General features: G+C 53.4%; 2 protein-coding genes and 1 long non-coding RNA gene across 10 annotated transcripts; 1 reads left to right on the top strand and 2 right to left on the bottom strand.

Annotated features, from left to right (window-relative positions):
- Nucleotides 1–10,529: 10,529 nt before the first annotated feature.
- LOC308058488 lies at nt 10,530–17,336 on the bottom strand. The gene is made up of 2 exons (XR_013925847.1): nt 11,843–17,336; nt 10,530–11,652 (listed from the first exon to the last, which is right to left on the bottom strand). It is a non-coding gene; the product is annotated as an uncharacterized lncRNA (long non-coding RNA).
- A 782-nt stretch (nt 17,337–18,118) lies between these two features.
- Nucleotides 18,119–101,361, top strand: BCOR (BCL6 corepressor). Of its 8 annotated transcripts, none has more exons than XM_080374327.1 (15): nt 18,119–18,272; nt 61,304–61,433; nt 62,978–63,056; nt 63,983–66,811; nt 67,510–67,563; nt 68,010–68,193; nt 76,280–76,561; nt 76,961–77,314; nt 83,553–83,881; nt 84,211–84,480; nt 90,171–90,337; nt 97,312–97,457; nt 98,632–98,709; nt 98,919–99,069; nt 100,240–101,361. In XM_080374327.1, exons 2-15 carry the CDS (start codon nt 61,348–61,350, stop codon nt 100,532–100,534), a joined length of 5,304 nt encoding a protein of 1,767 aa, XP_080230453.1. In that variant the 5' UTR covers nt 18,119–18,272; nt 61,304–61,347; the 3' UTR covers nt 100,535–101,361. The 8 variants fall into 8 exon arrangements, with proteins under 8 accessions (XP_080230453.1, XP_080230456.1, XP_080230452.1 ...); XM_080374330.1 differs by lacking the exon at nt 18,119–18,272 and adding an exon at nt 34,667–41,613; XM_080374326.1 differs by lacking the exon at nt 18,119–18,272 and adding an exon at nt 41,667–42,109.
- LOC308059795 (uncharacterized protein) lies at nt 42,707–53,534 on the bottom strand (the record flags this gene model as incomplete). Its single annotated transcript, XM_080377674.1, has 2 exons — nt 50,871–53,534; nt 42,707–48,230 (listed from the first exon to the last, which is right to left on the bottom strand). Exon 2 carries the CDS (start codon nt 43,973–43,975, stop codon nt 42,707–42,709), a length of 1,269 nt encoding a protein of 422 aa, XP_080233800.1. The 5' UTR covers nt 43,976–48,230; nt 50,871–53,534.
- Nucleotides 101,362–140,059: the final 38,698 nt, after the last annotated feature.

Below are 140,059 nucleotides of genomic sequence, written 5' to 3' on the forward strand. Positions count from 1 at the left end.
TGAGGTTTATCATTTGAGCGCTGATGAATTCAGGGAACGTGAGAGCTGCAATTGACATTCCTAAAAACAATTAAATCGGTGGGGAGTACTGCTGGAAAATCGATACGGCCCAATGTAATACGGTTTGACTACAAACAGATTCCTCCTGTAGTAATAAACCACGAAGTGGGCGTGAAGTACCGCGGTTCTCTGGCTGAAAAGAGGTCTTTTCCCTTCGGCGCCCCAAAGCACATCCCCCCCTCGCCCTCAGCAACGCTCCCCGGCTCCCGCGGCGCGTCCCGGTGAGCCGGGGCGGCGGGACCAAGCAGTCTGGTGACGTTCTCCGGCAGCAAACGCTCGTAACCTCGAGGGGAGGTCGGGGGAGGTATTTCAATAGCTGCCCGAATAAGTAGCCAGCGCCTTTGGTCCAGGACGAAAATGAACCGGGAGTTAGGCTTTAAATATCCCGACGTGATTTAAGAGCAAGATGGACTCGGCTGAGTGCGCTCGCGGGGGGGGGGGGGCCGCGGGGGGGGCGAGGAAAGGAAGGGGAAAGGGAAACGTGAAGGGAAGGGGAAGGACGCCCGCGGCCCCCGGGCCCCGCTCGGGCTGTGCCGCAGCCGCAGCTCGCCGCTGAGCGCGGCGGGGACGTTTCCTGCGCCCGGAGGCGGCGGCCCGGTCGAGGGGGGCGTGTAGGGGAACCCCCATGGCCGCGGCCCCGCACCGCGCGGCGGTTTCCAATAGGGGGCGAGGGAAGCCCGGCTGCCGCTGGGCTCCGCGGGATCGGGGTCGGCAAGGGGGGCCCGGGGGAGCTCGCCTCCCCCCTCCGCCCCCCCGCCCCCCCCCCCCCCCCCGCGCCGCCGGTGGCTCCCGCTGGGGCGAGGATCGCTCTTCCCTGGCGGCTGCCGGGGGGAAAAGGGGAAACCGGCGCCAGGCAAACCCCGGGGGCGCTTGCGGAGCTGGCTTTTATTTCGGCCTTGGCTGGTGAGCGCAGCGCTGCGCCCGGGGCCGCCGAGCCCCGCTGTGCCCGCGGCTTGGCACGGGCAGGCAGCGCCGGCTGCCAGCGCCGCGCCGCCCTCCGAGAGCTGCGATCGTGCGGTTTGCAAAGCTGCGGCTGCACGCCGGGGGCCCTCGCCTGCGGCCGGGAGCCGGGCGGCGGCCACCCCCTCGCCAGGGACGCCTGGCAGGACCCGGGGGCCGCCGCCGTGTGCCGGGCGGGGGCAGAAAGCGTCCGCTGCCCGCGGAGAACCCGCTTTGCGCTGGCTGCGAAGGAAACAGGATCCCGCTGCCGTGCGCTGCACGGGAGCCTGTTCCTGGCAGCCGCCGGCTTCCCGGTGCCTTCACGGAAGAGGATACAAGTTGAATATTGTTTGCACGGCCGGGACAAAATATCCAGGGCTGGCGGAGGGGGGGGATGGGGGGAGGAATTGTGTTCGTCCGCCCGTGATGAATAATCCGGGCCCGCCTCCCGGCTGCGGCGGCCAAACCGCTCTCAGATCTGCCAAGAGATCAACCGATACCTCTGCCCGCGCCTCGGGCGCTGTTGGCCTTTCCCTGGCTGGCTCTGGCAGCACGCACATCGCAGCCGCCGAGCGCACGGCGCTGCCTCGGCCGGGGCCACCCGCCCGGGGGCCGGAGCACAGCCGCAGCATTAGCCTGGAAGGGGACGGGACGAAGCGGGGGGAGACGGGGCTGCGGGGTGGGGGGAGGGGGGGTGAAATAAAGCGTGGCAGCGAAGGAGGAGCGGGGCGGAGGTGTCCCGGGGGGGGGGGGGGTCCCCACGGGGATGCCCCGCGGCAGGTGGAGCCTCCGCCGCTGCCCGCGCCCCGCGGTGCCCCCTGCCCCGGTCTGCGCGGTTCGGGACCGGCTGACCCTTCCTCCCCCCGCCCGCCCTCCCGTCTGGTGGGAACAAACACAAGCTGTTCCGGACCGGGGCCGCGCAGCTGGCCCGGCGGTGGTGGCGGAGCGCTGCCAAAGGGGCCGAAGGGATGGTCCTCGGGTTTCCCGCAAGCGCATACACGCGGCCGAGCACGGCTCTGGGGCCGCCCGCCGCCCCGGTCGTGAGCGGCGGAGGCTCCGTGTGGGTGTGTGGGTGGCGACGTGCCCGGGGAGCAGCCGGGGACGGCGTGCGGCTCAGTGTGTGGAAGCCTGCGGCGGCGAGCGCCTGCGAGACGATGTGCGTGGGGGACCGGGAGGGTGCTGCGAGGGAGGCGGCGCGCGTGTGCCTGCGTGGGAAACCCGGAGCGTGAGCGTGTGTGGCCGTGTGACAGAGCCCGGGTGTGAGAGAGTCTGGCTGTATGCGAGCTCCTCGGTGTGTGTCCCGGGTGAGAGAGGCAGCGAATGTGTGAGAGCTGGCGTGCTTCCCCGAGAGAGGCAGCGAGGGTGCGTGGGAATCAATGTTCGTGTGACACGGAACGTGTGCGTGACACGGCGCCATCGAAAAGAGGCTGTGTGTGTGCCACACGGAGCGTATGCGTGACACGGTGTGCGAGAGGCGGCGTGTCCGTGTGACTCACCGTGCGTGCGTGTAAGTGCACGCGTGGGCGAGAGCTGCGAGCGGCGCGGGGGGCGGGCGCGCCGCGGGACCGAGGACGCCGGGCAGAAGCTCTGCTCCGCTGCCGTGCCGGCGCCCTGCCCGGGCGGCCCCCGCTCCCGGGACCGCCCCCGGAGGTCCCTTCCCGCCGGCGGCCCCGTACCTTCCCCGGACAGAACCCCCGGAGCATCCGCCTCCGCGCACTGCAGCGCGGCCTCTGCCCGCCGGAGGAGGGAGCTCCCCGGGCAAGAGCTGTGGCTGAGCGGGCAGCGGGCCATGGAGGAGGGACCCCACGCCCTTCCCCTCCCGCGCAGCGCCCAGGGCCGCTCTGCCCGTCCCCACCTTGTTTATGTGAGGCAGGAACTGGGATTTTCCATCTGCCTGCGCCGCTGGTCGTGACCTCCGTGCAGGGCTCGCAGGCAGCAGCCCTCCCGAGCGGGGTCGGGCTGCGGGGGCAGGGGGAGCTGCTGCCACCTCCCCGGCAGCGGAGGCCGCTCCTCGCACAGGCTGCGGGTGTGAAAAGGGGGCGATTGCAACGGCGGGGGGAAGGGATGGAGCTGGCGGTGGGAGGCCCTGGAGACCTGCCCTTCCCGGGGAACCCTGCCAGTGCTGTCCTGCCTCTGCACGTCCAACTACTGCGGCACAAGTTTGCTCTTTCCCTGCCCCGACCCGATCCCTCCTGCCGAGGACAGCATAGGCTCTTAAAGGGGTTTCGGTTTAAAGGGGTTTTGGGGAGGGGGGAACCCCAGTTTCCTTGCTCCTCAGAGAATAGCCAACCCCGGCTGTTGGAGCGCTGCCGAGAGAGAGGCCCTCAGCTCAGCGCGAGGGACTGCTTCTGTTCTGCCCGATCCTAGAAACACGGGTAACTCCATGGGAAAGATGCTGCACCGGCACTGGTTCCCGCTTGCAGCTGTGTGACACTCGCCCAAGGGCGTTGGCGGGGGGTGGGAGGGTAGGGACGATGACACGACACAGGGACACCAGTCCTGTTTGCCCTGGCAAGGATAGGGGGGCTGCCTGGGCGTGGGTTATGCGAGAGGGACACGGGATGCGGGCCGGGCCGTGGTGCGGCCGCACTCCCCGGGAGCCACGTCCTCGCCGCCGCGCCGTGCGGGAGCGCCGAGGAGCCGCGCAGCCCCGGCGGCGGGGGCTCAGATGTGCCCGTCCTCGGCCGCTCACGGACACGGGCGAGCCGGCGCTGCCCCACCGTATAAGCTCACCCTTGGGGGGCGGGGGGTCCCCTCGGGAAGCGGCCGGATCGGGCGGGGGTTGCCGGCGGGCTTCGCCTGGAGGTGGCACGGAAACGGCGCTGCGAGAGAGCAATGGCTCTCCTCCTCCTGCGCTATAAAGCAGAGGCTGGCTCCGTCTGAGCAGCCAGCAGTGATAAGAGCTGATTTACAGGTAGGGGTGAAACGTGCTCTGAAAACCTCGTGACACTTTCCTCCGGTGGATTCAAATAATATATAAAGACCGTGAGGTGGCGATCTCCCGGGTAGCTCCTAGGATGCGTGGCGTTGTTGTTAACACATGTTTCAATTTTGGATTGAGACTGTCAATTACCCGCTGAGCTGCGAGTCTTAGCCTCAGGCGGGCTGGGGAGTGGGGACGGGTGTATTTATTAACCTCTCAAGCCTGGCGGAGCTGCGCGTTCAGCCTCCCGCTCGGGCTTTCTCGCACCTTCCCCCCGTCCCAGCCGGTGCCACCCGGACTGCTGCGGCGGCTCCCGCTGCCAGTGGCACTCGTACTTTGCCTCCTCCGGCCCCTGCGGAGGGGGCTTGCAGTCCTCACGCCAGCAAAGCAGCGCGGCGAGCCCCGCAGCTGTGGGGGTCTGGCGGCTCGCCCCGGCGAGCTGTTGGCCAAACAGCCCCGGACGGAGCGGAGAAATGCACGGGCAGCGCTTCCCCGCTTCCCAAACGCACTTTCTCGGTCGGAAAAACAGGCCAGCTCTGCTTGGCATAGACGATTGGGTTTAGGTTTGGTTTGGGTTTTGTTTTCCTCCCCAAGCAAAGAAACCCCCGTCTCCCCCGGAGCAGAAGCAAACAGCCCCGAAACCCGCTCCAGCGGCCGAAGCGGAAGGGCTGACAATTAACATTTCATGTGGCAGCAGAGATCTGCAGGCAGATCGCTCAGGGAGTGCATCGCCCCCCTCCCGCAGCGTGCCCTCGCCGCACCGCACGGTGCCTGCAAAGGACTCGCCGCCGCTTCCAGAGGAGGTTTCTTTCTGGAGGAGGCCGCCCGCTGCCCCCGGCCCTGCCTCGCACCGCCCCGGGGACGCGTCGCCAGAGCAGCTCGGGGAGGCCCCAGCACCGCGTTTTGCCCTATTTGCGCCTCCACCGCTTCCCCTCCAGTCACCTGAAAATAACCCACCCTGACGCGTGCATCGCGGCGCCTCCGCCGCTTGCCTTTCCTTGCCTTTTCCCCTCCCTCGCCCCCCCCCCCCCCCCCCCCCCAGATCCCAAACTTCGCTGGCCGGGGCCGCGCCGAGCCGAGCCCGGCGCCCCCCGCACGGCCCCGCACGCCTCTCCGTGCCGGGAGCCGTGAGTGCGCCTCTCCACACCGAGCCTCCGTGACGAGAAAGGCATCGTAGGCAGCCTATAAATAATTTCCATTATGTTCAGCTGACAGCGCGAGGCGATTAATTTTAATAGCTGTATATTTGCCTGTTTCTCCTAATGCTCTGTAATGAGATGAGAAGCCATCCAACCCCAGATGGCTCCAGCCGCCTCGTTATTTATTTATTTTGTGTGTGCGTGCGTGTGTGTGTGTGTGCGTGTGTGTGTGTGTGCAAGAGGGGAGAAGGGGAGGGGGGGCGGCGGCTTCTGCGGGGCCGACAGCTCCCCCCCCCGCCCCCTCAGCCGCCCGCGTCCCTGCCGCCCCCCGGTGCCGCCCCCGGTGCTGCCCGCGGGCCGTGGGAGCCATCATGACACTGCACATTGAGCCGCCGGGGACCGGCCACCCGTGCGCACCGCCACGGCCGCGGGGCCGGGGCAGGCAGGGCCAGGGGCCACCACCGGCTCGGTATTTCGGGGATATTTATTCTCTCCGGTCGCGCAGAGCGTGACTGCGGGAGCACCGGGGGCCGGTCGGCGCGGGAGTAAATGCAGCGGATCGATGTCGTTCGGGGTGAGGGGAGGGCGAAGGGGACCACGGATCAAAGCCCATCCTATTAACCTAAATTTCGGCTCTGCGTGGCCTGCGGTCCGGGGGCCGGCGGGAGGGGAGCGCTTTGTGGGAGCCGGGAAAGCAAAACACGCCGCCCGCCGCCGGCACCAGCCAGCGACGTGGTGGTGTGTGTGGCAGTGTGACAAAGCCTCGCCGCGCTGAGCAAGCTGTCCCTCAGCCCAGGCGGCGGGCGGGGGAAGGGGAGGATGAGGGGAGATTTCGAAATGTAGGAACGGCGGAGCGAGTCCCAGATTTGGGGACTGCAAAGGGTGGAGGTGTCATTCCCTGGTAGGATGAGGCTGCTTAGCCAGGTGGAACAGCACCGACGCGAGCACCTGTGTCTTTTTCTAAAAGGCGTGTACCGATAATTACGAGAGTTAATTGCATTGCTTTGAAGGTCATTTGAAGTTACGGGGCTGTGTTTTCTTTTCAGGCTAGCAGACAATGCCTGTGCACTGTTTTAAATGTAAATCAGAGGGTATCCGCATAAACCTGTATTGTAGGATCGAGGCGTAATGGATTCACTCCGGCTGTGCCTGAGCTCGCCACAATACAGCTGAGCAGCCGAGCTGGGAGCGCGCCGGGGTTTCTCTGCGGAAACGCAGTTGCCGAAGAACATGAAAAGCATTAAATCGTGACGGGAAGGGGTCGGCGGCGGCGGGGGGGATGCGTTTACGCTCGGGGGGGAAGCTGGGGACCAGAGGATGCGTTGCGGGCGGCGCAGCCACCCGTCGCTAGCAGCCGCGAAGTTTCTCATCCCGAGGAGGCACGGGGCTGTCGTGTCACGCACCGTGGCACCGGCGGGGACGGCCCCGGCATCGTTCCTCCCGCGGGCGTGGGGGGGGACGACACGGGACAGTGTCCCTTGTGCCCCACAGTCCCCCCACCTCGGGCACGATCGTTGCCAAAGACTGCCTGCTCCTGGGAGGGAGGGCCGGGATAGAGGGGGCGGTCCCCCGCTTGGTTCAGGGACCTTGTCCCCATCGCCCCCGCCCCCGCCCGCCGAGGGGCGAGGCCCGGCCCGGCCCGGCCCGATTCTGAGGAATGTGGCACAAGGGGCACTGGCCCGCAGCCTGTCCCCGCTGCCTCCGAGCCTTCATGAATCGCACCGCCCGGGGCCCGGGCGTCCCGCCGAGCTGACCTGCCGTGCGATTAGCCCGATGCCCCGGGGCACGGCTCTTCCCGGCGGCGCTGCCAGCCAGCTCGGCCCCCGCTGCCCCCGCTCCGGCACCTGCAGGCGGCTCTGCCGGAGGCGAGGACGTGCAGCACCGAGCCCGCAGAGAGCCTTTCTTCCCTCCCCCTTCCCCTTCCCCTGCTAATAACAGGGCATCGCTCAGAAGACGGTCGCGCCGCACGGAACAAACGCTCATTGATTTCCACCGCTGGGCTGCGGAGGGACGCGGGGCGCCCGAGGAGGGGGGATAGAAACCGTGCCGAGCCGCGCTCCCGGCACCACACTGGGGGGGGGGAAGGGGGGGCATGAACCGGGGAGGTACCCGACGGCATCCCAGACGGGAGGGTGTGCTTCCCCGGGCGCACGGCGCACGTCCCCGGGGCCGCCCGCGGGGAGAACGCACCTCTCCCTCTCAGAGATGTGTCGGTGACTCGAGGCCGCCTCCGGGCGGGCAGCCGGTTGTAGGGGCAGAGGGGCGAGCGGCGGCCGCGGGAGAAACGGGCGGGGGGGCTCCCGCGGTCTGTCCCTTCCCGCGACGCCGGGGCCACCCTCGTGCAGATCGCGCCGTGTCACCTCCCTGATAGCAACCACCACCCGCCCCTCCAGAAAAGTCGTCAGCCCGGTACCGCCGCTTCCCCCGTTGTCCACGGCAACCGGCGTATCTGATTGAACCTCGTTGTAGGCAGTGACACCCGCGTAATGGATCATCCTGTCAGTGCTTTTTTATCACAGGCATTTATTTTGGTCACGGCTGGTGATAACTTTGCTGTTTATCCCTTGTGTCGTTACGGGCCCGGCCGCGATCTCCCTTCCGCCCCTCCTCCCCGGCGGGCGAGCCGGGGATGGGGGCGCTCCAGGACGGCGGGGACTGCGGCTCCCCCCCCTCCCGCCCGGGCGCCGCTGCTAGGGGCCCCTCCGGCCCCCCCCGTCCCGGGCTCCCGCGGCGGCTGGGGACGGATCGATCTGTTTGGTTTGGTGAAGCGCCCTCCCCCGCTCGCCCCGGCCTCCCCGGGGCCGGGTTATCTTGGGTCATGCGGAGCTGGCGCGGAGCGCCGGGTGCGGTAAGAGGCTCCGGTGGAGCCCTGGTGCAGGAGGGAGCCGGGGGAGGAAAGTGCCGTCCGCAGTTCTCCATCAATCCAGACACTTCAAAAGTAAATAAAGCAGGGCAGGGCAGGGCCTCCAGGGAGGGGAGAGAAGAGGCCTCTGACAGGCGATTGTCCAGGGCGGAGCCAGGGCTATTTCCAGCCCGGGAATAACAACACTTGGGCTGCGGTGACTCCGACCCGCGTGTCCAGGAAAGACCGGATCGGGGTGTTTGTTTTGCTTTTAATTATTATTTTGACGGCGGGCTGGCCAGCTCGGGCTAACAATGATCCCAAGCCGTGCGAGAGGGGCACCGGGGGGGGGAGGAGGGGGGAGACCAGCCGAGGGGGCGGGCGCCGGCCCAGGTTTGCTGCCCCCGCTGAAGGTCGGGGCTGGAGTCGCCGGGCCGGGAGGAGCCCGCTGGGGCTGCAGGCGGCGGGCCGGGCCGGGGGCGGCCCCGCGGGGAGGCAGGCGGCGCAGCGGGCAGGGAGGGCTGGTGGGGAGCCGGGCCGGAGCCCCCGGCACGCTGCCGGGCGGGGGTGGGAGGCAGCCGTGCTTATCTGGGTCACTGAGGTTAGAGGGAGCAGCTGATAGGAACAGAGGAGCTGAGCTCCCGCTGCTGCAGGGATACGGCCGCGAAACGGGCCAGGCAGGCACCGAGCTGGTGGAAGGGCAGGAGGGAGGGAGGGAGGGAGGGAGGGAGGAGGAGGCGGCGGCTCGTTCCGGCTCCCGAGCCGAGCCCAGGTGCGCTGTGGTTTCCCTGCGCTCAGCGCTGTGCTCGGCATCCCCCCTCCCCTCGCTCCCCATCCCCCGTCCCTCCCCTCGTCGCCCTCCAACGTTTAACCCTTTCCCACCTCCGCGGGGCTGGAGGCTGAGGCGTGCGCTGGCCCGGCCGCGTCCCCTGCGGTTCCCCACTCCCTCCGTGGCAGAGAGTGATCGCGGTAGGGAAAAAGGGGGGGGGGGGAGGGGGGGCTGGTCTTGTGGTGCCGAGTACCGCCCTCGGGCAGCTCCCGGGACCCGGCTTTGTACACACACGCGCGCACACACACCCAGCTGCGCCGAGCCGAGCCGGGCCAGCCCCCGCCTGCCGCCGCCGCTGCTGCTAGCGCGGCCGATCTCGGTTACAGCCAGCCACCCAGCGGGGTTTGCTGCTGCAGCCGCCGCCTTCTTCCCCCTCCCCGGTCCCCGCCGCCCTTTTCCTTCCTGCTCGGGCTGGGCTGCCCCGGAGCTCCCCTGGCTCGGCGGCGGCGGCCAGTCCCCGCTCCCGGGCCCCTACCGGCGGGGAGGCGGATGCAGAGCGGCCGGGAAGGCGAAGGGCTCTCCGAGCGCCCCTATCGCGCGCCCAGCCCTTTAATCAATTTCACCCTATTAATTATTAATTTTACGCCAGTCAAGCTTGCCCAGGAGGAGCCGGGGGGGGGGGGGGGGGGAGGGGAGGCTGATGTCAGTCGGAGGCGCGGCGGGGCCGTGTGCCAGGCTCCCCGCTCAGCCCCGGCCCAGCAACTTTCGGCTCCGCTGGCTCGGGCAGCTCCGCTCTCCGAGAGCCGGGGGAGGCGGCGATTCCCATTCCGGTGGATGATGCGCCCCCCCCCCCCCCCCCCCGCACACACATCCACACAGCTCTCCCTCTCTCTTTTCCGCTCCCTCCCCTTCTCTCCTCGCCCGCCCCCCGTGTAGACACATCCATACAAGGGCCCATTGCATCGTAGCGATGATGGATCGTGCCTAGCGGGGGTGATTTGGTGTTGATCGCATATTATCACGGGCAGGTTGGACTGGTTGCTGATGGACGGCTTTCTAGCAAGCCGCTCCTTCCGACGCTCGGGGAAGCAGCTCGATCGAAAAAGCAGCTTGCTTTTAACTCCTTCTCTCACCAGCACGCGTAGGGCAAGGCTTAGCATCTGTCACAACAGCTCTCCGGATAGCACTTTTCCCTCCTCCCGCTCCATTTTCGCCTCGGCAGCCCCGCCGCCGCCTGGCTCTCTCCAGCACCGGGCAGGGCTGGCGGGGCTGGCGGCGAGGGCCACCCCAGCCCTTCCAAGGGCGAGCTGCCGGCCAGGTGGCGTGGTGCATCTGCGGAGGGAGATGCCCGTGGGGGTCCCAGGCCCGCCCGAGGAGAACCCCCAGCCCACCGGCCTGGCTAGCTCCCTGCCCGGGGGGGCTGCTCCCTTCTCCCTCGCCTCCTCCTCGCCTTTTTTATGTAAGTGCACGCAGATACAAAGGCGGTTTCGTAACGCCTCCCGTCTGTAAGAACCGGGGACCTTGGCTAACCTTTCGAGAAACTGATTGCAAGTGCCGGTTAACAGCCCGTGCTGACCGCTCGGGGCACCGGGGGAGGGCCATCATGGCACTGACAGGCGGTGAGGTAGCCATGGATCCACGGCGAAAGGCCTGCTCGCAGCCTGCCTCTCCAGAAACGCTTCGTGCGAGCGCTTATTCTCTGGCGAGAGAGGAGGGCGGTGGAGGGGAGGCTTAACCCTTTCGCTCCGCGCCGCCAGCCGCTTCCCAGCCGCTCGCTCCGAGTCGCACTGGCCAGCGCGGGGCTGGGACAGCTCCCGCCGGGGCCAGGAGCCAGGGCAGATGGTGGCCCGGGACAAGCTGGCCCTTCCCCACGTGATGGTGCACGACGGAGAGCACCGATATGTATTTTTATTTTTCTTGTTGTGATTATTTTTTTACACAGGGCTCGAAAGAGATGGTGCAGGGAGCTGCCTCCTTATCTCGCTCTTCGCTGCCGGTTTAACTCCTTCCTGCATCCCCAGCACAGGTTCCTCGGGCCGGGGATTGTTTTCTGTTTGGAAACCGGAGAAGGGGGGAGGCTATCGGCAGGGAAGCAATACCTCGCTCTCTCTGGAGAGCTGCTCTCCAACAGGCAGCGCCTTGAAATCTATTTAAAGAGAGGGAAAGGCGGGGGGGGGGGGGGGGAGAACAAAGGGGGAGGGGGAGGAGGGGGCCGAACCAGAGCCAGCGAGAGAGGGAGAAAGCGATGGATCAGCCGGTTTGCAGTGTACATCAAGCTATCACATCTGTATATGCTCCGATCGATGAAAAGGATGGATAATATTTGTCAGCTGCAGACCTTTTTCTTCTCACTTCCCAGGAAAGGGGGGTGGGGGAGAGGAAGAGAGGTAATAGGGAGCTTCAAGGCCAGAGGCACTTCCTGATATAGCCAAATAGAAAAGAAAGGGTGGTGATTATTGTTATTAATTATTTTTATTATTCTACAGCAGCCAAAAGGACCATCAGGGAACGTGCGGCCCTCTCTGTGCTTGCTTCTTCACGCTCCCACTCCTTCCCCCCCTCCCCTTTTTTCTTTCTTTTTTCTTCCTTTTTTTTGTTGAAACTCGGCTGCTTCCTTGCACGGCTCCGAAGATTTAACCCTTTGCCCGGGGAGGCTTGAGGTGGGTCAGCACAAAAGCAGATCGGGAAAGCCTTGGACTGGTGAGAAGAAAAGAAAAAAAAGAAAACCAACACGCGCCCAGCGAGAAGTCAGTAAAACGCACCGTAATACACACACAGCGATGTGGTTTGGCTTTAGGGAAGACATGGGGCGGGGGGGGGGGGCGAGAAGCGAGAGAGAGACGTAGCCTTTCTCTCCACCGCCCCCCGGCTCTGCCAGCCCCCTCGCCTGGTGCCTGCAGTTGCACTCTGAGTAAATAGTTCCCACACATGGTCCACATTTTGCACAGCAGCAGCGTGTTTCCTCTCGGGTCTCTCGTTGCTGCTCTCCGAGCAAAGAAAAAAAAGAGAGGTTTAGAGGAAGTTAAAAATCAGGCGAGCTGAGAAAAGACTGTTACACACATCCTGAACGAAAGCGAAAGCCCAGCATTTCGGCCCTCTGAGCGCCAAGCTCTCACCTCCTTAGTAATGTCACTAACATACATGTTGGACATATCACAGTAATTACTTACACCCGGCGAGACGGGCTCTCGGGCGCTCACAATAGCCGGGCTGGCTGCGGAGCCCCCCGGGGGAGGCCGGCCGGCTGCCCGCTCCCCGCTCGCTCGCTGCCGGCGCGGTGGGCCGGGCTGCAGCCGCCCGGGGGAGTTCCCGGGGGGAGCCAGGCTCCTTTCCCGCCGTCCCCGGGGAAATCTTCGTCCCCGGGGAAATCCTCGTCCCCGGAGATGGGGGTGCCTGGCAGACCAGCCGTGTTTGCAGAAACGGCGATGTCCTAACCCGCACGACGCTTGCTTTTCCAGGGTGTCCCCGGAGGGGCGGCGGGATGGGTGAGAGGGGGTGCTGGTGTGCCGGGCGGGCCCCCCGGCGGGTCGCGTCCGTCCCCTGCGCTCGGCTCACACACACGCACAGACACACACAGAGCCCGCCCCGGCTCGGCGAACCGTTGCCCGCCCGGCGCCTGGGGAGATGGAAGCCAGGGTGCCGGAGCGGTGTGCGCCGCTGGGAAACCATTATCCGGCGCCCTCCTTTTCTTTTCCATCCAGGCCCCGGCTCCGTCCCCGCCCGCCCCTGAGCCGGGATCAGCCAGATGATCCTCTGACCGTCGGCTGAGCGGCAGCCGCTTCGTGGGTAGCATTAGGGCTCGGCCACTCCGCGCTCCCGTGACCCCGCCGCGTCTGTCTCCCTCCGTCACGGCCCCTCCGGAGCCCGGTGCCCCATCAGCTCTCGCTGTGTGATATTTAAAAGAAGGGTTGCTTTCTCCCCAATAGAAGCCCACTCGTTTCCTTGCTGCCAGGAACAAAGCGTACATTCAGAGGGGTGGCTGTTGACGGCTCCCTCTGTATAGCACTGGAAAGCGGGTGGCCTTTGGTTACTGGCAAGGAAAATTCTAATCAGGGTGCTTGTAAGCGGGGCTTTATAGAAGCTTAGTTACAAAAGGCTTACACCAGAGTAATGCAATAACTATAATAACACCCAGGGAGCCCTAAAGAGGGTGGAATGTGCTTGTGTCTGGATGATTTTCCCCGCTAGCACAGAGAGGGACTGTTTACCACGAGTGCCATTAAGTATCGCTGGAAACTCACCAACCGCAGACTTATTTCAATATACTTTATTGTTGTATCTGCTCTAAAAGCAGCTTGCTTCGGACGACTTCTAGATCGCCCTAGAGGAGAAGGGGAGACAGGACGCCCTCGGGTGTCGGAGGAGGCTGGGCGCAACGGGGCAGTGCCAAGGGTGAGGGAGCTGCGAGCCGGGGCCCGGCCGGGGCGGGCTGACCGGAGCGCGTCCCGGCGGGCAGCGCCATCGCTGAATAAAGCGGCGAGGCGAAACGGCCCCCCGCGCCCAGCGGCACAAACCGGTCTGTCTCCCGTCCTCGAGGGTGGGCAGCGACGTCGCCTCCGCCGCCCTCCTGGGCTGACGCCGCCGATAAGGGCGAGGGGGCCCCGGGGCGGACACCAGGGGAAGGGGATAGCGAGCGTCGCCCTCCCGCCGCTCCGGCCGGCGGTCCGGGGCGCCACGGGCAGGGGTGACCCCGCTGTTCCGGCTCAGCCCGGCTCCGGCTCGGCGCGGCTAATGGGATCAGCCCCTGCCCTCCGCCACCGCTGCCGCGTGTTGATTTTTCCAGCCCGCCGCCGCCGCCTCTCCGCCCAGCCCCGCTGCCCGCCGTCCCCCGGCCAGACCCAGCTACCGCTTGGCCGGCGGCGAGGGGCCGTGGCTCCGTAGGGCAGGAAATGGTTTGGCCGGGGAGCCAGGGCGGTCACCCCGCCCCACCGCGATCTCGGGGCACGGCGGCGGCCGGCGCGGGAGCGGGCTGCGGCGGGAGGCACCCCGGGAGACCGCGCCGGCCCCGGGCGCGACGCGTGAGGCGGGCACAGATCCACCGCCACCCCCATCGCCCCCTCCCCCGGCACCCCCGAGCAGACTTTGCAGCGCTTTATTTTAACGGAACAACTGAGCGCGGCGAGCAAACTGCTGCTCCGCGCAGGGCAAGAAAAATGGGTTTTTAATAGGCAAGGTCGGCGTGCTTGGCAGCCGGCCACCGCGGCCGGGGAAATAAACAAACAGAGGAGCTGCGACTTCAGGTCGGAGCAGAAGTTGCGCTCCCGGCGTGATGAGCCCGCGGCACGGTCCGCGGGGCGAGCATGCAGCCACGGGGAGCAGCGCCGGCCCCCCCGCCCAGCCCCCCACCTCGCCACGCTCGGCGGCTCCGGGGCCGGCGCGCCGGCTTCCCCGCGGCCCTGGTACTGGAGCGGGCCGGGGGCGAGCTGCCGGGCGCGGTGCCGCCGGGCTGGCAGCGGGCGGGGGCAGCTGGCCGCCCTTGTTTACCGCGCTCTGGCGCTGGTGCACGCCTAACCGCTGCCGTGCGGCGCGGCCGGCCCCGGGGACGCAAGGAGGGAGAGATGGAGGGAGGGGGAGTGGAGCCGCCCGTTCGCGAAGCGGCAGGACGGCGTCTGCCGGAGGCTTCCCAGCAGTGCCCGCCAGGCTCCTGCTCCGCCGCCGGGTCGGCAGGGCTCGGCGGTGCCGGCACCGCTGGCCGCACCGCGGGGGCGCCGCGCTCCCGCTCTCGCCGCGCGTTCCGGGCTCGGTGCCGAGCACTCCCGGCTGCCGCGCACCAGCCTCCCTGCTGCCTCCCGCCGCCGCCTCGCTCGATCCCGGCTCTGCAGGCGGCCGCGCAGCGCGGACCCCGCACTCTCCCCAACGGCACCGGCCGCCTTGCCTCTTCCCGCCGCTCGCGGAGGGGCCGGGGGGTAGGTGAGGGGTGGGCGTCCTTGTTCCTCCGGTCGCTAGACCCCCACAAGTCTCTTCCTAAGCCTCTTCGCAGCGCTGCACAGCCCCTGCTCGGTTGGGGGCCGCCTTAACGCCCCGTGTGGGCCTGCAGTGTCCGCAGGCCCCCATCTGAGTAGGGGCTGTGCAGTCTCTCTGCTCGGGGAGGGTTTGGGGGGCACCGCCATCTCTTCAGCACCCAGCGACAAACCGGGGCTGAGAAGCCACGCTGCCCCCGGGGGGTAGGGGGCGAAGGGACTGGCCCGGCGGTGCCCTCGGGAGAGGAGGGCGAAGGGAGCCAGTGCAGGATAGCAGAGAGCGAAGTCCAAGCCTGGGGAAGTCGGACCGGAGCTCGGGGAGAGGCCGGTAACCCCCGCCCCGGCGGTCACAACCCTTTCCCGGCACGGCGGTGGCAGGGGAGCACCTTTCGGCGCTGCCCTCGGCTCCCACCGCAGCACGGCCCGGACTGGGTCCCCGGTACGCCGGGAGGAGGCTCGGGAGACGAGCCACGCACCCCAAGTTCCCACGGAGCCGCGGCCTGGGCTCCCAGCGCTGCTCCACCGTCACGGTCATCCCCCACGCACAGGCGGCAAAGGGCAGAGCCCCTCCCCCCTCCCCCCCGGCTCCCCCAGCGCAGGGCTCGCAGCTGGGCGCGGAGACAACGGGGGCTGCCACCGGGACCGGCGCCGGGCAGGGCGGCGGCTGTCAGCGGCGCTCCCGCTCCTCGCCGCCCGGGCAGCTGCCAGCGCTCTGGCAGATCGCTCTGCAGACGGCTCCCCAGGCCTCCTGCAAGGGCTGAGAGGGGTCACGGGAGTAGCTGAACAGTGCGGGAGGCCGGGCCGACGGAGGGCAGCTCAGCCGAGCCGGGGAGAGCGGGGACCGGCCAGGGTGGAGGAAAGGGAGAGGTGCAAAGAGCCGGGGCGGGGCGGGGTGGGGTGGGGTGGGGTGGGATGGGGGGGAGGGGGCGACGACGACCAGCAAAACCATCAGCCTGCAAAATGCTGAGTTGGCAGCATGCCGAGAAGCTGGGGAGCCCTGCAGTCCCGAGAGCCAGGGAAGGGGCGATGAAGAAGCAGCCTGAATGGGGCAAAGACTGTCTCTTACAGACCTGGCGTAACCTATCGCTTAAAATAATCTGGTTTCCCCTTCTAGTGCCGGGGTGTACCTGCAAGGTAGTCTCTGCCTTTCTGTCTCCCGTCCCATTATTCCAGTACAGTCTAATCCTTGTGTTGTGACCTACAGCAGTGCTCTGATTTATTTTTAATGCGTTCCGATTCCTGTTCCGTTGTCAAGAGATGCATTGAGATTCATTTTCCATCCCCTGCTTTTCAGACCTCTGTTCTGCTGGAGGGACCCGCCAATAGAGTTTAATTCGATTATATATGATCAAATGAACACCTTTATCTTTTGTTTTTAGCAGGAGGATAAAAAATACAACCGCATTCAGCTTTTGCTAAATCAGACACGTTTCCCACCGAAATTCTATCTGGTGACACACACTCACTGTAACATTTCATTAACAACCCCCTTGATATATTGATTTTTAATATTTGTATTAAATGTTGTGTAAAATTGAACTCAGGCGTTAGAAGAGATTGTGCAAGTCACGAGACATGACTCCTACTTAATTGTTATTTTTTTCGGTCCTGGAACAACAGTTGGAAAGAGGCCAGCAGAAGAGGAAAAAAAATTAAAAATAAATTGTCCACGGCGGGCCCGGGGTGGTGGTGGTGGTGGGTAAAGGGCAGCTCCCGGGAAAGCGCGGGGGAGATAGGGAGAAAGCGCAGCCCCTGGAGAGCGCGGGCAACAGGGCCCGGCCGCCCCCCCGCCGTGCCCCCAGCCCCCGCCTGCGCGCCCCCGCCTGCCCCGGCGCCCCGGGCCGCGGCGGCCAGCCGGTTCCCCGCTCCTTCCCGTGCTCTCCCGGCTCGCTCGCTACGCGTCGCCTCCCTCCCTGCCGCTCCATATGGTTTCTCCCCTCCTCCTCCTCTTCTTCTCCCCCCTCCATGTTGTCTCCGTGACTCTCCCCGCTCCATGTTATGCCTCCGGCCCCCGGGGGACCGTTTCCTTGCCGCGGCGTGGAGGGGCCCTGCAGCGCGGCCTCGCAGCGCGGCCGGGCCAGGCCGGGATGCCTGAGGGGCTCGGCAGGGCCAGCACACAGCGCGGAGGGGCGGGGGGGGGAGGTACCGCAGGGGAAGGTTGGGGGTCAGGAGAGGGTCGTGGGAGGGGTGCCAGCCAAAACTCCGGGCCAGAGAGTTTCGCGGGTGTGCGGGAGAAGCGCTTAAAGAAGTTTATCTCTCTCACGCTTCCCCCCCCCCCCCCCCCTTGCTTGCTTTCCCTCCACCCCCCTTCTGCCACCCCCACCCCCCGGAATACGAGGCATTCAGAGATCAACATAATTCACCTGCATCAGAAAAAACCTCGCGAGCTATAAACTAGCGGCTGATCCTCCGCTTAGACTAGTGTTTAGCCGTTCATGCATCATGAGTGTCAAATAAATGCCTGATTGAGGCCCTCAGCGGAGGAATTAGCTTTCCTTGTGCTGGAAATGCATAATAGAGAAAGTGCTGAGGCATCCTCCCCGGAGTGAGCTCGGGCTCTGCTCCCTGCGCTCCCCGTTTCGGGAGCTTTCCCTGCCGCGCCCCGGCTCCGGCCCCCCCCGCCCATCGCCCGCCCTTATCAGCGAGCCCAGCTGGCCAGGGGCGAGGGGAGCTTTCCGGGGGGTCTTGGACCGAGGTGGCCGGGCTGGGGGCAGAAGGAGCAGCCGAGCATCCCCCCCGGCGCTGCGGGGGCTCGGCGGGTCGAGGCGGGGGGATCAGCGCGGGGGGGGCTCCCCTCAACGGTTTGCTTGTCGCTTGGCCGCCCTTCCGCGCCGGAGGCCTCATCCTGCCGACGGGTACGACCCAGCCCCGAAGTTTGGTGGGGAAGCGGGGGGGAGCCGGGCCGGTGCGGCGCTGGGCTCCGCCGCCCCGGCCGCCCTCCGCGGTTCAGCGCCGGGCTCGCTGCCCGGACGGGGCCCGAGTACCCCCGGGCAGGGGATGCCGTCGGCGCTGGGCGGGCTTCCGAGGCACACAGGGTTAACCGCTCCGCGGCCGGGAGGAGCGGTTAAAGTGCACGGGCTGCAGATGCTTTTCAGGCCTCGGTGTCTACCGTTTTAAATTAAAAAAATACACCCGGCCCGACCATGCACCAGTGACCTGCAATTTCCCCTTCTCTTCAAACTGAAATATGGCCAAACTATCTTCAAGTTAACTTAGGGGCTGGGGACCGAGGCGGGGGAGGTGGAAGGGGGGGCAAAGAGGAAATCGCTCGGGGTTGAGATCTCTGTGTCAAGTTTCATCCCCTCCTGACATTTCTGGCTCCGCGCCAAAGTCCTGAAAATGGAAAACTAGGGAAGGGCGGGGGGTGGGGGGGAAGCAGGCCAGAGCTCTCTGCAGAGCGGCAGTAGCGAGAGGCTCTGGCCAAGAGGGATGCATGAGCGAGCCCGTCTGAGCGGAGCGCGGCGGCATCTTCCGCCATCCATTCCGCCGCCCAGGCGCGTGGAAAGCTGCCGGCCGCTGCCATTGTTACCGGCGGGCGATGCGGGGACCGGAGCAGCCGCTCCGGCGAGAGATAAATAGCCCCTGACAGCGCCTCTTCGCACCCACAGCTCAGCAGATTGCACTCGGCGGACGGCCGCAGGTCTGTGTCGCTCCCTTTCGCGGGAGTCCCTTTAAATCACCCGCCCCCCCTCACCTCTCAAGGGGGGATGCTGCCGACCTTCCCCCCCTTTCCCCCCTCGCCCCGCATGCCCTACTCTGCCCGCTCCCTCTCCCGCAGCCGGCTACGGCCCCGCTGCCACGGCTCGGCACGGCGCGGAGCCACCGGCACGGCGCGGAGCCCCGCCGGGGGGGCGAGGGGGAGAGAGAGAAAAGTCTCTGCTGAAACACTTTCGGCAGGCAGCGCCTTTGCCAGGAGGGGTCTCAGCGCCAGGTCTTTTGTCTTGGGGCCTTCCTCTGCGTCCCCCGGGGTGGCTGGCGGCTCTCCCGGGGAGAGCCTCCGGGGAAAGCGTCGGGGCGTCCCGGGCTGCCGCCGTGGGCAACAGCGCCCTGGACCCCTGCTACCCGCGCCCCGTCGGCACTCCGTGCACGCTCGCCCGCCTCCCCCTTCCCCTCTCCCGCCGCGGGAGCCGAGGGATTCGGGTCGAGCCCTGCCCTCCGGAGCCCCGTCCTGCCCGCGCCGCCCCTTCCCACGGGGAGCGTGACGGTGGCCCAAGGGGGTGTGTGTCCCTCGCCAGCCGTGGCGCTCCCCTCCACCTGCCAGCCCAGAAAGGAGGCCCGGGGCCAACGCTGGTAGCCAAAGCGCTACTTTCTAGCTGCCCGCCACCCCCCCCCCCCCCCCCCCGCGCGCCCGGCAGCACCGGGGCGAAGCGGCCGGGCATGTGCGCTCCGGAGCCTCCGGGCACTTCTCCGGGATGCCTTCCCCCGAGACACCGGGGAGCGCCACGTACCCTGCGGGCGCTTGCAAGCGGCTCGACATGGGGCGAGCCCGCACTTTTTATGTTTTCCAGCATCCCTCTTCACAACCCCCGCCCTAGCCGAGGCCGAGCCGGGGTGGGGGGGTGTGCGAGACGAGGTTATCGCCAGCCCGAGTCATTATTTCCAGGCCGGCTGCCGCGGGAGTCTTTCCCAGGTGGAGCTGGTGCGGCCGGCCGATACGCGGGGAGACAAAGGCGGGAGCCCGGGCCGTCCGGAGCCCCGCGGCGCGGACAAGTGCGGGTGCTGCCGGGTTGGGGTCGAGCCCCCCGCCGCCGGCGGGGCTTGGCCGGGGCCGCGGGGTACTGCCGCCGCCCCGGGGAGCGCGGGCTGGGGTTTCCGAACGCGTCTTTCTAGTTACATTGAATACACTTTTAGGCGATTGTTTTCCCTTTCCACTTGTTTGTCTCCTGCTAGTCTCGTAAACTGCCTCATGATTTATTACCTAGGCTAAGTGCTTAATTTGTGAATATGAAACAGATTAAAAGGAGATCGGCGTATTTTAGCAGGCAGGCCAGAGCAAAGCCCGGCAGCTGTTTCGAGTTTGTAGGCATCTCCAACCTCGTGTTAAGCAGGCTAGCCTGCTAGTGATCAAGGGGGTATCCCCGGGCTCTCTCTGAGGCCCACCGCTGCCGGCTCCCCGTGCGCACGGCTGGCGTGGAGACCGGCTGCGGGTTGGGGGGGAGGAGGGGGGGGCACGGGACACAACGATGCCGTCCGTCAAAGCGACACCCGCGGCTCTGGGATTCAGGACCTGCTGCGTCCCCACCAAAGGCAGGCTGGCTCTGCCGGGAGGGCCCAGCAGGCACGCAGAGGGTTAACGACGACTCTGCCCTCTCCTTCAAAGGACTCACTCGAGATAGAGTAAATACGGTCGGGGCGGGTGTGTGTGTGTGGGTGCCGCTCAGGCCACATGATGCAAAAGTAAGACAAGCACACTCCGGAGAACAAAGGCTTCCTACCCCCTTCCTCCCCCTCCCCCCCAAATCTGTCTTAATTCTGCAAGTAAACTTGAGCAGCTATAAAACAAAGGGGAACGATGGAAGTTATAGCCGAGGGATAATCAAAATAAATACCTTTGATGCAGTCCAAGCACGCACTGTGTATTTTCTGGAGCCCCCCTACCCTCAGCTAGGCGGGACATTGCAGGCTCCAGCCACGACAGGGTTGATGTGCACCGCCGGGTTTGTGGCTCGGGTCGATTTATGCCACGTCCTGCAGCCCAGGGCACACCCGCTGCCCGAGGCCAGCACCACCGGGCAGGCAGGCTGGCCGGGGCCGCGCCGTCGGGGCTGGGGCCGGGACCAGCGCTGGGAGCAGCAGCCGCGGGGCAGGGCTGCCCCGGGTGTCCCATGGGGCCAGCTGGCCGGGAGGACTGCGGGGCCGGCAGACGTCCCGGTAAGACATGCCCTGGCCCCCGAGGAGGCTGTGAAACACAGCGTGGGGCTGGGAGCGGTGTCTGGCTCCGCAATGAGCTGTGCCCCAGCCCCGCGGGAGCCCTACAGGAGCCAGCCAGGGTGGTTTGGCCCCCCGACCCGTTGGTGGCCCCAGCTCCGGGTCATGCAAGAGACACCTCCCTGCCCACCACGACCCCCTGCTCCCGACTGCCCCGCGTTTGCAGAGCAGGCCAGCTACTTTAATGCTTGTCACCAGCAGCCTGGGGCAATTCCCAGTCCCAGTACCCCACAGAGCCTGCTTCCCTAGCTCCTGCCTTGGCCCTTGGGGGAGATTGTAATGCATGGGGGATGGCAGAGGAAGCCAAGGGGGAAAGCAGCAAGCCAGCAGCCTGTGCAGCCAAGCACACAGCGAGGCCTGCTGAGTACAAAGCATTGCTGCTAAGCCCAAAAGCCAGAGAGAGGCAAAAATCTATAACCTGCCCTGTACCTCTGAGCGCCACTTAAGAACCATGAGCAAGAGCACTGTGTCGCTCCCGCTGGAGCACAGCGGACAGGGCTGGCTAGGAGGTAAATGACTCATGTGCCCTTGTTGTACCTCAAGCAGTTGCTCTGGCACTGCAGATGTGGCTGCTGTTGGAGCTGTGGAGGAAGTGGGAGATGTGGAAAGGCTCTGGCCAGCGCATGGGGCCAAGGTGTGGGGTGGCATATGTGTAGGCAGGTTGAGCCCTGGTCTGTTGTGGGGTGGGAGAGCAAAAGACCCCGTGCACACAGCATTTAGAAGGACCCCTGTGTATGCTTGTGTGAAGATGTCAGAGTAACCCTTGACTGGGGAAAGCCGAGTATAAGCTGTGGCTGGGAAGCAGTCCTGTCGGTACATGTGAGGGCTTGGGGACCACCCCCTCCCGTGGCAAGGAAGCACCTGAAGGAAGAGTGCAAGAACAAGACAACAGCGGATGTGTGTGTGTCTGCACAACTCTTTCAGGTTGGCTTGAGATGAGGTCCTTCTTCTGTATTTGGGGCAGGGTTTGTGGCTGGAACCCATTTCCCAGGGGCCTGATGGGGTTTGGGTGTAGTTGACAGGTCCCCTGCTTTGTGACAGGAGAGATACTGCGTAGGTATTAATACGCCACTGCTGTTTGTAGCCCTGGGTCTTGTTCACTGACTGAAGGTAGGACTGAAAGTTTTGAGCAACCTGAAGAGTGGTAGGCAAAAATGGCCCTAGGGTCTCCGCATCTCTTTTTAGGTTCTGCACAGAGCTGTTCTCTGGCTAGGTACTTCCAGCATTTTAGCAGGGAGAGAAAAACCCAGGTTTGTGTCACGATGGTAGGATACAGTGCTTTTCTCTTCAAGCAGTGTACATAACAGGAAGTCGGGGAAAAAAAGACAGTGGAATTGGAAAAGGAAAGAAAACATTTCCAACTTGTTGGCTTGGCCTTTGCAGTCATCCCTACCTTGGGGAGGGCTATGGCCACAATGTTAAGCCTTGGTTACGCTGCTGAAGTTCACCATGCTAAAAGTCACCTGGTCCCTCAAGCACTCTTGTAAAGCACTCCAGGTCCCCATAGAAAATGGTTTGCGTGTGCTTAAAACTATGTGAATTGGATTTGCTTCCAATAGTGCATAATGCCAGTTTCAGCCTGATCCTGTCTGGCTTTCATTGAATTAACGCCTGGATGGATCAAAGTCCCAATGTCTCAGACCAAAATGGTTCAGATAGTCCTCCTGCCGCTGTCCTTTGCTGCCCTGAAGGCATTTTGAAATCTTGGAAGTGCTGTTATGTGGTGATGGCTAGGCCTCAGAAACAAAGCAGTGGAGAACACTACTAAAGTAGAACTGGCAAACCCCAATGGCTTGGGACAGTCGGCAGAGACACCGAAAGGTATGAAAGCTGCTTCAGTTTGGAGCACAGGCGCACCCCCGGCTCCTTTCTCACCCCAGCCCTCTCCTGCCAGTACTAGCTGGCTGCAGGCACCCCATCCCTGCTAGCCTGCAGGTCTTCTTGCAGCTGGGCTTCCACCTTTGTCATTTGCCCAGTAATGGTTTGTCAGGTCGCAACGTCTCTCTTTTTCACCACTTCCTAACATCTTATTGCCTCCAGAATGCTCCCAAGAAGGGGAAAAATTATTTCAGAAGTCCTGTCACCAAGAACTCTTCAAGACCTCTACATGACCACGTAAACCATGTCTTCATATTCTTATAACCCCTGTTTATGCTGCCTGTCTGGGCACTGTTTAGATTTGTAAGCTCTTTGGGGTATGACTCTGTCTTGCATCATCTAATGTACTGTGGCTATCATCTAAACACAAAGCAGCAGGGCTAAGTTTTGGACTAGGGTAAGGCTCAGGATGTGTAGAGATAAATAGGGTAATCGACACACACTGAATTTCAGTGATATTTTATCTTTCCAGGTTCACAAGTATTGTGTTACCTGACAGCAGCTTTAGTGTGCTGGGCACTCTCTAGGCACAGAAGGCAGATTGTTCCTGCCTGCCCAAAAAACGAAAGCAAAACTGCAAAAGCTACAATAGCAGCTGACCAGGAGAGCAATGCTGGTGGTACAGGGAGGCAGGGGAGCTCCTGGCTTCAGCCAGGGGCTCCTTTGCCACAGCTCTCTGAGGCCACCACTCCCAAAGCTGATACCCTGCAGTTAGAAGAGAACAGTGTGCGTTTGTATGCGTGTGTTCATGTGAATGTAATTTTGTTTCTACATAATGTGGATTACCTTTCTTTTGGCAGCAAATCCGTTCAGGGGTTTAGAGAAAACGAGAAATCCTGCAGCCGTTCCCTCCCCGGGAAAGGGCATGTCTTCTGTCGCTTTCTCTGCTCCTTTTTCGGAGCAGTCCCCAAACATTTTTCCTAGCTCAGTGTCTGATCTCACCTTGAGAGCCTGCCCGCTTTTGGGGTGGATCGCTCTCACATGGGCAACAGCAGGAAAATGCAAGGAATAAGGCACAGCAGGTGAGGAGCTGCTTGGATGAATGGGAGGAGAAGGGAACCGAGGTGTAAGGTGTGGAAGTAGCCCACCCTAGTGCAACAGCATTGCCCTGAGTGGCACTAATAGGGGGGCTACGCCCCCAGAGCCCTTCAGGAACCCCTCCTTCCAGGGAGATTGGGTGTGCTGCAGGTGCAGGACATCAAACAGGCTCCTTTCTTCTGAACCCTGGTAGGACCGCTTGGCTTTGCAAAGTGTGAAGGCAACCTTGTCGGGAAAGAGAGCTCCATTGATTTAAATGCAAAATTACCCTCCTGCAGTTCTAATTTCCCAGGCGAGGGCCATGCAGGCTCTGAAAACATGAAAGTTGTTGATGTATTGGTTCAATTAATTTTTAAAATAAGTTTTAATGCTATTTGTTTCAAATTTGATAGGAAAGTACTGTAGATTTTTCCAAGCAAAGACGGAGGTGAGCGCAGATGGGGTGTGTGTTTCACATAGCCTTGAAAAGAGGGCTTAAAAGAGCCATTCGTTTAAGTACCAGGCCTCCACGCAGGGATGAGTGAGACCCGTGGTGAAAGAAAAAGACCTGAACATCTGTATTTGCTAAGTGGCACTGGCAGCAGTCAGCTAGCTTGCCGAGAAGAGCAGAGATGTGGGTGTGAGGCCCAGCGGAGACTGCTGTGTCCCTGGTGCTTTCTAAAAGGAAATAATAGCTTGTGGGGGAACCCTTTCTGGTGGCCTTGGCTCCCATGACCCCATTCTGATGTATGATATTTAAACAAGAAAATGTCAATATTGGTTTTCCACATACGGCCTCGTTCTGCTCTCCATGAAAACTAATGACAAACCCCTTGGAGGGTTGGAGGAGAGCAGACCCCAAAACAGTTGCTCAGACCCTAGTACTGTTGGCTGCAGCAGCCTGGAAGGAAGAAAGAGCAGGTTGTCACAAGTGGTTGTGTACTTGCAGGGTAAATTTGAAAGAAAAGCAATCCCATCCTGTGGTACGCAGTGCCTCAAAGCTGTAGGTCTGATGGTTTGAATTATTATTGCTTTTTAAAATTATAAATTGCATTTGGTACAGCGAGTGAGGATAATGTGCTGCTTACTAGAATTAAGTGCAACTCAAGGGTGTTTTGTTACAACAAAGGTGACCTCTCTGTGCTCGCTTTTTCATGGTTAGGGCTAACAGAGAATTTGATTTGAACCTGATGTCTATCTAGCAGTGGTTTTGGAAAGGAATTATGCCAATTGTATGAGAAGATATCCATAACTGGGCCATCAGATACATCTTCTGATACATGTGTCTTCTGAGGTAGGAAAGTGTAAGTCATAGGAAGAGAGGGCAAGCATGTCTGACTCATAGTAAAATGAGGGCACATGGAAAGTATAAACAGAGGACTGCTACTAGTAGGACATAAGGGTTGTGCCATGTGTCATGGGAAAAATAATTTTATTGTGGATAATTAAAGTTTAAAGGGGCAGTTGTGGTGCAGCTGCATGGCACAGAACATGAGGTGGGGCAGGTACACAAAAGCAACTTAACCTTTAATCTTGTGCTGCCCTTGTCCTGGTGTTGGTTCAGGTAGGCTGAGCCTCTCCCGAGTGTTGCAGTAGCAGCTTCAAGGTCCTCTAACATAACACGAACTTCATCATAGTTCACCCCAGGGTAAAAAGCATAGCTACGCAGGCTTTACGCTGTATTGGCACCATGTCCCTGGAGGCAGTAGCAGAGTAAGTAGCGTACAAGTCCCTTTAATCAGCTCTGTGCAGATGGGGAATCACTTCTATATGGCAACCAGCTTTCCTGGGCAGGTCGTAGCTGCCTTCCCACTAGAAGGTGCCTGTGGTGCAGGCGCACTACGCTTACTTGGTCTCCAGCATGTACCACGACCTCTGCTAGGGCAGAGGTGTCAGTGGGAACAGCCTGGGGAACTCAGTGAGCTAGGAGATGCCACAGGCCAGTCTGATTGCCTTTGACCAGAAAAGCACTTTTGGTCTGATGCACGACTGTGACATCATGATCAATGTGATTCTCCAACTGGGACTGTGGAAAAAGAGCTATCATTTGGGAGGAAAATAAATAAACAAAAGAGTGTTGCTCAGGTATGAGTCCTGCTAGGAGCACAAGGATAGTGTATGAAGCTGAGGTCCTGCCATTTCCAAGACCGTGTCTGTACTGTATGATTTTCTGCTTTTGAGGATACAGATGATACGGAAGGAGATCTTTGGGGCTGTGTTTCACTCCTGTTATATGAAGTCCACCACAATGCAATCCTAGCTACAGCTGAGGCTTTTGGGAGCCAGTCTGACTCAAATAATCCAGGGCATCTCAGCTACAGCTCAGGCCACCTCTGGAGTCCAGGCTTGCGGCACCTGGTGGAATGGCACTCACTGCATGCAGTGTTTCCTGATGTAATTTGAGGAGATCAGAGACTGAGAAGGTACTGGAGCAGTGGAGTTAATGCTGTAGCACATGGATCTTGGTCCTCTGAGATCCTGCTGTTCCATGATGCTGTTGCACAGCAAGGCTATCTGAGAAGCTGAGGTAGACTGAAAAATGGATGGATATCACCAGGATGGGCAGAGGAAGGGCAGCTCCTGTTTCTTTATTGGAGGACATGTTTCATCTGGTATCTAGTGGGACAGCTCTACCATGCTTAATGTCTGTCTTTTGGAGCAGATGTTCATGTGAAGGTGGATGGGAAATGGGCTCGAGTGTGAAAGCGGACTGCTGTGGTTGAAGAAGCCCTCATGGAAGTTGTCTGTGAACCATCTGGGGAGGAGTGTCTCAAAACTGAGCCCACCACAGACACTGAAAGGATTGAACTACCCCGACTCTTGCTGGAATTTACCTGGGGCTTCCACATTGCAAGAGAGGAAGAGGGAAAAGAGGGAATGGTGTAGTGGAGCTCTGTCTATGTGCTTCTCTGTTAGTGCACAGCCAGGGCTACTGCCATTGTGAGAATATGCAGCAGTTTCTTCTTACAGACAAAAGGAAAAATATATGAAGCCCTACTGAAGAGTAGGGCTGATGGAGCACTGCAAAAGCCTCAGCTAGAAAAACTAAGCTAGCTCTGCAGTTTGGTCAAGTGATGCTCAGTGTTGTGAATTTGATGAACAACACTAGTCTGCATGAAGACAGGCGACTTTTTAAATGGGGTTTTAATAAAGTCAGTATTGCTAAGGCTATCTATAAAGGTAATCTGCATGGGGTTTTAAACAAGTAAACTTAATGATGCCATTAATGCTTCTGACATGAATGAGACCGTTGCTGGAATACCGTGTCTGGCTCTGTTGTGGTGTTTGCATGTTAAAAGTGCATTGGTAAATTAATACTGGATCAGAAAAGAGCTACAAGAGTGATTCAAGGTCTGGGAATCGCATCTTATTGCAAAAGACTAAAAGAAATCCCATCTATTAATTTATCCAAGAGGAGGCTATGACTTGGTTTGATCATAGTCTTTAAGTGCCCTAAGTGTCTCTATGGGGAGATTTCTGATAGTAGAGATCTCTTTAATGTGGCAGACAAAGGCATAATGAGATCCTATGTTGGAAAATGAAGCTCTATGAATTTTGAGCAGAAATAGGTGCATTAAAAAAAAAAGGGGGGGGGGACATAATCACAGGAACAACTGAGGCAAGCAGTGGGTTTTCTGTTACTTAAAAGTCTTCAGAGCAAGACTGAATACCAGGTTAAAAGCTCAGCCAGAGTTTGTGAGTCTGATACAAGAACGTGTGGCTGAAATTCACTGGCTCATGGTATGTAGCAGGTCAAACCAGCTGATCGTAACATTCTGTTCTCGGTTTAAAAAAATCTATAAATTAGGTATTTCACATCCCCTGAGCCCCGATATTACTGGAGGTCTTGAAGGAATGCATTATAAGCTGTCATCATTTAATTGTAAGCAAGCAGGGGGATTGCCTTTTTTTTTTTTTCCATTAATAAAACTTCTTTTTCAAGAGCTCATTAGGCACTGGAGTTAACCAGCTGTTAAGAAACACGACAACATTTTAAAAACAGTTAAAATAATTCTCCTTCTCCTGTTTGCTCAGCTTTGTTTTGCAGTGGCACAATTTCATCAATGCTGCTTCTCTAGAAAACATTGCAAATTCCAGCAAAATAAAAAAATCCAACCTAAGCACTTGGGGTAGCTCCCTTGCTCTGTGCCCTCTTTCACATGCATCCCTTCATCTCACAGATATGTTGCAGGCTTTCTCTCTGGACCGTGCACGAGCAGAGCAGAGTCCATCCGTTTTCTAGTGCAGGCCCCTCACATAGGTGGGAATCCATTGTCTGTGACAGGAGCGCTTGGCCTACGGAGCTCTTGCCTTGTCTGAGTGAATGGCGGGGAAGGGAAAAAAAAGGTATTCCAGAAATTATGCAAGCTATTAACCTCCTTGAGGTTTCATAAAATGGCCTCCAGCAAATGGTCAGAATGTTTTTCTTACGCGGAGAGTAGCTTTCAAGACAGAGCAAACTTTCTTAGTATCTCTTCTAAGGGGGGAGGGGAGGGCGAGGGGAAGAAGATAAAAAATCCCAGCCATGGCTCTCGGGAGTCTTGAAAATCATATCCACGGTTGCGTGGACATACTAAACCTAGGATACATGCAGTGCCTCGTCACTCTCGGTTTTATCAAAACTGAAACAAGAGGTAGTAAGGAGCGCAGCAAAAGATGGAGTTCACAGTCGCTCGGGGACTGCGCTCCCGTCGGCGGGAGCACCCCCCCAGCCGCCGCCGCTGCTGCCCCCCGCAGCGTCTGATGTGCAGGCGGTGATCAGCGAGCCGGGGAAGCGGGGCTCGGCGGGGCGGCCGGGGCGCCGCTGCCTCCCGCGGCGCGGGCGGGGAGGTCGGCGGGGAGCCGAGCAGCCGGGGAGAAGGTGAACCCGGAGCCGAGCGGGGCACAAACCCATCAGTCGCACATAACTGGGGAAGACGCTTGGCCTCGCCATGACAACCGGCGGCCCGGGCTGCTCCCACGTCCCACCGCCTCCCCCGGGAACCCCTTTCCGTCCCCTTTCCCGGTGTTTGGGGAATGCGGGGCTGCAGAGACGAGCCCGGTGCGGGTAACAAAAGGGGATGAAAGGAGCTCTGTAGTTCACTTTACACGTCCGAGAGGCATTTTCATGCTCCGTAATGAGAAAGGATCATTCCGAGGAAGTTCAGATCAAAGGGAAGAGCATCCCGGACATTTGCATAATTTCCGGATTTCGGAGCACGGGCAGCCGAGCGCCGACAGCCCAACCTGGGCACCGCACCGGGGGCTGCTCCTCGCCTCACCCGGGGGCGCCGGGGAGGCCCAGAGAGAGGGCAGGCTGCAGACCGTGCTCCCGCAGGGAGACGGCGAGGCCTGCCCCGGGAGCGGCCATACGGAGGCCGCGGGGCCCCAAGCGGGACGCTGGGGCACGGTTCCGGTGCCCGACGTCAGGGAGCCCTCGGGGGCCCCGAAGGGCGAGAACCCCCCGGTACGCGGCCAAGCGGTCCCCGGGTCCCCGGGGGCCGCCCCCCGTTGCTGCCGTTGTGACGGTGGTGCCGCTGGGGATCGGCTCCCTTCTCCCAACCGGCGACATCTGTGCCGCGGAGCCAGCACGTCGCCTCCACGGGCGGATGGCGGATGGCTGCCGGCCCGGCGGCTCGCACCGCCACCAGCGAGCTGGGATAAAGGGATTAAAAGGCACGCTCGCTCCGGCGGCCGGGGGGGCACTGGGCTGGCTCCAGCCTCCTCCTCCCCCCCCCCCGCCGCCTGGACCCCGGCCCCGCGGCGCTGGCCCCGTCCGGCCCTAGCAGCGGGGAGGCACCGGCGCGCCCGCGGTGGCTCATTGTTCCCATAACCAGCCGGGGCTGCCGCAGGCGGCCGCGGTGCTCGGGGCGACGGTGGTCGCTGCTGCTGCTGCTACCGGGGAGGGGATGCCCGGGGACACCCTTTTCAGCCATTTTAAAGCGGCAAAGCTGGCGTCCCGCTGCGGCTGCCCCGGCCGCCCTCCTCGAGCCGAGCCCACTCCGTTCCCGGCCGTCGCTCTTGGAGATGCGGGGCTCCACCCCACCCCGAAGCCCGCACCTCCCGCACACGCCCCTCCCCTGCGGTCCCTGGGCGACCCCCCCCGCCCCACACCCGGCCGCTTAGCGGGGACACCGCGCTGCCCCCGCGCCATGTCCCGGGGATGCGGCCAGCCCCGGCCCCTGCTCCCGCTGGGGTGCAGCCAGGCCCTGCCCCAGTCCCGAGTCACGGTCCAGCCCGTCCCCGGCCAAGCCGCAGACCGGGATGCAGCCGGACCGTGCCCCAGCCCCGGCTCGGGATGCAGGCAGCCCTGGGCCGGGGTGCAGCCTCCTCGGGAGCCCCGCGGCTTCTCGCCGCATTGGCCGAGCCCGGGCGGGTTGGCCGGGCGCCAGGGAGGTGAGGTTAGCCTCGGAGCTGGCTGGCGGATGGCATGTTATTGTGAAAAGAGAGCGGGGAAGGCAAATAGGAGCATGGCACGGTATAGGCTCGCCACGTGACCGAAATGTGTTTATCTCGCCCCGGAGAAGCCGGGCTGCCTGCGGAGGCCAACGTTGCTCTCATGGCACAGGCGTGACTCCCGTGGCTGTGGACGGGGCTGGGCCCTGCGAGAGAGCAGAGACCACTTCTGTTTGCTTTTGCTGTCGCTTCGGCTTTTATCATTTGCCTTGTCATTCATCATCAACCTCTCTAGGTCTCCCTCCCCCTTGTCCCCCCGTCGTGTCCCCCCCCCGTCCCCCCCGCCGCCTCCCCCAGGGTCAGTCAGGAAAAGATTGGGAATCCATCTGAGGAGCGAGACAGGGAAAGAAGGGTCGGATGGAGATGCGGCTGGGGCGCGGGGGGGCTGGGGGGATAAAAGCAGCTGCGTGCAGAACAAAGGTGCTGGAGGGTGGCTTTTGGTGGTGGAGCAGAACCTCGTAAATGAGAGATTTCCGTTCACAAGACTCCGCATGCACAGTTTCTGTCCTGCCCTTGAACTGACAAGCGAATATCTGCATCGCAACCAGAAAGTAAATCACACCGAGCCTGGCTCGGGGAGGGAGCGCACAACGCTCCAGTCGGTTGCTAAGTGCGAAAAAGTGGAAGATTTCAGCTTCCCAGCGCAGCCCCGCTTCTCCGATACAATATTTACTTTGGGAGCCCGGCGAAATACGCTCAGTATTTATTACGCAGAGTGCCGGAGCAAGCTCGCATTTGCGTGATTAGGAGCAAGCGGAGGAGCGGCCGTGGCGCGGCATATCAAAGCGAGCCCGCCTTGGCAGGGCTCCCAGGCAGGGCTTTACTGGCACCCGCGGGATTCCGCGGGGCAGGGCGAGCGCGGCCCGGGCGGCGGCGGCGGCGGCTGCCGCTCCCCGCTCCCCGCCGCCGGGGCACGGGGAGGGCCCCGCAGCCCTTCGCGGGAGGCCAAAAGCGAACGTCGTTCCTGCCGTGGGCCCCGCGTTAACGAGGCGCAGCGGCTGGGCTGGGCCGGGCTCTGCCCGCGGGCTCGGCGCTCCGCGGCATCAGCTGCGGCCAGCCGGCCGGTAATCTCATTAGTGCCGTCGCGTTTGGGGAGAAAAGCGCCCGCCGTCCCCGCCCGGCCTCGGGAGAGTAGACAAAGGTCTGCGAGGCAAGGCCCCGCGGCCGTGCCACGGCGGGCCGGCCCTGTTAATGTTCAATCGGGAGCGGGGGAGCAGTGCCGATCTCCTGGCTCCGCGCTGGGGGGGGGCGCCGACCCCTGCTCGCCGCTGCCGGCCAGGCTGTGCCGGGGCCGGTCCAGCGCAACGCGCCTCTCCGTCTTGCCCCATCGGGATATTTTCTGCTTGGAAGTTATGCTAAAATAACATTTGTGTGCACGTTAATGATTTATTTATGTGGCTAATAACGCTCACATTCTCGCTGATATTTGTCTAGGCGAAAGACCAGCTGCGAAATGCCCCGCAGCTGTAGCCAGTGCTAGAACAGAGTGCCTTGGAACCAGAAATCAATGCTCCTGAAATGAACAAGTGGACAACTTATTAGGCTCAGTCACTCCACACGCCGTCCCCTGATAACGAATAGATGAAGTAGGCACTGGAGAAAGGAAGCGTCTGGGAAGGCCACACATGCCCACTCCTTCGCGGAGAGGCCGGGTAATTCCGCGGGGCACAGCTGGCCGCACGGACATCCCCGGGCAGGGCAGGGGCTGCGACACAGCACTGGCAGGCTGCTTGGGGTTAGATGGTGATAAATACGGCGAGCGCCCGGGAGAGCGGCTCCAGGAGTCATTGATGAAGGTGTCCGGTTTCCTTGCTGCTCCAGAAAGCAGAACCGACAGGTTCAGCGAGATCACGTAATCGTGGCGTCTCTGCCTAGAAACAGTCGCGCTAATTTTGCATTTTTACCATCCACGGGGAGGAAAAATACCTGTCCTCCCGCAATGCAAATCCTTACACAAATAGATCTGCGGGCGCACAGGGAGCCGCTGCCAGCCTGACCTCCAAACCAGGAGTCGCTGGGCCCGGATTCAGAGTGACCGGTCAGCAGCAGCACACCCCGACAGCACACGAGATTGTGCAAACTCCCCAGCAGCCCCTCGCAACTCGCTGCTGGCTGAGGAAGGTCCGAGCAGGAGCCTGCGGTTAATCTCCGAGGCCTTCATGCATCCCTGGCGAGCAGCGCCACAGCGCTAAGTGCAATTAACATAACAGACACTAAAATAGGAGAGAGCGGCGCTGAATTTAATTTGCAGGCTTTAAAAAAAAAAAAAGGAAAAAAAACCCCCACAACTTAGCACTTGGAACGGTCTGGTGATGAACGCGGAGAACGAGGTGGAAGGCGGTGGAACAGCCCTCCTGCCTCGGGGAGGGGCCGCGGTCAGTCCCGGGGACCCGCTCCGGGAGCCGGGACCACCTTGGTGCGCGCAGCACCGTAAAACATTTCTAGACAGGTAAACTCCTCCGACGGGGCTGCCCCCGCCGCGCAGCCCCAGCGCAGCTTCCCCCCCCCCCCCGCCCAGCGGGAGCTCCCACAGCGCGGGGGCAGCCGCAGCGTGACCAGGTCGCCGGGGCGGGCAGGCACCTCCTGGAGCCTCCTTCTTGCCCCCCGACACGCACGCACCGCGATCCGGCTGCTTCCCTGCCCCCGCTGCCTGGGGGGAGAGAGAGGAAATGGGAGAGGGGGGAAGAAGCGGCGGGGTAACCCCCTCCCCGCGCTTCCTCACATATTCCCCCCCGCAAACTGCCTCCCAGTAGGGCAGAAGTTCACAAAAGAGCGAGACAGAGAGGGGAAGATCGAGGTTTCCGAGAAAAGAGAGGCGAAAAGAGCGAGATAGAGATTAAAAAAAAATCTAAAAACGTCGCAACCGAGGGAGACCCACCGATCGGCTGGGAAGCCTGTGGTATCCGGCCGGGGGAGAGGGGGGGAAGGAAGGGAGAAAAGAGGGTTTTAAAAAAACTGGAAGGCAAAAGCTGTTGGGGAGGAAGTGTAAGCCGAGAGGAAGGCTGGGGGAGGGGAGAGAGCGCCATCTTTTCATGTCACAGTCACAGAGACAGCGCTGGGCTCGGCCACAGCGTCTTGGTTTCTTTTTAACAGCGGAAAACGTGCGATTAGCAGGCAGACGGGCGGAGACTACCAGCCCTGCGCGCACGCACAGCCCGCAGCTCTGTCTCCTTGCCGTGTAATCCCAGCGCTCAGCGCTGCTGCACCCCCTCATTAAAAAACCGGAGATTTCCTCCTCCTCCTCCTCCGCTCTCCGAGGAAAACAACGCCCGCCACCGCCTGAACCCGGGCAGCGCCGCCCGCACCGCACCGCTCGCCCGGAGGCCGCCCGGGGGCCCCGCGCTCCCCAGAGCCCGGACCGGCCCTGCCTGAGGGCTGCGCGGTCCCCGCCGCTCGGCCCCTGCCCCCCCGCGAGAGGCTTATGCTCATTCCCCACCCCAGGGGGCCGCCCCCGGGGGGTGCACGGCGGGGGGCTGCCTACAGCTCCCCCCTACCCTGTTTCCCGTCCTCGAGGGCTGCTGCTACCTCTCTGCCAGGGCGGCTGCTCGCCGCTTCCCCCTCCCGTGCCCTCCCTTTATCCATCCTGAGAGCGAGGGTGGGGTGCGCCGAGCCGGGGCTCCCCGCGCTGGGGCCAGTGGCGAGGAGCAGCGCTGGGATCCCCCGGGACCCAGCAATCCCGCGGCGGAGCCGGGCACTGCCGCCCACGGCCCCATGAACGGCGCTTTATTCCGCAGCGCTCAAACCCCTCATTGTGTTTGGTAGAATCACCTGCCTCCTCTGGAGCCGGGCGATTAATTTAATGCGATACAGAGCGCGCTCCGTTCCGGCCCCTCCTCGGCGGGGAGATCTCCGCCGGGCGCTCCCCCCGCAGTCGCGGGGCGGAGGAGGGGCACGGCACGGTACGGTACGGCACGGCACGGCACAGCGAGGCGGGCTGGCATCCTCCGAGCACCGGCTCTCCCGGCGGCGCCCGGGGAAACCTTCCCCGCCCGGTAGCGGCGGCGGCAGCTCCGATTGGAGTCGCACAAGCAGCCGCCGCGCAGACCTGCTCGGTGCCCGGGGGGGGCTGCGAGGCGGGCGGGGGCCGAGCCGTGCCTGGCGAAGGGATTTGCTGGGTCGTTGGCTGCGCCTGGGGAAAGGCGGGAGGGCGGGGGGGGGGGGTTTGGCTGTGCCTAGCGATGGGGGATTTGAGAGGGAAGGGGAGGGGGTGGCTGGGCTCGGTGGAAAGCGGGGGGGGGGGGCTGGCTGCCGCGACTGCTGGGGACGGTGGCTGTTGTTATTACTGTTATTGTTATTTTTAGGGGACGGCGGTGGTGGGAGCGGGGGGGGACGGGCCCCGCTCGGCGGGAGGCGATGTGGAAGGGGGGCTGCCGGCTGCGCCCGCGGAGGGGGCATGAGGTGAGGGCGGTGGGAGAAGCGTCTCCTCTGTTTCTAATAAAGGAAACGACTTTTATTGAACGATAAATGCAGGGGAACGAAAGTCGTGTGGGTGCGCCTGGTGGGGGCGATTGATTTGGCGGAGAGAAAGGGGGGGAGGCAGCTGCCCGTGCCGGCGCGGGGTGTTTGGGGCGGGGGTCGCGCAGCGGCGAGGGGCCGGCTGGCCTCGGCTGCCTCCTGCCCGGGGGGGATGTCGGGGAGGGGGCGTTGGCCGCCCCGCTGGAAGGGGGCGAGGGCTGCCCCTGTTCGTGAGTGGGCTGGAGAGGGGGAGAGCGGGATGCTCGCGGTGGGGGGTCCGGAGGGAGGGGGGGCGTAGGCCGTGGGGTGGTGTCGCCTGCCCTCTCGGGCAGGGGGGGCTGAGGGGGAGGTGTCGGCTGCGCCTTGCCAGTTGGGATTTGATAGGGGCGGTAGGAGACACGTCTCCTGTTTCTAATAAAGGAATCGGCTTTTATTGAAGGATAAATGCAGAGAACCAAAGTCGTGTGGGCTGCAGCCGCCGAGCTTCGTTAGCTGCCGATGTGACTGTGAAGATAAAACGCTCCACAATAACTCGAGCGCGAAGGGCGCCGGGGATGGGGATGTGCGCTCCCCGCTGGCCCCGGCCCTGCGCCCCCACCGCGCCCTACGGCCCTGGCCCCGCGGCGGAAGGTGCCCGGGGAGCTTCAGACCGGGCTAACGGCTCGGCCTTGGGACTTGGCCAAGTTTCTCTGACTTAGGGGAACTCTGGGGATGAGTAATCTCTCCAGGCTAGGGTTTGGGAAGGTGGTGGGTTTTTTTTTTTCGCTAGCTCGCTCTCTTCTTTTTTTCCCCTTGTCATCAGCTGCTGACCCACTCACTTCGAGAGCGCGGCACCGACGGGTTTCTGAGAAGGGCGGCGGGAGGAGACGGGGGATGCGGTGAGCCCGGCGAGGCCCCCCCACCGCCTCAGCTCCCCACCGAGCCACCCCGGCTCTGTTGTGGCCCCGACCACTTCGGGGCTGCGGGGCGTCCCTGCTCTCCCGGCTCCCGTGCAGGGCCCTGGATGTGGCTTTGCCGGGGGATGAGGGGATGCCCACCCGCCCACACCACACACACTCCACTGCCTGGCGTGGAGGCCGGTGCGGAGGTTTCCCAGGGCAGGGAGGGCACGGCATGGCCGCGCCTTGCCCTCGGGGAGCTGTTGGGAAACGTTTCCTACTCGGCACCTCGGCTTATCTCAGGTGGCGACGGCTCGAGGACGGGAGGGGGGAACTCCGGGCCCGGGGGGAAGCCCCCGGGGACGGAGAGGCAGCGCGTAGGCCCGGCCGTGGCCGCGGCGGCGGCAGGCGTGGGCGTACTGAGCCCCGCTGCCCGGCGGCCGGGGAGGAGCAGTGCCCGCATCCTGCCCGTGGGGCGGGCGCGGTGGGGCCCTGCCCGGTGCCGCGGAGGGCAGGCCCGCCGCCGTGTGCGTCGGGCGCCGTGCCCGCCCGCGGCCTCCGAGTGTGCCTGCCGGGCAGTGGGGCGTGGGGGCGGCCGCTGGGTAGGGAAGCGGCTGGGGGGGCTGCGGGGGGGAAGCATAAGCGAGTCGACGCCGAGCGCGGCCGCCGCCAACAAATCCTGCAGCTTGGCTGGGGGCAGGCAGGCGGGGGAGCATCGCCGTCCCGATGTCGTCGGGGGTGCTGCAGCGAAACGACCTGGAAAAGGCAGCCCGGCTGTCGTTCTGCCTCACCCGCCGCCGCGTGTGCTGGCCGGCGTGGGGCTTCCCCCCAGCGCAGCTCCTTGCCGGCTTTACGGGCAGCGAGGGGCCAGTAAGGCGGGCCGCATCCCCCGCCTGCGACGGGGGAGGCGGGCGGGCAGGGCCGGGGAGAGCCGCGGAGCGGGGCGCGCTGCTAATCTCCGAGCCTGGCAGGTTTCAGTCCTCAGATTACCTGCGTGTTTGGCAATTTCCGAGAGGCGCGCTGGGAGGCGGCTGCTGCCCTGGTTTGGGTACCGCGATGGCAGGGGGGGACGGCGGGGGGGGACAGGGACACGACGTTGGGAGATGAAGTGGGAACGGGGTTTTAAATGGCATTTCTGTACGGAAAATACTTTTATTTTCCCTTGGTTTTTTGAAGCTGCTTTCGAAATGAACATTTTCTGCGATAAGAGGTGACCGATCAGAATCGCTGGGGGGAGGCTATAAGCAGACGTTTTGCCCCAGCTTACTGTTATCTTATCTTTCACACTTGCAGGGCGAAAAAGTGGCTTATCTTTATACCCACCCCCCTCTCGCCTTAATTGCTAAAAACACTGTGAAGTGTTAAGTACAGGACTAAAGAATCTCTCCGCGTGTCTGCCATGCGAGTGATGGGGGGGGGGGGGGATCCGAATTGAAAAATTAGGGACTTTTCTCTGGAAAAGTACACACGTGTACACACCGAGAGCCTCTCCCTGCCCCCGCTCCACTGCCGCTTTGATGTTGCAGGCTCCAATTTCATATGTATGCACCCCGGCGAGCCACCCGCTGCTGCGGGCTTCCAGCCGGGGCGCAAATCCCGCTCGGCACGGCGGCGAGCCCGGGGGCCGCGCCGCGAGGCGCGGGCTCGGAGGGCGGCGGAGGCCTCCGCTGTCACCTCTGGGGCGAGTGAATAACCCCAGTGTTTATGAACCCGGGTGCAGAATTGGTATTCAGCGCCGAGCCACGGCATCGTCTCCTCGCATTCTCTCCCCACCCCCTCCGAAACAAAACACAACACAAAAACAAAACCAGAAGGAGGACGGAGGTGATTCATCGACTGTATCCAATTATTAACATACAAGCTGTAGTCTGCACAAACACACCTTCAAACCATGGCGGTTCCCCCGGCCGCCGTATTATATTTAAACCCAGGAGCGTGCTGACTGCCGTGCCTCCGCCGAGCCGCCGCTCGCTGCCGCTCCTTCCCAGGCCGCCGAGGGACGGAGACGGGGCGCAGCCGGCGCCCCCCGGGGCTGAGGGACCCCACCGGGAAAAGGGGGCGCAGCCCCCGGCTCCCGCGCATCGCCTTCAGAGGCGAAGGCTCAGCCTCTCCCACACTGCTCTCCGGCCGGGCCAGGGGTTTTGTCTGGCTTCAGCCCCTGTCCTCGGTCTGCGCCCCCCCCGCCGAGCCCCCCCCCGCGCCGCCCGCTGCCCCCCGCCGCGCTGGGGGGAGGCGAGGAGAGCGACAACCTCGCCGGCGCTATTTTTACTCCTCTTCAGACTTGTGCGGCGCACGCCCCCTCCCCTGCAGGGCCTTGCCTAGCGGCTGCATCTCCCCGCTGGCAGGAGCGGCCGGGGCTGCCGGCGGCCCTGCTTTCACCTCCTCCTGGCCGGCCGGCCCGCCCGCCCCGCCGCCGGCAGCGCCCGGCCCCCGCGCTCGGGGCAGGGGCCCGCAGCAGCGCTCTGCCCGAGGGGACGGTGCGGGGGTGGGGGGGTGGGGGGGGACGGGACACAGGCGCGCCGCAAGCAGACAAAATGGCCGAGGTATGCAAGTGGGAGAGGTGGAGGGGGCAGCTCGCAGCTAGCTTGCCCTTATCCTGCAGCGGGCTGCCGCCCCCCTTTCTTACCCCGGGCAGGGGCCGTGCCTCCAGCCCGTCCCCCCGCGGCCGCCCCGGTGGGCTCGGCGCTGTGCCTTCCCCACCGAGCTCTGCACGGGCCGGCAAGCGCTTCCCCCGCCGCGGCGGCAGCCGGCCCCGGGCGGCGGGCGGCAGGCCGAGGTTCCCGGCTGGAGGCTGGCCGAGGCGTGCGTGTATTTGTTTGCCTGCTTGTCCCTCCCGGGCTGTCCGGTCCGAGCGGCAAACGGGGCCCGGAGGATCGCGGGCATCTCCGCTCTTCAGTGGATCGGGGAAGAGGTGCGGAGCAAAGCAAACACAACTGGAGAGATTTGTCATTCGGCTTTGTAAGAAAGATAGCGGCGCTTAGTCCATGAACCGAGCGCGTCTCGGGCTCTTCTGGGGAGAGGGAGAGAAAATAATGGATCTCCTGTCAACAGAGTAGCCATGAACTACGAAGTAAAATTATAGTACTTCTGCTATGCAAAACCCCCTTGATTGCACGGGGAGTTTGCATGTCGGTGTAACAATATGCTGGCACCGTGTCAGGTCTGAAAGCGGTGCAGACCCTGTGTAACGCCAATTGAGGCTTGTCTTGTTTTGTTATTCAGATTTCTACACTTCCATTAAATTCCACTGCCTTACAATAAGCAATGATAAAGGTCTGATTTAAGACACACTCAAGCAGGGCAATTCAGAGCTTAGGACAGTGATCTGTTATTTATAGGCTTTTCCTAGCACTCATCACCAGGCTGTCTGAGCACCTCGCTCGCATTAATTCATTTTACCTTCGCTGCGCCTGTCTCCCCTCTCTCTCATTTCCCGTGCTCGGGAGACCCGCGTGCTCCGGTTGCCGTTTGGCGGGCAGGGGAGCGGCCGTGGAGGGTGCCGGGGCCCGGCCTCGCTACTCCTGCCGTTTAACCCCCAACTTTCTGAGGTGCGCGGGCCGGGGGCAGTGTGTGTGTGTGTTCCAATTAGAGGCGGCGCTGGAGGTAAATGAGAGCCGGCGTAAAGCCATCCCACTTGGAAGCCTCCTGCGAGAAGCCCATTCTGCCATTAACAATGGATTTGTCTTTACGAGGAGGTTAAGTACTTAGCATTATCGGAGCAGCCGTTTTTGCGAGCGCATCCTCGCCCGGCTTCGTGGCGGCAGCAGCAGCAGCGGCAGCAGCGCGGAGCCCCAAGCATCTGTGCGCGGAGCCCCCCCTCCTCTCCCGGGGAGAAAGCAGTGTGCAGCGGCCTGACCCGGGGGTCAGTTCCCTCCGGAGCGGGGGTGGTGGTGGTGGTGGTGTAATCCGCAAGGCAAGAGCATGCTCTGAATTTTCCGAGGTTAGCTCGGCGGTGCCTGGCTCACCCGCGGCAGGGGAAGGCGGCGCGGCGCGCAGCCGGGCCGAGCCAGGCCGCGGGAGGAGCGAACTGAAGCCCCAATGTCTTCGCCAGGAGCCGCCAGCCTCCTGCTGCAAAGCTCGGGGACCCGGGGAACAAAAAAGGCACAGAGGCAAACAAGCGCGGGTCTGTTCCTCCCCTCCACGGAGGAAACTGCGTTCACGAAGAAAGAAAGTTTAACTACGCTTAAAAATAAAAGTGGAGCGAGTTTACCCCGAGATAACTTGAAGTCATTAGTTAAAAAAAAAATAAAACCCCATCCCCAGCCACCCAGCCACACGCTGTAGGCGCACACATGTGATCCGGAGTTCGCAGCCCGGGAAAAGGGAAGTGTGCGACTTTTGTGATACAAGTGCGGGCCGATGGCATCGCGGTTCCAGACCTGCGGGGACAGACAAAGCCCGGATCAACGCAGCCAGGAAGCCGCGGCTACGGCCACCTTGCCGGGAGACACGCTAGTTCTGCTTTCCTACCGAAAGAAGCAATTTTAATGAGGTTCTCCCTAGGAAAGGGAAAAAAAACCCCAACAAACCAGCAGAGGCCTTTCCTCCAGCTGTGTGCCTGTAACTCACGTGTGTTCAGTCTAATAACTTTTAATGTCTAGCCCTAAAACATCTTTATAAAAAATAGCTTTACAGCGTAATAGGCCAGGTGTCCTTCTGCTTGTTATCGGAGATTAAAAAAACCTGTGTGAGCCTTTTCAGATGCGTGGCCCGCCGCGCCGGGATCAAACCCGGACGCTGCCCGGGGCCGTACGCCCCGTCGGCACCGCAGCCTGGCCGCCGCGCTCGGCGGCTCCCTGGGCTCCCCTGCGAGGAAGCTGAGCGGTGCGGCTGGAGTTTCGGGTTTCAGGCGGTGGATATTTCACTTCTGCTTTGAGACGGGCGAGTTTTTTAAGAGAGACGTGGCGAAAACCTGAAGCCTCGTGATGGCAGTTTAATGAAATGCTAACCCTCTGGCCGCGACCCGGGTGTGCGCGTGTGTGGGGTGTACACCGTGTCCCCCTCCCCGAGCATCTGGTGACCCCCACGTTTTTTCCAGACGAGGCTTAGATTCTCGATTATAAACTTATGGATTGGGGGGGTGGGATGTCTTTGTTAGGGACAACTTTCGGGATCTCCTGGTCTTCTATCAAGCAGTAGCGGCGGAGAGCAGGCAGGCAGCCCCGGCAGTTCTGCTCTGGCGCTGAACACTCATCGCCCTCCTTGCTGCTTGCGCGCTCTCGGCGGGGAAACCTTTTGCAGCTCGCAGCGTCTCAGCAGCCTTTTACGTGCAGGGTCCTGAACGTGGCGATTAAAAATCCCCCCCGGGGCGAATTGTCCGTGTTAATCGCCCGGTGTTTGGCTGGCAGTCGCTCCCACACGGCGCGGCGGCGAGAAGGGCTGGATGCGGCGCCGGCGGCGCTGAGGTGGCAAAACTCCCGCTTCCCCGGGAAGGCGCCGGGCGGTGCGGGGGAGCTGCGGAGCCAAGGGCCCGCCTGGCCTTGAGGCCGGGGCCGCCCCGGGAGCCTCCGCGCCGCGGCATCCGCGGGACCAAACCCGGGAATATCGGCGGGGATGGGCGTTATGAACCTGAAATTTACGAGTGGAGCTCGCCGAGCCAAAAGTTGCCTTGCCAAAGTAAATAGATGCAGCGGATAACTATCAACCCGGAGATTAAAGGGCTCCACAACCCGGGCAGAAAACTTAAAGCAGCCGTAGAAATGCCAGAGAGGGAAACGGCGCTTCGGCTGCCATCCCACCCCGGGTTGCCACACCGCTCACACGTAGCAGAAAGCGCGTTAAGGGCTGCCAAAGCCGGATCAGGCGAAAACGCGCTTTAATAAGGTCCCCCCCCGGCCCCCCCGCAATGCAGACGTTGACAAACGAGTGGCTTTTTTTCCATCCCGATTCAGAGCTCGGAGAAGCGGACCGGGGGAAAACGCGTATATCGGCGCGGCCGTGCCGCGGATCACGCGAAGCTGGGGGCGGCGGGTGGGCCTAGAGAGGGGCCCCGGGGCCGGGGAACCCCTCTGCGGGTGGGAGGCTGCGGGAGAAAGGGTCCGTGCGCGCCGTGACCCCTGCAGGGGGTAAGGACGGCTGCAAGCCCTCGGCGGGTCCTGGGCCGGCGGGGATGCCCTTGCGTGACGGGGGGATCCCGGAGCCGGCAGGTCGGGGTGGGGGCGCGGGCTGTACTGCGGGGGGCGTGATCCCGGGCGCCGCGGTGCGGCGGGGCGCGCGGGCGAGAGCGCTGCGAGAGGACCGTGGGCGTCCGGCGGCGGGGCCGAGGCGAGCGGGGCGGCGGGGGGTGGCAGCGCGGCGCAACCCGCCGCGGAGCCTCACAGCGGTGTCTGGCAGCGCCGCCGCCGCCGGGGTTTTGACAGCTTGGTGGAGCGGAGTGAGCGGAGCTTTATGGTAATTGCGGATCTCCACTGGCCTTCTGGGTAGCGAGCGAGGAGAGTATCAGCGGGGCGGGGGGGCGGCTTTCCTCACCCCGCCGGCCGGGGAGCGCGGAGTACCCCCGGGGCACCGCAGCTCGGCAGCGACCTGTGCCAGCCGCGGGGAGCGGGCGAGGCGAGGGGCTGGCGAGGGGCGCAAATCAATTAGTCAGGGCAAGGGGGGAGAACGGGTGCGTGGCCGGGCGAGCCCTGCCTGGCTGGTCAGGGAAACGCAGCCAGGGGAGGGGGAAACTTGCAGAGGGAAAAAGCGGTGGCGGCGCTGCTGCTGCTGCTGCCGTTGCCGCTGCTGCTGGCGGCGGCTCCCTCGGTGCAGCGCCTGCCCGGGGGGAGGGGAAGGGAGGGGAGGCGGCGGCTGGAGGAGGAGGAGGAGGAGGAGGAGGAGGGAGAGAGGGAGGGGGGATGCGAGGGGAGCGCAGCGTGCAGCAGACGGAGCCCGGTCTCCCAGCGGCAAGGTGAGGAAGAGCGGCTTTCCCGGCGGACTAAAGAGGGGAGGGGGGGGGGAGAGGAAGAAAAAGAGAGAGGGAGAGAGAGGAGGAGAAGAGGAGGAGGAGAATTAAATCCCCAGCCACACACACACAAAGCCGCGGCGGCCAGGGCACGGGAGACGGCGGCGCGGGCGAGATGTGGGGAGCGCCGCGCTCGCCAGCGCAGGAACTTCGCCCGGAGCAAGCCAGCAACATGGCGCTGCCAAACCAGAGCCGGCAGCCGGAATGAGCATCGCGGGCTGCCGCTCCCGCTGCTGAGCGCAGCCGAGCCGAGAAGCAAAGCTCTTCCCGCGGGCACCTGCCCCGTCGGCGCAGGCGGCGGCGGCGCTCCCGCCCCCCACAGCTCCCTGCGTTCCCGCACCCCTTCCCTGGCCCGCTCGCGCCGGGGCAAGCCGCGACACACGCACCCACGGAGAGGGGGAGGGGGCTCGGGAAACTTTTCTTGCCTCTTCTCCCCCACCCCCGACGGGGCTGCCCTTCCTGGGAGAGCAGCAGGGCGAGGCGACGGTGTAAGACCCGCGGCGCGGACCGCGCACGCCGCAGCCCCGCGGCGCGGCAGGAAGGTTAGTGCTCCGCTCCGCGAACAGCTCCCGTAAGGAAGCGCCGCCGCCGGGTCCCGCGGTGACGGGGCAGCCGCGGGGCTCCCCTCGCCCCGCCGCGGGGACGGCGCCGCGGCGGCCGAAAGTTACGGCGCGGGGCAGCGGGGCTCGGGCGGGAGTGGCAGGCAGGCGGCGGCGTGGGGGAGAGGGATCTCCCGGTGCGTCTCCGGGGCTGCGGCGGCGGAGGGGAAGTTTGGAAGGCAGTTGGTTGTAAAGATGCCTGCTTGGGGCGGCGTGGTGGGGGTAGTGGGGGGGCGGGCGGCGGTGGGGGGGGCGGGCGGCGGCGGGGGGTTGGCGGCTGCTGGTAGCGCTGTCGGCGCTCCGGTGCGCCTGTGTGTGGGGTGGTGGCGGTGTTCCCGTCGACTCCTACTTTGCGATCGGGAAGGCACCGGGGCAGCGGCGGTGCGGGGCTCCCGGGGGCCGGGGCGAGCGAGGAAAAACGCTGGCGACCCGCGGAGCGGGGACGGCTCCCGCGCCGGGCGGGCCGGGCCCCGCGCTCCCCGTCGAGAGCAGCGGGCGGTGCGGGGGCGGCGGACAGGTGAGCGGCGGGGAGAGCCCGCTGCAGGCTGCCTTCCCCTGGCCGGGAGAGCCCGGGTGCCGCTCCCCCCCTTCCCTCCGCCCCGGCGGGGCGGGCGTCGCCGCGCACGTGGGGCAGGGCGGCCCGGGGCTTTCCCGTGCGCGGAGCTGTGCTGGCGTGAGGTCCGGCGTGACACGGAAGTTTAGTCAGCCCTAAAATGTAGTTTGGAGTTGAGAGACCGACCCGGAGGGAGGCTTGGGGCTTGCCATCAAAGGGCCGGCCGGAGGGGGACGGCCAGGCAGGGAGGCAGCGGAGGCTGCTTTGTGAAGCCGGGGCCAAGTGTGGCGGCTCTGCGCAGCATATGAGGCATGCATTTGATGTTCGCGGAGCGAGTCCGGGGGCGAGGGCTGCGGAGCGTTCACGTTCCTCTTTTCTTTCTCGATGTGTGCGTGTGCGTGTGTGTTTTTTTCCCTCCCTCTCTCTCGTTTCCGCGATGTCTGTCGGATCCTGGGTTTGGTGATCGCGGAGGGGGCGAGGGGGAGGCGAAGAGCACCTCCCCCGAGGGGAAAAAAAAAACCAAAAAAACCCCAGACCGTAGTGAGCTGTGTAAAACTGACAAAGTGTGGGTACTGGCTTTAATGGTATCGCTTCGGAGCTCGTCGCAGCATAAATTCCCACTAATGAATCTTTTCCAGAAACTCCGTTCATTGCTTTCATCTACTCTTTGGAGCCTGCAGCTTTTGTATCCGTGTTTGTATTAAAAAAAAAAAAGGGGGGGGGAGGGGGAAGCCCAGCCCGCACAACGTAGCCAAGCTCGGATTTTCCAAAGGTTTCTATTAACTTTTTTTTCCCCCGCCCCCTCCCCGTGGCCCTACCGCGGGGGGCAGCCGGGGAGAGCCGTGCCCCGCCAGGGTCGCTCGGGAACAAAGCTGGGGGCGAGAGGGGGCGGGCGGTGCGAGGTCTCTGCCCCCGTGGCTGCGTCCGCAACCCCCCGCCGGTATCTCCGCCGCACCCGGGTCGCCGCCGCCCGCGCTGCCCCCTCCCAGCCCGCGCTGCCCCCGCAGCTTTGTGCGCGCCGCTGCCCGCCGCGCCGCTCCTCGGGGCCACCGGTCTCGCCTACTCTCGTCCCCGAGGCTGGTGCTTGCCTATCTGACTGGAGCCCGGTGCCGTCGCGCTTGCGACACATCGTTCATTTCCTTTCGGTTCTGCTGTCGGAGCCTCTGGGTGGGTTTTTTTTTCCTTCCCTTTTTTTTTTTTTTCCTTCCCGAGAGGTAGCCAGCGCAGCGCTCACCCTAATTGCTTTTAGGAGGATTAGGAGCAAATTCCACCCCCCCCCGCCCCCCCGCCTGGCCGCCTCCCCCTCCCCGGGTTGCCTTCGCGCGCCGGGGTTGCAGTTTATCCGTGGTGCAGTTCTTTGAATTGCTGTCACAAATAGGTGACTCAGAGTTAATTAGGAAGTATGCACCGGATCAATGGGCTGCACAGCTCATTAGTTATTCCCCAGCCTTTTGCAGCGTTGGACCTCCGGCTCCTCACCCCGTATACCTCTTTAATACGCAACCTGGAGGGCTGGCAGGGACCAGGGAGCACTTCGGGTGAGGGGGGCTGGGTGCGAAGAGGGCGTGATGAATACGGACATTGAAGTTTCCAGGTTGGGAGGTTGCGTGTGGATGACCGGCCGGGGTCGCCCCTTGCTCCCCCCGCCCCCCCAGCCCCTCCCGCCGTGGCTATCTAACCTGCCTCCGCGCACGGGCGTGGTGAGCCCTCGCCCGCCCCGAGGTCGGAGGGACGAGTCCGGAATGTTACCAAAAGCAAACAGGCACAAAAAAAAAAAAAAAAAAAAAGTGTGTGTGTGTGTTTATTGGAGCGTATGCTGAGAGAGCAGACAAAATCTCATTTGTCAGGCATGAAGGTGGGCTGTGTGGAAGGCTATAAATATACCAGGGAGGATGGTACCGCGGTCACTTTTCTGTTCTTCGCCATTTCTAAGGTGAGTGGCGGAGGCTGAGGGACCGGGCAGGGGCTTCTCCTGGTATTGTTTGTCCGTCTGTGATAGATAGGTCTAGACAGCCGCTCAGGCTCCCTGCGAGCTCAGGAACCGGAGCCTGAAAGGGAGAGTGAGGGAGTTGGAGAGGAAAAGGTCACCGCGATATTTTTTCTTCTTTTTTTTTCTTTTTTTTTTTTTTTCTATGGTGGCGATGGTTGTTAACCCTTAAAGCCGAGAGGGGATCGAGGCCGGCTGCTCCGGCCTGGAAAGATGCGGGAGCAGCAGCGGCCGCAGGGATGCTGCCGGAGCAGGGGGGGCCGGTGCAGCGCGCCTCGGGCCCCCGGCGCTGCCCCGTCCATCTAACAGCTTCGTAAGAGCTGTTTCCCACAACAGGAAAAGAGTTCACCAGGCGATCGCCAGATTATTTCGTTCCCAGGAGTTTCCTCTCTCTGGAAACTCCGAGGAGGGCCTGGAGCCGGGGTCGGGCGGCCACGGGGCCGGGGGAGCCACCGCAGCCCCTCGGGCTCGGCGGGGCCCCGGGGGTGGCCCGGCCGGGCGAGCCCCGGCGGCAGGGCGTCCCCGGCGGCTCTCCGCCTCCCCCGGCCCCGCCGTGCCCCCCCCCCCCCCCCCCGCCGCGGATTGCAGTGGAAGCCCCACCGCGAAGGTTCCCGGCCTTGGGGGGGGGGTGGGGGTGTGCCAGTTCCCGCGGCCGCCTTCAGGCCCCGTCGGCGGCTCCCCGCGCCCTTGGCCGCGGTGCGCTCCCGGCGGGGCCGCTCGTGTCCCTGCGCGCAGCAGCCGGGCGGACCTGCCTCGGGGCGTCGGGGAGCCCACGGGGGCGCGCACAGCTCCTGGAGCGCGGGGGCTGGCGGCGAGCGGGGTCTGCGCTGGGGCTGGGGCGGGCCGGAGGTGATTTGCAGCCCCTGCGTGCCTGTGAGCTTCCTTTTGTACTGAGACGGCCTCGGTGGATGAGATGTGATCGTGGCGTGCAAGCCTGGGCGGTACAGATTAAAAGCAGTTAAGGCTTTAGAGCGGTAGATAAAAGCTGGTTTTGTTGGATTCGCCTGCAGCGCAGACTATTCCCATTCCTCTTTGTCTGAGCCCTGGTTCCGGGCGCTACAGCCTTATTGGAAATGCTCCCGAGCAGTCCGCGTAGCCAGGGCAGCAGGCAGCTCAGCGCTTATTTACACGTCACATCTAAATACATCTCTAATTAGATAGAAGCAACGCCGGAAATGGCAGATTTGTTGCATATCTAATAGAGACCAGTGCAAACAGACTCAGCAGGGTTTCCCTCTCTCCCCCCGCGCCCCCCCCCCCCCCCCCCCCCCAAGACCAAGCTAGTAATCTGAGACCAAACAGAAATGACTTCTCCCATTTGAGTGCATTATGAACCACATTGGCCAATGTCTCTATTCTGATATTTAAAGTGATGCTTAGGATGTGTGAACCGAATGCCCAAATATGGACTGGGTCTTGAAACAATACTGGTGCCTTGGCTTTATTCCTGTGCTGGTGGACAAGCTGGGCACTGTGTCACACACTTCACCAGAATGTGCCAGGATCTGCAGCATCTTGGGCAGTTCTAAGTCATTGTCCCTTTCCCCTCCTCTTCCCACATCCCATGATAATTCACTTTTTTAAAGGTTGATAAAGAAGCCTGGGTCCCCCTAACAGGGATGCCAGAGGTGAGGTGGCTAAGCTCCAGGGGCTCCTGTACAGTCCACACAAGCAAACTTTGGGGATCTGTGCAGCTGCAAGACTGCGCAAAGTTGTTGACACTCTTTCAGGTCTCTGTGGATAAAATGGACCCAGGCCACCACAGCCCAAAATAATGAGTGCTGTGCATACCAAAGTAGTCTTAGCAATCTGCGGCTGTCGTTTAAAAGGTCTCTCAACTTTTGACTGGTGAGTGGCCGCTGCAAAGGTGGGCAAAAGGCCTGCTCCGGCTCAGGTCATAGCTCTAGCAGCCACATTGCCCTCGGAGTTAATGTGGCTCGGAGTAAATTGGTGCTCAGTACAGAGGAGAAGCAGGCTCTGATTTCTGGACATCTTGACAAAGCTGTGGGCTCTTGCTGGGACTCTGCAGCGTAGTTGGGTTGCACAGGTGATACGCGATATGCTATCTTTCCCCTGAACACCGCAATAGATCATGTTTTAGTGCAGGCTTAGAAAGAGCAGCATGAAGCTGAGTTTAATACTTCCTCCTTAGGCTGGTGTTGTTTTAGAAATAATTGATGGCCAGAGTGGGTCTGCTGCCTTCTGTCTTGGTTTTGCAATGATTCGAGTGGCGGAGCTGAGCGGGCTGGCTGGGGGAACTGGGCTAACCCCTTGTAGCTACGCCGCTCCGGCTGGCTGCGTGTGCGTGCAGGAGGCAGCGGAGGCCGGGGCTGCAGGCAGGGGGAGTTCCCCTGGCCGTGAGCAGCTCCCGTTAATCCTCCTGTCCTTTCAGGGAACGGGCTTACAGCGGTCCCTGCTCCACAGCAGCCTTTCCCTCCGACCTGACCCGCTCAGGTCCCGAGGCTGTGGTGGGCAGGGGCGTCTCTCCTGGGGGAGTGTATCTTTTGTGGGAGTTTGTCCGGAGCAGGCAGCCAGCGATCCTTTGAATGGCCGAGCAGATGAGGTGGGGATGGAAAGGAGGAGGCCAAGAACGCGCTGCAAATGTGGGTTTAGGAAACTGCTGCTGCTTTCCAGCAGCAAATTCATTTTTCCTTGTTTGCTGGACAGCAGTTCTTGGCCGAGTGGAGATTTTTTTTCCCCTCCTCTTTCCCACTGCTGGAAAAGTTAGCGAGTGAGAACATGCTTCAGTACCTGCCTGCCTGTTTTCCGAAACTGTTGTCTAAATTATTTGGGACTCTCCCTCTGCACGGAAGCACTCTTTGCGCCCCAAACCTACCTTGTGAGCTGACAGATTTGGTGCCGTGTGATTAGACATGCAAGGAAGTCCACTTGGAGAAGATCCTGACAGCTTGAAATATAATTTGTGATCTGAAAGACAGTTTCCAGTATAATCTCATTATGCACCACAGACTCCCGGTGTTATTTTGTAGAAGGCGGACAATGATCAATTTACATTGACCTAGGGCTGGGCGAGCTTTTAGATGGTAATTGCCATATTGATTTGCATGCAAAAAAAGGACCTGCTAAAATTAAAGACCGGAAGCTAAATTAAACTAAATTTATTGTCTTGGTGCAAACTAAAAGACTTGTTAAAGTCTAAGATAGACCTGGAAAGCTATGAAATCTAGAGAAAAATGATTCTTATCCTGATGGCTCTGGAAAATGAATCTACATGACGGAGACCGGGGCTGCAAAGACCCCATTGTGAGCAGAGGCACACAAGCCGGGGCTGTTCCGTGTAAGCCCCGACTCTCTAAACAATCGGAGAATAAAATATCTCCTCTGTCCAATGGAAATCTCGGCCTGAATGTTGGGATTGTCGTGCTAAGGAAAACAAAGCTTTATTTGGATAAGACAATTAAAGTGGAAAGCGCAGAATCCACCAGCCACTCTGGGAATGGCTTGTATAAAGAGCTGAGTGTGTTCAATAGAGCACTGGGGAAAGGGGGAGGCTTGGGGCTGCGCTTTGCGGCTGAGCCTACACCGGGAAAGCCTGGCATTGTGCTTCCTCCGCCTCCTCCTCGGCCAGGAGGAGCGAGAGCACTTCCAGCCAAAAGCGCTCTCCTTTCCGCAGCTCCCGCTGACCTCGAAGCAATCTCCCACGGCTGGGAGCTGCACTGGCGCACCTCTGCAGCAGGGTTGTTCCCCATGCACCTCCAGATGGCCCATAGTGGATTGCAGTCTGCCAGCACTGCCAGCTAGCCTGTTCTTTCTCAGAGCATGCTTTGCTTCTCGTTTTCAGCTGGAGTAGCTCTTGCTTTTATCCCAGGTGTTCATTTAATGCTCAGGAATACGTCACCTAGGGGCCTTGTACGTCTTTCGGTATTTGCGTATTACAAAACATTTGGGCCTGTATCCTCAGTTATAAAAGTCCAATCTTCTCCGCCATGGGAGTATTGGAGTAGTGCCTGGTACAGTTGATAGTAGAGAGAAGTATGCCTGTACTTGCACAGGCAGCAGGTCCCATGCCTGGGGCAGCCTGATGGCTGTCCTTGTGCTTGCAAGGAGCAGGGGCTGTGGGGCTGCCTGTCCTGCCCCCACTGCTGTGTTTCCCCCCATGCTCCCTGGGAGTGGGGTGGCTTTGTGGCCAGGGATCTCCTGGAGGTGGTGGGAGAGCTTTGCCAGGCTCGTTTAGCCATGGCTTGAGTATGGCATTTGTGCATGGCTGCAGGTAGAGACAGCAAAGTGAAATCAAAGCTGGAGGGGCGTATTCTCATCTCGCCTTGAAATTCACAGGGAACTTGCTAATGGCAGAAGAAGGGATGGGCTGAGCTCTTCTTTCTAGGTGTAAATTCCCTCCCTAGGCCAAACTTTCTCCATGCAAAAGCTCTTGGCTATGGAGAGATCCTACAGGGATCCCTGATCCCTGGGCAATCCCTTCTGCTCCCACGCCTCGGCATGCTGGGTTGTGCTCTAAGCCTCTCTGGCTTGCCCATAGCAGTAGGAGGCTGAGCTGGTTGTTGGAGGAAACCCTTCCCTACAGGCTGCAGTCCTCCTGGCTCACCTTGCTCTGGCCTGGTCGTGCTCCCTGTGCAGTGTTTTCCTTTCCTCCCATTTCAGTAGTCAAGCACAAAGTGTATTAGCAAAGCCCCATGCAGAATTAAGCAGCCCGGTGTGAAGTTATGCTGAGCTCCGCCTGGAGGACTCGCCTGCCTTCCCCCCCCCGCAGACCTCCCGTGCTGTGCCATGCTTTGCCCTGCCAGGGCAGCCCAGGGCCAGCGGGCAGGGGTGGATGCTTCCCGGGGTCTGTACACCACAGTAGGCGAGGAAAGAAATAGCTCTGGCTAAAGTTGTGAGCAGCAGGGGAAGCCGGAACAATACTTGCAGGCAGGAAGTGATCTCCCAGGGTAAACGTTTTAATGGAAGTGTAACCTGGCATTGCACAAAACCCCAACCTAGGGCGGCTGCTGCCAGCTGGGGAGGATGCAGGGCTCAGGGAGATGCGTGGGAGGCTGTGCCGTGCAGTGCTGCGCCAGGGGCGCCCACAGCGGAGCCATGCGTGCAGAGCTGGGGGCGGCTGCAGCGCAGCCTGCCCTGAGCAGGTGGCTGAAGGTTGTCTTATTTTAGCTACAGAAATATCTCTCTAGATCCATTACTGCAAGATCTCGTTTGCAATAAACTGTATTGGCTCTTGTCTTTATACAAATTGCTGGTATGAAAGAAAACCCAGCCTATATATGCATGGAGGCAAGCATGAGCTAGTGAGATCAGGTTTCCTACTGAGCTCCCGGAGGAGAAGTCAGCATTTGATTGAAGCTACACTTGGTTCTTGGTTCCCAGGGGACAGCAGCCCTGAAACACGAGAGCCCTCCCTCCTTTTTTCCCCCCTTCTCTCTCTTCTTCCTCCTAAAAGCCTTTGTGCTGAAAGAGCCTCAGTAGGCACGAATCGCTGGTCTCTCACAAGAGTGTGTTGCAGCCTTTGCTGACATTGTTGTGTTAACGGTGGTTTTTACCAGGCCAGCAGATTTCTAGCTACGTATAAGGCAATGAGTAGTCGATGATACTGACCTGTGAGTACATACTGGAATCATTTGTCGGCGAATCCGATTTGGAAGTCGATTGGAGCCGTATCATGGTGTGAAGCACCTTACTTGCCTGGGGAGCACTGCCGTTGGCAGGAGGCAGGCCAAGATGTGCTTCCAATAAAATCAGCTGTTTCCCCTTGCTGGTGCCGACTCCCAGACTGCATCTAAGCACCTAGAAAGTGCGCTTCCAGCTCCTGTGGCGTCCTCAAGAGTTCGTTTGTATACAGATCTTGGAGGAAGTTGCTGTGTTGCGCCTTTCCCTTGGAGGTGCATGATTTGGGTGGTGCTAGGCATTATTTGGGTAGTGCTGGGCAAGGAAAGGTTTCCTCGAGTTGATTATTTTTCCCTTGCTTCTGTTCAGTAAATTCCACATCTCCTCTTAAGTTTGCCGCTGAAACAAAAATAATTAAGGGCAGGGAAGGGGGTTCGGGGATTTACACCCAAATTCCAGCTGTGCCCAACAAAAGGCCGGCTGAGGGTGTGCAGTACACTCCTTTGCTGCCAGCTGGTTGTACAGCGAGTGAAGTCGGACTCGTGTTTTAGGTTATTGGGGTTTTTCTTCCTTTTTCTTTCCTTACGGGGGGAAAGGGCTGAAGGCTGGAAACGCGTCCCTGCCGGCCGGCTGCTCGCGGGCTGCCAGCGGCGGGGTCAGCGGCCGGGGCAAGGCCAGCCGCGGCGAGGGGCCCCTCGGCGGGAGGTTCGCTGCGATAAGAGGTCGGGCGCCGGTGCCGCCGGCCCGGCGGGGCGCGGGGCAGGGGGGCGGGGAGCCCGGGCTGCTCGGGGCCGCGCCGCGGGGGCGAGCTCGCCGTGTGCTGCGGAGCGCTGCGGCGCTGCGAGCGCGGCCCCCCTGCTGCTGCGGGGCTCCCCCCTCGCCCTTGCCAAAAGCCAAGCCGAGAGCGGAGCTCAACTTCTGATAAGGCTTTTCGTCGAGAGGGAGTGCGGGCTGGAAGCCCCTCTCCGCTGTGGGGCGTAGAGCCCGGGACCCCGCCAGCATCGGACTGGCGGAGCAACACCCCCGGCCCGGCCCGGCCCGGCCCGGCGGAGCCCCCCAGAGCAGCGCGGCTCGGCCTGACCAACCGCCGGGAACATGCACGTTTCTGGGCGGGGGGCGGGGGAGGTGGGTAGAGGGTGTTCCTTGTTTCGAGTAAACCAGCTGCAGTAGTTGATGGTAGAGCAATGAAGGCAGACACAATGCTGCTGTTGTTGGTTTGATCTCTAACTGGGGATTGTTAGTCTGGATTTAACTCTGTTCGGGGGGTGGGGTGGGGGGGGGTGGCGAAGGCTGTTTACAGCCAGTGCAAATAATGTGACAGCTGTTGGAGCGCGAAGAGCCTGCGCCTTGCCGGCACTCGCACACAAAAGCTCTCGCTGCGGCCGGAGCAGCCCCGGGGCCGCCCCGCCGCTCCCGGAGGCACCGCCCGCCGCTGCGGGGCCCGGCGGGCACCCCGGGCGGCAGCAGGGCGCCGAGCCTTGCTCCCCTGCCGCCGGCGTCGCTAAAGCAAACGCCGCTGGGCGGGGAGAAGCCGCTCCCCCGCTTCTCCACCCCCTTTCTCCCCCCCCCCCCCCCCCCCCCCCCCCAGCCTCTTGATTTACAAGCGCAGGGAGGCTACGGGGAGAGCGGGCGGCTCCGCGCCCGACCCCGGCAGGCTTCGGCGCTGGGAAATTTCGGCGCTGGGAAATTCTCCCGGCGGCGGCCCCGGCGACTTGAGGGAGCGGCGGGCGAGGAGTCCCGGCAGCCCTGTGGGAGGAGAGGGCAGCCCTGGTCCGAGCCGCTGCGGACCTCGGGCAGGGCACGGTGCGGCAGCTGGCAGCGCGGGTTTGCCTCCCGAGCACGTGTTGGCAGCGGAGAAGTTGCTGCCTCTGGAGCGGGCAGCCCCTGATAGATAACCTGGACGTGCAGGGACCCCTTGAATAGGTCCTCGGTGAAAATCTCCTCCTGCATAAATAGCCCGAGTAGCTATTTTCTCCTCAAAGCTTCTGCATCTAAGCTCCTCGGTTTGCCTTTTAAGCATAGAATATAAAATGCTGCCTGTTCTTGAAGTTTGCTCTGGTACCCAAAGTGATCTCCCGGCCTCTTCAGAAGAGCCTCTGGAAAGTCGAGGGAACTTGGAGAACTGGGTTCCGGCCTATATTTGTACCTGACATAGTTTTGCTACCTACAAGAATCACTGTTTTATATAGTAAGTGACCTCCACATACTATTGTCTTTTTGACGAGGCGGCTCTGGGGTGGAAAGCAGGTAGGAGGGAGAGATGCTTATTTCCTCCCCCACACCCTTGTCATTTTGGTCGATGGGTTGGCTTTATCTGTTTCTCTCCAGTCTATTCTTTTTCTCTCTTTTGGCCTTGACGGTCCCCTTGGTCCTTTATGGATTACGCTGTGCTATTAGTGGCAAAAGTGCACCAGTAGTCATTCAACAATTTTAGCATCAATTCCTATAAACTGGTGTTTTATATGACGTGCCATTTTCCTGCAAGAATACTGCTTGCGAAACTAGTTTCGCCTTGGAGCAAAGGCGGAAAGATAAACAAGCCCGCATAGCCAAAACACTGGCAATCTCAGCCTCCTTCCAAATCTTTTAAAGTCACGGAGTAATATTTTCAGGATTATGCTGCTGCCTCTGAGGAGGGAATGTCGCTGGCGTTAAAAAAATAAAAAAAAGCGCTAATGCAAATTAGAGAAAAATAATTTTCTTTCAGCGATATGCAATGTATTAGTCACTTGTTATCATGCTTAGAGGCAGACCTCATTTGCGCGTCTGCCAACTCGTTCACATCTGCTCAGAGCTGTTCAGGGCATTTTAACCTTGGCGGTGTCGTGTCGTAGTCCCACGGATCAAGAACGAGTAATTAAAGCTCTAAGCAGCAGCAAAAAATTCATAGCCGCCCATCTGCATCGCAGTTGATTCGCTGCTTTGTTTCCGTGCGGAGCGCCGGGATGGGAAGGCAGGGCCGGCGGGGGCCTCCGCGCTGCCCTCTCCGGCGGGGCATCGCCGCCACCGGCAACTTTATTTCCTTTTTCTTTCTCTTTCCTTTCTTTTTCTTTTTTCCTTTTTAAATTCTTGACGGAAGAAAACCGACCGTTGTTGTTGCGTTTCCTTTCCCCCCGCAGTGTTTTCTGCACGCCGAGACGGGCGGTGCACAGCGCAGGCTGTGTCCGCCCTGGACGTGCGTTTCTTCTAAAGGTCTGGGGAAGGTGATGCGAGGCTGGGGTACTGGCTTGTGGAGATGTTTGTCGAGGTGCTTGTAATAATGCTTTTGTAACCGAGGGCTCGCCAGCGCTTTTCAGAAGTGCTCGGGAAAGCGTTTCCCGTCAAGGAGAAACGTTAGCGCTTTAAGCCCAACATAAACTTTAGGGCGAGGCTAATTTTTATGCATTGTTTAGCAGAAACCGAGCTGTTTATTTGTTTGTTGTTGGGAGGAGGAGGGGGGGAAAAACCAAACCCGGGGAGAAATCAGCCCCAACTTCCCAGGCACTTTTTCTTGCATGAGGCCGCCGACGGTCCCCGTGCACCGAGGGCCGGCCCCGGCGCGGCCGTGCAGACAAAGCCCTGCGGGGAGCGGGAGGCTTTCAGGCCGGCCGCGCTAGGTAAAACGAGAGATGGAGGCACCTAAGTTTAATATTTCGCTGTTGTGCGCCGGCCATTTGCTGTATGAGGCACGGAGACGCCGTCCCCGCTGGGGCTGCGGGGCTGCGACGGGGCGGGGGGGGAGCGGGGGGGGGGAGCGGAGGGAGCCGCTCCCCATCTATCAGCCCCTCGAAGCTGTTGCTCCGTAAATGAGGGAACCACAGGCCCTGTCAGCCGCAATTACGCAAAATGAAGTCGTCCGTGATCAATATCTCCCAACGTCCCCGACGGATGCGTGGGGGGGCCGCCCCCGCCCGGCGTGCCGCGGCGGCTCCGCGCCGGGGAGCGGTGCGCCGGGGTGGCCGGAGGGAAACCAAGGGCGTACGTCCCATTAATCACCCCACCCCCCGGGGGTGCGGCGGGCGCAGGGGGAAGGAAACGGGGGCCGTGCTCCGGTATTTCTGCAAGGATAACGCTGCGGAAGTGAGCGCAGGCTTTCGCCCAACTCTCGCAGGAGCGCAGGGACTTATGTATTCAATGTGTGTGTGGGGTGTCTCCCCGCAGTCCCCTAAGTCTGCCGAGCTATCAGAGGGGGAGGGAGCACGGCAGGGCTCGGCGGAGCCCGGTGAATGGCGAGCCCGTGGCGCTGTGCTCGCCCAGCCTCCCGCGGCCGAACAATGGGGGACGGGCGGGGGGAAGGGGCTGGCTTGGTGGTATTTTTCTTTTTTATTTTTTTTTCCTTTCTCCACCCCCCCCCTTTTCTTTCTATCCCCCTCCTGAAAAGCAAAAGCCATACGGAATAAAGGCAACAATGAAGTGCTCCCGGGATGCCGAGTGCGAGGCGGGTTAATGGGGTGGGGGCGCGCAGGCCTGCGCTCTCCCTTCTCCGCGCCGGGAATGCGGCCTTAAATTACCTGAAATGCACATTTCTGCCCGGCCCGCGGTGCGTGGGTGTGCGTGCGTGCGTGTGTGTGTGTGTCCCTCTCCCGCTGCTGCCGCTGCTCCTCCTTCGCAGCCCGGGCTCGGCTGCTGCCTGTTGTCTCTGGCAGCAGCAGCGGAAACCTCGCTCCTGTGCGTGTGTGTGCGAGTGTGTGTGTGGGTGAGTGTGTGTGTGTCTCTAAAATGGCGCGGATGGCCTGGGGAGGGAGATGCCGCGGCGGGTGGGCGAGGGAGGGAGGCCGGGCTCTCGCCGGGGGGCCCAGTCTACGCGGGGGCCCGGGGGTTTCAGCGGGAGAGCCGGTTTGCGGCTCCCTGCTCTACCGCCTCCTGCAGCCGCGTTCACGACACGGCCGGAGCGGCGACAGGCTGGACCGCCGGGCTGCCCGGTGCGGCGTGCAGGGGAGGAAACCCCCGCCCCCGGCCAAGAGAGCAGCCTGCTCGCCGCGGCGTGCGCGGGGGGGACACGGAGGCATCGCCCGCGCTGGGGGGCGGGGGGGCGGGCAGCGGTGCGGGGCGGACGGTGCTGCGGACGGGGCCGGTGTTTCCCGCGAATCTCCGGGAAATCCTTCATGCGGCGATACCTCAAGTTGGGTACCAGTCGCCTCGCCTCCCCACGGCGTGTGTGTGTGTGTGTGAGCCTTTGCAGCCTCTCCTCTGTCGCACCCCTTCGATGCGTTTTAAGGGGGATGGGGGGTGGGTGGAGGGTGGAATGGGAGCGAGAGCCCCGGCCCTGCAGATGCTCCGAAACCTTCAGGTGTGGGCATCGCTCGTTGCCGGGGCAGCCTGGGCCCCCCCGGGCCGCCCTGAGGAGGCTGTGTCGGGGCCCCCGGGACTTCCCACGGGGCTCCGCGGCAGGCAGTGCCGTGTGGGCTCCGGGGAAGGCGGCCAGGGTTATTTGAAGGATCGCCAGCCATTTTAACTTTCCCTTATTGGCCTCCTCCCCCGCCCCCTTCCCCAGTTCCTAGGCTTATCATTAATTGAAAACTTTTTTTTTTTTATCCCTTTTTGGCTGCCGCCGGCGCTGAGAGCGATGCAATGATTCGCCTCGCAGCATATGGGAAAGGGGCAAAGCTCCGCTGCCGCTACGGCGCAGCGACTGTTTGTGCAGGGTCCAAGGCGTGACAGGCGGCGCGGGGGGGGGGGGAGGGGGGGGCGGGGGCCGGGGTCGCTTCCACCTCGGGCCGCCTGTGCCGGGGGGCCGCCCCAGCCGGAGCCCCGCTGCGGGCGGAGGGGAGTTCTCCGCCCGGCTCCGGGCGCAGCGCGGCGGCCAGCCCGGGGCGGCGGTGCCCGGCGGCCGGGGGGATGGATGCCCCGCCGGCGCTGGTGCTGGCTTGGCGGTCCCGGCTGCCCTCGGTCAGCTTCCCCGCGCCGTGTTTACACGGCACAAAGTCCCGGTCGCCGTTCGGCACGTGACGGGGTGGGAGCCGCGGAATGGGGGGGACGACGGGGGACGGGACGACGACGACGACGGGGGTGGCTGCGGCAGGAGCCTTAAAATAGGCGCCGACCCCCTTGCGCTGCCTGCGCGCTGCCTAAACCGAAACGCACTACTGCCGTGCATGACTCAATATGTATTTTAAATCGGTTTAGCGATCTCGCTGGCGCATTGTGCTTAGCTTTATGGTTAAATGAAATGCCACACGTCCCGGGTAAAGGTCAAACTTCTTCTCTAATCCGCGGATCCGTGCGGCGGCTACTTAGTCTGCAGCTTCCTCCTCTGGTTTACAAAACGTGTCACTAGCGGTGATGCCGTGTGGAGATTGCAAAAAATAACTCATGGTGTTGTGTTTTTTGGTTTTTTTGTTTTGCTTTTAAAAAGCGCAGCCAAGCCTGTTCTTCAAACACTTGTCTAATATTAGATCGCTGACTGCTGCCAGAGCTTTATATGGTGCATTGTAAATGGTGCAGCAGTAGTGTCTTTAAGGTCTCCTTTCTATCCGTGGCACAGGTCGTTGTTTTTTATAAGTCGTAAATATGTAAGTCGGAGGTATATGATAAACGAGGTACCCAAACACATTCATAAGCAGCTGCCCGTATTTAAGCTTATAAATACCGTATGAGCACTGCCCTTTAAATCAAGCGCTAGATGAACGCTTTGAGGGCTAATCGAAGTAGATCGCTACGAGTCCTCGATTGCTTCTCACTCCTCTCGCAGGGATTTTCACAAATCTAGAAATGATTCTTTCAGTGGCCTGGAACCGGGCGGCGACGGGGGGTGGGTAGGTGGGTGGGTGATGGAGGTGGCGGGGGGGGATCAGAGGCGGGTAATTTATTGCATCGTTTTTTTGCCGAAAGGCCGGGTTGTTGCCGAAGCGCCTGCCTCCTCTTCGGTGCCACCGGCGCTCGCAGACTTTTTTTTTTTTTTTTACCCCGCGCAGCCCTCCCCGCCGGCTGCCGTTGCGCTGCTGCTGCTGGCGCTGTGGCTTGTGTGCAGTGGAAACTGGCGGGCTGCCAGGCGGAGCTCGGAGGTGGAAAAGAGTAAAGGCGCCAAAAGGGAACTCGTGCGCCGCTGCAATTCTCCTCCCGCCCCGCTTCCTGGCTCGCTGCAGCCGCCGGCCCCGCCGGGCTTCCTCCACACACCCCCCCGCCCCCCCCCCTTCCCACAGAGACTTTCACCTCGCACACCCGCCGCCGGGCACCCTGGGCCCGGGGGGTTGGGGGTGCGAGAGAAGGGTGCCTCCGGCCCGGCCAGCGCTGCCTTCCCCTCCTCTTTCTCCCGGAGGCACGGAGAAACGGCGTCTTCTCCTCCCCCCCCCCCCCCCCCGCGGGCATCGGGTTTTTCTCGTTTCCACGCCAGGAGCGTGTTAACAAAACTTTGCTGCTGCTGGCGTCAATGGCTGCCAAAAGTCTGTTGACGTTGCGAGGGAGACCCAAACGTTTCCCTTTTTAATCAGCTGCCCGAGCGGCGCGGTGTGTGTCTCTGCCTGCCTCTGCGGCGCGGCGCGGGCAGAGCGGGGCGGTGGGTGTTCCCGGCACGGCACGGCGCGGCGCGGCACGGCGGGAGGCAGGTTAGTGCTTGCAGGCGCTTTTCACAACTGGTTTCACACGGCGGCATCGCTGCGGAGCCGCGTGTGCGTTGCACGTCTCCCCCTCCGTGCATCACCGTCTATATTTAGCCGCAAATGGCTTTATCGGCCAGACACCTCCCGGAGGAAATGCCGTGCGCTCTCCGGCGGCCGAGCCCCGCTCCGCGTAGCGCAGCGGGGGCGGCGGGGGGGCTGCGGCGCCCTGGGGCGCGCTGACAACGGTTGGGGGGGCTCGTGGTGGCCCGGCGGGTGACGGGCGGGGAGGAGGAGCAAGAAGGAGGGAGACGTGTCCTCGCTTTCCTCCGTGAGCTCAGCCCGCCGTCGGGGTTGCACAACGGGGCCGGCTGCGTCCGCCCCCGCGGAAGCTGGGTATAAATAGGAGCGGTGCCCTCCCACACCCTGGGTTCCCCCCGGCAGTGCCGAGGGCTTGCGGAGCTGCCGGCGTTTGGCGGAGCCGCAGGAGTCCCCTGCGAGCCGCCGGCTCCGACGGGTGGTCGCTTGCCGGGAGAGGGGAGGAGGAGGACGGAAGGGGCATGCGAAGAGTTAAAAAGTCTGCTGCTTGTTGCAATGAAATTATGGCTGGCAGTGGCGCCGCTGCTCGTTCAGCAGACCTCCACTTTCAAACAGTTCACAAGAAGTTCATCAGGGCGGTGATTACAGCTGCACACACGCGCGCACCCGGGGCAGTGGGTGCCGAGGGGCAGCTTTGGGGAAGGGGCTGGCAGCCGTGGGGGCGTGGGTTCTGACCCACCCGGACGGCCGCTGGGACATCCTAGCGTGTCCTGTGCCCTGGCGGGCTTTGCCCTGCCTCTGGTAGTGGCGGCGGTGGTGGGACATGGGGCCTTCGGATTACCCGGTGTAGCTGTCTGTGGCTGTGGCAGGGGAAGCTCTCGGGGCCCCCCGTGCAACTTCAGCGTTTCGCTATCTGCACATGTCAGGGGATTGACGGGCTCTAATTCAGGCGCTGCGCCTTATCTTAATGATACACTTCCACCGAGGAAGCCGGGCGGGCGCAGGCCGCCCCTTGGAGGAGCAGCGTGGGTCGGCCACGTGCACCCCCGAGGGAAGGGGCATGGGGAGCGGGGCCGTGAGCCGCCGGGGCCTGTCTCCTCCAAGCCGGTGCCCGTCCCTCCGTGATGAGGCAGCGCACAGGGTGGCTACTAACCTTACGTAAAACCCTAAATCACTCTCTCCATGCTGCTGCTGCCTCTATTGAAAACATTACGAGCGGCGCATCTGGAAACCAGTAAATCTGTCCAGAAACCATCTTTCCAGTGAAATAACTCCTTTTGAATGATAGCGCGGTATCTAATCTCGGTGGATTTTTGTTTTCTTGCAGCGATTTTTGCAGACTTCATTAGGGAAAGCTAACTGTTCTGGAGAGAGGAGGGTCAACATGCCGTTTCATTAATATACATTTGTTCCAGACGTGGAGTTCTGCACAAAAGGCCTCTCTGAGGGGTGAAAAAAGTGTTGGGGAACAAGGCTTTCCTGCCATTTCAGTTCTTAAACCTCTCTGAACGTGTGTGAAGTATTGTGTTAAAGGCCCAGTCTGGGCTTCTTCCCCATTAAATGCCAAAGTGATCATTTGCATATTTTGTATCCTGACAAAGGAAATGAGTTTGCTGGGGAAGCTTGGATGCTTTGGGAGACGTTAGGCATTAAACTCCCAGTGGTCAGTCGCCCGTTACTGGCTGGTGTGTGTAAAAGGAGTATCATGCCTCCCGCTTAAAGGCTTCTATTTTTGTGAGAGAGGAAGAGCTGAGGGATATCCTGTGCATTAAAGGCTCCCCCTACTTATTAACCCAGCATTTAGCAGCAGGATGCAGGCTGAAGCTCAGTCAAAAGAAACGACTCAACCTCCGAAGAGCAATTAAAATCTTGCACTGGAATAAATCATGCGCCGCGATAATCCTGTTAATAAAACGCAGCTTGTCCTGACACTTCGTTCATGCAGCAAACTAGAATTTAACGTGAGCGGAGGTGGCGTTAGGCAAGGTAGAGGGGAGGAAAAGCCTTTTCCTCTCCGCTGCTGGACGCGAAAATGCGGTTACCTTTCACCTGCCTCTCCGGCTGCACACGGCGCCGATCCTCTTGGACTGCTAATACTTCTCCAGCGAGCCCGCTAATGATTTCTTTCCCTGGAGTGAGCAGGCATCATTGAATTACTGAAAGCACTCGCAGCAGCAGCAGCAGCAGCAGCAGCAGCTCCGATGCAGAAGCCACCAGGGCTTCGAGCTTAATCAAATCAAGGGGTGAGGAGCTCGCCAACCCACTTACTATATTTAACCCCTTTCTCTAAGTTAGTCATGTGCAGATGCTAAAGGGGAGGTTTTTATTTAGATCCCTTCTGTAGCAGCGTCTCTTCAGTTTAAAGTCCTCGAGTGAAAGCTTTATCAGCAGCATAGCTAGTACACACGGTATGTGGCTGTTCTTGAGATGCACTCCTGCTCCTGTGTGTTCCTAACGCAGGGTTTTTGTGAGTGCCTGTGGGTAGTTTTCAATGTTCCCCCAAGCCATGGGGTCTCTCCTTGGTTCAGCCTAGGTGAGATGAAGGTTTGGGGACTTGGCTGGCTGAGTCATTTCTTGCAGAAATGATACGCAGTGAAGAAACTTTTATTTGTTGATAGCCTGGAATGATTCTTAATTTTCTGGATGCGCGCTGGGGAAAAGATTCATCTCCTCTGACCTATAAATGCCCTCAATTTGCTCCTTTATTGCAGGATATCTCCCTTAGTGGTTAACGTAGGCAGCTCACTCCCCGCACCAATCCTGCATTCATTATTAATTACCCGGAGGGAGGCTGGCTGCTCCACCGTGTTGTTTGCACTTCCTCCTAGACAAATCTGCTCAACTTTTTCTTTCCTTTTTCTTTTTTAGTAGAATATAAAACTGTGAAGAAAAGTGACGATTTTTAAGAAGACGTCATGCTTTCTGCAACTCCCCTGTATGGCAACGTTCATAGCTGGATGAGCAATGAAAGGGTCCGCATGTGTGGAATTAATGAAGACAGGTAAATATTTAAGCTTCTGGCAAGTTAAACCACACTGTGATTCTGCAGCGTGAGGTCTTGAAGTTTGCTCGCTTCCCTAGTACGGGAGCAGATAGCTGCTGCCTTGCATCTAGATCAGCCCAGCTTGGAGGGAGGGCTGGGCAGGGGGATGGGGGAGAGCAAGAAACGAGATGTGCCTGAGAGTGGTGGAGCAGCCGCTGATTTACTATTTAACAGGCAACCTGGGTCAGTGAAGTGGGGATGCCCTTTAAAGAGATTGCTCCCCAAAGCAGCCTTTAAATGCGCTTTTACAATTAATTTATTATTTCCTATTTGTGAAGGGGAATTAAACCAAATAGTGCACTTGTTCTTGTGGTGACTCTCTGAGGCAGAGAGGCTCCTGCCTGCAACTTGGTGTTCCCTTTCTTCGGACCAACAGCTTGTCCTGTGAAATAGGAACAGTGGCCTTTCTGTCTCCTACAAGTTAATTTCTTTTCCTTCCCACGTTTTTTTCCTGCTGAATATCATTCATTCGATGATTAAAATTACAGTCTTTAATAATTCTCGATGGGGTGGCGCAGGCACTGGCTGGTGTTCTCTTCCCTTAAACCGCAGCTTTTTTAAAAAGCAAGACGACACTGAACAGAAGCTGCAGGTATGCCTGCAGTCCTCTGGGCCGATTTTGTGTGGTTTTAGTGTTTTTCTGTCTTCTCTTTGAGCCTGTGTTCTCCCTGTTGTGTGAAAAGCCTCTGAGAAGCTGCGGAAAGTTTTTGGTCTTTGCAGGGAATGTTATTTGCAAACATAAGCTGAAGGAAAATGGCCAAATGTCTCACTTCACTTTTGCACTCTCCCTCCCCACTTTCCTCTCAGTTATTTAGGGATAATAATTTTACGTGCTACTCGCAGGAAAGGTGAATATGTTAAAAAAAACACATTAAAATCACATTTCTGCTTTAAAGTGATTATGTGCCTTTAAACACTTTGATTGAAAGGAGTTCTTTTGGGTAATGCTGAAACTTTCCTTCTGCTGCATGTCAGTGATTTTTATCCCTGGGATTTGAAATTTGGCACTAAGGTATATTCTTTATCGGTGCTTTTTGTGGTAACAAGTCCCAGTGCTGCAACACTGGTACAGCACAGATGTGCAGCTCCCTCTTTAGCATGGAACAGCTGACGTTTGTATGATATTAGCGTGTGTGTTTTAATTTTATCCTCAGCAGCGTTTATGGATTTTACATGAGCAGGGTATGGTTAAAATGGGATATTCTCTCCTTGGAAAAAGAAAACAGCAAGGGGTAAAAGAGAAGACCTTGACAAAAATCACTGGTGTGGGAAGAGGCTGCTCTAAGATTTGCTTGGTGTGTTTTTGGTGTCAAAACCTTTTATGCTTATTTTCAAATGGTCCTTGCTTTCTAAAGTAATTGCTATATATGGGTACGCAGCAGGGTAAATATGCTATCATATGGGACTTCTCTAGGGGAATCAAAATATTGAGGAGGTACAGTCTTGTACTGATCTGAGATATGCAGGATGTTTTCAAAGAGTAAGCTTCTGTTTTTTCATAGGAAAATTCCCGTTAATGATGGTGATGCACCAAAAAGCAGACTGGAGTTGAGGGAAGAAAATCACCTGAATCACAGTGTGGTAAGAAGTTAATAGCTTCATGCTGTAGCTGAAACCGTGCCTGTCCTCCCCACCCTGACTCCTACCCCTGGGTCTTATTACATGATCCATTTGGAGAAATGATTAAAACACTTTTCGTTGCAGCTGTAGCTGGGCTTGGGCACATGCGAGTAGTTGCTGTGAAACAGTGAAATGGGGCTTTGTTTTATTTATCTTGATAATCTTGTATAATCTTGTTGCTGACTTTGTGGTGTGTGTTTTTTATGATGTCATATTCTTTCTTTTGCTCTGTTATGAATGATGTCACACAGCATAACAGCATGTGTAGCAAAAAAAGTTCATGTGAGCGTTAAGTACATCAATGTTTCAGCAAAGTTGGTGGTTTTCTCCTTCTTTGAGCATATGCGAGGAGCAGCAAGCGGGGAAGAAGTTTGTCGGCAGACCTTTCTTCGTGCTGTGTCCTCGGACGCTTTGCCCCATGAATCATGTAACAGTGGCGAGCCCTGGAGCAGAGCTGCAGCGGAGGGCGAGGTCCTAGAGGAAGAGGAGGAGAGGCTCTCCATCCTTCTCTTCCCGCTCTCCATGCCACAGCCCACATCATCTTCATCTGGCAGGGCTGGGGCTGAGGAGCCGGTTGCCGCATGGGAGTGGTGCCACCAAGCATCGTCTCTGGGCCACTTCTGCTTAGGCTGTGTGTCCTCAGGCCTTTGTTTCTAGCTGATGAGTTTTGGATGCAGAGAAATTTGTATTGCGGTTTCCAGTGATACATATTGCTCCGTAGGTTCCTGTTCTCCCATTTTCCAGTGCAGTCAGCCTCTGTATGTTTCCACAATGAACAGTGTGTTTGCATTGGTACTGTTTCTCTTCCAAAATGCTGATGTATCTGTAGCTTGTGCGGTAGTCATGTTAGTGAAATGTGAAAGTAACATACTTCTTGTTCTGTAAAGGTGGATGCAACAACAGCACATCGCATTGACAGTCTCGCAGCTCTGAGTATGGACAGGTCTGGACTCATGCGAGAAGGACTCAGAGTCCCCAGTAGTATTGTCTATTCCAGCTTGTGTGGACTCGGCTCGGAAAAATCACGGGATGCTACAAGTTCGATAGCAGGGCTTGGATTTACTCCTGAAAGAAATCCAGAGATACAGTTTAAGTCTAATCCCCCTGAAGCAGTAGAAAATGCAGCTGTCTCTGGAAAAGCCCCGAATGGCTTCAGTGCTATATACAAAACACCACCTGGAATACAAAAAAACTCTGTCCCAACAGGGGAGACACTGGGTTTGGACCGAGCTGCGGGTGACAGGCAGAGTCCTCTCGGTGTCAATGGTGCTAGTTACCTAAGGCTCCCCTGGGTAAACCCCTATATGGAGGGTGCGACACCCACCATATACCCTTTCCTTGATTCACCAAATAAGTATTCATTGAACATGTACAAGGCATTGCTACCTCAGCAGTCCACCTACAGCTTACCACAGCACCTGGCTTACTCGCCCGTATGTACAAATGGTGAACGTTTTTTGTACCTGCCTCCCTCCCACTATGTTGCCCCTCACATCCCTTCGTCGCTGGCGTCGCCCATGAGGCTCTCGACTGCTTCTGCTTCACCAGCAATCCCGCCTTTGGTGCACTGTCCGGATAAGAGCTTGTCGTGGAAAATGGGTGTCAGCCCTGGCAACCCCGTCGACGCGCACGCCTACCCCCACATCCAGAGCAGCAAGCAGCCCCGGGTCCCTTCTGCCAAGCCGGCCCCCACCAACATGCCAGCGGACCCCACGCTTCTACTGCCACACTCACCCCGGCCATCCCCCCGCCTCCCCCTGCCTGCGCAGGTCGGGGATGCCTACACTGATTTCCACAAACACTTTCCCAGGATCACCACCTCGCCCTCCTCTGCCGTTACCCTCCCAAAGCCCTATGTGAACGTCGGCGGTGAATTTCCACCCTCCCGCCTCTCCAACGGGAAACTTCCCAAGGGCAGTGACGCTGGGGAGGCACCTCTGCCGGCTGCCCCCCATGCGCGGAAAGCTGGCCATGACCGGAAAGATGGCAGGTCCCCCCCGCTCCTGGAAAAGCAGACCCCAACCAAAGATGTCACCGACAAACCGCTGGACTTGTCGGCAAAAGTTGTTGATGCAGAAACTGCCGGCAAGTCGGACCACGGTAAGAAAATGACGCCAACGGTGCTGGTACACGGCAGAGCAGGAGCGGGGACGCACTTGCCCAGCAGCGACATCGTTCAGAAAGAAACCATTTCTCCTGGGAACAGCTGCCCCATCTACAGGCCTGAAATTATCAGCACGGCACCATCCTCCTGGATTGTTCCTGGTCCCAGCCCCAGCGAGGAGAGCGGGAAGAGTGTCCAGCTGAAAAACAAGGCACTGGACTGGGTGATCCCGCAGCAGCGGAGCTCCTCCTGCCCCAGGATGGGCGGCACGGAGGCGGTTGTTGGCAGTGTTTCAGGGACCGTGTCAGCAGGGGGGCGGCCGGCATCGGCATCGCCAGCTCCCAATGCCAATGTGGATTGCGCCAAGATGGCCAGGAGCTCTGCGGAGAGCACCGCCTCGGTTATACAGCATGTTGGGCAGCCCGTTGCCACCCCTGCAAAACACAGCAGTAAGGTGGCCAAATCATGTGGCCAGGAAGCCAACTTCAAGGCGAGCGAGACCGCCCTGGCCTCCAGCCCCATCTTCCTGCCGCCCAATGAGGCATTTCGCTCCCCACCTCTGCCCTATCCCAGGAGTTACCTCCCGTACCCGGTGCCAGAGGGGATAGCTATCAGCCCTCTCTCCATCCACGGGAAAGGACATGTGTATCCGCACCCCGTCCTGCTGCCCAACGGCAGCCTCTACCCTGGCCACCTCGCTCCCAAACCTGGCCTCCCCTACAGCCTGCCAGCGGGGCGGGGGGAGTTCATGACCTACCAGGACGCGCTGGGGATGGGGATGGTGCACCCCATGCTGCTGCAGCATTCGGCTTTGGAGATCAATAAGGAGGAGAAGGCGGAAAGGAGGTCGAGGTCTCATGAGAGGGTCCGCTATGAGGACCCAGCTCTGCGGGGCCGGTTGCCAGAGCTCCTGGAGAGCAGTGGGAAGATGCCTTTTGAAGTACCCAGTGACAAGAGCATGAAGTTGCACCAGAACTCTGGCCACGGTAAAAACGTGGCCAAAAGCGACAAACACCTCTTCCCGGATCTTCTGCGAGACGAGCAAGATGCTAAAAGCGAAGCAAACTTAACGAAAGCCAGCTTTGCTGCGGAAAGTAGTAATCAGGCTAATGACCCTACAAAGCACAAGGTAGAGCAGGCGTCGCAGCACAGAGATTTTATTGTAATGAGAGAGGAGTTTGGAAGAAATAATGATCTTCACGAAACCTATAATTTCAAGCAAGCCCAGAGTTCATCGGTGTTCGGCTTAAGGAAAGAGGATTTATCTGTGAGCCAGCCTAAAGAGAGAGTGACAGTCCAGCCTTCTCCTGCTTTCTTGGAAAGCACTCATGAGGGCGATGCTCCGGCTCTGGCTTTTGGCAAGGTGCAGGAGGACGCGAAGCCATTCTGCATGGGGACTGCGCCGCCAAGCATCGATGCCAGCCAGACCTATACCAAAGATGGAGCCGACGACACAGAATCTGCTGATGGTAAAATATTGAAACCCAAGCCATCTAAGTTGGCCAAGAGGATTGCAAACTCTGCTGGTTACGTAGGTGATCGATTCAAGTGTGTGACGACTGAACTGTATGCAGACTCCAGCCAGCTCAGCCGGGAGCAGCGGGCATTGCAGGTGAGTCCGCGCAGTCCAACGACTGCCGCGCTTTTTGTCGTTATTTCTCTGTTGCAAGTCGCAGTCAAGTTTTAAAAAGTTGAGAGAAGCAACGCAGGTGGGGAGATCAGAAATTTTTTTGCTTGGGCGTACTCTCCAGAAACGGTTTTAAATAGCAAAGTAAGTTTGTTAACGAGTGAGGCGATGTAAAGAATAGTATGTATGGCTTTTACGTATGTACACGGTAGTATAAGCTTTGAAGGACTTTTACTAAGATTGATAAAAATGTTAATGTACATATGAAATGTTTGTGCAGTTACAGAGGGGAGTCGGACAGGCATGCATGTTACCTTGGTGCTAGCAATGGCTGTAATTTCTCAGCTGGCCTGTAGTGCCAGCTAGCAAAGTGTACCCAGAAGTTGTGATTAGTATGCCAAACATGCCGTTTGATGGAGAGGAGTTGCAGCCATGTATTAGCGGGTCTCAGGCAACGTTTACGCCAAGCGAACGCGTAGGAAAGAGTAGGAGCGGTATTGAGGTTGATGCTGAGGAATGACAGACAGATACTGTATAGGAATATCCGTAAGGTATTTTACTTTTAATGAAGGGATGAGTTAAGCCAAATTGTTTTGCATTGTTAAGAAAAGAATTGGTTTATGCTTATAAAAATGGATGAAATTATCTAAATGATCCATTGAGTGCCCATTTTAATTACATAGATGGAAGGATTACAAGAGGACAGTATTTTATGTCTACCTGCTGCTTACTGTGAGGTCAGTTCTTCAAATTTTTATTACTAGACTCTTACATAAACCTTTGAGTTAAATTTCATTTCCAAATACACAAAGGGAAGTTTGTGGGCCATGGTCGTCTTTATTCATTGTACGGTTTTGTGTTTTGTTTTTTTCTTTTTGTTTTTGTTTTTGTCTCTTTTTACCTCCAAAATGGAATGTTTTTGTTTTATATACAGTATACATTTATATATATCTTATATATATATATACACACACATTTATATATGCAAGAATTGTGTAGCTATTTGCATATAGATGCTAGAACACTGTTTTACAAGTCAGGTGTGTTAAACTCCTACCCTAGCTATCTATCTGAAACCTTGGTTTTGAGCCGATTTTTCTTTGGAAATGCTTTCATATAAGGTAAGGTAAATGAAGTAGCTTTTATCGCAAGACTTTTTTTTTCATATCAATTCTCTTTCTAGCGTGCAATGATGCGCTTCTCAGAGTTGGAGATGAAAGAGAGAGAAGGCCAAACAGCTACCAAAGACTCAGAGGTCTGCAGATTCAGCCAGGCAGACTGGGAAAACTTGAAAGGAAACAGTGAAAAGAAGCCAAAGTCTGTCGCTCTGGAAGATGCCATTGCTGACCAAAATGACAATGACAGATGTAAGCAAATTTAGATGGCTTTCTGAAGTGCGTGTGTGTCTCTGTGCCACGGTAGCTTGCAGCAAAGCTGCACAGGCACCATAATCTTCATGTTCTCACAGTGTTGCTGGTTAAAGTCACTGGCCTCAGCCTCTGCATGTATGGAGCTGCCACGACTGGTGGTCTTTGTGCTTGTTTTGGGGTCTGCAAGTTACTGGTTACTGTTGTACCTGCTTTGCAGGAGGTAGTTAACTGTCACTGAAGTTACGGCAATAAAGGGATCATGCTTTTAATTGATGGGGTACCACATCAACCAGTGAAAGCAAAAGTCCAAGGTTATATTTTAAATGCAGAAAAGAGGTGGGGGAAGAGAGAGAGGCAAGGAGTTCAGCTTCCTGAAGTTGCTGTAGGGCTGGCAGGTGCCAACATTGCAGCTTTCAGGCAAAGCAAGGATGGAGGACAGAAGGCTGATGGGGAGTGGAAAAGGACATGATCTGCCAGTCTGGCTTATCTGTAAAAGCTGGCTGCAAACTCCAAACGATGAGAAGCTAGTTTGCCTGCATGACTTCTTGCTGCAGTGGTTGGGGGGTGGGGGGTGAGGCTTGCTGGCACCGGTCCTCACAGGCAGGCAGGGAGCTGTGAAATTCCCCATGGGGCTGGCTGCTCCCGCTAGGCTGTGTCAAAAAGGTGTCAGAGGACTATGGGAAATGTATGCGAGCCACATTGTCCTAAAACCAATATAAATAAATAAATGGTATTAGGGTGTTTTTAATGTATGTGAGAAAAGTCACTTTTTGTTTTGAAACTCTTGGTAAGCATGTAGCTTCCATCAATTTCCCAGTATTTTTTTTTCTTGTATAATTAAGGACTGGATCAGCTCCTCCTTCTGCTGCTTTCTTTTGAACAACTTAAAAAAAATGGTGCTGAAAGTGTTGCAAAACAAGAAGAAACACTGTAGAGTGCATTCATGTGTGTGTGCACATGCGCATGCACTGTGTAACTGGGTGGTTAAGTGTGCTCTTCTGTAGGTGGAAATTCATGAGGAGGGCTAGTAAAAAATTTTGTTCGGGCAATGTAATAACTTTGAATTATTGTTTTGGTCTTTGGTTAATGCTTTTGGGCAGAAAGCATGCTGGTCAATTGTACTTGCTTGGTTACTCACCTAAATCAAGTTACTGTGGTATTGCTGTCACTGAAAGAACAGCCTCAACAGAAATCGGCCTGGCAAAACAGCAAGGGGAAGTTTTAATTGTGAAAGTGGAGGTGGTAGGGAGAGGCAGGCTGAGTCCTTGGAAGCTGAGTGGGCTTTCCCTTCTCCAGGTTGTACTGAAGCAGCTCTGGGGAGGAAGGCACTGCCTTTGCGGTCCCCATGCTGAAGCCAAGAGCTTGGCAGGCTGCCACCCTGGCGCTCCCCTTGCAGCCCCCCTTGCTCTTCAGAGGGCTCAGGGTGCCCTGGTGATGTCCTCTGCTAATCCTGCCCTAAAGAGCAACGGAAAGCGGAAAGCATAAAGAGCAGCGGAAAGCGTAGAGCAGCGTAAAGAGCATCGGGTTGTTCTGGCTGCGGGGCAAGACAAGTCCGTGGGGCGGGTGGGGGAGTGGGGGGAGGGGTGGTGGTGGTCTGCAGGGTCAGGCATGGGCACAGGGGAGGGAGCGTGTCCTGGTGTCCTGGTTTAACTGAAACCAGGACAGAGGGAGAAGAGGCATGGGGCATGCTGCTCGGGGTGGGGGGTGGGGGGCTGCGGAGAGGGAGGAAAAGTAAGCGTTAGAGCACCCTTGTTTGCTGAAACACCCCCCCTCCCATCCTTGCCAGAGGCTGATGATAACGATGCGTCCTTACAGTCATTGTTTAGTGAGGTCTCTGGCACTTGCATCTGCTGGTTAAAATGTGTTTGAGACTATTAAATAACTTATGGAAGCAGGGGAAGTATGTTCAGTCTTATGTTAGTTCGTTCCTCTCCTCTACTAATTAGCGCTGACTTAACAGGCTACTTCAGAGTTTGGCTGAGTGTCTAAACTCCTAAAAGCACAGATCTGTTCTGTGGAGGGAGCTCCTCTTCTGTATGCTTGCCTCTACGGCAGCAAATACTTACTGGTACAGATTCAGGTCTCGGTAAAAGGTTTTTATCATGGTGGTTCACCTCCTGCCCCTTGGGATAGCAGCTGATAAATCAGGAAGAAGAGTTTCACACTTCTTGAATGCCTCTGCTGTCATGGCTTGGGCTCTGGTGGGGCTTGAGCTGCCAGAGGTCTTGGTGTATCTTTTGCCAAGTGACTAGCAAAGGGGCAATGTGCTCTGCCTGCTCTTCCCCTTTGTTTATCACCAGCAAGATCCGGGGCTACTTATCTCTTGCCTTCCCTTTCCCTCCAATTTCTAATCACAGTGCTGGCTTTAAAGCTCTCGAATGGGAACTAGCTGATGGTTTGCAACCTCTTCTGTTTTCCTTTCTGCCTCCTGGAAAAGATTTTGCTGCTGAAAAGATGTTTTACCTTGTTTTATGTAGAGTTTGTCCAGTGCTGGCTAAAAGCAAATGGCACACCTTTCCATGTGTGAGAAGGGAATTTAGGAGTAAAACTGGCAAGCTGTTAGATGTGACGCTGGCTGGGAGGACTTCACCTGCCCGGTGTCAGCAGGGAAGAGGAAAACCACAACCAAAACTGTGATTGTGGCATGGAGCCGGCTGGCAGGGCTCCTCTGCTGGTGCCTGGGCGTGCCTGGCGTGGAGCACAGGAGCTGATGGGGGCTCTAGCAGCTGCTTGCCCCCCGGCTCCTCTAAATCTACCGGTGTGACTACAGCAACAAAAGGCTAAATAGCACAGGCGGGTGATGCTTACAGAGGCATCTGATAGGATGTAAACTCCCTTTTTTTAGCTTGCCCTGGGACTTGATCATTTTCCTAGCTGTGTAGCATGTGTATGGGCTTTTTTGGAAGCAAACAACGGAGGCATGATACCCGATTTGTTAAACTTCTCCTCTGACTTGGCAGTGCCGTACCGGGTGTCTTCTTAAGCTTCGTCGTGCCTTCTGGAGAAGGATAAAATGTGGGGTTTTGTTTTTGCTTTTGTTTTTTTTATAAAGATCTGATTTAAGAGAGGTAGCCGTGTTAGCTAATTAATGAGCAATTAAAGCCAAGGAGTGAAGTAGAAGTGCTTTAATTCTCTCCCATCTTGTTTGGGTTTTGCCGGGCATTCTGAGAGCAGCCGCGAAGCTGCTTTGTTGCCAAGGTGACTTGTAAATGTTGCTGAGGCGATGCTGCTCCGGTGCATTTCCATAGCACAAACATCATAAATTATGGGATGCATATGTCATGAGTCATAGGATTGTTCAGAGATCAAGTGATTTAAGCTATTGGCACGGACACGCACATCAATATGGGCATGTGATGATCGCATGTCCGTTCCATAACAAAGCTTTTCTAGTGGTACTGAAAATCATATCCGAGTGTGAAAGATTGAATATATTCTACAAGCTGTGAATTTCTTGATGAGGGAATGTGATTTTACCTGTTTATGTGATTTTCTAGGAGGAAGACACTGTCCATTTAAGCCTTAGCTGGGAAAAATAAAAGCTGATATGTTAAAAGCCTGATCTAAAAGCATGAGGTAATGGGGAAAAAGTTAAAGTAGTTTCTATGTGTGAAAGTAAAGTGTGTAATGTGCCAAAGCCTTTGGAGCAGATACTCAGCATCAGAGTGAGGTGCTGGCATCCCTTTGCATGGTAATCCCCTGCTTTTCTTTTCTCACTGGGCTGTGTGTATACCTGAACAAATGAAAGATGGAAACAGTAAACATGTCCTTTGCCCTGGTCAGTTATTACCTTCTTGCCACGGGACGTAGGGCAAAAAAAAAGGGGGAAAACCCAAAAGTCTGTGCAGGGAGAATGGTGTTTGTTTGTGCAGTGTGGTAGGCTTAGGCAGAACTTGGCATTTCCACACAAATGTGGAAAGCTCCCAAGCAGAGTAGTTGGAGAGAAAAATTAAATCAGCTGTGTTTCCTCTGCCCGATATGGGATACTCAGGATCGGGTGTTGAAGGTGACTTACGGCATTTCTTACTGTTGTGATCTCCATGCCGAATACTGGGTTTTAGCATTTGGGTTGTCATTCCTGTCCTCCGATGAATAAAGGGTACCTTGCGTAAGTGAGTGCAATGAGAGGTTGCTTCAGGGAAGAGGAAAGGCTGTTTTTTAGCTGCCATGTTATTTGAACAAAAGAATCGCAGCTTAAACACTGAGTTATGTTTCCTTGTTTGCCTCACGTGGGAGGGCCTGGTCTCAAGCAGCTGAAAGCGACAGGAAAATGGAAAAATGAAGGAAAGTTTTTTTGGGTAGCGTGTTTGTGCGTGCAACTATTTCTTGTGAGATTGTAACCTGTGCACTAAGAAGATACTGCTTCAGGCAGAAACACTATGTGAAGAAGCATCTTCTTAATTTTTCCTTGTTTCTAGTTTGGTAGGACAGTGAGAAGTACTTGGAGAGCTGTTGATGCTGGTTCTCACCACTGGTGTGAGACTGGCAGATGCTGGAGGCTTGAGGAAGAGGCACGTTTAAGAGTTTAATCTCCTTACTCATAGAGGTGTGTTGCTATGAGAACTCGGCATTTATCGTGTGTTCCTGGCTACCTCATCACTGTTTGAATAATGATGATACGAAAACTCCCAAGTATTTTGTTGCTGTTTTCTTCCTTGGGCAGAGGAAAGGGTGTTGTAGATACACGGCAGGAGGGAACAAAAGCAAATAAAGTCTCCTTGTCCTTGTTGGGCCTGCACGATATGCTTATGTTGCTGTGCTTCATGTTGCCATTTATATCTTAATTTGAGGAGACACTGCGTCTGATCCAGGTTGCTTGCAAAACAGTTTGAGGACAGAGTGGAATCCGGTGGTAAAATATTAAGTAGAGCCTGTGCTCTGTGAGGCAGTTGCCACTGTGCCAAGGGGAAAAACCTCTGAGCGTGTGATGTGTCTGTGCAAGCTGCGTAGAGAGCCTGACAGCCTGTGGGGTATGCTGTGTCCCGAACAGCAACTGACCTTTGTTCTTTTGTGGTGAAAATCTGGCTGTAGAAGAGACGGAGAGTATTGGCAGTGGAGCAGATAGGCAAGGACGCGTCCCGTGCAGCTCCTGGCTTCGTCGTGTCTGTCCTCCTGTGTCGATGCAGGATGATTACACAACCTGGATTAACGTGTGGAGATGTCGCTCCTCTAATGGTTTTAACTGCATCTAGCAGGATGGATTTCAGAGACGTCTGTGCAGCGGGGCAGTTCTTGAGAAGGGATTTCTGGCTTGGCGGCCGAGGAGACCTAGCTCTGGTCGGCAGAGGGGTCCCACTTGGATGTGACCGGAGAGTGGAGGCAAAGGTGTCGCAGAGCCGCTGGCAGCAAGGGCTTTTTGGACAAACTTCAGTAGGTGTGTGCTGTTCTCCTTGGCATGTGGAGCCCCGGAGAAATGCCAACAGTGACAAGCTGTTAGCAAGGTTACAGCACATGTATCTCCCTTCCTGTTTATTTTTTAACACGGATGGTCTGAGCGAGCGGTACTCGGCATCCCTGTGCCTAGTGCTTGCAGATAGAGAAGGAATTAATCTGTGGTGGATTGCTTTCAGTGGTGGCAGGCTGGAATTAGCTTGCTGTGTTTTGCAAGCCCCAAAGATTAAGCCCATCAGTGCCTTCCCGCCCCCCCCCCCCCCCCGCTTCTTCCTCTGACCCTGCAAAAGCTTCTCTGGCAATTGGTCAGGATGTGCCTGCCTTTTCTCAGGCCAGACAGTGTTAGGAGCAGGAAAGCTGTCCTGATCTAGCAACTCTTGGCGTGAACCACAGTGTGTAGCTGCTGGTACTGCTGGAGGCACGAAGGCTAGTTAACAGCGGGAGTGTGGCAGGGTGCCCTTACCTGATCTGTTCACAGGGAAACAGACCATATATGTGTAATGTTTCCTTATGAAAGGGGAAAAAATAGCAGATTGCATTAAAAATGTAAAATGAAATCTGATAGAAGCTATTTCTAAAGTGATACTTACAACGTGGCTGGTCTAGCTTCTTTTCTGCTGTGTGAAACAGGACTGTTGGTGCTGTTGGTGTGGTTATAGGGTACAGCTGTTAGGCAGCATCTTCATACCAGATGTGCAAGCATGGGGTGTTGCCAGATTCATTCTGATTGAGGGGGACACTGGCGATTTAGAGGCATAGTAAGCTGAGATACCTGGTTTTTGGAACATGTCAGCATTGCTGGCTGGAAGAAGCGTGACAAACTGCATTTGAAAGTCTTGAAGGAAACAGGTGTTGGCCAGACAGTCTTGTGGAGAGGGAGCATCGCCAAATAGCAGAATGGCCGGAGTGTCCCACTTGCCTGGAAAAAGTCAACTTTTGTTTTGATTTTTCTTGGCCAGATATCTTCTGCTGTTTTATAAAACAGCCCTGCAGGCAGCTTCCCAAGCAGCGTAAAAATGATGCTGGGGTGTCTTCTGGTGCCTGCAAACATCTCCAGAACTCTAGGTGCTACTTGGAGCCATTTCCAAGTTGCGATGAAGAAAAATCTCAGCTTAAGAAAAACCTTTCCAGAGAGTTTTTTTTCCCCCTCAGCTTTCCATTGCTGACAACAGATATTTCAAGGATGGTTGTGAAACCAGAAGGTGTTGGCAGAGCTGTAGGAAGGTACTCTCAAGATAAGGTGGGATAGAGTTGGGCGTACATCTACATCCAGGGGCTGCCAGTGCCTGGATCCTGCTGTGTTTGGTCTTGCAGGGGAGAGGGGGCTGCAGGGGAGCAACGTCTGCCCTGACGAGGGGGAAGAGCAGAAACTGAGGGCCAGGCTGTACCGGGGAGGAGGCTGAGTAAGGACAGGAAGGATCAAGGGGAGGGAAGGGAAACGAGCTGTCAGGGGTTCAGGTAGGAAACCAGCAGAGGTATTTGCAGGAAAGAAAGTGGGAGGAGGAAGAGCAAGGGGGAGGAAGAGGAAAATGGACAGTGAGCTGTGCGGAAGTAGGACAGAGCATACAGACAGTTCGCTGAACAGTGGCAGACGTGCAGAAAGAGTATCGGTCAGCCAGGAGAGCTAAAACATGTGGGAAAAGCAACTTGCTTGTCAGAAGTATAAATAGGAAGCTGATTAACCTGTGTTGCCGTTTGTACTGCATGACTGCCTAACTGTGCCTCAGCTAGTCTGGTTAAGCCCAAGAAAAAATACCTATTCAGGATGATGATGAAGTGTAATTTTAAGTCGGGCATCCATTTAAAATTGCTGAAGCTGTCTCTTGAGTTCAGGGGAACACTGTTGGAGAGGGGAAGCTGAAGTTAGGGTGAGTATGGCAACGTGGGTGTTTTTGTGGCTGATTTGTTCGGAGTAGTTTCTAGTGAGCTTTTCAAAGCTCACCTGCTCGCTGCTGCTGGAAATACTCCCTGAAAAAAGTGAGGCCTTTTTTAAAAGCAGGTGACGAAGATCATGTGACATACAGTGACTGGCTGGTTACTTGCAGTGAGGAAGCCTTTTTATAACCTTGGATTCAAGTAGTGCTTTTTGCAAAATATCACAGCTATTCTTAGTGGTATTCCCGTGTATGTGTGTGCGTGCTCTGTATCCCATTTATATCTCCAGAAGAAGGGATGAATGCTTTTAAGTCAGACTGTGCAATTCGATGGGGGAAGTTAGGGAAGGATTAGGAATTAGCGGAAAGCTAATACTTTATTTTCATCAGAAGGTATTTTTGAAAACAAATTCATTGCAAAGTGGAGCTTGGGTTATTGCCAGGTTTTAGGGGGTGAGGTTGCTTTCTCAAAAGGGTCTGTGCTTTTGATATCTAAAGATATTTCTTTATTTTAAAAAGTGCATTGTGATGTTCCTATGGATACAAGTATTGTGAATATTTTACTTACTAAATTGATGTAAAACCAACATAAAGCTTCACGCTTTTGGGGGTTTTCTACTTAACTGTGGAGAAAACTGTTGCCCTAGGCTGACCAGATGCAAATTGTTTCAAAGTACAGTGTTGTATTTATTTGCATGCCTCATGAGCTATAAGTCATGATGGAGATGACATTGAAGAGATCAGAGAGCATAACTTTCTCACAATTAATTGTTTTGTATTTATTAGGTCTTGTGGTGTTTGTTTTTTTTAATTTTTAGGTAACTTTACTAGTACGGAAAACAACCAAGGTCACTTTCTTGAAACTCCCGAGGAAAAAGATCTCTCAAATGAGAAATGTTATTTAGAGAGACATTCTATATATGAAAAAGCGGAAGATCAGCCAACAGAGGATATTGGCCAACATCCATGTCCACGTCTGGACAGGAAGCGTAAACACTCTGGTGAGAGAGTGCAAAATGATGGCAGCCAAAATGAAAGCTTTGTGGATGAACTGCAGGATGAACTTATATCAAAAGCAAAAAAGAAGAAGAACTCCAAAGGTAAGTCAGCATTTTGCTTTGGTCTGTCTCAAGGAATGTCTTGTGAAAGGAACGTCCCTTTGGCTTAATGTGTTTCCATTTTTGAACTTGATAGTTACTAATGTGAGCACTGTCATTTCACTTAAAATTATATATATGTATATATATGCATGTATATATATGTGTGTGTATATATATGTATATATAAAAAACTTGGTATATAAGGGTAAAGCACTAGTCGTTGGACGCTTGTAGCCACAGCAGTGCAAGTTACTGTAGTGCATGTAACCCTTAATAAGCAAACCTTTAAAATGCATAGTGTGGTGGTAAAGCTGAGACTATATGCCCCGAAAGTGAAATGTAGCTTTTGTTTTAAGTTGAGGGGGCTTTTTGATTAATTTTTAGTTATTTTTCCATTAGATGACTGGCCTGAGAGGGAAATGACAAACAATTCCTCTAACCACTTAGAAGAGCCCAATTGTAATGAGGTGACCAACCTGAAGGTGTGCATTGAATTAACAGGGCTCCATCCCAAAAAGCAGCGTCACCTGCAGCATCTTAGGGAACTATGGGAGCAGCAGGTGTCACCAGAGAGATCCCCGTCCGGCAAGTTGGGCCGGCAAAGCAGGAAAGATTTAGCTGAGGCTGTTCAGCCAGAGGCCACTGCAAAGGTCAAAGACTTCACAGAAGAAAGGCACACCAAGAAAAGGTCAGAGGCCAAAAGCAATAGAAGTTGGTCTGAAGAGTCCCTCAAAACAAGTGACAATGAACAAGGTATGCAGAGACTACTAGGGAAACCAGCTGGCTTTAGCATTTACAGTGACGCATGCTGCCACCAATGTTAAGGAATTGTCGAGAGTTTGTTTTTATTTTTTTTTAAGAATTATATATATATATATATATTTTTCTGTAGATGTCCATTTGTATAAGGACTAACACCTCCTCTTTAAGAACTGCCCTGTAGCTGATATTTGGCAGACAAGAAAATGTGTTTGTGTATGTGTGTGTAACTATGTGTTTGTGTGTGCGTGCGTGTGTGTGTTTTGGCTTTAAATACTCTTTCATAGATAACGTGAAGATGAAGTTTATGTCTCTAGAGGAGAGCTGGGGGGGCGTACAGCGCAGTCCTGCTTCTGGGTGTGAGGGGAAACAAACAGGCTGCTAGTTGGTGTAAGTGTGTTTAACCACACATGGGACTGGAGGGGCTGTGACCCCTGAAACAGTGTCAGCACAGCACAGCTAGCAGCTCTCGATCATGGGAACCCAACTCCTCCAGCACCCTCAGCACTGCTGGGTTTCCCTGCCTTTCCCAGTGCATATGCTTAAGAGCAAAGCTCATCCTCTTCTTGAAGAGGATGCCTTGCTGGTTTGTCACAGGCATGTCCTGTAAACCCCTGTTGCCCCCACTCCCCAGCGCCTTGGCAAAGATCCTCCCAGTGGCTCTCTCCTAAGCTGTTGCTTCCTCAAAGCACATAAGCTTTCCTTGGCTTGTTTCTGACTGTTTTCCCCCCCCTTGCTCTGCTTCCTCCTTTTCCCCATCCTGTTCCCCCTTTTCTGCCTGTTCTCTATCCTGGAAGAGAGCCCATGGAGGCAATCTGTCAAATTTTCCTTTGGGATGGCCCGGTTGCTCTCCTGTCCCCACTGTCCTCAGCTCCTGAGCACAGTCTGCTCTGCTGCTTTTCCCCTTTCCTGCGACGTTTGCTGCCATAGCTTGGTTGGAGAACTGGTGGGGAATGGCAGCACACAGCCCATGTGGCCAGTCCCCCTCACCTTGCACATCGCCTGTACCTTGTCATGAATCCACATCTCCTGGGCACAGCAGTGAACCCTTGTCTCCTCTTTCGGCTTCTCAGGTGTAAAAGGTTGCAAATTTTCTTCCTTCCTCTCCTCCTCTTACCTCTCCAAATCCTTTGCCTACTTTTGAGGAAAGGCTGTTTCTGGGAGGGGAAGCTGCAAGTTGGACGTTTGGGCTCCTTTCTCCTTGGCAGACCTGGGAGCTTCATCGAACTGGTAGACATTCACCCTCCAGCTGGCCTAACCTGCCGCTTAGCTGAGATCTCCTCAAAAGAAAGGAGCATGAGGAGGGAAGATCCTCTTGTCCAAAGCCATGGAAAGGACTGAGTCCAGGTTGTCCTGCATCAGTGAGAGAGTTTTCCTGGATAGCATCTCCGAAGCAGTCACAGGCAAAAGTATCGACTTCTCTCCTAAAACTCCTCACCCATCTTTCCCCGTGGTAGGATTATCTGGGGGCTGAAAACCCCAACCTTTGATGCTGATTGATGGGGAAGGTTCTCCCAAAGGATTCATGGAGCAGGGGATCAAAACTTGGTTTAAAAGGAGCTCTGACTCTTACTCCCTTGCTTTATGCGCTGCGTTGGCAAGCATGATACTGGCTCAAACACCTCTGCCCACAACCTGCTCCCCTTTGTACTTTTCAGAAAGAGATACCTTGTCGAGATTAAACGAGGGTCACTAACAAGAAACTGCATTGTGTAAGGATGCTCTAGCTTTACCCTGCGATGCCTCCCGTGGCAGTGACAGGCTTCTCTAACGCGTGACCTCAGGAAAGAAAAAGAGTTGGCTCCAGATTTATGCGCTGTTCCCAAAGGCATTCAGATTCAGTTGTCCCATGGCTATGAAAAACCTCTTGCTTTTGGAAACCTCAGTAAATCCATAAACTTGACTAAATTATGCTTCACAATTCATTACGCAGAAGCACTGGAGATCATTCATATCACTTTGCTGACACTTCTCCAGCCCTGTTGAAGTGTAAACTTTTGAATTTCCTTTTTCTTAGTTCACTAGGATGAGGACATTTTCCCCTCTTGTGCAACAGAGCATCTTCTGCATGAAAGTTGCATGGGGATGGAGACTTTTGGCTTGTCTTTCTTGCCCGGGACTAGTTCACAAACTTTTCTTAAACAATCAGATACTGTGAATACGAGAACATACCCTGTTGCTTGCAGCTTTTTTTTTTTGCTCTGGGGCTGGGAACAGCTGTTCCTGGTGCCCAGGCACTGATTGTGAACGTGGCAGTCTGCTGCTGGGAAGCTGGTTGTTTCCCAAGAAGCAGGCTATAGCAGGGCATCGAGGTCTGCCCCTGTGCCTGTGAAGCCTTAGTCTAACTACAGGGTGATTTGCCATCTGTTTCTGCACATTTCCAGGAAGATAGAGGATACTGACTTCTGGGCTTGTTGCTCCAGTTGTGTTCAACCTGGGATTTTAGTGTGGGAGGAATCATGCATTGCAAGCTGCCACCGGGCTGTCACCCCTCTGTCACTCAGTCAGTGTCTGCTGTCTGGGTGGCCAAGCAGTGGCTGCTGGAAGTGTTCCCCTGGTGACTTTCAGCTGTCGCCTCCTTGCAGTCTCACTTGCAGGTCAGAACCACAAGAGCCAGGATGTTGCCTGCCCAAAATAATTTCAGGGTAGAGAATGGAATGAGAGCAGCCTTGAGGAGAAGGACTTGGAGGTAGGTGTTCCTTGATGAGAAGCTCAGCATGATCCAGCAATGTGTATTTGCAACCCAAAAAGGCAACCGTATCCTGGGCTGCATCAAAAGAGCGTGGCCAGCAGGTCGAGGAAGGGGATTCTTCCCTTCTACTCTGCTCTCATGAGACCCCACCTGGAGTACTGTGTTCAGCTCTGAGGCCCCCAACATCAGAAGGACATGGACTTGTTAGAATGAGTTCAGAGGAGGGCCAGGAAGGTGATCAGAGGACTGGAGCAACTCTCCTATGAAGACAGGCTGAGAGAGGTGGGGTTGTTCAGCCTGGAGAAGAGAAGGTTCTGGGGACACCTCACAGCAGCCTCCCAGTGCCTGAAGGGGCTACAGGAAAGCTGGGGAGGGACTTTGTACAAGGGCATGTAGTGACAGGACAAGGGGAGGTGGCTTTAAACTGGAAGAGGGTAGATTTAGATTAGGTATAAGGAAAATATTCTTCACTGTGAGGGTGGTGAGACACTGGCACAGGCTGCCCAGAGCAGCTGTGGGTGCCCCATCCCTGGCAGTGCTCCAGGCCAGGCTGGATGGGGCTGTCAGCAACCTGGTCTGGTGGAAGGTGTCCCTGCCCATGGCAGGGGGTTGGAACCAGATGGTCTGGAAAGTTCCTTCCAACTCAGAGCATTCTATGATTCTATGAGCCTGCCTGCTAGGTGATGTTGCCTGTGCTAGCTCTCTGGGGTGCAGCAGGTTTGTGAGTATAGGGATGCCTGCAACCTCAGGGCATTGTGCCACATGCCTGGACCTGTGGCCAAGGCGGGAGACACAGCCTCTGCTGGGGTCCCAGCTGAGCAATAACCTCCTGGTGCTGCCAACTGTGTGGTAGCCAGCTGTTCTGACAGTCCCCCAGGGAGCTGCAGCCACTCACCCGGCACAAGGAGAAAACCCAGGCAGCGTGGAAACAAAAGCCCCAAGGAGAGGAGTTTGGAGGATCTCGCCCACTGGGAAAGCCGCTGCCTGTCCCTCGGAGCTGCTGCGGGTTGCAGGCGGCACGGCAGCCGCTGGCTTGGCAAGCAGGAGGAGGCAGCTGCCGGGGTGGGAGCTGAACAAGCAAGCATTCAGGTGACGCGGCAGCAGCTGCTTTTCCGCGTGGACCTCTCTGCAGCCTGCTCCTGTGGGAAGGGAGGGAGGTCCTGCTCTGAGTCAGACTCGCCACAACCCACATCAGTCAGAGGCTGGGTTTTGGGTTTTTTGGGGGGGGTGGTGGGTTTTTTTTGGTTTATTTTTTTTCCCCATGGATATTTGGGGATATTCCTGCTCACTCTTGTTTATCTTCTCCCTTCACATATGTAGTGCTCAGAAAGATGGGGTGGGATTCCAGGATTATTCACTTGCCTTTTTTCTGCCTGTGTTGTCTTGCATTTCCCGGGCCGACACGTGGCTTTTTCTGGATAGTGCTGGTCTCTTGCAATGTTACTGATCTTGAAGCTCCTGGGCATAGTGTTGCTACTCTCCATCTCTTAGCTGCGGCACACGTTTAGCCTAGTGCTTGCTGTCACCACTTTGGAGGGTCAAAGCAGCGCACAGAGTTTACGTGGAACTTGCAGGCTGGGAGTATGCTTTTTTTGTGGTGATTAAACTTCTGCTTTTAATGCCTTGGCATCCCTGTGTGGCAGAGCCTGCAGTTCTTTGGGACAGGCTTATCTTCCGGTGTTTTTTTCCTCCGCGCTTTTGACATTTCTGTCCTTCTCCAGACCTGTGAGGCTTTTTTCTTTCTATTCTGTTTTTCCTACATGCAGCAGTTTCTTACTTCCCTTTGCACTCACCAGACTGCGTTGCTGCTGCTTTTCATCTTTGCTGTTTTTTTTAGTAAGTGACTAAGTAGATAATGATGATACTCCTGTATTGGAATTGGGCTTTTCATGTGCTACTCCAATTAGGTTAGTTGTGAACAGGAGAATTAAACACTCCTTACTTCATGCTGTCTGCAGAGTTGGAAAGACAGCCTTGCATCTGTAGGCTCAGCCTACGACTAGGCGCCTTCCTTCAGGATTGCAAAGGCTAAAAAACTTACTGGATTTTTGTTGAACAATCTGCAACATCGTGTGTCCCGTAAATTCCCTGACATCTGCTTGGCAAGCCATGGTATGCATCTTTTTCTAGAAAGTGACTTGAAAGAACTGAGGGATTTCTGTTTTCATCTTTAATCTAGAAAGGCTTCTGCGAGTTGCTTTCACAGATCTATTTAAAGGAAGACAAAAGTGTGAAGCTGCCCACCAAGAGAAATCTAGATTTTATTTTCTTTTTTACCGACTGGCTCTGGATTGAGTCTCTCTAAATAAAGGTCTCTCTTCGCTGAGCAGCTGCCATATTTGCTCCTACCATCTCTTCTGTCCTGAAAGTAGGATCGCTTCAGAGACTTCTGGGAGCAAAGGAGCCTCTTTCAAGTGCTCAGGGTTTTTTCTACACCTTCCCTTCAGTGGCATGGTATTGTTTGGCTGAAGTGTCCCTTCCTTTCCAGCAACCTTTAATTTTTCTGCAGAGGAGTTGGTTCTGAGGTCACCTCAATTCTCTTCCCAAGGGAAATTCAGACTATAAAAAGTCAACTTTCCTGTCCCTGTTTTGTTGTAAACCTGCTTGCACTCTAAAAAAAAAAAAAAAAGAAGTCATCATGCTTTTTGCATGTGGCCCACATTGTGGGATCCAGCTTGTTAGAGCTAATCCCCAGAGGAAACCTGGCGCTGCCGGTGTCCTGCCACAGGTGGCAGAGGCCTGGTCTTAGTTCCCCAACGTCCCAGGGCTTCCTGGTCTCACAGAAGGATTCACTTCTGGACGGAGTTCTTGGGAAAACACAGCGATGGCTTTTCCTGCGGAATCCCCGCCCTTCTCGTAAGAGACTTTGCACAGGCTTCTGTGGGGACAGCTCCTTGCGTAGCCTTCCTTCTCTTGGTTTGTTTTCCAAGTAAAAATGCTACCCAAGGAGATGTTCCCCATCTTACTGCCATCTTAGGGCTAAGTTCAACGTTCCCCCCCACCTGCTGTCCCACCAAGACCTTATCCATGCTCCCACCTCTCTTGCTTTCCCCTCCTCTCCCACCATCCTTCTATCTGCCCTGCAACCACACCTCGCCAAAGGCGGACAAGCCCGGCCGGGCCCAGGCTGCCGGAGGAGTTGGTTCCCCTTCAGATAAAGCAGTTCCAGGTAAGGAGGCAAGTTGTTTTCCCTCTGGCGAGGCGGTGCAGCAGCGGCTTTCCGCTCTGCCTGTGGTGGCTGGGCTGCAGCAGCACCAAGCTGGCACGGCACGGCATGGCACCGTAGGGCTTTCGCTGTGCCCCAGCAGCCGGTGCAGGGTATTTCACATAGTGATTTTTATCAGGGCATTATAGCTGTTGATGTAACGTTAACTGGCAAGATGGTATTTACAATTTGAGTGTGGAACGCTTAAAATATTAATGATTTGGAAATGTAATTGGTAGATCTCTTAAGCAGTTGAGGAGCTTGTGTTAAGTGCTAGCAATGTGTTTTCCTTTTAACACACCATGCAATGTGTAATGCCTTTCCTTCCTATTTAGGCTTGCCCGTATTCCCAGTGTCTCCGCACATGAAGAGCCTTTCATCCACCAATGCAAACAGCAAAAGGCAGGCTCAGCCAAGCTGTACTCCAGCCTCGAGGTTGGCTGCCAAACAGCAGAAAATTAAAGAAAGCCGGAAGACAGATGGGCTGTACACAGACGAAGAGGAGGATTTCCAACATGCATCTCTGCTGCAGAAATACAGCGAGTGTGAGAAGCCATCAGGGAAACGTCAGTGTAAAACAAAACACTTGGCACTGCAGGAGAGGAGAAGGAGGTCATCTCTGACAGGGGATGACACCACAGATATCGAAAATGCTGAAGATAAGGTATCTTTATTTAGACTTAATTGTCCACCAGCCTCTCAGAAGGCAGAGCCAGCCTGCTTAAAACTAATGCGCTGTCATGCATGCAGGGTAGCGGGGAATGCATTTAGATTCGCCTGTGGATGCTTTGCACATTTTGTATTTGCTTTTCTTAACCCAAGTTAAAGGCACTATTGTAGAGGGTGAGGCATCTTGCATTTAAAAGCTGTAGCAGGTCTTTCTTAAAAAATGAAGTATGAGTAGGAAAGCGTAATTCTCTGCTGGCAAAATATAATCCCATCGCTATATTGTGAAAATGAGGATAAAAACCCCCCACATAATGGTTTTGACAGGTCACGGTAACGAGGAAAGTCAGAAAGCGACCAGAGCCTACTTCAGACTGCGACTCCTCACCAGCCAAATCATATGAGCAGAAGCTGTACGATCGCCTGCAGCAGACTCCCTCATTACTACCCGTCTCACAGCCCTCACAGCTGCCGATTGCAAGCCCCCCTCAGGAGACCACCCCGAGCCGGCCCATGCCGCCTGAAGCGCGGAGGCTTATTGTCAATAAGAACGCGGGGGAAACGCTGCTGCAGCGGGCAGCACGCCTTGGGTACGAGGTAAGGGTCCCTCGGCGCCCTGCAGGATGATGATTTTTTTAAAAAAATTCAAAAGTTAAAACCCTCTTTACAGTTTCATAGATGGAAATTTTGCAAAGCAGCAGCTTTGAATTTGGTCATTGACATTTGCCCCCCACGCCCCCCTTGGTGCATTCCCTTCTCCAGCGTGTGGGGCCTGGGACAGGTTGCTGTGGGAATGGGTCCCCATCGCTGCTGGGTCAGCTGGTGGGGACACAGGGTAAGCAGCATCCTGTGTGAACGGGCAAAGGGTAAAGTTTTATTGGTAACCCTTGCTTCAGTTTAAATATAAACCATCTGCAAACAGAATTAATGTTGGTTGTTTTTTTTTAGTAGTCTTTACGGTGATCTTTACTGAGCTGTACAATTTTTGCTTTTGTTATTTGTGAAGAAGTGTAGTTTAGAGGAAGGGTTTTTCCTTTTGCTCTTTTTTTCTCCACGGAGTGTCTGGTACATGATGTGGGATGTAGTGCTTGGAGTGTCCTCTTGCATGATCAGATGCTTCTTGGTTCTCTGCATGCTTTGTGCTCAGAGTCTAGAGCTGTTCCAGCTACGCCAAGCAATGTTGTCTAATGAAACAGCCCTCCTGTTGCTACAAAAATCAGAAACCAGTGAATCCCCTAGCTCTGCTGTTTTGAAGCACGCTTTTATTGGGGAAATAGGGGCACGTAGGTATGAGTGTCGTTGTTGCTCAACTTCACATCTTGCAAGAAGGCATTTCATTGCAGAGAGCAATTGCTGGCTTCGGCATGGCTGCAGCATTTGCCTTGGCAGTGGGAGGGCTGCTTGGACCTCGGAGTTGGGCTTGAGCCCTGTGCTGGAAGGTGGCATCAGCCCGGGCCCAGGTGGGGCCTGCCCAGCCTCAGGGATTTGTTGAAACCTCGAAAAGGCCTTTGTAGAGCTGGAGAGCTTTGTGTGAAGAGGGGCCTTCTCCAGCTCTGGAAGACAGTATTTGTTGGAAGTGTTGTGTTTACCCTAGACAAAGGCTTCTTCTAACCCAGGGCACTTCAGCTGTAGCTAGGAAGAGGAGAAGTGGTTGTTGCAACGTTGCTATGGTAATCTCCATAATGTAAATGATTTAATTTCCTATGGACCTAACATTTCCTATGGATCCAAAATCAAAATGTGGTCTAGTGTGTGCTCCAGGCTATTGGTGTGTATTTTCTTCCTGCGTGGTGTGTGTCAGGGTGAGTACACTTTGGCATTTTGCTTTCTGTGCCTGGTGTGCTCCATTGAGCACAGCTCGATGCGAGCAGCTCTGAAACTTGGTGATGGGCTGAGGTCTTGCTCGAGCAGGGGCTGAGTGCTCTGTTTGCTTTGCTGATGGTGGGAGCTCTCTACAGCATTGGCCCTGAGTGGGCTGGTTGCAGAAAGCTGGGGGTGCCAGGGCTTACCGAGGTGGGGTTCCTGTGACCCTGAGGTAACCTTGTGTGCTCACCATGCCTTCCCACCATCAGCTGATTGGGGATTTTGATTTTCTGACTTGAATTCACCCGGAAGTACAAGTGAACACCACGTTTTTCATAGGCTTAAATATTCCAATTGGTTTGACTTGATTGTTTGGCTGGCATTGATAGCACAACAGTGGGTCCTGTTGTTGGCAGAGCATGGGGCAGAGAGGAGAGCCCAGTCCATGTGCCTGAGCTGCTGCTAGGATCCAGCATTGCCTGTGTCTTTCAAGGCCCAGAGCAGTGGGTGGTTGTGCCACCCTGTCATGGCTTTATTTGGCCTGTGTTGAGCTGTGATAGTTTGGTCAGTCATGGAAGCTGTGTAGCTGTGGTGTTTTTCTTGCTAGCGACTAGACTACTGCAGTTAGTAGAAAGCTGAATTTCCTCTGCTGCCAGAAAGATTATAATGGTCAAAAAGTTACAGGTTCCTCTATTAGAAATAAATAAATAAATATGTATCGATGGGTCAAAGTAATTTGCTGATCTGTGACCTGTGGTAGCTGCACACATCTGTTTTCTGCCATCTTCGTTAGTGGGGCAGCAGCCTTTGGTGGTTGCGGTGCCATGGCCAGGGGTCGTTGCTGAAGTGGGAGTGTTGGATGCTCACGGGCACATGAAGGCTTCTCATAGCTGCTGTGGTGGCAGTGGGTAGCCCAGTGGCCCCCTGCCAGCTTGGTGGCAGAGGAGGCAGACGAGTTTGCGTCACCAGGGCCACAGCTTATAGAGGGATGCTGAGTGCTGATGCAGGACTTGGGAGCTGGAAGTGGCTGGCACCACGGGGCACCACTGAGCCCTGACAGTGGCAGGAATGCTGTATGGGACAGAGCAGCCCTGACAGCTCTGCCCTGAGACTGGATGATCTTGTGCCTGCCCTTGGCAGCCTGCCTGCCTGCCTGCCTTTGCGCAGGGCCCTGCGGCCATGCAGAGATCCCACCCCAAACCCGGAGGCAGTGCTGGCACCTTAAGCATGCAAAGGTGCTGACGAGCTGTATATATCGCTCCTGGACCCACAGGGCATCCAAGTGCTGCTAGCTCAGGTGCCTCTGCCCTACTCAGTCGCACGGTGCAGTTGTGCTCCAGATAGTTGCAGGAGGAGGACACAAGCTGTTAGAATTTTGCATGTGAAAACTGATGTGAGAGTGAAATGTCGAAGGACAAATGTGTCTGGTCAGATAAATTGTAGGGCTGCAGCTAACAAGGCTACTTAACGGCAGTGTGGCAAACGGTCTTTGGCTCTGGAAATCCATAGGGTCTGAGCAAAACCCTGCTGAAGCTGGTGGGAAGCTTTGCCTTTCCTTCGCTAGGCTTCTGCGCCAAGCCTTGCTTCATCAGGGTATTAACAACCCATCCCAGTGTATGGGCGCTCTCAAATCCATTTGGTTTTCCCCATTTGAAACAAACGACTTGAGATAATAGTAGTCTTAAAACTGTAATTTACTTTTTGTGAAGGGGGAATTATAGGGAGCGTAGAGTCTTCTGGGGAAAAAAATTACAAAAGGCTTGCGTAATGAATTTGATGGGAGAGGAAACACTGGCTGTCTTTGTGCCGTTTGTTGCTTTTTGGTGTGTGACTGGACTTGGAAAGTTCTCTGGTGAATTTGGGATTAAATCTTGCCTAGGAAGGCAGTGAAATTAGAGGAATATGTGGTGTGTGATAGGGGTTGGGGAAAGATGGTGTTTGTTTCCAGGCGTTTTAAATGCTCAGGAAGACAGGGCTTACCTAGGCAGGGGAAGAATGTCTGGCCCTGGGGATGCTTCACACCGAGGGTCTGGCGCTGGGTCCCCAGTGGCTCTGCTGCAGGAGCAGGAGCTTCTGAGCGTCATCCTGCCCTTGCATAGCTCCCCTAGGGAGCTCCTGCACCCTGCCTGGGAATGAGCATCACCTCGAGCATCATTTCTGGGACTTGGCATGGCTGTGGTGAAGCGTTATGGCTCAGCTTTATAATGCCTTGCCCAAGGGCCATGTTTCGAGGTTAAGTGGAGGGCAATAGTGCTTCTTGGTGGCAGCGTGTGCTCCCAGGGTATGGGGGATGCGCAGGGGGATGGTGACCCCTTCCCTTGGAAAAGGGGCAGGAGCTGCTGCAGGGCATGGGTGGGAGACAGTAAAGGGAAGGGCATCTCTTTGTTAGGTGAGGATGGAGCATGCATATTTGCATGCACCTTTTAACGCTACTGTTTGCAATTTGTCTAACAAACTGCAGGCAGCAGAAGCGGTGGTGGCACATATCTTGCCTGGTGATGTGCTAGCTTGACTCTTTGGATTAACTGCGAGTGATTTTCACATTGCTGGTTTAAATAGAGCACCTGTACAGACATTAAATTGCCCTGTGGCACTTTCACAGCCTTTCTCTAATGTTAGTGAGAGATGCTTATGAAACCAAAAGTGTGTTTGTGGCACCACATGTTCCTGTATTCGGCAGCGATGACTTAATTTTTTTTGAAAATTGAATAAATCATGTTAAAAAAAGTTAATGAGGCATTTAATTAATTAACAATGTAGAGTTTTATGGTCTTTATGGTTACATTTTGTGGTTAATGACATTCTTCTTATAGCCTCTTAACACAGAATTGCCCGACAAAATTGTCCTTTTCGTCCAGTAGTAGGTATTCTGCCCTACGACGAGCCTTTCCTTTTTACAAAAATAGATGAAAGGGCTTTTATTTTGAGTTGCAGAATCTATTCTAAATGGTAACTGCATGCTAAAAGTGGAACTGAATATGGCAGCTGCTTCTGCTACCTATATCCATCTGCTAATTTGCCTGGCGGGGTGGTCTGGTTTTGAAGGAAAATTCATACCTCCAGGGTATAATTTTGCACAGCCCTTTCTTATGGGATTGAGGAAGTGCAGGGTAAAAAGCATCCATTCTGAACTGATTTTTGGGCTTCGGGCTGGTAAGCAGGAACATGAAGAGCCCCCTGTTCGCTGGGAGGCGGGTCTGTGGGGATCCCAGGTTAAACCGATGGGTGCATCAGGTGTAGGTGGTCCGGTGGCAGGTGAGGGGGATGCTCTGGTGCCTGGGACGGGGCAGCTCATTAGCTCCCCACTTCAGCTTGTTTAGTGAGGGCCTGCTAAAAGAGCAGCTTCATGCTGTATCCTAGATACCAGCTCTCAGGTCAGGTATACCCAGAGAACAGATTATTGCGGGCTTTCCGGTAGATTTCAAAACGGGAAGAATAAATGCATGACACCCAGCAGTTGTTTTATTCTCTTGTTTTGGCAAGGCAAACACTTGCCTTCTCCATGCCCTATCTGGCTTTGCGAAGATGTCACTCAGCCTTCAGGAGGAGCAAATGCAAAATTAATGGCTTGCTGCTAATCTGGGAACGCAGGGGCTATTTTATACGTACAGTGTCACTTAGAAATGGGTAGGTTTTTTTCTTTTGCATCTGACACAAATCAAGGAAGACTCGCACCATCCTAAATTTTTGGTTGAGTGATGGAGCAGTCATTGTTTCAAGGCTGCACAACAGCGTAGAGCTGAGCCTGGCCTAGGCTCTCGACCGTGGTATATTTGACTGCAAGATGAATTGTGTTAAATTCACATGGCTTCCCACGGCGCCGGGCTCGTTATTGGAACCTGGCGCCTGGCTTTAGTTCTGCATGCAGAAAACCAAGGGTGGGTGAAAATGGGATTTCCCCGATCTTGATAGAGCCGGGCTTTTTTTTGTTTGTGAATAGCAAACCGTTCTTTGTGTGTCTTAAATGTGTTTTGTTTCGGGTCATGCACTTTTTCTTTTTAAAATCAAACTGATGTCGGCTGTGCTGCTGTTGTGCTTGCAGAATTTTCTGCTAAAAAATGCAGATGTACTAGTAAAACCTTCCTGCTAGCTTTATGCATGGAAGTTTTGAGAAGTGGAAAGCTGCAAGTTTTGTCTGAAAAATCTGTGCCTTCCCTCTCTGTGACGATTGCTGACACTGGGGGCTGCGGGAAGGTCCCTGCAGGGTGCACAGCTCTTGGTGCCACTTTGTCCAAGCTAATCTGCTCATGGAAAGCCGTGGTCTCTGCTCTGTGTCCTGAATAAATACGGCTTTCAATGGCTCCCGTTTTCCTTTTGACTGACTCAAAGAGGGTAACTTAGGCATATCACAGGGATTTTGTGTTTTCCCCTTTTTGCCTTCCACACACACCCACCCAGGCTCCCCAGCTCCTTTAAGAAGAGAAATCTGTGCATCACTGCAGCAAGAAATAACTCGATGTATCTGTTTTTCCTCCTGTTTCCAGGAAGTGGTTCTGTATTGTTTGGAAAACAAGGTGTGTGATGTGAATCATCGCGACAACGCGGGTTACTGTGCCCTGCATGAGGCCTGTGCCAGAGGCTGGCTGAGCATCGTGAGGCATCTCCTCGAGTATGGGGCTGACGTCAACTGCAGTGCTCAGGATGGAACCAGGTTAGTAGCACCCATAGCCCAGCACTGGGTGGCCACAGCCACCAGGCAGTGGTTTCTTAGGCCATGACGGTGAGAGGAAGTGCCCCTTCCTTCTCTCTTTATGTCTTTCCTTTATCCTCCCCTTATCCCCCGTCCTGCATGAAACCCCCAAAGCAGGTCAGATGCTGCCAGGGTCCTCTTGCGTGGTGTCCTCCTTATTGCTGGTCCTTGGGCAGAAGCGTGCCGGACTCGGTGACTTCCTGTGCTCTCCAGTTAATGTAGCGGTGGGGGCACACTTTTGTTGTGTTTCGAGTTTGGTGTAATTTTTTATTTTTTTGTTCTGGGAATTTTAATAAGTTGTGCTTTATTTTTCTTCAAGAGTTTGTGAAACTTCCAGCGACGGGGCAGGAAGGAGCATTACCTGAGGTGCAACCCTGCTTGTGTGCTCTCCGAGTCCTTCGAGTTGTGCCACAACAGTGGGCTTTGCCTTGTTAGCAGGGTTGCTTTTAAGAGCACTTCAGGCTCTTGCAGTGATTGGGTGTGCAAGTCCTATATATGCTATATAAAAGTGTTGTTTTGTGGAACTGTTAAAACTATCTGCTCTTTTGATATTTTGGGTTGATTTTTTTTTAATCCCGAATTAGCTTTTTTTTAGTTTTCTTCATAAAATAGTAGGGGTGCTGAGTTCTTGTGCTTGCAGAATAGATAGTAAGCTTTTCTTTCTTGCTTTGTGGAGCTAGAAATGCTGCATGTACATCTCCTGAAGTACCTCGTTGACCGCCTCTGTGAGGCTGACCTTGGGGTCACTTGTCCTTAGCATATGCAGAATGTTATCCAGTCTATGCATTTTGGGGACAGGTCACTTTGTATTCTGTGAAGCTCCTGCAGCTTGTTATCTTAAATGGTTTATCTCATTCACTATCACCATCCAAATAGGCAGGTGAGATTAGCATGACTAAGAGTCTACCTCTTTTGTTTTTAAGCTCTTTATTTATTAACTTGGGAAGGGAGGAGTCAGGAAAACAAAAGTCCCAAGAGGGCCGGCTAGGGTGGTCCATTCGAAGTTCATGGTGGTAATGGTCAGTCGTTACCGGCCCATCATGGCCCAAAGGAAACGTTTCTGGAGAAGCATTGAAGCTCTGGCTGGATTGCCAGATTCCTTCTGTCTCCCACTTCTTTGTCAGCCTAGAGAGTTGAGACTTCTTACAAACAGCCCCGCATTTTCTGCTGTCTTCAGCTTTCATACGTGACCTATGCAGCAGTGGCAAGTTGCCATAAAAAGAACCCTACATTATTTTTATCTCACTTGCTGGAATAAGCTATACAGAAAATTAACCCCAGGAAGTTTCAGACCGGTCCTAATCACCCACCAGTTCAGAGTCCACCTTTGATTTCGATTACAGATGGAGCTGATCTTCAAGAAAGAAACTTGGCTTGTGTGCCCTGAAAAGTTGTTTTGGGGGGAAAATGCGTTTTAGAAATGAACATAGTAATGATCTGATCATAGACGGTAATGTCAGAACTCAGCTTGTGGTTCCCTTTCCTTTTTGATGGCAGGCTTATTTTTTGTTTGAAAAGCTGCCCAACAGACAGTGTGAATCCAAAACGCATCTAATGCACAGATGAAAGATGGTCTAGCTGCCCTGAGTTGGGGAGGACGGAAAGCAGAAGTTTCTGTAAGGAACTTCTGATGAGTGTTATCCACTGCCTTTTGGTAGGGCCAGACTTCCCTGTCTCTGTAAAGCAAATCATGACATTCATAAGACAAATCCCATTTTTCTCTTAATAAGTAAGATACTAAAATCTTAAATCCAAAAAATCAAAGCCTTTTTCCCTTCCCCTTTAACTACGCTGAATGTGCCTTATTGTTCCCTCCATCCACCATCTCACAAGCCCACTAGCCAAAGGTGTTTCTGGTAGCGCTGGAAGCTCTCAAGTCTTGAGACAGTAACAGTGGATGTTCAGTTTGATTCAGCCAGTTAGTGTAAATCCACATAGAGGAGTGCTGTAATTGCACGAGCTGTAATGTAATTGCATACGCTGCCTTTGTTAATGTGACAGCCTGGGGTGTCACTTGGATCCCAGCTGCCTGAAGCTTCGGTCTGCGTTACTTGCTGCCAGCTGCCTCTGTGGTCAGCTTTTTGGAGGACACTCTGAAAAGTTGTGACAAGTGAGGATATGGCTTCAGTCTGAACAAAATGTCCATGTGAATGTTAACGATGTAGGAGAGTTTTGCAAAGTGTGCATCTCTCCTTTCCGTCCTACCTGGAGTGCTGTGGGCGCTCTGATCAAAGTGGTGGTTTTGCATGTGTGTGTTCAAGTTTTGAAAGTGAAGCAAAGACCCGACCCTCTTGCTCTGGTGTTGCCTTTTATGTACCTATGCAGCCAGTCTGTTGTGAGTTCAGTAGATCAGGTAGGCTGTCAGCCTCTGGTTCCTGATACTATCAGAAACCTTGGTGAACCCAAAACCAAACAAAGCGCCAGACCGTAGTGGCTGGGCAAGGAGGTGAGGGCATCGGGGTGGGGGGGGTGTGTGTGTGTGTAGGTATGGTGCAATCCTTCCCTTCACCCTCAGCTCAGCGCTGGGGCTCTGCCTGCATGCCTACTGCTGCCTGCAGTGCACAGTGTCCCTCTCTGCCCTGTTAAGGGCACATCTGGTCAGGTTAAGTACAGCCGTCTTCTGTGGTTTTCCCCTTAAACTCTGTGTTGATGGTGGCTCTCCAAGTGCAGTGCCTGCAGACCCTGAATACACAAGCACTCTGCGGCTGAATTAGTGGCTAATCAAAGATTATTGTAGAACAGGGCGAGATCTTTAAGACCTGTCTCAGAGGTGCCACAGCCACTAAGGGCTCTTAATCGTCTTACCTATAAATAATAATAGACTGTGCTTAAGAGGTGAGGCTTTCCTTCCCTGACAGGACCCCAGGAAGTGCAGTAGCTCAACAAGGGGGTTCGATGACCAGTGCCTGACATCAGCAAGGATGGTCATCCAGTGTATTTGGCTTTATCTCCTTGTTCTCCTCTTGCCTCCACAGCATGCCCTAGCTGAACCGGCACCACTTCAAAAACAAAGCTGCATGCCAAAAATACAGGCATCTCCTGCCTGTTAGTGAGGCCTCTCCTTTGCTTCAGAGTTAGCTTGCTAGATTCATTCTCTGTAGCCAGTTTTGCTTTATCCTTCTTGCTGGCGGCTGATGAGCTCAGCCTTTTTTATTTTTTCCCTGGGAGGACCATGCCAAGATGGCTCTCTTCCTGTGTCCTTTCAGCTGGTCTTGGCAGAGCAATACCCTCCAGCAGCTAATTGCGTTAAAGAAGAGGCAGCCGGCATAGCTGCCCTCCTGTAACTTGTGCCTTGCCTCTTCCATGGGGCAGCATTGCATGATAGAGTAGATGGGGGTAAAAATAAGATGCCAAGATACGGTATTGCTTAGCGAGTTATGAGACCTCTTACTGCAATGAGGAAAATTCTGGTGGTGCCTGAAAGGCTGAGAGAAACCCTGACTGGCTTAAATAGTTTATAATTTTGGTGGTGGAATGATAAACCCCCAGTGAAATGTTTTCCTAACTCTAGTAGTGGTAAAAATAGTAGGAAGAATTTGACGGTACACAAGAGAGGGTTGGGATGTGTGTCTCCTGTAGGATATTGCAGCTTTCGAATGTCCCCAGATCGTTCTGGGGCCTTTTGAAGTATTTGTTTTAGAAATGAGCTGTTCTACCATTAACTATATCATTAGGGATAGAGAGTGTTTATTTCCACCATGCTGAGGGCAGAAAAGATTATATGGGCAAAGCAGCTCAGGAGAGGGCTCCCAGGGATGATCTTTTTTTTCACATCTGAAAGAGTTGCCGGCTCCAATAGTCACTTTTGCATCCTACAAAGAGGATGGTTAAACTCTGCCAAGACTGAAAAATACTCCCTCCTCTGCCAGCCCTGGTGGGAGAAGCAAACAAGTAGCTGTGCCTTTGCGTGGTCCTGCTCTTGAGCTTGCCAAGAAGCTGTGCTAGCCCGTAAAAGAGTCTGTCAGTGCTCTGTTACTGCCTTTTTCCCCCCTGCCTTATCTATGGGAATCTCCTTTTTTTTCCCCTGCTCCTTGCCAGTGTTTTCTTCCCTTCCGTCTCTTCCTTCTGTTTATTGTTCTTCCTCCTTCCATGCGGCTTTACTGCGCCTTTCCTCCCCCTCGCCTCTATAAAGTCCTGCCTCATGCCCAGGGTGGCCTCCCTGTGCTCTGGCAGGTGACAAAGCTGGGTCTGCCTGCCCTGCTGCCTGCCCTGCTACCCCTGCCTCTGTTTGCACCACTGAACCAGGCTGGGTGACACGTAGAAAGGGAGAGGGAATCCCATCCCGGGGTTGCAGCCCAGGCGCTGCCGTTTTTCCTTCCCACAGAATGCCCAGGCGCCCTTTAATAAACTCATCCGGGTGTTGTTAAATCGATTGAAACACTGCGTGGTGATTTAGATGCTGTTTTTAATAAGTTAAGGGATCATCTTGAATTCATTACTGCTTCAAAAGCCACTTAGGTAAGTCAGTTCAAGAAAAAAAAAAACACACAAAAAATCCCACAAACCAATAAACTAACAACACTCTCCACCCCCACCCCCAAACCAGAAAATCCTAATTCTGGATTTAAAATAAAATGGAACACAGTTCAAAATTAAAGACTCAAGTAAAGTAAAGGAGTGGGGGGGGGAAAAGCGTCCCCAGCATTTGGCGGCAGCCATAGCTCTCATCTGTTCATGCTGCCTGTTGCCAGACTTTCAGCCAGGGATGCTTCATGCCCAGTGGGGGACTGGAGGGTTTGCAGCAAGGCTGATCTTTCCTGTTGTAGATGCTCAAAATGTCGTGACCCCACAGCTCAGCCCTCAGATGCTTGCTGGCAGCCAGAAACACCCAATACTTCTTCAGCCTTGGTGTCAGCACCCCTGTTGTTCGTTACCTTTTGTGATCACTTGGGATGTTTAGCCCTGGCCAGATCCTGGATGTGCCGGGTGCTGCATAGGCACGTGATGCTGCAGCAGTCCTTGTGTGGAAGCACCGAGTCAGTAGGTGGAGGTGGGAGGGTGAGGCTTGCAGGGAACCTCAGGGATGCTGACTTGTCCAGCACTCTGTTTCAAGGGCATCACATAGTTTTGGTGTTACGTTAAGAGCACTCCCTGTGAAATTGAGAAGGGATATCCTGACCCTGTGTAACTGATCCTCATAGACCTCTCTGGTCTTAAAATTTGAAAGTGGCTTTCCAAAGAGCAGCATTTGGGGCTTTGACATGCACGTGCATGTACACATGTTGCATGCTCTGGTGCCAGGGGTCTGAGGGGTGGCACGAGCTGGGTTGAGGACTGCGCTCAGCAGCTTGAGGGTCACCTGCTTGTTCACTGTGTTGGTTGCCTGGGGGTGCGCAGGAGGCTGGCAGTGTGGGGTAAGCCCTCTTCCCATAGCCATCAAGCTGCAAACTCCCAAGTGCACCTCTCTTGTGTCAATATAGGATGCATATGTTAAAAACAAAACCGCGTGCAGCTTTCCAGCAAGATGGGGGCAAGCGAGAGTGCCTCACGTGTGACAGATGTTAATCACCTTAAGTCACAGCCTACTGGAAAGTACTTTGAGTAAACACAGTTGGAATATTCTTTCTGAGATGGATTAGAGCCCCCCTGCTACCAGCAGTGCTGTGTGATAGATAGGAATATGGTCGTGTGCCTTCCTCTTCTGACTGGTTTGACCTGCTTCCTCCTGCAGAGGCAGGAGCTCTGCCCTGAGCTCACGTGGATGGCCGTCTGTACCAGGGCAGTGGTGACATGGCGGGGCCGTTGCTGCGTGCAGCAGAAGCGGTGGGATTTGGCCTCTTTGCAGGAGGGAGTTTAAGCCCTGGTTGTTACCCAAGTGTTGCTTGGCAGATTGGTAGATGGAGCCGAGGGGTTTGCTTGTCTGTGCTTCCAGATGACATTCTTGTAATGTCATTCTGAAAGGTTTCTAGGAAGGCAGTATGTGCGGTCCTGGTTACAGTCCTCGCTTACTTCTTTTGCCTTTTAATAGATCTGCTTGAGAGCTTGGAAGCCTTGTTGTGGGGCAGTGGTGGTGGCAGTCTAAAGGGGTATAGAGTCAAGCTGCATGATCACGGGCCATGCATTTGACTCCACTTTCAGTTCCCTGCTCGTCACTGTCTAAGGAAAAGATGGGATTTTAACACGTCTTCATTAGTCTGAAGGGTAATATGTTCTACTTCCAGACAACTCCCTGTTACGTATAATCAATTTTAAAGGCAAAAGTTAATGCGATTTATAATTAGCGATAAGGAATTCTAAACCTGGAATTGCAGGCATGTGTATTAATGAATAATCCTTCTGTAGGCTCACAAAATCTATGTCTGAGCTTGTATAGATTGCTCATGCCGTGTAAAATGCGTTAATTTCCGGGTGGACTGAACTTAAAATAACATGTTTTTCAGTTCTCTGAGTAGAAGGGTTGGATTGTGCTGCAAATATGTTCACAAGTACTGTTTAAAGAGGGTATAGCACAGAAGTGTAATTCCTAGCAAATTTTCGTAACTTATTTCTGTGTACATAATTTCAGAGCTTTGGGTAACTGATCTCTGTGCCTGCCCAGAGGCAAGCTAGATGAGGCCTTACGCCACAGCGCACTGTTGAATTGGCAGAGATTTGGAACAGTGGAGTGACTTGCAGCAAAATTACGTTTGTGAGGCTTCATGCAAACTCCTGCTTTCTGTTACAGCGCTGTAATTATTTTACTGGCCCTCGAAATATGTATGGCAATGAATAGATGTAACAGCAATATCTGCCCTGAGCAGTCTGACTGTGAAAAGACAAAGAGGGGAGGGGATGATGTGCAAGTAAAACTGACAATAAGGTGATTGGCAGCTGTATTAATAGTGTTATTTGCTATAAATAACTTTGATCCGAAGTCAGAAGTTTCTTGTCAGACACATTTGCATAATACTATTGAGTCAAAACGTAACACTATGATCTTTTTTATTTCCCCCTAGACCAATCCATGATGCAGTTGAAAATGATCACTTGGAAATTGTCCGCTTGTTACTGTCTTATGGTGCTGATCCAACACTTGCAACCTACTCTGGGAGGACCATTGTGAAAATGACCCACAGTGAGCTCATGGAGACCTTCCTCACAGGTATGTGGCCACATTATGTGGGGCTTCGCTGGTCGTGGCAAGTGGAGGGACATTCCCTGGTCCCATAGTCCTTGTTGCCTGGTGGGGACGGCTCCATGCCAAGGAGTAGTGTTAGGGTAGGCTGCAGTAATTCCCTCTCTGCCTGTGAAAACGCAGTGGCTGCAGGTGGGTAGCATGCAGCCCCCATGCATGGAGGCTCCTTCTAATTGAAACTCTTAATAAGTCATAAGGATTATGGTACTATCAGATTTGATAGATAGGTAGACGGTCAGCAGGCTGTTTCAGTGCCTTCAGTTTTCTGCTTGAAATGAAAATAAACTTGCCAAATTGAATAGCTGTTTGTTAAACATAATCTTTTTTTTTTTTTTTTTTTTGGTTTCCTGTGGTCTTGTTTTTTGTCCTTTCAGTACTTGTATTTTTGCAAGTTCTGCCTCATGTCTGAAATGCTCTTAAAGGCTCTTGTGCTTAAAGATGTCCATGTTCTAACGTGGTTTTACTTTTTTTTCCTGTTAGTTTTGGATAAAGATACTTGCATTCCCTAATAACTTAGCTCTGAAAATGTTTGCAGTGTTCACAGTGGATGAGTTTAAGTACTCATCTACTTACCTGTTCAAATGGAGCAGTGTAGAAAGTGCATAGGTGTATCATGACTTTTAGTAAAGTCCAGTATCTTGGACTTCGTAGCATCTTGAATTCCAGTATCTTTTCATCAACTCAGCTAGCAAATCTCCCAAATTATGTCTGTAGAAAAGAGCTATATCTTCCGAGTGTATCTGTGTGGGAAAACTCCCAAACTGGTGTCCAGAATAACTAACTGTGCAGGCTAAAAAGTGTGGTACATCCTATCTTTCACAAAAATAAACTGCCACTCTCGGTTTCTGAAACTTCAGGTTGGGTCTGTCGCTGTTAGACCTTGGGGTGGTTATTTGATGTGATGGGTCATTATTTGTTGAGATGGCAGAAAGGATGCAGGAGAAAAGTAAATTCCAGGAATATTTGTGAGAATGTTATGTATATGCTGTTGTTTATAGCATGTGCATCAGGAACATGGTATGGGGATTTTTGATGGAAGGTATGGAAGATGCATAGTCAGACTGTATGACACACGGTCTGCTACACTTGCCAGCTTTTTGTTCTCATCAGTATGTTTTTGTTGTTGTTTTTTCCTCTCCAGAGTATTTAACTGACCTGCAGGGTCGAAGTGTTGATGACCCTGGTTTGTACTGGGATTTCTATGGCAGCTCTGTGTGTGGTGAGCAAATGTTATCCTTTATTTCTTTGTATGCGGAGACTTTCAAAACATGCAGTACGTGAGGGTGGGGGCTGTTTTGTTTTTATGGCGGAGGAAGCTAGGAAGGAAGCAAACTGATTTTATTTACAGATCACGTTATTGGAAGAAAAAGCAAGACCTGCAACAGTCTCTTCAATGCTGACTTGGCACCTTTATTCAATTTTATTTAGATCCAAAAGATGAATCTGGATTTGACATCTTGGCAAATCCTCCCGGCCCAGGTGATGAAGATGAAGATGGGTTTAGCGATGTGTTTGAATTTGAATTTTCAGATGAGCCTCCCTTGCCGTGTTACAACATTCAAGTGTGTCTCTCTCAGGGGTAAGAACAAATACAGGTTTTGGCGTAAAATAAGCGGAGATGATCTACTTGGGATGGTAGCTGTTTGTGTTTGTGGGGGAAAGTTTGTGTTTATGTAATGTGAATGACAGCGCAACTCCGTTACCTGCCAGGCTTTTTTAGAATAAGCGAATAGGAGGTGAGAGGGGGAGAGGCTGACTTGTCAGGGCTGCGGTTTGAGTGCCATACTCCCGAGCAGGATGAGTGACGTTTGAACACAGATTCCTTCCCTTGTCCCACGCAGGCACCTTGGTATAACATCCCAAACTACAAGTGCTTGCAGCACTTAAATTTGTTTGTAAGGTGTTTTCAATTTTAGTTAATAGGCTTTTCTGTATTGCTAAGTGGGCGCGCTTTTGTGGATGACGCAGTGACATTGTTACTGGTGTTCTGGTCTTTGTAGCAAAACTGGTTTAAAGCTCTGAATAGGATCAAACAAATGAGCATCTTACAGAAGATGCTATGATACTTAATAATAAGCAGAGACCTGGAAAATTTTATTATCTGTTGTATTCAAGTTATAAATTAGCTTTGTAAATAGCTACCATTTGTCATTTGCACCAATTTTGATGACAGATGTGGGAAAAATAGTTTTAAATATTAATCTTTTAGGAGTGCAGGTTTTAATGTGTTTTTATTATTTGAGTGATGGATGTAATGAGTTCTCTGAAGTGGACAAGTATGAAGAATGAATTTAAAAAAATGTATTCTTAATCTGAGAAAAACAACCCTCTGTTGACATATTTAAGATTGGCATCTCTGGAAGTCAGAGGTGCTGAAATTTCTGGTTATAACTATAAGCCATCTTCTACCTTGCTAAATGAGAGTCAGGCTCAGCCAGGCAAACCTTTAACTGTATGAGCAGCCGTCTCAGGATGGCTGCAGACGCACACGTGTGCTCGTGAACCCTGGGTTTATAGGCTCCAGTACCTCCCCCTCCTTCCCCAAAGCTGCAGGCAGTGGTACTGTGAGTAAATACATACACGCCTGCACATCTGTTGTATTCCACCCTGTGGGTGATGGCCTTGATTTCAGGGGCGTTGTTTGTGTGGGTACAGTCGGGGAGGGTCTGTCACAGCAATACGGTGAAGAGTCAAGAAGCCCATGAGTGAATGTCAGTTATTGGAGCCTCTTTCTCCTTTGCTTCCACAGACCACGGAACTGGCTTTTGCTCTCAGACGTGGTGAAGAGGCTAAAAATGTCATCTCGCATCTTCCGCTGCAACTTCCCCAATTTGGAAGTTGTCACCATCACAGAGGCAGAGTTTTACAAACAGACTTCCCTCAGCCAGTTGTTCTCTTGCGCTATGGACCTTGAAGCTTTTAACCCGGAGAGCAAAGAGCTGTTGGACTTGGTAGAGTTTACAAGCGAACTCAAGACTTTGCTCGGCTCCTCGCTTCACTGGTTGCATCCGCATGAGGACCCTCCCTTCGACATCCTCTGGTGAACCATCAGGCCATTTAATGTACAGTGCTCTATACAGTTACTTCTTTATGTATATGTGTTCAAATGAAAATGTTTCTGTAAAGAAAGGACACTATTAAATATGAAAATATCTTTCCTTTATATAAGAGATCTGAATTCCAGTTGGATGGATTTTGGAAGAATTTTTTTTTAACTTCAATCAGTTTTTACAAAATTGTTATATAATGTTTCTTTAAATGCACACAGGCTTTGGGATAAGTTTGTTATTACTTGGAACACATTTTTTTTTTAAAGAACACACACACATTGACTTTGTTTCATACAAAGCACTGATTACACAGAACATACTTTTTTCTAGGTGATGTGATCAAAGTCGTGTGGCTTGTTTGGGAGATAGAATTCGGTAAGGCACTTGGTGATATTATTTTTGTTTTTTTGTTTACAGAATTACCTGCTTTGGCCAGGTAAGCACTATTGAATATAATTCAATAGTTTGTAATATAAATTAAACCATATCCATACGCATCAACTAATTGTAAGAACTTTTATATCCTAATTTAAAAGCTGTGAAATTTAGTTTTCACACATCAAACCGGATTGTTTATATATGTTTAAACATTTTATGCTCTTTATTTAAAGAAGACTTTGAACTATTTTTTCTGTACCTTGTAAAATATTGAAAAACTAACATATGTTGAAGTTGCTTGAAACTGTACATAAACTAAATTTTCTGAATTGTGTGTTTATGTTTGAGATCTGTGTTTTAACTTTGTAAGTAAATCTCCTGCCTTTGTATTTATATTTTACAAAAATTTTCTTAAAGGCAATAAAACTGTTGAGAAATGAAGAGGCTGAAGTGACTCCCATTAATTCTGTGCTTGGATGCGAAATGAGCTCCAACTCATTAATGTTTATGAAATGAGGCTCCATGAGCGGTTCTCTGAGCGGAGCAGAGCTGGCACAGGTGCCAGCGAGCAGCTGATGAAATCTGAGGTAGAATCTGCATTGGCTTTCTAAATTCAAGGTTACAAGAAAACATTGGGCGGGCGCCTTGTGTGGGATAGAGGTTTGAAAGTGGTATTCACAATACTTTCTGCATTGCCTTTTACTTAAAGAATTGTGAATAGGTTCAATTATTTTTCCTTCTTTGTCATTGCTGTAAGTTGAATTGACTGAATTCTCTTTTCAGTGGTATGTGCAGAGCAGAGGAAAATCGTACCAGGGTAAATGCTTCAGTTTTAATGTGGAGCGTTAAAGCTGTGAGCACACTTTGTGGGGGCGTATCTAAAGGGACAGTGACCAGAATGTCACTTTTACACAACTCAGGAACTTGTGCCTAAGAGGCTGGTTTCCCTGGGCTTGGGCAGGCCCTCTCTTAAGGGTCTGGGTCTGCCCTTCCCCTTGTGGAAAGATGTTCTTGCTGTGAACCCAAACTCTTTTTTTAAGTTCTGCTTTGGGGTTGTTTTTAACAGGAGTATGTCCTGTGATAGCCAAATGCTTCAAGCTGAGATGTTTAAATTGTGCTGCTCTTCTGATGAGCGCCAGGACACCCACCAAAAGGGTCTTCAGCATCTGGTCCATCTGAGAAAAGCATTTGGGAAAAAGTTTTTCCATCTGGAGCAGTGAGGCTCAGAGGTCTTGATTTTAATGGACAGCGTCCTGCAGGTTCAATCTTTGCTCTTGGGGGAGCTTAAGAAAGGGTGTGAATTATCCTCATCCTGAAGGTAAGGAAGAATGATGCCTCATTCCTGAAGGTGCCTGAGAGGGAAAGACACAGAGCTGATGCCTCTTGTGGCACATTGCCGTCGTCGAGTCTTTTGTGAAATGTTTGTGCTGTGTGGCTTACCACGGGACTGCTTCTTGGGGGTAAGGTGGTTTTGTAGCTGAGCCAAGAGGCAAGAGAGGGATCTGACAGCTGTCTGCTGCTGGCAGCTGAAGTCCCCTTTCTGCACGGGACAATTTTTAGTCCTAACGCAACCACTGACCTCTTTCTCCAGACATTGGATAAGGGTGATGATGGTCTCTCCTATATGGCTTAACGCACACCCTGGATTTCCTTTTAAGCCATCCTTCAGGTTTGCAAGGAACCGAAACGCAGACATCCTTGCTCTCCAGTGGCAGCTGATTTTACCCCCTGCTTTTCCCAGAAAACAGATGTGGGGCAGAAAAACTAAGACAAGGAAGAACGTTAAAAACAATTGTTACGGGCACCTTTATCTGATCAATTGCCTAACACTTGGATGGTTTGAGCTGAGCATAAATCACCTGCATACTGCTTCCAGGGGTGCATGGCAGACACCTCACTTCTCGCCGTGCCCCGAAGGCAAATAGAAGATTGACGCAGCTTCCTCTTTCGGCCAGCCTCTCCTCAAATGACATTGAGCACGTGCTCCCCGAACATCTCCGCTTAGTCAGTTTTCCACTATCTCCACTGAGTAGTACAGTTGGGCCTTCTCCATGCTGGCACTCGCATCTGTGCTCAAATACAGAAACGGCCTCATGCTGTTGTAATGCAAGCGTGTGCCTGCCCTGTGGCCTGTCTGTGCTCTAAAAATAGGTCGTGGCGGGGAACACCTGATCGCAGTGCTGCCCCTTGACGTAACACAACCATTTTATCTTCTAGGATGTGCTTTTCTTAAAAGACTTTAATGTGCGAGGGTGCTTGAGAGAGCATGGAGGGTTCCACAGAGTAGGGCAGCATCCTGTGCTGCTGGGTGCATGAGGCTGGCTTGGCCGACCCTGTTCTGGATGGGTTGGGGGAGTCTGTCATGGGAGAGGCTGGCTGCATATGTAGTTTAGCAGTAGGCAAGTCTGGGGGAATGTTACCCTGGGGAGAGGAGAGATGGTGGTGTGCTGGCAGGGAGTGAACTCGGTGACAGCGAGTATAGGCAGGGGAGTCGAAATGCTGGCTGCCTTGCCAGCACCGGGGCTGGCTGGGTGGTGCATGGCTCAGAGCCAGGGACTGAGCTAGCTCCAGCCAGCATGGCAGGGCAGGGCTGGGGCTGATGTTCAGCATTTCAGCTTCTGGATTCACGCTGCTCTCCTTTAAAGCGCTTTCCTGTGCATCCTCCTTGGGCCAAAGATACTTGCTTCACACCACTGGCATTGCTCCAGCTTAATAAAAAAAAAAGGAAACAGAAACGCTGCCTTTGGGGACGGTAAAACCCTGCCAATCCTGTGTCCTGCCTTCTGCAAGGTGGAAGTGTAGCGCTGATGCTGTTGGGGCCCAAGCCAAAGTGTTTTCTTGAATTTCCCCTGCTTATCACTTGGATTTTTCTGGCTGGGAGGTTGTGCTGCCCTGTGGAGGTGTTAAAGAACCACTGCTGCAATAGGAAACAACCCATTTCCAGCTAGAGCAGCCAGGTGAGCCTCACTGAAGGGAGTTTCCTTCGTCAAACTTTGACTTGGTGCTGGCTGGGAAGTCCCAGGAAACAGGAGGCTCTAGGCTGGCTGCCTGGCAGGGAGGGGGGGAGTCACAGCATCAGCAGTGCCGGGAAGTTTCTCCTGAGGTAAGTGATGCTGCTGAGGATGCAAAATACTGAACTCCTCCCTTGCCTTATGCAGTGGACTGGGTTCTGCATAGTAGGGTTGGCCCTGGGAGTTTCTGTTGTGTGATTTCTCCCTCTGGACACTTCTCATTTCTTCTGCTTTGCTGTCTCCCCCGTTTTGCTCTGGTGGTCTAGATGGAGACTTGCTCCAAAGACATTGAATCAGTGAGTGGCAAGCAAGGGCCAGAGGTGTTTGGCCCTTGTTTGTGCTCTGTGGGGAGCAGTCTGCTAAAAGGAGAGAGCCCAGATGCCCACTGGAAGCCTGACCCAGCTTCTAGCTTGCAGGATCACAGAAGCAGAATGGAAATTGTCTTCAAAACTGCTCCCAGGGGCCAAGCTCGCCCCATGAATCAAAGAGCTTGAAGCTGACTCCTCCCTTCATTTCTGTGTTAAATAACAAAACTATAGATGAGACCCATGGTTTGTGCATTAATATGAACAAGGTGTCAAGGGGTGGTAAATGCAGGCAGCTGCCATTCCCAGGCTCGGTGGGGCTGCTAGTAAATGTTCAGCATCATTTCTCCAGTTTGTATAGGAAAAAGGCACAGATTGCTACTTTCAATTTGTACAGATGCAAGCTAACTGAAAAAACAGTATCATATTTTAAAATTGTTTGCAGAGCATCATATTTTCATTTCAGTATGGTCCAGTGTTGGTAGGAGAGGGCTTGGCATCACTGCCCAAGACAGAAGAGTTGATTGCCACAGTTGTGAAGATATATATTAGGTCTTTTCTAAATGTGCTTATTCACTATTGCATTTCTGCTAGAAGCGGGGGCAGAAGAACAAAGGGACTGGAATCCAGCAAGTTTTGCTTTGTGAGCTTGTAGTGTTGTCAGGGGAAAAAATCCCCAAGCAGATCTGAAGAAAATTAAGTTCTCTTTAAGTACCATGTCTAGATGTCCACGCTGTCTTCCCACCTACATCAGTCTTGCTACTTCTGCATTTTACTGGTTAGTGTGCTTTGCATGGGTTCACCATGATGGCAGAATGAAGAGATTGTATTTTGCTGCAAGTTAAGTGTGATGGATCATTAGGACCAACGCTGCCTTCCACCCTTGGGGGTGAAGGCGGTATGTTGTTTGTTTCTGATTTGCCAGCCCTGAAGCAAACCTTGTCCACACCATGTGCAGATTTTGCTCCAGCAGACCAACACAACTGTAGACGATTGCACTCTTGAGCCAGGTATGAACCACAAATCTGCCACTAAATAGATTTTCCTTTTGTTGTCACATTAATTTGCAACTCATTAATAGTGACAGCAGTGAGGTACTGCACTGATACAGATTTGCATATTCATGACCAACTTATTATTAAACAAATAAGATTTCCCTAGCTTAGGAAGCACCCAGAGTAATGCCACATTGTGCATTATATCAGCCTGAATGTTTTATTTTCTCTTTAATATGTTAATAGATGTAAGGGGTGCTCTTTTTTTTAAGTAAATGTGCATCTATAAAATAACATGTAATTTAAAAAATCAGAATCATTTAAATAGTAATCCATTAACAAACCTGCCAATAATTGAGCAGGAATACCTGTTTAATGTAGAAATCAATTAATCAATTCTAACTGCTGGTTTTGTCACCTGATGACCAATGCAGGCAGCACCAGCAAAGCACAACTAAGTCACTACCAGTGAGGTGAGCAATGGGCAGACAGCTGATCCGATCCTGTGTTTTACGGTTTGTTACAGTCAAATTGTTTGCGTTTCATAGTTGCTTTTGCTTCTTCCCCCTAGAGGAGTGGTGGGAGAGAAAGTGAGGACTGTGCCTGGTGCCGTACCCGCTGCCAGCTGCCACACTCATCTTACTCACACCTCTCTGGCAAGGCTGAGGGAAATGTGGCCATTGAGGGTCCGCAGGGTCCCCAGCGACTCCCTTTTATCTCTGCTGGCTGGAGCTCCCTGCAGGTACCGCCCTGACACCAGCTATGGCTCAGCCCCAGGAGGAGGAGAGCCACGCTCTGGCCCCCAGCACGGGCAGTTGGGTGGTTGGAAGTGGTGGGCAAGGCGGACCCTTGTGCCAAAGAAACCGGGACAAAGAGCCCTTGGAGCTCAACAGCCACTCAAAGTCTGCAGGCAGGAGGAATGGGAGATGTGGAGCGTGGGGCTGTCCACAAAGTAGCACAATATTTTCTGTCGGGCTATTCGAGGCTAGACAGCGTGCATAGCAAACCTCTCTTCAGGTCCCTGCTCCATCTATATTTTTCATTCCTTTCTGGCTCTTCTAACAATTTGTAGGGTATTGGGCATAATTACATATGTGGGAACCAGCTGGTTGTTGCAAAGTTCCCCTCAGTCCTCAAGTTATTTTTTTTCCTGGCTTGACTTTGCAGAGGTCTTTGACGGTGCTGCCTAACCATGAGGCCAAATGCGGTTCTTACCCCATGCTGCTGTGTCCTTATGAGTCACAAGCCACCCCCTTTGAACTGCTGGCCCATGCTCCCAGCCTCCCCAGGCTCAGGAGCTCCTGTCGCTGGCTAATTGCAAAGGGTGTGTAGCCCTGAAGAGACACCGCTAAAACGAAGGATGGTGAAACACAGTCATAAGTCACCCCAAAGACTATATCCCCTCAGGTACAGAGTCGGGTGAGGCTATTTTAAAAACCTGCATACAGCAACCTCCCAGTGTCCTTCTCCAACAGGGGATAATTTAATTTTCTGATGTGGGATCTGTCCTTATCTTCATCTCCTCTCTCAGGTCCTTCCCTGGCACAATTAAGGGGTGCCAACAGGGTTGTAGCCTGATTTCCACTGCTCTGTGGCTTCAGCCTTTTCCATGCACTAAGGATGTAGAGGGTTAGGCAACACATGTGGCAGGCGCTTGTGATGTCAGACAGTGTTTAGTATTTGTAGCTGTTGAAATTTCAAGGAAAAGGCTCCCTAATGAAAACCCTTTTCCAATATGTCATAAAACTCCTGTTTAAGTAAAGCCTACGCGAAGGCAAGTCCTGACAGGCCTCCTGAAATGAAAAGGGCAGATTATTTAACAGCTGATCAACACTAATAACCCTTGGCAAATACAGTATGCAAATTTAGCACTGGAGCCAACATGCACCGAAGGGACTCTTCTCTAACAGCCTGGCCTGGCTGCTCTCAAACCACTGTTGTTAATCACGGAGCCCAGCACTGGGAGTGGGGAGACCTGGGCTGCAACTGCCACGTGTTATGTCAGTGGTCTGCGGGTGCTTGTTTAGGAGAAGTTCTTCCACCACCACAGGAATCTAATGGGCGTTTGGTGTCTGACCGCTCCGTGGGGCCAGGCTCGGGCTCCCTTGCTGAAATGCTGAAACCGGTGGCATAAAGCACCAAGGGAGCTGAAACAAATAGTTTGAAGCTGGATATAATATCTCCCCTCTCTGTGACACCTTAAGGGAAATATCAACTTTAAGTATCTTTGCGATGCTCCAGCCTACATAAAACTTCTCCTTTCTGAGCTGGGCCAACCCGTGGGCAGAGTTAGGCATGGGATGGGAGCTGGGTGCAGAGTGGAGCTCATCCTTCTGCCCCCTGGGTGGCTTTGTCGCTGCCCAGCTGCCCTAACCGAATCAGCTTCCCCAGCCCAGGGACCTACCTGTGCTACCCACTGGCTGCTGCGAGCACCGGGGGGATTTGGGGCGCCTTGATGCAGGACCAGCTCAGCGGGGCAGCAATGGCAGTGGCTACGTGATGAGCTGGGCCTGCCTCAGGGACCGCTGCTGCTGGGTGGGGGGCGCCCCTCTGGGGACGTCCCTTGCTCCTGCCATGGGCTGCTTGCACTCACTAAACCAGCAGAAGACAGACCCAGAAGACCTTCGGGGTGGCGGGGGTACAGGGTGGGAGAGCACCCCAGCCCCCTGCAAGGCAAGGAGGCGGTGCTGCCTTGCTGTGGCAGCAGGGCAAGGGGTCAGAGATGGGCAAGGAAGCATTGCCCTTTTGGTGGCAGTGTGGCATTACCTTGGCTCTGTTGGGTGAGTGAGTGCCTCCGGAGCCTGGATGCTCAGCCCACCCACCAGCTCCCCACACAGCCGTTAACAGTCTAGTGACCAAAAGTGCCTGGTCCCCAAGGGGTTACGGGGTTACCTCTCCTGAAATGGCTGCCTTGCCCGAAGAGCCAGTGTGCCTCTGCTAGTTTTCAAAGGCTCAGGAGTGAGCTTGATTAGCAAAGTCAACAAAGAGATGCAAATATACTGCAGCAAAAAAGATGCCTTGTGAGTCTGGGAGCCAAAACCCTGGGTAGCGGCAAACAACAGCTCTGGCTGTTGGGAAACATTATCGCAGGGAGGGTGTGTTATTCTGGAGGAGCCAGTGGCTCAGACCGGGTTGGTTCTGTGCGCATGGTTCTGTGGACACAAAGCAGCGTCTCTGTCTTCAAGGTTATTTAATAGTAAACAAGTGCTGTCAGGAGGAAAGCAACCCATTGCTGCCCAAGCACTCGGGCTTGGGCTATCTTTTGAGCACAGCAGGAGCTGTGGCCGGGGCAGCGCAGGCTGGAGAAATCCAGAAAGCCCCTTCCCAGGCTTATTTCTACAGCTACAGATCATCTTGAAAACACAGGCTTGTGCTCAGCTCATGTTTGACTTGCCAGGGCTTCAAACACCCGGCTAAGTTTCTAACAACATTACAGTCTTTCCTGCTCAGTGTTAACCTTAACTTCACCTGCGGTAACTCTCACTGCTTGGCGGGGCCCTGGGCGTTGCTTTGGAGGCAGAGCAAGGTAAGCCAGCTCCATCCCTCACACAGTCAGTGCTGGAGGAGGAGGAGGAGGAGGAGGAGGAGGAGAGCGGGTCTGCTCGGCAGCTGGTGCCAAATCACAGCAAAACAGCCCCAAGGACGGTCCTTTTGCTGCTGCGGGGGCTCCCAAGCGTGGAGAAATGTGGTATCCCAGGCAGGCTGTTTGTGAAGGCGTAAGGCGTTTTTTTAAAATTCACAATGGAGACTTAATGCAGGGCTCGATCTTTTTGTAAAGTTAATTTATTTGACAGGTTTATTTCTTTATCAGGTGTTTGTCTAACCCTGTGACACCGAGAGAGCTGATTTCCTGGTACAAATGTTAAAATGTAAACACCCAGAGATGTGTATTGTCACAGCCAGTGTCCAAAATATCCTCATCCCAGTTTCATGTTAAGTGTTCTGGTATGACAGCGGGGGACCTCAGAGATGCTGGATAATCTATGCAATGATCACACTGGGCTACCATGATGTACAAGAGCCAGGAAAAGAGACGGCCCCAGTAAGAGGACAGAAGACAGGCTTCTGCCCAGTCCTGGCTGAGTGGCTGGTGGATTCAGGGGTTAAAACCAAACCTTTGCAAGCGGCACCTCCATACAACAGGACAGGGAGATTAGAAACACCTTAAGTGCCTGAAGGTTTTGCAGCACTGCTGACTGATCAAATAAAAATACGTGAATCATAAATCAATGTAATTTAAAGCAGATTTATTTAGAAATCAGGCACTAAGGGACTTATTCAAATCACTTTAGCTTGCCATTAGCCCCCCCTCAACAGTGAGTACTCTCTTGGGTTAGGTGAGATGGGGATGCAGATGTGCTACCTCCCATTTAAATCAGACCTGGGCAGGGGGTTGGGGGCTTGGACGGGGCAACTGGGGAGATACTCAGTGTAGAGGGACTCAGCTACCCACTCACCCCAGGTTGCTACCTGGTGCTGGCCACTCACAGATGACAGCCAGACGGCAGAAGCAGGCATGCAGTGTGGCTGCAGCATGACATAATGTCTCAATGTAGCCCAGTGTGTCAGGGACGACGGTCAGTCCCAGCAGCGACAGACATGCTGGGGAGACCCTTCGGTTGCTCACTCAGATGCTGCCCTAACAGGGGGTGTTTGCTGTGCTCTTGCCATCATCTGCTGTCTCCCCTCCTCAGCATGCAGCAGCCCTGAGCATCTGATGCAGGAGATCCTGCAGTTTTGTGCTGTGTGTGCGTGTGTGTGTGTGTGTGCGCGCATGTGCAGGGGTGTGCTGGCTGCTTATTCCTAGCCCCAGCTGTGTAGGAGATCCTGTTACCTGACCCAGAGCAGGAGCCAGGAGGGGGAAGGTTGGCTCCCTCTTCCCATCAGGCCTGCAGTCACCCTGTAAACACATTAGTTTTTCTAAAAAGGCACCGGAGAGCTTGAACAGCAATACCACCGTGGCATTTATTAATTTTTTAGCATAGCTCACCCTCCCTCCCTCACCCACTGTGATTTGCATACCTGTTAATCCTCTCCCTCCTGCAATAATTCTGTGAAGGACAGGGAAATTATATCTGAGCAATAACTCCTTGACTCTGAAGCTGTGGAAGACCCTGCATGCCATCAGGCTCAGAGCAGAGCCTTCCAGCACGTGCAAGCAGGAGGTTCAACCTCCTAAGAGCTGCATGACACCGACAAGACTCAAGGAAAGCCAGCCATCTATGCAAAACTCAGCCCTGCCAGTCCCAGATGGCTCTGTCCCCAGGAAGGCACTTGCCCTTGGCAAAAGTTTGCCTTGAGAAAATTGCTGTTCCCTACTGGCAGTGTTTCCTCTGCAGCAAAGCTGCTTTCCGGGGGAGAGGGGAGGAAAGCCCTATGCTCTAGAAGTTTCATTGCCTCCCCTCAGCCCTGCCTGGGGAGCTGGGAATGCCACCCCTCTTCCTGCACATGCTGGGACTGAGCATCCCACGGCAGGGCTGTGCTGTGGGGATAGCTCTGACCCCATGGGCTTCACATGGCTTCTGACGAGTTCTGTGCCAGTTTCAGCCAGCAAGAAGCTGCAGACAGATGTGTGACCCTAGCAGTTTAAATCATCACTTTTCTTACTGCTGTCTTTATCCTCTTCCCCCCCAACTTCTTATTTCATTTGTGTTTGTGGATAAATGAAATTTCTTCCAGTAAAAATCCTGAAGATGAGCCAGTCAGGTCCAGGTCCAGGGAAAGAAAGCAAATCTCTCCAGAAATCCCTGGAAAAGCAGAGCCAGTTTTCCCGTCATCCCACCTCCTCTGTGACCAGGAGGGGATAGGGAAAGCGGGCAGGAGAGGAAGGATGGCAGGGTGATGAGTAGGTGGTGGAGAGCTCTAGGGAGCTTGCTGCCCTTACTTGGAGTCAGTGGTGTGGGTGGACAACAGAGGAAGCACAGGGGAAGAGCAGGAAACTAAGTTTCAGGAGGAAAGTTTTATCACATGGTGGTAAGTCCCCAGACAGCAAGCGTCACTCAGTGGGAGAGTGACTAAAAATCCCAATGAGCTGCAGCTCTTTTAAAACTGTGCTATGCTCCAGCTCTGCAAGAAAAATAGATAATTTTTAAGATCTGAAAGCTGCGTCTTTGAGGGCTCTGGCATCAGCATGCATCCTTGTGTGCCATGTGTGCCCCTCCTTGCTCTCTGCCCTGGGACGGCTGTATAGACTCGGTGTGCAGTGGTGAGGAAGGTGAGAGAAGAGAGGTGACACTCTTCATCATATCTGCCCTATCACCCTGAAATACAGCCCCTGTTGCTTTTTGCCAAACACAGGCAGAGGCTGCTGGACGGGCCATCAGGACACCAAATCTGGCCTATGAGCCAGAGTAAAGAAAGACTACGCCACTGTCCCGTACACCCTTGACAGCGAGTGTCCCAGGCTGCCTAGGGACAGGCGGCAAGATCAGCAGCTCATGCTGGGAGGGTGGGCAAGGCACACCTGGAGCAGGCAGGCTAGCGCAGGCAGGCTGTGTGCTCATGCTCACGCTGCGTGGAGCCTTGAAGCGCACTGGGGCCGTTGTTTGCCAACACGTCAGTGGCTATCAGCAGGGCTTACTTCATCAGGCACTGACAGCGAGGTCTAGGAGGTTCCTCTTTCTGGACTATATTAAGGCGTGCACAACGGCTTGAGGGTGGGGGTGAGAGGACAGCAAGAAGTTGTGAAAGAGCAGCACGCCAGAGCCCACGAGTAACTACGGCCTTTTGGCAGTGTTTCAGAAAATGGGGTGGTCCAGTTAGGGAGTTCAGGAAATTGTCTGAGTTAGATTAAACATTTTCTAAAACCTTCTGGGTGCTTGAGAGCTGACTTGAAAGTTGGCAAAGTTAAATAAAACAAAAGTTAACGCATTCTCCTCGATCTATTTTGTTACAGGGCTAGTATAAAGTCAGCCTATTTTCATCAGTTTCAACCTCCTTCTTCCATCTGAAGGCAAGAGTATCCTCACAGTAAAATCTCGGGACACTTGCACAGCCACATAGGGGGCCACATGTGATACATAAGTGCTTTATCACACATTTAGAAAGCCATAAAACATGGAATTTCTCTCTGATTGAAGCCTGGGTGTAGGAGTCTCTGTGGGTCTGCAGCTTGCTGGAGTCTTCCTTCAGCCCCAAACCCAGGGAGTGCCCAGCAGCGGGCAGCCTGCCCTGGGCATGCTGCTTGTTCTCCAGGAGACAGGGCTGCCTCAGCTCAGGCAAGGGAAGCATCAGATCTCACATTAGTCTTGCACAACAGCAGCAATGGAAACCACAGTGGAGTTTCTGGAGAGGACAGACCATGCTAAAATGCACAGTGCCTGAGCAAAGCAAGAGCTCCTCTGCCCTCATGCCCGCCATGGGCAGACCTCAAGCTGTGTGTCTGCCCTTTCCTTCATAGAGCAAGTGGTGTACAAGCTGCCTGGAGCAAAGAATTTCCACCGCTCATGTAGGCTGTGTGTGGCCAGGAGCTGCAGAGCAAACCCACACCCTGTACCTCTGTCCCTGGTGGGAAAAGAGCCCTTGATATAAAAAAAGACCCAACCCACCAGCCTGGGAATTTACCTGCTCTTGTCTCTTGGGGAAAGTTTCTATCGGTGGAATCAGAGGCAGTATCAGGCACAGAGCAGATGTTAGCAGTTTCCTCACTCCATGGAAATAAGGAAGTAGGGAACCCGTTTAGACAAACAGTTCCACATAAATCTTAGCCCGACGTTTCTTGCCTGTGCCCAGTTCCTTATGATCTCTGCAAAGGGTAAATTGAACTCTGCTTCATTGTTGAAGCCCAGTGCTATTAGTTATAACTGTCTTTACACAGCAGAGCTGCTTTGGGTGAGAAAAGAAAAGCAGTATGGCCCCAGGAGAGAAACCAGAACATAAATGCAGGTATCAAAGCAGAAAAATGCAGAGCGTGGTATTAGCCCAGGGTACGTTGGAGAAGAAAACAAACTCTTATCACAGCAAGAGCAGAGGAAGCCATCCCACTGAAGGGAGGAGACAAGGAGGACAGCTGACATCCTGCAGAGAGGGAATCTATGGTCTGGGGGAGGGAGAGCACAACCCCAAAGGCATGGCATTGGGAAAGGATGCGGCTCTTAAAGACACAGCTTCACTGAGCACCTCTGCCGACCGGCAGCTGGAGCCAGCCAGCCAAATGAGCAATTCCCGGGCAGCATGGGAGGCTAAAGGCAGGTGTGTGAGCACGAGTATTTTTAAATGGTGTGGTTTACAGGCTCCTTGCCATCCACAAAGTCCCAGGAGAAAGTGAGAGCCTAAACACCCACCTGGGATCTGGTCAGATGAAAATGAATTATTAAAAGAAGTGGAAATTTATTACCTTTAAAAAATGTATTAACAGGATGAGAACAACTTTCTGCAGGAGCAATGTTGGGAGGCAGGTTCAAGAAACAGTTTTGGCTTTGAAGGTGGTCAGCTCCAGGGACAAGCTGGTAGGTAGCCTGTCTCTGAACACACAGGTGTCAAAAACACACTACCTACCACACAGTGCCCAGTCTTTTTTGGCAGACACCTAACATCCAAAGGACAATGCAAAGGGACCAAACGCAAACACTAAGGACACTTCCCCTTTTGGTGTAGAACCCTCATGAGAGTGATGGGAACTTTGGCTGATCCCTGTGAAAGCTAAGGGAGCCTGTTTGCTCTGCCTTTGGAAGAGCAACCGCCAGTCCATCCCCAGGCACTGGATTTCCCAGATATCCCTTTTTTTTATAGTCAGGAATTGAGACGCATGCTCTGACCTCTAGCAGAGGAGTGACACTGTGGGGATGAGGGAAGGAGGAATGATCCAAGCAAGGATTCCCAAGAGTGAGTCAGAGGGGGAAGAGACTGAGGTGGAACTGGTAAAAATAGTTCAGGGAACAGGGACAAGTTCTAAAAGAAAACAGTCTTTGTGCAAAGAGGGTAAAATCAGAAAGGAGCAACACTACAGAGAGAGATCTGAAACTGAAGACCAGGAAGAAAAGGCAGAAGGGGAACACAAAGAGAGGATCCTGCCGATCATTGTGCTTTATGTAACATTTCAACACCAGGGCTTATTGGAGGGATTGCTATTTCTAGCAGTCTGTGTGTTGTCTGCACTGGCATGTGGGGGTGAAGACACTTTCCCTCATGACTTCATTATGACGCCAGAAATAAATACAATTTTTCTCTGGAAAAACTTCCAATTACATTCCTAGTGTCCAAAAGAGGGTACCTGAGGCAGGAAAGCTAAAGAAAAACCCTGTCCCCATGTGCAGATACACACGGCACACATAGACCCCCACCCTCTCACAGCTTACATATAAGTAGGTAGAAGACAGAATATTACTAGTTTAACCTTCAGAAAGCTGATTGCAAGAACGTTTTCCCATTAATGCTACTAGTGGGACTGTGATTGCATTGTTTGATAGCTGCAATCGGCTGATCAAGCAAAGCTGAAGTCTGTACACGCACTCTGTGTAACAACATTTTGCTTCTCTTTCTGCCTGAAATGTAGGTCTTGCTAAGAGAGGTGTTGAAGGCAGCCCAGTGGTTTAGGGTCTTGCCCTGTCCAATGACAAAAATTCACCTGTCACTATTCAGTTGCCCAGTGTGAGGCTGACGAGGCGAGGATGCATGCAGTGCTTGCTTGTAGGTGGAGTGGTGGGCCTGTGTCACAAACATGGCCAGAAGTGTATGTCCAGAATCAACCTGCTAGTCAAGGGCATTTGTAATCAACCTCTCAGATTCTTTACGGACATGATACACAGCAGCACAAAGAAGACGTCTTCTAAAATGTAACCACTTTGTCCACCTCTGATATTAGTCACACTCTGGTATTTTCTGGTGAGTCCACCTCATGTTGGAGGTGATAAGGAGAAAAATTCCTACTGGTGCCCCTACCCTGCAAAATACCACAAGACAGCAACTACTCTGCAAATTCGGATTCCGCCCTTCAGTGCCCAAACCTATGAAAATGAATGTAGCCATTTGTCTTGTCACTTCTCCTGCTTCTCCAGGGGATCTGTCACACGAGTGAATTACAATTACAATGAAAGGGACTAAACCCCGCATGCTCTTGGACTTCCCACAGATTCATCCCTGCTCCTCACCTGCTGTCGTTCTCTGATCACCCAGTTCTGCAGACCCTGCTCTGCCTATGCCTTGCATTTTCTTTTGAACTTTTATTTTTCCTGCCTGTGGTTGAATGTCCTTTCATGCACATAGCATTTCATTCATGTGATGCTGGCCACATCATTCTCAATGCAACAGAAGCAATTTGCTCATGTTGATTTAATGTAACAGCTGCTTTCTTTCCTTGATCAAGATGTGAACTTCTGCTTGTTTTTACTGAAATGCACAAAGATGTGTAATGACATTACTACAGCTCAGAGCTGTGACCTAGTCCAGAGGAAGGTGTCTTGGAGCTCTGACAAAAGCTGCAAGGGAAGTCCCCCTCTGATCCCAGGGCTGTGGTTTACAAACCAGATGGTAACATTTGTGTATGGATGGTCTTTAACCACACCAAGTCACATATTTGCAGAAGACCTGGCCTGCTGATAGAGACTCTATATTTGCAAACAAACTCATCAAGAAAAGAACAAAGTTCTGCTTTAAAGTGTGTTTCACTGGAAACAATACCAAAACCAAGTCCAGCCATTAAATAAAAAAAAAAGTAAACAGTCTCCCCACTCCCTGTATCTTGAAAATCCCATTATCACAGGAACAAAGACTAACAGGGACCAAGCTCTTTGTCAGAGCTGTCTCTTAGTGCTGTCACATGGTATCTGCATCGGGGTGCTTTGTAGGTAGGGTACTACCACTGCTCTGTAGCAGCAAAGCTCTTCCAGTGTGAATGCAGATGTAGCGGTAAAGCTTGTTGGATAAAACTACAAAAACAGCCCTGCTAAAGAGCAAAACAAGTAGCTTCAGCAGCCATTAAGTTAACCATGACTGGTTAGTGTGATGTGAATATGCCTGCATGAGGCAGGATCACACTAACTCTCTCTCACAACTGGCATGGCTGTGGCGATGGACACACTTGGTGCAGAGCTACTTACCTTATAAGAACTCCCATGTGTTATATTATCCCTTGCAATGGGGCGTACAAATACTTATCTGTAAAGTAAGTTAAAATATCACAGTCTGTGGTGACTACTGGATGCTTCAGATAAGAAAAGGAAACGGGATTTCAGCATAATAAAAAAAATAGGACAAGACACTAACTCGTCGATATTCTTATTATGCTAGTTAACCTACCTCAGACAGGTACACAACAAGGCCAAGCAATTGTGCAGTGTGTTTGAGCTGAGAAAGGAAAAAGGGAAAAAAAAGAAAAAGTTCTCTAAAGGAAAGTTCAGATACATTTCAAAGCACTACAGCTCTAAAAACACCAAAGGAGTTTTATCAAACTTCCCAGAAAAACTTTCCTCTGAGAGGAAATAGGGCAAGTGAGATTTCAAAGGGAGACATTTTTTTTCCTGGGGTGTAGAGATGATGACTGAAAAAATACCAACCCTAAGCCTCCTGAATGTGCATTTGTCCTGAGCTGTACAAAGCACGGCTACTGTCAGGCTGTAATTAAGACGAGAATATGGACTAGGTTCATTGACTAAAGTTCTGGATTAATGCTGGATATAGCTGAGACCCTAGATTCACCCAAAGCAGCAGAGTTACCACAAAGAACTGATTCACCAACCCTTAAAAAGAGTGCAGCCTTTTTTTATTATTTAATTCCTCCACCAATTAACAGCAGGTAGCGAATAGGAAAGTGTTTATCCTCCCCCCCTCAGCTCACTACCCTGCTGTGTTATGACAGATGGAATGTTAATTAACATGACCTGGCAGATAATATTTAATTCAAGACAGAGTATCACGGAAACATCTGACTGCCTCAGGGCTGGTCACCTACCAGGTATGCCCTGAAAAACCCCTCCCGTGAGTTGTCCTAGGGGCACCGATGGCTTTTAGTTGAGCTAATCTTGAAACAGGCTCAAGGCTGTGCCTACACTAGGTTTTCTGGCTCCTTTTGCCCTTTTCCTACTGTTCTCCCTGGGGTGAGGTGAAGGTTAGCTGCCTGGCTTCACTTGCTGCCACTCCCTGGCCCCTCCAAGCCCGGTGCGCCTGACTGTGGGCTTGTCCAGGTGACGCGTCTGCCTGAGGGCTCTGGAGGGGCTGGAGCTGCTCGCTTTGGGGAAGGTCTCCTCAGGGAGGAGAGGTTTGCAGACCTGCCTCAAGACAGCCAGTCCCTGGGTGACCTCCCCATTCAATAGCCAGGTGCCCCGGCAGTGGCAGCACTGTGTCCCTGCCTTGCGGCCCATGTGCCTCCTCCTCTCCCTTGCACAGGCCCAGCGTGCCACCTCCTTCACCAGATGTTTCACTAAGCAAACACTGCTTGCTCACCGGTGTGTCCAGTGTACCCAGCGCGCCCAGTATGCCCAGCTGCAGTCAGGGCAGGGCCAGAGGCCAGGCCTCCATCTGGCCTCACGCGTTGCCAGGGGACCCAGCCCCCAGTCCCTGCCACACTGGGGCAGGTGCCATGATAACCTGCCTGCCAGCCTTGCCTCCCCTGCCCGCTGCTGACCCTGACTGGCCCGCTCTGAGGTGTGCGTGGTATTGTGACCGGCTGGCTGGGCAGCATGGTGCTGCAACTGGACGGCAGTGCCACCGGGTGCCTGTGTGCGTGGCAGGGCCTGCCGCCATGATGGGAGCGGGACGAGGGACACAGGTGGCACAGGCGACACGCTGTGGGCGTGAGGCTGCGCGAGAGGAGGGAGACACCTCCCTGGGGCAAGCAGAGCCGATGCTGCACACGTTCAAGTCACCAGGACAAAAGTGCCTATTTTTACACACCCAGGTGACAGCGGTGTGTCACTGTTGCACCAGTATCAGTGCTCCTTGGTGCTGCCTGTAACGCTGTGGGACAGGTTTGCTCTGCCCTGGGCAGACCTAAGGCCGTCTCCTCAGACAGAAACCACAGGGACTATTTAAAGAGAAACCACAGGCAGTATGACTTTATGAAGCCTCAGACTAATGCCAATACATCCACGTGGTCACAGAGTGAAACAACAAACAAACAAACATTCAGTGGAAGCTTTTTAAAGGTCTGTGTTGCTGCAGGAGGACTTGAAAGGGGATTTAACTGAAAACTAGTTGTGAAGAAAAGCACCTGACTCCTCTATCCTCACTTGCTGTGCTCCAGCCAGGAGAAGGTGAGGAGGAGGCAAGCACTGAATTACAGGTTACCATATTATTTTTGTAGTAATTGGTGTATGGTTATAAACACAAGTAAAAGAAGAAACTTGTTCCCTAGGCCTGATGTGGGCAGCAGGACGATTGCTGCTTGGAGACGGAGAGGTGCCGAGCCCCTGTGTGTGTCCCGCCTGCGGGGGGACAGGCTGAGTTCAGTGGGAGCTGTGAGTACACAGTGCCCTGCATATCGCACAGTTTTTGTACGAGGGTCAAAATTTGAGTGCTTCAGCTTGAGATGCTGAGTCTGAGTGACTCAGCGGTGATTTTAAATTGAGGCTATTCCTTTAAAATAATACTATGCAGTTGCACGTACAGGAAGATACCGACATGGTGAAGAAGATCTGCAAAGCTCCCCCCAGCCCTGTAAGTGAAAGATCGGACTTTCTGTTACCTTTGAAAATACTAAGTTAGTAGATGAGTTACCAGCTGCTATCTGTTAAGACATCTGGGCCAGTGATTTCTAATAATTTTAACAAATATAAGCAGTATCATGCACGTGTGCACACACATACACACACAAACACACGTCTTGAAATGCAGGAATCAAAAAGCCTCTCTGCAAAAAACTATATACAGTTATTGCCAGGAGCAGCCTTTCTGACCACAGATATCTAAAAGACAGAGTGGTCTTTGGGTACTATTCAGTTCCAAAGGGGCTATAAAAGGCAGATGGTCTCATTAGAAACAATTTATGCATATATATTTCTAGGAGTTGAACACTGCCAGAATAGGTTTAGCTCTTTCACCATACCGAGGAAAATATCACCACTTGCAAATGTTTCCAGTTTGCAAAATAATGACCTATCCAAAGTAGCTAAGCAACTAATTACTCAAATACTAGAAGGTTATATGCCAATATTATCACATTGTTGGTCTCCTGGGCAAACAACTTCACATTCCTCAAACTGCCATATAGTGTCATTAGGCTGTGCAGTAAAGTCCTTTCTTAATACTACAGCAGCACCAGCCCCAATGCCCCTGTGCTTATGCCATCATTTCAACTATTATTTCCAATCTCCAAGTCAAATCACTTATTAATTAGAGAGGCAACTCTAGCAAACCCAATTACCCACAGGCAGTTTCTTCCCAGATGTGAAGCCCTTCTTGGAGATGGACCATGATCCCAGTTGCTGGGGAATGTTTGTGATTTTTCTCTCCAACATATCAGCCTTTATATTCAACCCTGCCAATACCTCTCACAGCCCCTTCCCGTGACATGTCTGCTGGATGCATTCCTCCCCCAAGCTCCAAATCCTAGAGAATTCAGCCTATACAGCCTCAGGATGTGTAGAGACAGCCATGTGCAGGCTTGTGTACTTTTAAGGCCTGTACTCAGTGTCTTTGAATGTTTATTGGGGGTAGAGCAGGCAGAGCACAAAGAAAGCGATGATGAATTGTGTAGAGAAGTGGGGCTGGCTCAGGAAATTGCAAAAGACAGCAGCTCGGAGACTTGGTTTCTGGATTCACTTAAAACAAATAAATACTTTTGATGATGGATTTTTCATCAAAAAGGCAGAGAGAAGTCGTGATTCAGGGGGGAGAGTGCTTTCATGGAAGATATGTGAGGTACTATGTGGAATACTGGGTTTGTGTGCCTTTGTCTCTGCTTTTTAGGTTGGTCTGAAGACAGCATGCATAGCAACAAACAGGAACTGTTCTCCCCTATAGATGAGTCACTAGAGGGGTCATTACACGTGTTTAACAAGTATGCCCCACATTCAAAGACTCCTTCTGTGGGACTTGTGAATTTGAGTTGTGTGGTGATGTTGGAAGAGTAGATGTGGTGCCTATAACCAGCCTATGGTGTGTCTCATGTTGCATGTAGGGTACCAAAGAAGGGGACAGCTTTTTGGCAAATATTGGGTCTGTCCTTCAGAATAGTTGAGGAACTGATAAATATTTCGGTCCGTATAAAAGAGCTTGCATATGAGATATGGGCTGGAGAAAAAGAACAGGTAGGGGTATTAGGAGCACGTGCCTGTTTTCTTCAGATAACCTCCTAATGATGTTTTGTCTTTCAGGATGGCTGCATTCCAGTTCAGACACTCCCTTGGGAGATGGTCACTGGTGCTGACTATGCCCATACAGAACAGACGTGGCCTCAAGATGTGAAACTATAGAAAAATCTGCATCAGCATGAGCAATTGCAAATTATGTTATAACTTCCTGAAAAGAGCCTTGCTTTTGCCAGGTGCTTGTATGGTACCCATCCTCACAGCATCCAACAGCCCCGGTTTGTAATGTATGTCTACACCACTCCAGAACTGTAACAAAGTATTTTGCCATCAGCTTCTCTCCCGTGCACACTTCAGGTACTGCCCCAGGCATCTTCTGCTCACCCTGCTGCTGTTGACCTGCAGCCTTCCTTGTAAAGAAGCCAGGATTACCCAGCTGAGGCCATGTGCCTTCATTCTTCTCTCCTCGCCCTGAGAGACAGGGTGATGCTATTTTACAGTCTGCGAACTCAGGCACAGAGGCTAGTGCCATATTCTAGGATATTTATGCATCAGTGTCACATGGAAAATCTGCAGCAAGCAGGGACTCAAATCCATATCTCCTAAATCCAAGGTTAGTAGATTAATCATTTCCTTTCAGCCATCTGTCCGACAGCAAAGTATTTCTGAATTTGTATTGGATTTCTCCAGGAGAAATTAACCACTGACATACTTTTAACTTACAGGTGATATAAAAATACAAAAAACAAGAAAAAAAGAAAAAAAAAGAGAAGAACTTCTATACATATCTACTGATTGCATCGTAGATATGTATAGCTTAAACTCTTGACTTAATCTAACTCCTCCACAACTCATCCTCAGTTTGCTTCAAGTTAGATTTGCTAGAGGAAACTGAAAATAAGTAACTAACTTAAGAAAAAGTTGCCCTCACCAAACAATACAGGAAAATATAGGAAAAAAAGGATTTAAGTTGAAGCAGGCTCTCCCTATGTGTTTATGAGTCAGTCTACCAGATTTCTGGGAGCAGTTTCCAATTTACAGCACCACTGAATATGTGCAGCATAAAGCACCAGTATATCTTTATGTACTGGTTTGTGCTTTCACCCATGTGAGTTGATCCCCATAGCAACATACTGCCACGGCAATACAGAGCCTCTAAAGGTCAGCCTAGAAAACAACAACAGTATTTCACAAAATCTCTAAAACAAATACTATTTTATTTCAGCGACATGGAAATTAAACACACTCTAAATTCTATCAGACCAAGGACATTCAGGCCTCCTTTCAAAGCATGACAAGGAAAACTCGCCAGCCTTTCCCTACCATGAACCTCACCAGCCTTTCCATACTATGAAGAAGCCACCCAATAGATAGAACCCATTAGTGAAATTTCTAATAAAAGAGAATTGGACAGAACATAACTCTGTCCTTCTTGCATAGGAGTAAAAGCTGCAGGTCTAACTTTTATGGCCTATCATACTTGATGAAATAAAAGATTTATGCGGAAGATCTTCACCTACAGTTCTGCAAGCAGTTACTACTTATCCACAGGGAGGCCAGCAGTGGCAACCACAAAATGCAACCATACTGATCCTTTTCACACTGAGCACATCAAGGAAGACACAAAATCCTTATCTAAAATTGGGAAACCAGCTAAGTAGCATTTATTCCAACAACTATAAAACAGTGCCATTTACAGAAAGTTCATAACTCTTTTAGCGACTGTGCCAAAGGGGCTATAGTTATTAATGGACCATCAGCCATTGCAGCTCAGATATCTGAATGATTGGGAAGGCACAGATGTGGGCACAGGCAGTGCAAAGTAACTTTATATGATGGTTGTGTCTTAGGAGTGGGGAACGTGAACTTTCAACCTTCCATTCACAGAAGAAACCTCTCCTGGCATCTTTGACCCATCCTCAACCATTCATATGCCCCACAGAGCTGCCCTCCCCTTCAGAACTGTCCTCTGCTGCTGTGGTTGGTTGGAATAGGGAAAGTCAGGAATGAAGAGCTATGGGAAGACCAGCTTTACCCATAGCATCTCTTGGTGTTAGAACCATTTAGCAAACCAGGTATAAGCAGCTAAGGAGAGAGCTGCTGAAAGCCAGCATGTTTAGTTCTTGGAAGTGCTCTGGAGGGAGAGATCATTGCTCCCCAGTGCCCCTGGAGATGGGAAGATTCACACACCTCTCTATTTTACACTGAAGGGTTGTCTCCAGAAATGTCTCCTTTCCCTGTTCTTTCTGCTCCTGTCAGATCTGTCTCTGTTAAATCAACATTACTGTCTCAGGACATAAGCTACAGCCAGAGGCAGGGGCAGACAAATCAGGTTAGGACAATGCAAAATTAGGTCTCAGCCCAAAAAAAAAAAAAAAAAGAAAAAAAAGAAAAAAAAAAGGAAACCCTGTGCATTTCAGTGCTTTGAGTTTAAGCACAAAGTATTCAAGGGGAAGATTATTTTCCTTTTCTTCAGCCCTTGTATTCTACTTGGGTGTGCAGGGACTGTGAAAGCTCCAAAACCAGACACTGGGCACTCCCCTGGCTAGGACATCATAGCAGCACACCACATAGCAGCCCAAGCTGCTTTTCTTTTCTTCTCTTCCACCACAAGGCCCAGGAGTACTATGGGACTGAAGAGTTTCTGAAAGGTGCCTGGGGGATGAAAGCCCCCTTTATATTGGAGCTATTGATTTTTGGCAGAGGGCTGTGCAGTTCCTTACTGCAGTCTGGGATCAGAAGGCCATTAAACCCCACTTTGTCCCCTCCTTCACTTCAACTGTGTGTCCTTTTCTGCCACTCCCAAAGTCAGAGAAAAGAATTTTGGCCCAAGCCTTTAAAGAAGATAAAGTCTAAATGTCAGGTGTCTCCCTAGGCAAGCAGCAAACACTTCTTTCACCACAGAGCACTAGAGGATGAAAAATTAAATCCAAAAGAAAGCATGAACCATCCATATATCACTCTCTAGGCTTCACAGTACTAACCTCTTACCAGCGCAACAAACATCCTGTGCTCAACCTGAGAAACAGTCAGAACACTAAAACATTCAGAAGGCAATAAACCAGGTCAAGGAAAACAACCTTGACCACAGCAGGTCAGTTGCAAGGAAGTGACCTGACCTTGTGACAACGGAGAGGGCATAAAGTAGGGTGAAATCCCACCAAAGACACTATCTGTGCCCTGAAGCTGGAGGTAGAAGCAAGGGAAAAATCCAAGGCAGAGCTGCTTATGCCACCAGTGTGACAGACAAAAAAAAAAAAAAAAGTTTTTTCCTAGTGTCCAAAGTGCAAGAAGGCATAAAGCAGCCCGCTGCAGTGTTAACAATGGTAAGAGATTTGGAGAGTAAATTCATGTGGTAAGGCAGGAGGAAAGAACAGAACAGCTCTGCATAATGCCATCATCTCCAGTACTTACTGGTTGTTGTGTCTTCTTGCTTACTTAGGATATATTCTGTGTGGTGCAAGGGTCAGCTCTTTATTTTCAGTAGTGTCAGATACAATGGGATCCTGATGTATGTTTTGCTGCAAAAATAAAAATAAATATTACAATGTTTTTTTGTTAATTTGTTAAATACAGGTGGACAAATGACTAAGCAGAGTAAAACTCTAAGTAGTCTGAGTCTTCGTTCTGGGCAAACTCCATCTACCTCCAATAGGATCTAAGGGATCTGTTTCTTGATTTGGCAACCGCAATGTAACATGCCCTGCCAGTAGAGCACTATTGACTTGGATAATGTGAAAATCCATAGGGGATGTGTGGATGTACTCCTGGGGATGTGCCTGAGCTGCACAGAGAGCTTTGGAAGTCATTCCTGTGGAAGTGTAGGGGCTATATTTGGGATACTTATCAAGTATGTACTGTCTGTAAAATATACAGGTATAGAACTATAGGAGACATGCAGCCCAGCCCTGCAGCCAGGACTTGTGTGTTTGTGTATGTGGAGCAAGACTGGTGGACCAATACATTTGATTCAGAGCATTTGTTTCTGCCATAGGGTTTGTCCGCTACAGCACTGTTTACAAACAGCCTGGATGGTAAACATTGATGGGGTACCAGCAACTGGTGAGTGCAGATGAAGATTCTGTGACACAACGTGTAACGGAGCTGGTATGTGGCTGAGGTGAATGCAGTTGCAAGAGTGGTAACATTTCCTAAAAGGTAGCATGCTGGCTTGTAACTGGGTTTTTAGGCCTCTTGCTAGTAACGGCCTGATCACACTACCTTGCTGTGTTTCCAGTCAGTTTCCTGCCTGTAAGAGATGGATTATGTGCATCTCTGTTGTTCGTGCTTCTGGATCTACAGGTGTTTGCATGCTTCAGCTCTATATTGGGAGTGAAGGGGTATACGTAGGGCGTGGAGTAACTCTGGTATGCAAAGGAGGCCAAAAGAGAGGGAGCACTTTGCATGGTGTGAGGTGCTGTCTTTGGCAGCGTGTAGCTGAAGGGTATGTCTTGTCTATATTCTGGTGAGGCTTGCAGAGGCTGGCCCTTGTGTAAAGGATTGTCCAAGCCCTGTGTGTGAGGGAGGCGGTGTGCAAGGGGAAGAGGGCACATGGGAGGTTGCAGAGGGGCTGTGGGTGAGGGAAAAGGTGTGCAGAGGTGAGGGCCACTGGGCCGTATGGCCAGGTGGGATGTGCCCACAGGAGTGAGCTGTGATGGAGTGCATGGAAAGGTTTATAATGCTGACTCTGTGTGTGTGGCTATCAGTGGCAGGGGCAGGCACTTGGGAAGTGCTGACTCTGGAGGAGGTGGTGGGGGCTGGCTGGACAGGGGCTGTGCAGGACTGGGGTGTGTGTAGGGGAACAGAAGGCTGTTAGGGGCTCTCTGTGAGCCTCTGGGGGAGCAGCACTGCCAGGTCAAGCAGTGCCACAGGCAGGTTATGAGGAGCAGTGCAATGTGAGCAGGGTGTGGGCAGCCTGAGCAGGGCAGGCAGCGAAACAGCATGGGCAGCAGTGTGGTACAGGCAGGGCAGGCCAGGCAGGGTGTGGGTGGCAGAGGCAGGGTACAGCCAGGCCAAGCAGCGGGGCAGCGCAGGCAGGGTGCTGGCCCGTTCTGGCTGCACTGAGCCCCACCACCGTGCTTATGGCAGCAGAGGTGGCAGCACAGCAGCAGGCACTGAGCCCGCCAGCTGCCCTGGCTCTGCAGCTGCCCAGAGCTGCATGGGCAGGGTTGGGCTGCCTGCAGGGGCACTGCCCTACCCGGGAGCAGTTGTGTGGTTCAGCCCTGTTTGGAGAGGTGCTCTGTCAAGGAGGGGTGACCATTCCCTGTGCCACACATCACTGCAGTACTTGACGGTGCTGTAATTGCCACCTCTGGAGGCTGTGTCCCTTCTCTGGCAGGAGTACAGGCGACTTGGCAAGCCAAGGAGAGTACTCGCTGTTACACATCTAAGAATACAACCCCCACCTCCTTCACGTCACATGCGTTAATCCTCATAGCCGTCCCCATTAAGTGCTGCTCCCCTTTCATAAAGGGGAACTGGAAGCTTGGCAAGATGGAATGATTTGTTCAAACTATCGGGCAGAGCTGAGAATGGAACCTAAATCTCTGAGGGCCTCCTGCTATGCTTTAACCACAAAAGGAATCCATCCCTCCCCGGTATGCTTGTGCAATCCATTGTTTTAAAATTATGGCCTTATGAGGTTGCACAGATGTTGCTGGGGGTTGCATTAGAGCTCTAGAGTGATCACTAATGGAGAAGATGTAGAGGAAGGACAGAATGCAACTTGGGTCCCCAAGTCTCAATGTGTTTGCAGGAGCATGAAGTGGAACCATCATATAAATGCTCCAAGTGCTAGACCCGTTTCTCCTAGGAGTAAACTAAAGCATAGAGAAGCCCAGTATGATTTTAAGTCATACTGACAATCTGCGCCAGAGATTAAAGCAAAACCTACTGATGCTGGTGTTGAGTCATACATCACAAGCTCGTGTTCTTCCACAGGTAGTCTACTCTCTGTAAAAAGACATAGTCCCTTTATCTGCCACTCACTGGCTGTCCTTCACCATCCACAAGTTCACTGGGAGGTTCCACTGGGAAAGTGGTGTCAGTGGAAAGATACTTTGCCTGGTTGTTATGTCTTTCTCTAGAGACCTCCCCCTTTTAGTTGGACATTCACTCATCATAAACAAAACTATATGTTCTTCTCCACCAAAATAAAAGAGAAAGGAGGTATAAAGAACACTGGAGAAAAATGAACGCTTATGTAATAAAACAAATAGAAAAAGGGACTGGGTGAGGGTCGAGACATCCATCTTACAAGAATAAGAAGTTAGCTACAAGGAGATGCCGAGCAGATGACTTGTGTCAACACCATTATTCTCTAAAAGGGTTGAAGGGTCTGTAAGGTGTCCAGCAGTGCAAGTGCTGCAAGCTGCTGGAGGCATGACTAGCAAGAGAATAGATGAGGACTTGCATGAAGATTTCTTCTGCTGGTGTTGTGGACAGCCTCCCCTTGGCTTAGTGGAGGATGAGGAGGAGATCTGTTAACTGTTTACGCTTGAGGTGGGTATATTCCTCCTCTCTCCTCATCAATGTTACTTGCTCTTAGGTTTGTGGTTTTTCTTGGGCACAGTAGAACATTCCCCCAAGGAATATTGACTTTCCCTAGCAACTTGCTCAACTGTGGTGGAAAGGGATGATCATGAACTTCTCCTTGTCATGAGCAGTTCCTGGCCATCTGTGAAACTCAGCCCAGTTCCAACAGGGCACACAGGGCCCTGGGCTGCTGGACCTTGGCTTGCTCTTGCAGACCAATGACCGTACGGCCATGATAAACTGCAGCCCAGCCCAGGAAGAGCAAACAGCCTCAAGCCTTGCCTTGCTGCTCTGCTCACCATAGCCACACATGGTGACTCACACTTCCCCACTGCCACTGCTTGCACAGGGAAATCAAGACCAGGGGCTGGCTTGAAAGGGCCCTTGGCTTGACCTGCTCCAATATCCATTTATGTTCTTATATGTAATATTAAAGCAGTGGTACCAGGTGTCTTGCAAAGACTTCTTCTACGCTTGACATTTTATGACTCATAGTTTCCAAGGCAGAGAAAGTGATTGTAGCCTTTCTCTTGCAATTACCACCCATTCTGGTATAGTTATTTCTAGTGTTGTGGTATTGGAGCACCATGGAGCCCTTCCTCTTCAGATGGTGCTTGTGACTTGTCTTCTTTCAGGCAACACCTAGACAAGAGAATGGAAAGACAGATCAAAACATTATTTGGTGTGTTAAATTTTGTGGGAAAGTGGGAAGACAAACTCCCAAATCTACACATTTTGCAGTCTGTTTTGTTTTTGACTTCAAGGTCTGTTTGAAATTCTTGTGCAAAAAGATGTATCTTCCAAGGAACTTGACTATCTTGAACAAGGAGAAAAACCTTGGTATTCCTCATTCCCTATTCCACCCTCTGTCAGTAAAATCTGTGGATACAGAGCAGTAATCAGAGAGGTTTTTCTTTGGGGTAGAGCTTGCACAAAGCACACAAGATCAGAAAGCTTTCTTAATGTTGAATTTGAAGTTTGGCTCTGTGGTGAATTAAAAGAGAACTGCCTCCCAAAGAAAAGCGGGTAAAGAAACCAGCATTTGTCTAGTGTGTTGGTCTTTACAACTCATGAGTTCAACACTAATGAGTTATGGGTTGGCCCATGAAAACATAATGTGTAAATTAGGAATTTAATGATGTGTAAGATTAAAAGCTGTGCGGGGCTGCATTTATTTAAGGCTGCCATCTTGTGTTCAAAGAGGAATTACTTTATCAGACAATGTCCCTTTCACTAGGTTTAAATTGATTCTGTTATGTATGTTATGGAGGGTACTCAAGTGCCCGAGACTGCCAGCTGACAATATTTCCCACTAAATGCCCTTTCTGTAGCTCTGTTTGCAGCTTCATAATAGCAAACATGCCGTGCAAGCCATAACGACTTCATCCTCACTTCCAGAAATAAATAGGTGCAGATTTTCCTCTCCACACCCCTCCCCATAAATTTAGTTGCAGGAAAGCTGGGATTCAAGATGAGATGTAAAACCTAAAGTCCTTACTGCTTCTTATTTGACTTGCTTTCCTGATACTTCACTGCCAAGTCTTCTACACCCACCCAAAAGCTCTTTCCTTCAAAAAACCCCAAAACCACACCACAAACCATATTAACCAGTGAGGAGAACCTTCACATGTCCATTTTGTTGCAATGTGTGTAGTTAACTTCTAGCTACTTGCTGGATGGCATCATGGCAGTATTTTGCAAACCAGGGATCTTAGTTCCGAAGCTATGTTCTACTCATGTTGGTAACTGACATGAGCTCTTTTAGGGGCTTGACACTGAGCCAAGCATGCATGCTAGAGCTTCCCGGGATGGCCAAGGCCCGTGTGGGAAGGGCTTGGTCTGTTTTGTATGCCCTGATCAGCACAGTTTGAAGTTACATAACCCCTCCTTGATGCAGCAAAGAAAAAGAAAGGTGGCGTTTGAGTGTCCTGCTTATCTGCAGAGCCTTGACGGAGAACAAGTCCAGTCTGATTTGGTTCACGCACATAGCAGAGTTTTAAAATAAGGCCCATAGCAGCTAACGCACTCAGGCATCTAGTAAGGTAGGCCGAGAGACCCGTGTTCCCCACTTAGCTACTTCCTGAGCTTGCAGGCAAGTTCCACCCACCATCCATTGGTTAGAGCAATCTCTTAACAGATGGAAGACTTGTTTTCAGAGCCTCACCCTGCCTAATTTGGGCAGACCTAGATCACTTCTAGCAAAGTGGCCTGACCATCAAGTTATTGACTATCCCAGTCAGAGCCTATCACAACTATATAGATTGATAAAATATTAGAGATAAGATGTTTGCTATCTCTGTGATCTTGCGGGTAAGGCATCTCCCTGAACTACAGCTGAGCAAGATGCCAGTCTCTGCTCCAAGGAAATGTGAAGTGAAACAGCAGCATGAGGAGAGGCTGTACCCATAGAGGTTCAAGTCTGGACCAAGTGGAGGTTTGAGACAAGTGTTCACACTGCCAATGAGTGTCCTGAACCCATGGCTATTAAGGAAAGTATGATGGATGGTTAATGATGAGGCAGTGGAGTGGTGAGTCTCTAGAGAGGATAAACTTCTGTTGGAAGTCTGAAGTTGGGAGGCTGATGCTGTACAAGGGATGTGGTTTAAGTCTTACCCCTTTCATTAGTGTTCCTCCTGACTAGTGGATGGGGCTTTGGATTTAGCATTTGAACTACTGTGAATACCTTTTTCAAGCCATGTGTGTTTTCAAAGTTGAGTTCAGATAGGACAAGTTTGGATCTATCATTGTTTTCAGCTAATCAGATATGGATGACCCCAGCCTGAAGCTGTCCCTGTGTTTGTGTGCCATGCTTGTGTGCAATTTATTCCTCACTGCATATTTACAAGAGCCATTATTTTTAATAGCTGAACAGTATAGGTTTTCATACTCTACTTGTCTTCTTTATTTGGAGTAGAGACCATGCCTTAGCATCTGTTTATACAGTGCTTAGCATTGAGTTGCTCAGACTGTGAGGGACAGGTTCGACAGAAATATTAGCAAGAAAGGTATCTGTAAACATGCTAACAGGACATAGCTCATATTCCTCGTCTCAGCCTTGTTTCCTAGGGACACAAAAGTTACACAAACACCCTGTTTATCTGTTAGTCCACAACTATAAGCTTTTTGAGCTCCAGTGGTCAGCATGGAATCAAATTTGGCAGAGGGCAGCGGCGATGGCAGTACTTAGAGGAGAGACACCAATTAGTACTCCCACCAAAGAAACCCATGCTGTTTGGCATCTGACAGCTCCCCAGTCCAAATCTACATATTTCTGGTTGAGTTGCAGCATGTGCTGTCTCTTGCCAAGCTGAAAGGCTGGAAAAGTGGTGTGAGGGCATATGTGGGCATGGTAGGAGTCACACAGGACAGGAGGAGGGCACCGTGGAGGTGAAAAGATGACCTAGTTTGATTGTTTAAGGAACATGGAAGAGACCTGAAGCTATAACAGGGTGGAGGCTATGGGTTTGGGAAGGATTTGGGGTGCTAAAGTGGAAATTTCATAGTGAGATAAACTTTTAAGTGTCATAGGGAGGAAGTTTTGGGGTGTACGACCCAAATTTGCACGCTTTCATTAGTTCCTCTGCATATAGAGGAAACCACATGTGACCAAGGTACTTAGTTTGCTGTTTTAAATGTTGAGAGAATTTTTTAAAAGGTTTGCTGTTCTGTCTGTAATCTAATGCCTGTTGTTTTATAGAAGTTCTTTTGAGGGAGAGAATTGCTCCAGAAAGCTCACAGTAATATTTGTTTATTACCTGCACTATGGGAGTCTCAGCCTCCAATGCAGCAGGCGCCATGCAAATATGCTACTGTTACAGTAAACGCAGAAACACTCGTGGAGGAGGCAGGGAGGTGACTTTTTCCCTTGAGTACTTTATACAAAATAAGGATTTGGTGGTAAAGCAAGCAAATTTAAATGATGCCCACAGGGAAGAACTTGGTTTTGGCCAGGAGAAGCTGGCTTCAGTACCTGCTATGTATAAAAAACAGAGTCAACCAAAACATTCCTCTGGGTTTGCTTCTGCCAACTCCTAAGGTATTTAGAGGAAATTCAATGTGGACTGAAAACCAGGTTACTACAGAGGTTGTTCACTTACAAGAATAGCCTGAAATCCTGTTCTGAAGCCGAACGCCAAAATACCTTGGCAGTTCAGTCATTGACTGGCATTCCTACTCAGCCAATGTATGTGACTGCTGCTCTGCTGCCTATTTTTAACAGGATGCAACTATTTATCATGTTTCTGGCTGAGATTTTTATAGTTGAGGCTCCTGCCATCCATCAGCTCCAGACGACTTATGTGGAATAAGGGTTTCTCTCAGGATCGCTTTGAGCTCTCCAGACTAACAAATTGGCATATGACTTTGCCATCAGATCTGGGGAGAACTTGAATGTGGCAGTGGAGTCCAAAGCCTCCATCTGGTTCAGCCACCGGAGCGTGTCACATCGTTCTTCTCTTGCTCCTAACGGCAGCGGCATCCGACAGCAGCGTGCTGCACCAAAGGGAGCGTCTTAGCTGCTGTGTCTGCTCACGCAGTGTTACAGTTTCGCCAGTGCATAGGGCCAGGAACAGGCCAAGGTTTCCTTTGTGTTTCTAACTCTTTGATGTTGCATCTATAACATTTTATTTTAAATTTTAAAAAGATTTGCATCAGAGGTGAGAGAAACAGAAACATCCTGGTTGCTGTTTCTAACGTAAGACAGTGTCAGTGGACGTGGTGAAATCTATGTCCCATTTCCTGTCCCTTGCTGAGACCTTCCCATTGACTTTAGTGGGGCTAGAGTTTTCATCCCCTCTGCTTTTAACGCTTTGCTAACATGGATTTAACAAGCTTTGAGATCCATGGATTTGCAAGGGAGGGGGTATTCTGTTGCCTATTTTGCTCTAATTTCATTTCAACAGATACAATATTGCTGCTGTTAGAAATGTAGGGAAGAAGAAAAACCAAATAATTTTGTCTCTGCCATGACAGACTAAAATAAAGCTTTTAGCAAGCATGAACAGTAGAAATCTCTTATGCATTATAAGGCCAGACTCTGATACCTTTACGTCTGTTCTTTAGTCTGCAAAATAACCTGCCCTGCTCATGATTCGAAGTATACAGAGTGCATGTGAAAATATGAAAATCTGGTTTGTATCTGCCAGCCAGGATCAAAATATATATTTATGTTTAGTAAATATTTCCCCCCCCCGCCTCCACAAAATGGCATGATGATGGAGAAGACTGTAAATTTCTCAGCTGCTTTAAAAAGTAAAGTACAAAATGTTTTTATTTTACTTCATTACACTTGCAGACTCTCACCGCAACACTCCAAACAACAGAAACTGCTGTTGACAAGCCCTCCTTCGGTGTTACATACTATAGAAAACTCATCCCTTCCCCAATCCTGCTCTCTCCACATCGTTTTCATGTATGGATATTAATTTATGTGTTCAGTAGAATACAAACGCTCCCCTGTCTCTATAAGTTATAGAAGCAATCATCCAAGGAAGCATCAGAAACTCCTAAAGTCAATTCTGGTGTCATAATTTCATACTCTAACCTGAGATGCCAAATCATGGGCCTTTATAGATGAGAAGCGGGTGTGTGAAAGCACTCCCTTTTCAGAATTGCAGACTTTATTTCTCTATAAAACATATTTATGCTGGGAAATAATAAGTGGCTAACATGGCAGTGCAAAGGAGGATCTGTGTCCCTGGGGACAGCTTCAGGAGCTTGCTCCGGTTCTGGGGAAAAGGAGCACCTGGAGTGCTCTTGGGCAGGGGCTGTTCTTCCTTGCTCTGCATCCTGTGCACGTAGCACAGTGAGACTCCCAGGATCAGCCACGGTCTCTGATACAGATGCATTAATAAATAAACAACAGCAACAGCAGTAATAACATTGAGTAACCCTCTTAGCCTACCCCATAATGTTATGAGCAAGCTCAGGAGGGAGGGTTCATCTGTGCCTTCTCAGTCACATAAATCAGCCAGCCTGGCAGAAGGTTCTGATGCATGCAAACCCCCATTCATTAAGTGCTTTGGGTTCCTGGTTTTGCAGTGGTTGTCCCTTGGCTAAACTTGACCATTTCTTGGGCCACTTCATTCTCTCTTCTCAGCTAATTTTACACTGCACACTTTGGCACTTTGACTTATGATACCTTTCAGCATTTTCCTCCCCAAGGTAACACAAAAATCCTCTAGAAAGGAAGTCATAGAGCAGTAAATACTACCTGGGATAACATTTCAGTAAGAAGAGCTCTTTTATGGACCACCTAAAACTATGTCTAATGCAACCACGGGCAATCCTTTCCTGTATTTGATTTGTGCAGATGGGAATGCAATTTTTTGTAGTGGGGAAAAGGAAATGTCTTCTGGGATTTTTTGTGTTTCATCCCTTTCCTTTTTCTTTCACTCTGAGCTTGTGAAGACGATCAGCTCGTGCTTCGTCTTCAGGTATTTCTGGAGTTACTCCAGCCACTAGCCACAACCGGTGTTTCCTGAGAGCTGCCAAGTGTCTCATCTTGCTTCTGGTGTAGATCGCACCTTACCCAAGGCACATCTGAATTCTGCCTGTCGAGGGTGCTTGAGACTGACTTGGATTCTCAAACTTAGACCATGATCCTTTTAAATTATGTCCTGGGTGGAAACCAAGCAGCACCTTCAGTTCTAGCATCCACAGCATTTACTATTACAGGACTTGCTACAACGCTCATGAGAACCAAATTGTTTTGGATAATATAATATTACACCACTTACAGAACCTGGTTTAATTACACAGTGCATGTGTGGACTAAGCAGGGGATGGGGCACAGAAGCAGAATCTTTTGTGCAATTCCCAAGCAACCGGGAGAACATCAAGGATGTTAAGTAGTTTAGACACATCAATAGAATCTACATAAGTGATGCCAAATTTAGCAACAGCAAAGGGGAAAACAGCTTTATTTTAAGTCAGATTTTGCTAAGCGGTGGCATCAGGTCTGTTCAGGGTTATGTACTGTGTTTCTTTGTAGCACACAAAACATTAAGTGCAGAGGAAGAGTTAACTAAAGTAAATGGGGTTGAAATTTCTGCAAAAAGAATGATGTACTGTATCTATGCATTTTATAGCACTAGGTAAGTAGTTTAATGTCTCAGCCAATATCAAACACTTCATTTGCAAATCTTACTGTGCTGGCCTCCCTAGTGGTTTGTGTAATAAAATGGGATGGTTAAAGGGCATGTCCTTGCATTGACTATTCCTTCTAAATTTGAAGGGCCCAGCCGTTATGTAAATATTTACTATAATTAACTGCTGGAGTTCACTTGTTGTCCTAGTTTGCAAGAGTTATCTGAAGTTACTGTTATCCATAGACAGGGAGACACTATCTGTAAATAGTCACTTTTACCGTGACCGAGTGTGGTGGAAAGGGAGGTTTGCCTTGTCCTGTTCATCACATCTGACCACTACAGTCATAACCACCCTGTTTTAGCATCCGCTTGCAGTCAGTTCCTCACTGTCTGTAGGCAGTTTAATTGGGTTGTGGATTATCCATAACAAGGGTACGAAGCTGGAACTGCCCTTGTGCATAACAGCCTGAGCTGGACTCTGGCACTGTGCTGCAAGGGCATGGCTATCTGCTTCCAGACCAAAATGGGCCTGGACCCTGGGTGTTCCCAGAGTGCTGAGTCTGCACTACTAATCTCTGCAAACCTGAGAGGGCTTTGTAGGCAGGGCCATTGGGGTGTCTCTGCACTGTGTTCCCAAAAGCACAAGCTGGGACTGGAGGATAGAGGCACCTGAGGGCACTGCATAAAGTCAGCTCAGTCCCAGCTAGGTTTAATAGCTCCATCTCGGTATGGGCACTGCTGCATTCAGGTTATTTCCTGAAAAGCCGCTCAGATATCTCTGCATCGTACTCTGCAGTGCTCTGCAGCACTTCACCTAGCTAAGGGGCTGTGCTGTATTGAGCCACAGTGCCAGCAAAGCCCAGCGCTGGGCCGATGCAGTGGCCTGGGGCCCACAGTACAGCTTGAAGACACCTGGGACCTTGTGCTACCCCAGGTCTGGCAGAAGTAGCCCCAAGCCAGAGCTAATGAGCTCTGCTGGATCTGACTGATTCTTTGTGGACTGTCTCAGCTGTCTTCATGTCATGCAGACTAACATACTTGGAGGATTCTCATTACTTATGTTTCTTCATTGCCTTGGGTGCTCCAGCCCCTCTGACTATGCCACTCTGTAAAGAAACAGAGAGAAAGAAATCAATTCTGAGCTTACAGGTGGAAACAGGAGAGGCAGGGAAGGCCAAGGAGTAGCAGATGTAGCATGGGGTGCCACGCTTATCTTTGCACTGCGTGCCAAAACATTCTGGCTGTGCTTTTTATTCCCCCATTCTCCCTTAAAATCTCGTTTGACGTGTTTGGCTGCTACGCTGTGCTGGTATGTATGTGTGGGCTTTTGGAGCTGTCTCTGAATCTATGCCCGGGAGGAGGAAGAAGTCTTTAAAAATTAATACTGCGAGGCAGCTTTAGTGGCAAGGTTGGCAGAGCAAGCGGAACAGCTAGCAGGGAGAGCCCAGGATCTGCAGGGGGGAACAGGACCCATGGCTCTGTGCCAGCAGAGGTGACGCACTCCCGCTCCCACTGAGAGGAAACCTGCCTGCTAGCAACATTGGTGTTTGACCTGTCTGGAGAGCTCTAAGGATGAAGGCTCTGAAAATAACCACTAAAATGCCCCTTGCCTGCCCCCCATGACAGAGGCCTTCTCTCTGTCTCCCTTCATCTGCTAAGAGATCAGACAATAGGATATCCTAGCTCACTTTGCCTTGCACTCCCTTGGTGCATGCCACAGTGCCCAGGAGCACAGACTGGGGTGGACTAGACGGTCTTTTCCCTAGCATAGCATAATCTGGCTTTAATAGTTTAAAGGATTTAAATTTTGTCCCTCTCTTTACTTTTCCTCTGTGCCAGGACACCACGCCTAGGGCAGTGATTTCTCCCTGCAGATTCAGCTGCAGCAGTAGGTGCCCTCTGTGCTGTTACTAACACTTGTGCTTGCTTGGGCCGGCACTATTCATTTTTTGCCAGCTGCAGGTGCCTTTTGGCTTAGTGGATGGGGTCAGCGCTGAAGAGCAGATCTGGCTGGGAAGGCAGAAACGTAACACCCTCACCCCCCCCCCCCCCCCTTTTTTTTTTTTTTTTAATCTCAGGCTTTATTAAAGCTTCTAGCATTTCATCTCAGATACGTCTAGAACACCTTTAGCAGTCCTGGCATGAAGCTAAAGCAGAGGGACATTGAATCGTCTGTCTAAAGGATTTTGGCTGGTGTGACCCCTGCATGTCTGATGACTAGGCTGTGGAGGGAGCCGCGGTTTTATGACATTAAATATTAACAGCTGGATATTAATAATGAAGGCTGACAGCTTCTTTCCCAGTTTCTGAGGTTGTTTCTCCCCCAGCTGCAAGTCCAGCAGGATTTGTGTTTTTTCACTGCCTGAGCATGATGGTCAGGGCCCCCTGATCTCAAGGGGTCAGGGAAGGTAAGAAAAATAACACGGCGGTTTCACTGCTGTGAATAGGAGTTGTCACTGCCTGCCTGGGCCCTGTACTGCATGGGCTGTGGCTGCCTCTGGTTAGCCTTGTCACAGCATGCTGATTGGAAAGCAATTTGCCATTAAAGGCAGAGAAAATGCAGGAGGCTAATAATAAAACGGGGGGGGGGGGGGGGGGGGGGAAAAGTGGCATCAGGAGACCTGACAGCAGTTCTTCCTGCATTGCTTGAAGCCAGAGGAGAATAAGTTATTCCAACACATTTGTGTTTTATTGCTGTTTGGCCTGTGCGAATAATGCAGTTAAAATTTTCATACCGTGCCCTCCAAAATTACATTTTTCTCTCTTCCTTGCTTTTTTCTTTCTTGTCATCAGCTGTAGCTTCCCTCCAGCCTAGGACAGCTGAAATGCTGTTTCAGTCTGTAGCTGTATCGGTCTTGTTCCTAAGATAATTTACAGGAGACGCTAATGCACAAGGCAGACTCTTCCCTCCCACCAGCAGCAGCACCACAGCTGAATAAGTCATGTCTGTAGCTCAGATCAGGTGGCTGGAGGACAGAGGAACACAAGTCCTTTCTTGAACTCATGACCCTCAAGCCCTGCCTTGCAATGTGCTAAATGTTGCTGAAAAGTCATCTCAGAGGAATTTGAACAGGGCTTTATTTGAATAAAGAAATACAGCACAGAGCACACAATAGTTGCTAATAAATCACAGGTTGGTTTTATTTTGCTAGTGCAACTCTGCCTTATTTTTTTCCATATTGGACTTTTCTCCAAATTACATTTTCCCAGTTGTGCACTTTTGTTCTTTTTACTATGTGACAAATGGAGGTGCTGTTTATTATTTATTCTTTGGCTTTAATGTTGTGCAAGCTAGATCAATTCAGTTTTTGATAAATAAGTCTGCTTTTTGCAGAAATTACCTAGTTGGAATAGTACTCTTTTCTTCTTTCTCTGCAAAGGCTGACCTCTAACCCTGTCTACTCTACAGTGAAACTCCATTTATCCAGACCACTTTTAAACTCTGTCTTGGTCAAATCTAGACCATGTCCTCTACTCTGACCCTTGTATCAAATAACAGCTTAGTACCCTTTTATGGAAATAGTTTCTAATGTTCCTCATGCCTACAGTTGAGCACAGCGAGCTGATACTTTGGACTGACAGCACATAACTTGGAGTAAAACTTGGGTTTATTCTGAGTAAAAGTAACTTACAGCAGATGGCTAAACAGACATGCAGCGAGAGCTGGACAGAAGGTTTGGGCTGTGTGAGGTATATCTGAGCCATGACGTGAGATGCTGGGCATCAAGAGAGACCTTAGAAAAAGGTAAGAATGCTTTCAGCTTCTTATCTTTTCTTTTTAACCCTCTTCTGTGTGCTAAATTCTGCCTTGAGTTCAGTATTTTTTCACATCTGAACACAATTATTTGCTGTGTTACTTGACACAACAGTATACATGGCTTTTGGATCAGAGTCAGCAAGGAAAATACATTTTGGAAGTTTACCTGTTGTCTTTATTTGAGTCACTGCGCTTACAGTGCTGTTGAGTCCAACTAGTGTAAAACCAGAAGTCCAGAGATAAAAAATCTTGGTGAGGAAGAAGGTGTTTGTCTACTTTTTGAAACTCTGAGGTTCACAAAGTCAGAAAGCTATATGAGGGAGGCAAAAAGAAAATATGAAGAAGTATATGTGGAAAAGAGACTGACATGTAAGCCATGTAACACAAATCTTGGAACACAGGCTTTAAAGAGTATTTGGTATCACAAGGTCTTTGGAAAATGATAAGACTTGGCAATACGGAGGTTAAAATTGATCCTGATTTGCTCTTGCCTGCACTTAAAGCTAAAATGAGTTCAGTTGTAGTGATTTTTTGGTGGTGACCATGTTCAAATATAGTTATGTGCTGTAGTAAGACTAATCCTATGGGCTTTTTTCTTCTGTCTTTTCCATCCATGTACCTGTAACCTGTTTGGAAGAGTTACAGGCTGTAATGAAATAAGCACTGGCCTTACCAGCTCTCTCTACAGCTTCGTCAGTAGTAGGAACAGTGGCAGCTGGAGGGCGGAAAAGATCATCTGTGGTACATGGAATTTTCTGTCAGACTAGGGAGGGCTCCTGATGCAAAAAGTAGCCCAAGTGGCAGAGGGAGGCTGATCTGTGACCATCTTCTGCAGATCTGTTTGTATGCGAAAGGTGCTCAATGGACAGAGCAGGTGGTGGGCAATGCCAGTGAAGTACTGGACACCTTTCCTTTTCTTCTGTTAGTGTTAATGGACCAGATGCCCTGGCAGTCTCAGGTGGGAAGGGTCTAACACAGCAGGGTCAAATGTATTCTGGGGAGAAGGCCAAGGTTGTGGCCTGGAAGGGACAAGTATGCTGGGGAGGAGCAGCTTTTGCAGTTCTGACTGCAGATTTTGCCTCTCCACTTAGCTCAAGGGACTCTCTCTCCACCCACCTCTTTCCTTAAACAGCAAGAGGCTGTGTTCCTTGCTGGCAGAAGCAGTCTAGAGCCTGTTCCCCGGAGGTAGAAGTGGCAGAAGAAACAGGATGGGGAACGTGGGTGAGGATGATCCCCAGCCCTGGTGAGACTTTTGTTGGAGAGCTTGGCCATAGTACTAAAAACCCTGGGAGGGAGGGGATGATAGGGTCCTAGGAGGCTACGTGTCAGTCCCTGGGGGAGGACAGGAGGAAGGGGGCATGCAGCTGATCCTTCCCAACCTAGGACAGCAGTGAGCTTATGGCAGAACCCCCGAGACTGTGCTACTCAAGAAGAGTGTCAGGATGGGGCAGGTGCTGGAGCAAAAGCAGTTTTTAAATTAGGTTGAGACAGAATGTTTCTGTAAGGGAAGTGCCCTGGGTCAAATCAGTGTGAAGCCAGGGCACCCCAAGGGCCTGCAGACCAGAGGGTGACAGAAATTTCTTGCAACCCTGGATCTCTGAAAGCCACCTCTGTTCTGGTTCAAGACGAGCAGTGGCAGTTTCAGCGGGTGGGTTAGGTGTTGCTCTGGGACTGCAGGCAGAATTGGTCGTCAGAGAAGAGGTGATCTCCTTCCTTACAGTCCTTAGGTGCTTCACTCTCCTGTATGCAGTGCGTGTAAATGCCTTGATGCTGAGGGGCTGAAAGAGTTCAGGCACCGTGTTATAAAGGAGAGAGGATATAGGATTCATGCATCGGGAGATGGCTGTGCTGGATTTCTGCTAGGCGAGCTGTTCCGCTGGCTGGAGGTTAGGGATGAGAGGCAAGGGGAAGCTAGATGTGTTTAATTGCCTGTAACTAATCAGGCATGTACACTCATCCTTCCCTTCCTTGTTCTTCTGAAAAAGTACCCTCTCAGACTCTCTCCCCATTCCTGCGGAGCCAGCAGTGAGGCAGCTTCTACAGACACGGGCCCTGTGAAACGCACAGCATTGCCAGCCTCGTGCTCAGTCCCTGCTGTCAGGCTGGAGCACTAAGACTGGCACCATCAGGATGGTCATCACTTCTGTGCCCCCTCAGCAGAAAAGACTATTAAAAAATGAAGAGCAGCTGTGACAAACCCCAGGAATCATTAGAAGAACGTAGATCTATTTATCATAAAATCACGTAGTATTGCTGGGGCATAGTTCTT

The sequence above is a fragment of the Falco punctatus genome (genome assembly GCF_963210335.1).
Source record: "Falco punctatus genome assembly, chromosome: 2".
NCBI lineage: Eukaryota > Metazoa > Chordata > Aves > Falconiformes > Falconidae > Falco > Falco punctatus.

Coding starts and splice junctions, on each gene's coding strand:
- BCOR (XM_080374327.1), top strand. CDS start 61,348: ATGCTTTCTGCAACTCCCCTGTATGGCAACGTTCATAGCTGGATGAGC. Junction 67,564..68,009: donor TACCTGCTGCTTACTGTGAG/GTCAGTTCTTCA, acceptor TTCTCTTTCTAG/CGTGCAATGATGCGCTTCTC. Junction 98,710..98,918: donor CTATGGCAGCTCTGTGTGTG/GTGAGCAAATGT, acceptor AATTTTATTTAG/ATCCAAAAGATGAATCTGGA.